The 144,179-nt window shown below is 39.0% G+C and overlaps 1 protein-coding gene and 2 long non-coding RNA genes across 3 annotated transcripts; 2 read left to right on the top strand and 1 right to left on the bottom strand.

The window, feature by feature from the left end:
• Positions 1–87,523: 87,523 nt before the first annotated feature.
• On the bottom strand, positions 87,524–136,001 carry PXYLP1 (2-phosphoxylose phosphatase 1). Its single transcript, XM_065845081.2, has 6 exons — positions 135,901–136,001; positions 122,076–122,207; positions 102,700–102,861; positions 101,681–101,807; positions 92,392–92,531; positions 87,524–89,843 (listed from the first exon to the last, which is right to left on the bottom strand). Exons 2-6 carry the CDS (start codon positions 122,152–122,154, stop codon positions 88,912–88,914), a joined length of 1,440 nt encoding a protein of 479 aa, XP_065701153.1. The 5' UTR covers positions 122,155–122,207; positions 135,901–136,001; the 3' UTR covers positions 87,524–88,911.
• LOC139828625 (uncharacterized) lies at positions 105,881–109,976 on the top strand. The gene is made up of 2 exons (XR_011740472.1): positions 105,881–106,161; positions 108,526–109,976. It is a non-coding gene; the product is annotated as an uncharacterized lncRNA (long non-coding RNA).
• Positions 135,231–137,138, top strand: LOC139828626 (uncharacterized). Its single transcript, XR_011740473.1, has 2 exons — positions 135,231–135,444; positions 136,888–137,138. It is a non-coding gene; the product is annotated as an uncharacterized lncRNA (long non-coding RNA).
• The last annotated feature ends 7,041 nt before the right edge of the window (positions 137,139–144,179 follow it).

Genomic DNA, 144,179 nt, shown 5'->3' with positions numbered 1-144,179 from the left:
GCAGATAGTAGTAAAAAACATTTTACCTATAAATGTAGTATGCAATGATATCCAATGAAAGTCAATAAATAGCATTTGATGATGCAAACCTAGGAAAGAACAGTCTGTACAACAAACATTTTGATAAATAATTTTTCATATAAATTTACGTTTTTCTTTAGCTATTGATTACCATTACAGAGCAGAGAATATTGACATGTGCATGAAACAATAATGAGTTAAAATCAAGTTTCAGATAGAGTATCTCTGGTTCATCTCCGTGTTTAGAATTAAATAGAAATGCTCAAGGTCTGCAATAGATTCTGTAACCAGCTCTACCACAGACCTGTCAAGGTTGACTAGCCATCCAAAACATCATTCTCCTGTAATCTCACTGAGAAGCGGTGACAGTGCAAAGACGCCAGTCCTTGAAGGGATTTACCTCCCAGCCACGTCCTGCTGATTACAGGGTTTCTGTGCTACCCTCGCTTCATGTACAAGAAAACAAAATCAGAGTAGAAACTTTAATCACACCACCTGATTGGCAGAGGCTGAGGAGTGGAGTAGAAAGATTTCTGAAGTAAATGACATTATTAAGTTGGGTTTGTTTGGTGTTTTGTTTTTTTTTTTTTTTTTAAAAAAAAAAAAAGGGACGGATCAAGTTCTCTTACTGCCAAAGTCCTGAACTTTCCTACAGTTTCTCCATTTGCAGCAGTGCACAGGAGCTGTTCATCCTGCACAGGACAAAGTGCCTTACAATTCAAAATCAAGATAATAATGTACCATTTAAGATTATATCCTTTGTACACAGAATCCAGACCCTGCCAATTAATCTGGAGAAAAGCGGTTATGCTTTCATTTCTTATTAGTTATAAGTTTACTCAAAAAGGACTTTGAGCCCCCGAAAGAATGAATAAATTTGTGCCAATACTAAGAATTTCAAACTTCTACAGATTAATCTGGATTAAAAACAAAAATAAGAATAATAAATATTACATTTTAAACCAAGGGAATTATTCTAGTTTTATCATGAGGATTGTAATTACATTACTTTACATGGTGAACAGAAACTATAAAGAATGAATCCACTCAGCAACTAAATAAGCTTTTTCAACTCTTCTATAAAGGATACATATGATATTTCTCATATGAACAAGAAAATAATTACTTAATTCCCACACAAAGTGGCTGATTTACTTTCACAGTGCCTAAAACAAACTCATAGAAAGAGGCAAGCTTTGGTGTGAAAAACATTGTCTTAAATTGCATGAGCTAATGAAGGCCACCAAAAAATGTATCCTCAGGTCAAGATTAAAAACTAAAATAAAATTATTGCCTAAACTGTACATTATCTCCATCTTTGGCTAGACAAATGATACCACATGGAAAACAAAGTAAGGAGAAGATAAGCACTTACACAACTGTAAATATAAGCATTTGAAATATACATTCCTAAATAGCAACACCCTTCTGCCTCTGAGATATCTACCAGTAATGATGCAAAAGTGTATTATCACAATCAAGAAACAGATATTGTTCATTTTCTTCCAAATGTTTTTCAGTTAATACTAATGCATTGAGAAGAAATCTTCATGAAGATCATAATCACCAAAAAACTATCCTTAGCTGTCTGTTCATATAAATGTTTTTAAGAAGCATTATCAAAATCCCCCCAAAAAATGTTTCCAAACAAAGTACTGTTTGTGAAAAAAAGTTTAAAATTCATATGATCAGATGAACAAGTATAAGTATAATGTCATGTTAGTCTTTATAGATTTTTTGTGTCATTTTAACAGAAACAAACACACAAAAGTAACAAAAAAAATCTGCACAGTGCACTGTAGAAGTAGTGACTTTTAGAGGGGCATACCAGTTACACTGTTTCAGGAAAATGTGGTCAAAACTTGGCTTAGGGAAGACATTCTGGTAAGTTAACTAAATGCAGCAAATTCCTCCAGTAATTCCAAACTGAGCTCTCCACCCCATAGTCTGCACTTGCTAACTAATTTTGCCTAAGGCTTTAGAAGAAACAAGAGGTGGCTGCATTTCAACTGCACAGCAATTGTGGTGTTAACGTGACACCCGTCTCAGAGGCAGCCTCCTGCTTCACCTTCCCCTGCTGCTTCACCTTCCCCAACCGAATCACGATTTTGTTAGTCTGGCCCTTTCAGTGAAGAATAATACTCTCCAGCCCTACACATGGGTCCATCTCCTCTTCCCAGCTCTTCTGTTCAACAGGCCTGGCAAAGAATTGGTGAAGGCTTTTTGGCACCCTTTGCGGAAGGTACTACCAGAACAACAGAAGACTGCAATTACTTTAATGAAGGAACTAAGCACAACTTGCTCTCATCTTACATCTCTTCCAAAGAAACCTGTCACCCCAACAATCATTTTGACTGAGACAGATAATATTTCTCCTTGATTCTACATCCTAATTTTACAGTAACAGAGGAAGCTGAGGTATGACACCTCTAACAGTAATCACACCTGAGAAGTGTACCTAAAAGGAGCATTGGAAATGTTCTGCATATGACCCATTTATGTCTGAAAACTCAAATTCTGAGGTACCACTTCCATCATACCAGTAAAGAATTGCTATGCAGATTTGTGCTGTGTTTCTAAGCAGAAACTAAGGACATCTAAATCTATCCCTCCAGCTGCCTGATGAGTATGTCTGGAAGGCCACGACATTTAAATAAATGCTTGGTAGTTTAATCTGTGCTTCACAGTGAACTTTCAGAGATGTAGTAACCAACAGATAAACCCAGGAATACACAAACTCTTGGATAGTTTACCATTCTACTTAAAATAAATATTCATTTATTCAAATCTTAGGATTTGGGAAGGTTTCTTATTAAAAGGAGCAAACAATGAAAGTACAAATTGTACTAAGAAGCATTGATAAGATGGGGGTATGTTAAACCCTGTCTCCCATTTAAATATGACTGCTTCATGACTGAAGTATGCAGTCTAGTTTTGTTCTGGAGAATCAGTTCAGTACTATACACAGGTAAGGTAAATGTCTAACAATCCAAAAAATGTATTATGAGTTTTCAGGAATCCATTAATTTAACTGATGTGCATGGAATTATCAGTTCTACAAGGATGCTTGGATTTTATGCTGATACACTCACATGGGAGAATCATGTAACAACTGCAAAACCAATTATTTTTTAATTAAAAGTTTTACTGACTAATTCAGAATATACAGACAATACTGTACACCTTACATGATCAGTCACACCAAATCATACAGCAAAAGAAAAACTGGAATGAACGAGAAATTGCCGTGGGCTTAATAATGTGCATTGTCCCACAGAACCTGGCTGAGTTCCTGCCCATACAACAGACCTTTGACAAGTCCCTGAATCTCTCAGTGGGAGAGTAATTGGGGAATTGGCTGGCTAGAAAACAAGAATTTCATTGGCAGAGGAAGCAGTGGGGGAGTAACAACAATTTAGCACTTCCTTTGTTCTCTCAAGATAAAACTGAGATCATTGCAAAATTGTACAAAAGTCAGGAAGACACACTCATATGCCCCATAGGAGTCTAGTGGTTATGGCACTCAGGCATCTCTCTTTCTCCCTTTACCTGCTTTTAATGTCGCAAGACTCCACAACAGGCCAGGGCACATATTGCTGCTCCTGCATTCCTCCCCACCAGAGCTAATGGTCCCCCCTTTCCCCATGAAGCTCATAGAATCATTTCAGTTGGAAGAGACCCTCAGGATCATCACGTCCAGCCATAACCTAACTCTAGCACTAAACCATGTCCCTAAGAACCTCACCTAAATGCCTTTTAAACAGCTCCAGGAATGGTGACTCCACAACTTCCCTGGGCAGCCTGTTCCAACGCTCATCTTAAGACTCAGCCCCATCTCTTGTTTTATCCCCATGACCCTGACAAAGACCAGAGCCTTCAGTGAAGGCTCTAGGAAATGACAGGATAGAACGAAAAATGTCACATTTAACATAACATTCAACCTTATTTTTTGTAATTGCCTCTGTGTTATTCTTGTTTCAACACATTTGTGGTTGATATATATGAAATACTTAAATCAAGATGTTTATGGAAACAAATACCAAAACAGCTCTTTCCAAAACACAGAAATGAGTGCAAGAGGAATTTCTACAAATAAACTTACCATGTGGCCTGCTCACATTACAACATCTGGAAAAAAACCTCTTTGTCAAGCTCTTCTGAATTTTCTGATCTTTATTGAATATCCTCCTTCCTCCCTCTCCACCTCCTCAGTCCTTAAAAATTTTATTTGCTAATTTTTCTTAGGTCTCACAAACATTATTCAAGGCAGATGCTAGATTAATTTTTTGCTTCTTTTTAAAGAGACTTTCCTTCCTGCTGGCACTTGACTGATGTAATCATATTGTTGGTCTTAAAGCTTTAAGTCTCAGAAAATGCTGTAGCAAAGAAACATCAACTTTCAAAAAGTTGCATTATTAAAAAAAAAAAAAAAGAAGGAACACATTTAAAATGCTAAATTGAGTGCTTAGATACAACCCATCTCCTGAGAAGCTACAAAGCTGGTGTCAATCAAATGAGAGTAGGCAGAATGGAGAGGGGAAAAAAATATATATATATATATATAAAAATATATATAAATCTAGATGTTAATGAAAACATACCCAGTGCAATAGGAAAATATGGTAACACCCATTCCTGCTTAACTATGGATTAAACAAGTTTTCTCATGCTCACACTCTACTGAGGATTAAGATGATAATGGGTGTATCTGTTAAGTGAAGGCACTGCTGTATGGTACCATGTTAATGTGCACAACACCTTTCACTTTGATTTGCAGTTATTACCATTTAGTAGTAAATGGACCTGAGTAACCAGGTGGTTAATCTTTCTCTTTCATTACGATCTGTGTGATGTGACAGGAAGAAATGTTATCATAACTTAAAGACAACAAGGATTACGTGAATGACAGTTGTTTGAAGGGCCTTGAGAAACATCTCTATCCTAAAAAAAAAAAAAAATTGCTACACCTATATATCCATCATTCAACATAGTAAAATATGCCATCCACTACTTATAAGGAATCTTAGATGAGTTGTAAGTAACAGAAAAAAATTAAGTTGATTGTACTTTCCTGCAGTTTATAAGTTATCAAGGATGATTTTGTGTGTCAGTCCAAGAATTTCAGCTAGCTGTGAAATCTGAAACTTCAGTTCTCACAGTTCATAGTTTAAACTCTTAAAAATACACATACAGTGATTAGGAATTAACTTAAATTTAGCATGTTTCAAACCATTCATTTTCATGACAGTCATTTGAATTGGGCTCAATTTCGAGTTCACTTATGCAGTTTTACCTTGGAACAATATTGTCAATAGTGTTGGCTTTGGTCTTCAGGGTTGGAAATCAGTCACTTCTATGATCACATGCTCAAATGAATTGCAAAAGTATACTAGTTTTCTGTATTGGTGATCACTGTTAGCCCTCCCTCAAAAACATTAGTACAGGAACACCAAACTGATTAAGAAAATGTAAATTTTAGTATAAGGGCAAACCCAAGGCAGTAAACCCTCACTTTATGGCTAAGCATTGTTTTCCATTTTGCTGCTGAATATGAAAGTCGGTGTTCTTAACCGTACAGAAAGGAACAATTGCCTCTCAGAAGGAAAAGAAAATATTAGCCCATGCAAGTTTGAAGCATTACTGTTAAGTTTGGCAATTTTTGGAACACGAGAAATTCCAGAGAATAGGGAAGAAAAAGGAAGGAGCAGAAGAAGGCAATCAAAAATGTTTTTGAATCATAAGCAAATGGACAATGAATAAATAACAATTTGATGCAGGTTGACACAGTCCCTCAGGAAAATTATAGGAAAACTGATAATAGATGCAAGTGAAAAATAAAGATTAATAATGCCAGCCAAAAGCTTTATAGCTCCATTTATTGGTTAGACATGTCTTCTGTTGATGAAAGTACAATATGGTCAAGAAAATTAACTATGTATTGAGAAATTATAGCTAATGTGAAGTGCTTCACAACTTTCAGATAAAAATTGTGGGATATGCCATTGTAATTCTACTAAACTTACAAAAAAAAAAAAACTTATTCTTAGAGGTAGGTTTGTAGGGGTAAACCTAACAACAACAACAACAAAAAAACCAACGCACAACAGTAATGAGTAATGCATCATCGAATATAAGCATCTATTTCTTTATTTATTTAAATGTGAGTTTTTAACTAACCTAGCAGAGCAACTCTCACACTGTCACATACTTCAGTCTTGACTGAATTCTTTCCTTTCCCTGTAAAAGTCTATCAGCTTTGCCTATAATAGTTACTGAGAGATCTTTCAGTAGTGTCTTTGAGAGCATAGACACAGTCCTTTTTCTTTTTTTAGGTGAGAAACATCTCTTCCCATTTTGCCCCACTGAGATTGATCTATGGTTGATGAAACAAAGTCTTCTGAAATTTCAGTGATTTTTTTCTGTTTAAAAAAACCTCTCTCCACATCAAATATACATGTAACACAGCATTCAGCTGTCTTCCATATGGCTTCAAACAGTCTATTCTAGCATGGCTAGCAAAATATATTGCAGATTTCAAACTGCTTAAGAATCTTCTCTTGTCAGAAGTTAGGCTAACCTCTGACTACCTCATTTTCACTGGCCAATAGTGCTCACAAATTAAAACTGAAGCTGTATTTATCTGTTTTGTATATCTCTGATGAGATTTCCAACTTCTTGGTTCTTTCATTCAGTTTGATTTTCTAAATTTGCTTTAGTCTTTTCAGCACATCATTCAGAGACTATTCAAGGAAGTATGGCAGAAGGTAGCAGCTTTCTTCAATGTCTAAATTCAAAAGAGCTACTGCTTAGTATGAACTTCCGTAGACCTTCTACAAAGTACAGGTCCAAAAGTCTTGTGCACTCACTACACGGTGAGACCGTTCAAGAAAATATTATTTTTATTAAATGAATACTGGAATGGACATGACATTAAAAAATAGAAGGCCTTATCTCACAGTGACAAATTTGACAAATTCTATGCACCTCATTAATAAGGAGATAGTTAAGAGCATGAAAAATGGGGGGGGAAGTCTGCTACTGGGTGGTTTTTAACGACAAAATTTGAAAAAATGAAAGCCGAGAGCTGCAGTGAGACAGGTTTCCATAGAAATTTCTTTTTAAATTAGCAGCTGGTAAAACTAGGCATTGGAACCATTTCCCTAGTGCTGAAGGGGAACCTTTACCATTTCAAGGCCATACGACAGAGGAGAAACATGGCAAACTCTGACTGTTACACTCAGTCATCAGAGCTCTATCACATACTCCGGCTTACCCATTAAATGTAAAAGATGCCTAGCGACAACTTTATGCAATGCTTCTACTCTTTATCAGGTTCAAGGTGAACCTCAAGACCCAGGATTTACAGACAGCTCTAAAATATTGAGACACATACAGTTTGATAGCCAGACTAAGGTTGCAGGTAGGTACTATCACAAGCTCCTTAATCAAAGTTCTGTCTATATGGGGAAGAAAAATGAAGAAAAAAAAAAAAAAACAACACACAAACAAACACACACAACACCAAATAAGCCTTTCTTCTTTTTTTCTTTTTTCTTTTCTAAATGACAACAAATTGATTTGGAGCCCAGATCAGGATTAATATTTTTCTAATGCTGTTGAATATGTGCAAAATCGATTTTAAATGTTCCAAATGAACACTAGGATGGTAGGGGAAAAGAGGACAGGAAAAAAGAAACTGATTTTGCAGGCAAGTTCCCCTTGCTTTCTGAGTGATGAAACAACATTCTGGATGACAGATCTGTTTACATGTATCATTATTCCCCTACAATAGGTCGGGCTCTTGAGTTGCTCCTGTTATTTTCACCCTTGTTCCTGATCCACTTAAAATTACTTCAGAATATAAAAAAATCCAGATGAAAATGATGGTCCTGGTTTTTTACATCAGCAGTAGGAGTGACCCTTTCATAAAACTTTTTGTAACAATCAGAATTTGGTTATTCTTTGCCACATAATAAAACCAGCTAGAATAGCTTTCTCCTAGTGCTGCTATACCAGACCTAAAGTTCTGTCAAGATTTCCACTGTAAAAGCAATCACTAGGGGTTTATAGCTGAACTCTTTTTCAGTCACATGGGGTTACAATTGAAATAAAACTTGTCAGCTTGTATGCATGTTCCATACTAGGGGAAAAAAAAAAAAGAAAAGGCGAGGTGGTGGTGGGCATAGGATTAACTGATCAAAATATTTGCTTGCTGTAGAATCCTGAAAAGCATTTTCAGGTACTTGCAATTATCTGAGTCATGACAAAACTAACATTTAGCAGTTCTCTAAGTTCAGCACAGGTGCATCTTCTGCACTTAAGAAACTAGCAAATATTCAACAGCAACAGGTCTGAAGCAGAACTGTGGGTTCTAACATTCCTGACACACAGATGTGTGTGGCTCTGTGGCTCAAATCTGGTAACCAACAACTGCCAGACCACCACAACTTCAACAGGGCAAATCTGGAAGTAAGAATCCAAATGCCTGAAAACATGGGAAAAACATAGATCTAAGCTCATTGCTAGGATAAATGTTTGTCTTTATACAGATAGGCAGCAGAACACCCTTATCATTAAATCTGTTATTCTATTACACGACAAAATTACCCTAATTCAGAATTCCTTTGATACTAGGAATTGTTCTATATGGAAACAATTAAGCTACTAGCTGGAGCAATTTAAGGCAGTCCTGAGACTAATCTCAGCAGCATCAAGGGCTACAAGACTGTTCTTGCTCAAAAGTACATTGAGTCTATCTGACACATTTGAAAAAATCAGCCCATGACCTACTTTTATCACCGCCTATTTTTATATGCAATAAGAATCTCAAAGTTATAGAGTTAATTATTTGTGCGCAAGACACTATACTGATAACTGCATTTTATTAGTAGTAATGGAGTATGATCATTTGCAGCTGATGTAAATAGCTTTGTAACTGAAGGAAGGAACATTAGACGGGTCACAAAGCCGCCCTGTAGGTTTCTGAATTTTTATTTTCCCCATACAGCTTACAGAAGTCAATAGAAGCAACATGGAATGAACCAATAAAGAGATCATTGTAAAAAGTATCACATTTATATAATGTTATTTTTTTTTTCCACAGAATTCTACATGGCTAAATTAAGAGAGCTCTCACTGACAACAGGAGGGTATTTTACCCATAAGAGAGTCAAAGTTTCTCATCTTTTGCCCAGACAAGAGAGTTTGGCATGAGTCAAAATATAGTTCAGAATTAGTTAAGGCTTCTACTGACTCTGAAAATGGCCTAAATAATTAGATACCATCTACTGACTAAATAATGGATTAAAAGGACTGCTTGTCTCCATATTTGATGAAAGCAATTATGATAGATCCACGTCTATCCTTAATACTCAAATATTTATTACGCTAGACCAAATTTTCAAAAGTACATTTCCCTTCAGAACATCTCACATGCTTAAAAGTAAGCTCGCTCTTTAGGAGAAAGTAGCAATAAAGCAGCTCTAGCAGAAAATACCAGCACAGTTAATTCTCACAATGCTTCATAAAACCAAACTCTCCATATTTGTGCTTTAAAGTTCGGATGATCTCTTTGGGCTGCAAACGCCTCAGCATCTCGAAATACAAGTGGACTTTACTCCAAAAATAACATCCTTCTCTGAACATTTGGACACCAACGTCAGTGACTTCAGTTTACCATCTCCCAAACAAACATATTGGCAATCCAAAGCTACCAAGAGAAAGAAAAATAGAAAAAACACTTCCATCTTAAGGAGGGCGCTAGGCTTTCACTGGCACCCAGCTATTAAGTGATCTTGGTGCCAGTTCTTCTGGTGTCCGTATGTTTTTCCTCTGTCGAGACAGTACGTTAACACCCAGCTTCTTTAGAAAAAGTGTTTGGAGAACTACTGATGAGAAAGGTAATATAAAACCAAAATTATTATTATTATCATTATCATTAGAAAGGAAATACAGTACCTTAAGATATATTTGTTCTCTGTTCAGGAATTTTAACTTCTGTCTACTGCCAAATCTATGCCATTTGGGTTTTGTTTTGCTTATTAAGGAGAAGTAGGTATAAAAGGATTAAAAATGAGACCTTTTCCACAATAACTGACAGACACAGTATGGTGCCTGATTCATTCATACCTAAACTTTGGACACTTATAGATACGGAAGACATAGAAGAATTGGCACAAGGGAGAACTACTTTTAAAAAACCAGAAGCTGTTGGACAGAAATCAGACATCTTTGCTTTGATTGCTGGCAGTCAGGTTCACAGCACGCTTTCAGCTGAAGTCCCATTACAGCAGAACATGCTCCCCCGAAACATCAACACTCCACCGGAGCGCTGACATGTCATCACAATGGGCACGCAGTAATATACTTGTGTGAGTTAAGAAATAAGTGGTTTTTAGATGGAGGATTACCCTTCTTGGACCAATTATCAGCCCTGTCTTACACAAGAACTTCATTATACAACCATCTGCCTCAGAGTCACCAAAACCAACCACTGAATCTAGATGCCTAGATCAAATGGGAGCAGCCTGGTTTTCAAATGTGTTCAAAGAGTCCAAAACGAAGTTCATTTGACAGTACTTTTTAAACACCTTGACTATGGGTGAGGGTTTTGGCAAGAAAAAGAAGAGTTTCAAATGAATGCAACCAGCCAGCCTCTCTGCCTTCACTGGTATAACCCAGCTGTAGTTTACAGAATTTGGTTTGGGAGCCTAGTTCCAATCACCTTTGTATCAGAGTAAATTAGTAACAATTTTACTCAAGTCAAATGTGCTATACAGAATTTAGACTGCAACATGAGAATCCAGACATTTTATCCTTTTGTATAAGATCAAAGAGCAAGAAGTAGACACAATTCCGTCATGAAAATATAAACTGTGGAGGAAATTAAGAAGCAACAAGGAAACTGATGATTCCTGACTTCAGGAAAAAAAAGATATAAGGGCTGAACAGAATTTAAAATCTGGGGTGAAGAAAAACAACGACTCTCTCCTAGAATACTATGTGAAATGTCCAGAGAAGTTGGCATATCTGGACTCTTTATACAACTAATGTAGTGTTTAACCTTAAGTTCATTGTAATTTGATGCCCCAAACAGATCATGATTCTATAGTAGTAACATATGCATTCCAATTAATTCATTCATTTCTCTTCCTGCACTGTTGTTCATTGGAAACTGAAGACGCTGATAGCCCCCCAGCACATATTCTCTCTTTCACGAAGTGAAAAGTGACTGAATTCTTCATAGATGATCCTCAGAATGTTCATGTCTTATAGGTGATGTTTGTCTCTGCAAAACCTCCTAATTCTTTAAATTAGAATTATTTAAAATATATCAAAAACCATAGCCACTGACTCTAGATCTTCTTAAATAACATAAGCATATAGACCTATGAAGCTGAAAATTTTAATTTAAACCTCTCATCAGGAAAATAATCTTAATTCCAAATGAGAATTCAAAAGGTTTATACTCAGAAGTATTTTCTTGCTAAAGGAAGAGACCATTTTCCTGGAGAATCTTCATTTAAATGCCTCTCTCCTTAACTTTCTTTTCCTGCAGAGTACATTCTCCTCACAGTTCAATAATAATTAAAATGAATGAAAAATTGGGGCATTTAACAAAATAGCAATTAATGCTGCCCTCACAAAGCAAGGCTACATATATCATAACAAGTGATGGAACTATGAAGTGACATAAGGGGCATGGAGATACCTCCTGGAGACAATAAAACTATTTCATTTCAAGTCAAGTCTTAAGGTTTACGTTACACATTGCAACTTCTGTCAAAACAAGAACGCGTGTGGCCTTGTGAATATGGAAGATTACAAGTCCGCTCTGCCCAATTCTTGGCAAAGTGCCTGTGCGTATGACTTACTGTGATATCATTCCGGCTCTCCCACACCCCAGGACCATACCCCAGCTAACAAGTTGTGAAGTATGAGTCAGTCTTTCCTTCTTACAAAATATGTTTTAGAGGGAACTAAGCTGAAATGGAAACACCTCCACAAGATTTCCTCTGCTGTAAATACCTAGGCCAGATCTTGGTGCTTCACACAGAAGACAAAGAAACATCTATATTATCTTACATACAAAAAAATCCCATGTTAAAGTAGCACCACACTCAAAATGTTCCAGAGGTTTATGTATTCACTTGGGACTGATAAAACTTTGACAGTTTGAAAGGCAAGAACACACAAGGTGTGATGTCCTCAGGGAGCAGTGATTATACCACGTAACATGAAACATAACATCTTGCTTATGCACAAAGGCTGCAGTGAATTAAGCAGCAGTTTATTTTTCACCAGTTTTAAAGTGAAGCCTTCAGCTGTGCCTCAGCCAAGCCTTACACGTGTCTTGGAAAGAAGAAGGAGGACAGGAGAAGGAACAAGCAACCATAGAGATGAGAGGCAGGCAACTAAATATTTCTACCTGCGTTTTTGTACTCATGCCATTTTTCAAGGGTTAATCTTAGCAGCTAGCAGGCTAACAGCCTGATTTGTACAGTCTAAATAACTCTCTTGCTACCTCATTAATTGTAGTCAATTGATTGTGACAGCAAAAATGTTGGAACAGAAACTGCATCTGTAAAATGGGTAATCACGTGGACAATTTTAGGGGAAACTGTCAAAAAATGCCCTTATAATTGCTGCAGGCAATTATTTTTTTAATTTTTTGTAACATTATCTTTACCTGAATCCCTTTCCCCTATAAAGACAGTGACTACCTACAGCTGCTGCATCTTCAACATTCTCCAAAAGATGCCCCAGTCTTTCAAACTGAGGTCACAATGAAACGTGATTCTGGCCAAGACTGAACGTTCCACGTCAGTTCCATGTCAGGGTGACACAGAAGTGAGGAGCCTCCATATCAGCTTCCACACTCCACACAACAGGCTTTCTTAGTGAGCGATTCTTCTGTGTGCTGCTAAGACTGCACAGTCACGAGAATAACTTGGATTGGAAAGACAGCCATAGTCTCACCTTCCTACCAAACCGATCTGCGAAGCAGGTCCAACATACCAAAATAATTTTCCTGCATCATTCTCCTGTACAAAATGCATGAAAGATCTCAAGAGCAAGAGCTCCTGTAAGAGTTTTGCACAAGGACACACTCTCTCCACACACACAGTTACGTCTGAAGGAATAATACCTAGGGTCCTACTATTTCTCACCTTTTCTAACAAAAGGTGCAAGCTGACATTTTCTAGGCAAAGCTGTAGCACTTGTGATTTTGGATCACAGGCACAACCCCTCAACAACAGCGAAACTGTAGTAGCTATTTCACAGTCCCACTTCCAGCACAGAAAATAGGCAAGGTATTCGATAGGTGGTACTTTGTACCTTACAGTCATATTTTGTCATTCCTCTGATGAGTGCACACAGAACTACAGGTCTCCATACAAGCTGCTTTTATGTCCCATCTCATAGGAATACTTTTGATCCCATTAAACTTCAAGGAATTCAGCATGTCTTTGAACTCTTCCCACTGCTTTTGTACCCCTTGAGCAGAACAAAAAAAAAAATACTCTCCACTCCCCAAGTTATAAATCGATTTATAACAAAGAAAACTGTTGACTTGACGTAGTAAAAGTGCTCAGAGTTAGCAGTGGTCTTTTCCCTGCAAGGGGAAACATACTCTTTCCTAAGCTCTCTCATTGAGATTCTACCCAACATACAACCATTCTTCAGAAAAAAAAATGGCATGTTTTCATTTAAAATGTTACCTTATGTTTTTTGGCAGCTTCCTTAGCTTCTGAGTTGCAAACACGTCACTTCTTTCACAGCAGAAGCTTCTCAGAGCTGGCTTTTGATGACTTCTTCGTGAGAAATCAGCAGCACACCATGTTGCTGTAAATCTGGGACTAGAGCTTTGAGTCCATCTAAAATTACAAATAAAACAGAATTAGAGGATACAGCAAGAACAAAATCCACAGACATGATTACCACATGTTTCCAGTTTGTAGGACAGACAGAGGAGGATATAGAGCGCAGCATGAATACAGAGTACAGCTGTGGCTGTGTCTATCCCATAGCTGTGTTCTCGTCCCAGACTAAAGCCTTGCTGATGCTCACAGAAATGAAAGGCCAAGTCTGTGTTCCATATGGCCGAAATCTCTATCTAAGGATTTAGACTAGTTATGGCACAATCTACTATTGCATTTCAACTGAGAAGAAACAATACTATTGTTGTAGCAGAAACTTTTTGGTTTGGATTGGTTTTTGTTTTGGGGTTTTTCTGTGGTTCCCTCCCCCACACCCCATTTTTTGTTGTTGTTGCTGCTGTTGTTTGGGTTTGTTTGGTTTGTTTTGTTTTAGAAGAGCAGTTTTCTCACAGTTGTTTCATATTCTGTGTTTTGTTGTTGGTTGACTGTTTGTTCGAGGTTTTTGTTTGTTTGTTTTGTTTGTGTTTGTTCTGGTTTTTGTTGCTGGTTGGTTCGGTTGTTTTCTTGGTGGCGGGTGGGTAATAATCTAATAGAAACATGCTGAATATCTGGTTAAAACACTGCACTCAGCCATCTGCAAACAGATCAATGCTGAAAAAATCCTGGTGCATGTTCAAATATTATTAATGAGACTAACATGCATCAGAGTTCCCATTTTTCCAATGATTAGATGTAGATCTGAATTGTAGATATGGAGGTTTTTGTTCTCTGAATCAAAACACAGGTGTGGGTTTTTTTCCCTAACCAATGTATAATGAAATGAAAACTGAAGAAATGAAGTGCTGAAGTCTAAGCAGCAATAATTCTAGCTTTGGTCACTGAGTTGTGAATAGGAATCACAGTAGTTCTTGGGAATAAAGCTATATTTTTTGATTAAAATGTTTTCCAGTCATGTTGTAGCTATGTTGTTCTCTGTGGAAAGGGACATGTAAGCACATGGGAAAGAAGAGACACAATTCTTAAGACATCTGCCTTATAAATCAGAATGGCTTTTCAATTGCTGTATGAAAACATACAAAAATTATATTCATGTGAAAACAACAACACATTCTTATTAGAGAGGAAACACTAGCGCGGAAAGAAAAAAATTTACAGAGAAAAAAAAAAACACACACTAAAACTTCTTGCATTTGCCTAAGGCATTGAGAAACCGGAGCAGATTTTATTAACTTATTTGCCATAATCTTTTGCTTCTGGTACCTGTTCCATTTCTAAGTTCTAAATGGAAACAAAGGACTTAAAATAGAAGGATACTCCCCACCACATTTAAGAGCATTCCCATCCACTTTTGAAAAATGAAGTGATTTGTAAAGCTAACAGAAAGAGTGGCAAATGCTAAACACCTGAGAGCTCGGTGCCTAAGGGAATGGTCCATCTCTAATTGATACCAAAACACATTCCTCCACAGGAAAGGGCATGAGAAACAGTAGTATAGGATCAGAGTATAGCTATATTCATGACACATTAAAGAAAAAAAAAAAAAGCAAGCTTCCTACTCTGTTTTATATGGCTTAGACTGTAAAAAGGTTACTTGGAAATAAATCTTGTGGCTTGCATTTGCAGCAGGTAGAATTTCTAAAGCAGACATTAGGTATTATTTTTAAAAGCAGCTAAAAATCAGGTCTCCAAGACACTACAAATAGACCCTAATGATACCAATAAATGTCCTGAAAGAGTTAAAAAATACTCAAGTTAGATATCCATAGTCAAGAGTGTGAAACACAAAACTTCTGAAAAACCTGTATTTTTTTTTTTTTCAGAGAGCTACATTTTTTGGAAAATCCAGCCCCAAATTACTCTAGGTCCATTTAGAAAAAATGAAGCATGATTCTTAAGAAGCTAAATAGGATTCTCATTCATTTTTTAAACTAAAACTTGAACTATAAAGTTATTCATGCTCTTCCAAACCTGTATGCATTTATGTATTATTTCTTCATGGGCATGCTTCTACAGTACAAGCATTTTGAAGCATGAGCAGATGTTCGTATGTAAATATTTAAAATATCACATACTATTAAATAACTCAAGACCTGCATTTAAACAATATAGTAAGTGCAGTATTTATTTTTAAACTCAATTTAAAATATATATACCTTTAAGTAAGTACTATTTAGTCCCTTCTAGTAGAGGTGCAAGTATAAATCTAGAACAATACACTTCACGAGTATAGACAAATTTTGCATATATAACTGCGTAACAGCATTTCTTGCTGGCTAACTTGTAATACTAATAAAGCGCAATAAACTGTTTCTTTCTGGTACTGGCAATTCCAGCCATTATTTACTACACATTTACATCCACCTTCCGTACCTTTGTTTTTCAAAAATTGGATGATAAGCAGAAAAATACAACTTGTATTTTATATGGCTCAAAATGGGAGAGGGAAGGAGCAGTGAGCAACAGCACATAAATTGTTCTACCTCTGGATAATTACATATTCAGGATGCCAGTGTTTTCAAAGTAAGTCTTTCTCCAGATACTCAACAGTTTGGTTTACAGGTGGACAGCAAAAAGGCAACATATGTCCCTCAGTAAATTCACTGTATGACTAGGACTCCAAGCTTGCTGAACTCTGGGAAAGGTTGTTCTTGGTTACATTGCTACCATAAGGCTACACATCATAGTGTTAAGCTTTTAAATACAATTTCTGGCAAGAGGACTCCAGGAGATCAATAGTACTGTTTCCTAGGCTCTAAAACTGCTTTTAGTGATATACTGTATCATCAATGTTCAATAAAACAAAATGCTGACGTGTCATCTCTTCCACATAAGGTTTGTCACTATGTTTTCGTTTTACCTTGTTGATGAAAAATTGAATGAATGGAAAACATCCATTGTAAGTAATTCACCCTGTCAATCTCCAAGCAGATGACAAACAGAAAGGAGACTAATTCCATATGAAATTTACGCCCCTTACGTTAGAAACCTGAACTCTGACAGCTAGGGTTGTAATGCAAACGGTACATCCCCCTGCCCACCATTAATGCAAGTCAGCTCTGGCTAGATGGAGATCATGGGCCATATTATCTAGTCTATACAAGTACAAGAGATTAAACAAAAATCCCCAGTAATAAAAAAAAAAGACCTTCATTGGCTTAGAATTTGGTCTCATTTGTGCATTTGTACCATAGCATAGAAACAGAAATACAATATTTTTAAATACTAATTTTAGGAAGCTCAAAATGTCATGAGATATATTTCTTTTTTTTTTTTTTTTGGGGGGGGGGGGGGGCGGGGAACTCCACCACGTGTTCTGTCATACATTTTAAAACAATTTTAGTGGAATTGAATTGAACGCAAAATTTGTATGACATGAAAATATTTTTGTAATATAAAGCTCACTGCAGAATTTAACCTCATCAGTTAACCAGCCAGCCCAAGAGTCTGACAAACAGGTTTGCTTTTGAAAACAACGATGAGAAGTATGAAAAAACGCCAAGTTCTCCCATTCCTGTCCTGTCGGCAGCGCTCTTCTGCACAAAGGTGAGAGAGACAGCAAGTATGATGACACTGTACATGACAGCACTTCAATCCAGTGGCAAAGTCCATTGTGCAGAAGCCCTCTACAAACTACTTTCTGTTTTAGAGTATTTCTCCAATAGTAGATGACAAGTTTTTTTAACAATCACGTGGAAACAACCTACTCACTTTCTCTAATGAGGATGCACTTTGTTAACATTGGGCAGCTCCCAGAGGTGGTTTAAAAAAGCTTTAAAGCTGACATTTGTGTGAGCAGTCTTCCAGTGTGCATTATTTTTATTATCTCAAAATGACTTCAGGAAAGGTTCACATGTAACCAAAAAAAAGCCCAACATAAAAATGAGCATCCCTGCAGAAACATGAATGGGTATAACTGAATAACTTCAGGTTCACAGAGTAGATGAAGTCTCTCTTTTATCGTTTTCATAAGGTCCCAGTTTTGTTTGGATAAATTGCATAGGGAGAGAATGAAAGCAAAACATCACACTGAAAGACAATAAAAGTAACTCCAATGTCCTGATCATAGCCCAGAGTTGCTAGGGGACCTCACTCACAAAAGCTGACACACACGTATTACCTTGGACAAGCCTGCACCAGTTTGCTTTGTTTATGCTGAAAGTGAGGTTTCGTTCCTACGGCACATTCCTGCCTTTCCATTCCAGAACAGGATTCTTCTGCAGATACTGCAAAAACAAGGAATGTTCCCCCAAGATTTTTTGGAAAAGGGTAACTTCCCCTGTACTTATATAATAAGTTAAACACTTTTCCTTAATCTTTAACAAAAACGAAAGATTTAATTTTTCCATAGTGCTAAGCCCTGGCTTAATTCTGCTCCCACTGGAGAGTTTTATTTCATTGTATTTATGCAAGGCTCAGTATAAATAAATATATTTAAAAATCCAACCCCTTGATTAGTAGAGACATGAAAAGAAATGTGGAAAATGGAAGTAATCTACGGAAGCAATACATGTGAATCAATAATGCCAACCAATATTTATGGATCTCATTATCTCAACATGTGCTTCTTAGGATCATTTTAAATTACTATTAAAATAGGCATAGGTACATTTAAAATTAATATTTTAGAGTTCAAATGGTCTACATTTGCCAGTGCAGATATGCATTTTATAGTTCTATTAACTGAAGGAACAAAGATATTGCAGAATATAATAGTGTTCTGCAGAAGAAGAGATTTCTACAGGAAAATTATTCAATTATTCTGGATCAATTATAACAGGAACAGCTTACATAGCTCTATACCAATCTTATATGTTCCTAATTCTTTCGTCTACTACCTGTGGATAAGTAAATAGGAATTAACATATAAAAATTTATCCCACTGGGAACAAGATTCAAACAGTTTGGACCATTTTTCTTACTCTAAATTGTCTTGGTGAGATCTGTGAGGGACCAGTCAAACCCACCACTTTGTGCAAGCAACAGCAATCAGTAATAAGTTGGAAACATCTTCAGGCTCCTGTGTATGGAACAATCACTATTGGATTGGCTGTGTACACCATTGCTACATGGGAGAAACCTGCATCACATGCAGTATCAGAGCATTGTGGCCAACCCTGTGTCTGACACTCACTATCTGAGCAAGAGACTTCACAAAGGATAGCAAAGCCATTTCCAAAAGGAAAGCAGATTGTTCAACCTTGTCACCAAAGCAATGAAGTCATTTTTCTTAAGCAGAGTAGATGCAGACCACATGATAAAGAGGGGTAAAAGACACCTCAGACATGAGGGTACTTCTGCCTCTGAAGCCAGCTTTGCAGGCTTCTGCCAGACTTACAGCCACAGGGACATAACATGTTAATACAAAGTCCTGTACACAGAGAAATGAAAAAAAATCAGAGTGTATCTGATAAGCATCTGCTAACAGCCCCTTGGACCGGCCCTTGAAGAGCACAGTGAGCACTTCCTGTTTCTTTCATCAGAAGGGAATGTCTCCATGCCTCTCCCAGACTCTCCACTCCTGTGGAACCATCAAAGGAGTTATGAAATGAATTGGAGACAGCTGCTTCTTGACTGAGAAAAATACCAAGGTCCTGCTCTACCTACAGCTACATATGGCATGTGAGATGGTAAAAAAGAAAAAGGGAAAAAAAAAGTTTAATATAACAACAGCTCATCCACTTCCGTTTCTCTAAATAGATGCAATTTTATTCCCATTGGCCCTTCTGTCTGTATCACGGGGTGAAAAAGAGGCCTTGATATATCTCTGACAGACCTCATGTTGAAAAGGCTCTGTCAAATTCCTCTCAAACTCAGGGCATTCCCAGAAGGCTGTGTAGTAGCAATTGCAAGTGGCTAAGCAAAGAAATAGGAAAAAGAAAAAAGGAAAGGGAGATGAGGGAAAGGAAGTGCTGGGGAGACAAAGGACCAGATGGGAATCAAGATGATAATACTTACAATACTTATTTTCATGCTATGCTGAAAAATCTCAATTTTACTCTACTGCCCCAAAGTAAGAACAAAAAAAATTATGTCTGTATATATCACATCATTAACATCATTAATAACACCAGGAAAATGTTTGTAAGGCGGGAGAGCACTGGAGACCAATATGTCTGAGTCAAGCTGCTAATGCAAAAATATTAGAAGTGACTAGTATAACAGAACCTCTAACAGAGCATTTCAAGTGGTCTCACTTGAATAAGACAGGCTTTGTATGGAGATTATGATAGAGAGACTGGCATTTCTAATGTCAGCAGAACCTGGACATTCTACAGCTTGCAGACCCTCAGTGAGCTGAACACTGAGCCATTGCCACACAGACTGCGCTTTGCTGTCACACTTGCGGCTACATCTAGTGCGTACTCTTTCAGTCTTTTTCTTTTAATTTATGCTACAAAATTCATTCTCAGTAAAACAAACTTCACAACTGCATTAGCAACCACACTGAAGGAACGCAAACTTCCATGAATCTGAAAGATACCATGCTGGTGTTCATATTAATGAGGTTATGAAATATTACATTAGTACATCTCTTGGAATATGAATAATTTCTCACAGAATTTCACTTGTCAGCCTCCTCCTCCCATGTGGGTCATCAAGACAGTACATTATCTTTTAACTTCTAGAAAACATGACTTGTAAGTGATGATTGAAAGACCAGTACTGTTTATTCTAAAGGAGAGGGTGAAGAGGGTTTGTGACAATAACCTCCAAGTACACAAAGGGAAAGGAATATGCTACTTTCCGTGTGTTTTGTGTATAAAACAGTAAGTAAAAGGATTAGCCATAAGGTAAAGGTTTCTAAACACAGGGACAGAACAGCACATTGCTTTGTAAATGTATGTAGTGTCCATCACAGGTAATCTTCAAAGACAGATTAGACAAACAACTGAAGCGGTACACAGTCCAGTGTGTACCTCCTTGTACTGTATTATTTCATAAGGTCCCATCTTTTCATCAATACTCCTCTAAAATTCATGCAATTTTGTCAGATACAGCAAGAAGTAGCCCTAATTGATTTATATTTAATGTATTACATAGCACAAAGAACTAATGCAAAAAGCATGAAAATACAGCCTTGTAAGACAAAGATACAGAACACCTCTGTGCAAGAAGCAAGTTCAGGAGCTTCCTTTCTGTGTACAAAAATGCACTCTTCCATGTAAAAGATTGTAACATTGCTCTGCCCTTCTGGGCCATTACCATACAGGAATTGCAGTCACTTCTTTTCAGTTCAGTTTTAGCCCACATGTGTATCACATATCCATCACCAGCTTCTACACTGGCTTATCATGGCCAGATTCAGACAGTAAACGCAATGCAGTCAAAGGGCCTACTCTACTGATACCCCAAACATGACACCACACAAGATAGCGATAGTAAGGCTCATTTTTATTTAAATAATTTGTTGTCGTCTTTATAAGAACAAAACTATTAGTTATGCCTGCATAACCACAGTCCTTATTTCCCTTTTAAACCAGTCTAGGTTTGCATTTCTTATCCTAAAAAACTTGATTTCAGAAGGGGAAAAAAAAATCTGGATGCAAATTAGAAGGTTTCTAAGAGAACTTTTTTCTCTTCAGCACAAGAACGAGTAGAAAATCCAGTCAGTTCTAACCCACATCTTTATTTGACCTTACAGACTTATTTAACCAGAGTGACTAGAAAGAAATCCAAATTATGGTATAAAGGCTAACCATGGATTTCCTCATAACTCACAACTAAACTAATCATCAAAAAAAAGACATAAATAGTTCAAATTGGCACCACATCTACTACACATTTGAAGTAGAAAGATGATCTTTGAATTCTTTGGGGTCCATAATAAAGCCAAATCCCAGAAGCTTGCAGCATCCAATGGGACAGATGGGTGTCCTGCTCTGTCCTCCCTCCTCACCTCTGGCTATGAAGTTTTAATGTGTAACCTCCATTTAATCATCACCTTTTCGTCCTCTGCATAAGGGAATGCCAGAAGCAGCTTTTATTACTGCAAATTTATTTCCCTCTTGATGAGCTCTCAGCCAAGAGGCAAACCAACAATCCGAGTTTGATTTCCCTTCTCCACCCCAGACTAATAGTTCTATAACTACAGCCAGGTCCAAACCTCTGTTAAAATTAAATCTACCCCTGTGCCCAGTGTGTGCCTCCAGCAGGACAAAATAAATCTGGGTAACTACGAGTAATGAAATCATGCTGCAAAAAATTGAAAATACCTGTCAGTACACAAGAACAAGTGATCTCTCTTTTGAACTCGATTCATATACAGCCTACAGCCAGAGGGAATTTTTTTGGCTCCCCTCCAAACCTGCTCCAGCAGCAAATCACACTATACTATTTCTGCACCCAGGACAGCATTTTAAAATGTTTTTTAACCTTCAAACCACAGTTCAGAGATGATGGCTGACCTAACTTATTTCCTACAGCTTGGCAAGTATGAAATGCCCCATGTTCCAAGACCAAACAAACACTCAGAGGTGCTGTGTCCACAGCATCCATCCATCCACCCTCCCTCCTGGCAGAAGCATCACCCCTTTGTATGGGCAGAGGAACAAACCTGACTGCCTCCACACTGATATCACCCATTGCTGCTTAACAGCAAGGAATATCTCAGTTTCATGGGAAAACCATTATCAGTGAAAGAAAAAAAATATTGAGCCCAATGGTCTCATCCAATACCTCTTGAATCAAGTGAGATCTTTCCTGCTGCTACAAAGGGTTTGATGTGAAACAGTTCGTGTCTTGTAATTATGAATGTTATTCTAACTAGAGAATTCATTATACACTTACTTGAGACTTACAGGATATTATATGTCATGGCATTATAATAATTTTTACTACACTGCTTATAATAATATATACAGATAGAAAATTTAGTTCATTTTTTACATTTAAAATGTGCTTTACTATTAAGTTTTCTACCCCAAGAAGTGAAGTGCTTATTTCACTGGAAAATACGAAGAACTGAAAAGAAGAGAAAACAGAACAGGAAAACAGCCCTCTGTGACACGCAACTACATTGTGTGAATAAGGGAGATCTGGGTTACTTAAAACAGCATAGTACTGCCAGCTTCACGCATTCACAAATCATGAACCAGATCCCTAGGAATTCTAAACATGGCTTAAGAGCCATGAATTTTACAAAATTAAAATAGTATGGGTATCCTGTTATTTCCCTATGTGTGCTTAAGCCACTTGGATCACATTTCAAGCTACATTTCCCCTATGGCAATATCAAGTAAAAAGACTTTTCCTTTATTTTACTTTTCTACTGAAAGTTGAGATTTTCCTAATCACACACTCCAAGGGCTGGGACTATGGCACAGATGCTAAGTGCCAGTGTTCAAAAAGTGGAGGCTTGGGAGAGAAGAGCTCTTCTTAGGCTTTGACCTCACACCCATCTTGTGAGAGTATATCCTTACAGGAATAATCAAGCTTCTTGTTCCTCTGCCTGTCAGTATATTTCAGCACAAGTTTTAATTGTGTAAAATTACTGCATTACTATGGATAGAAGTGATGAATGTATCAGCTAACTCTGCCAGAGATAGAAGCAGAGATCTTGTAGAGTCCCCAGATGACTGGTGTTAGCAGTTAAGTCCTATAAAATGCACTCTGCCTCAGATGGCAATATATTTCCTGGGAAAGATGTTAAAAAGGCCACCAGATTAAATAACATGTTTGTCTGGTCTACTGGCACCTTTTTTGTTCCAAGCAGTCACACACAATTAGTTTAGTGGCAAAGAAGAGGTTAAGAAACAGCATAGCTAAAAACACTAAATTATTTCCATGAAACTCAATTTTTCTTAGTTAGTAAGAAAATAAACTCTTTTCAGCTCTCATAATCAAAAACAGCGTGCTTGTGCTTTTAATTACATCCCCCAACTGTGAGAAGAGTAATTTGGCATCATGCAACACCATATTAGACTGACCTCCAGAATAAGGCAATCAAAATTACATTAAAATGTTATCAATTTTCAAAGACTAATTAAGAAGCACTGAGAAGGTAGAAACACTAACCTGTTGCAAAAATCACTGAAAAATTATTGTCTAAGGATTTATATCTCACCCATGATTTCCTTGCCTTCAGATCTGTTTTCTCTCTGAAGGTTTTTGTAAACATTTTTGAAAGGCTTAACTAAAAAATACAACCAAACAAACAAACAAAAAAAAAAAACCCAAAACACAAAGAAACAGTGGGTTCACAACTTTTGATGTAACATGAGAATGCACAGGTCAAATAAATTGAAGTTCTTGCAATTTAATTTTTTTCACTTCTTTAAAAGATTCCACAGATTTTAAAGTATTTCACATACTTAAAAGTGGGCAAAACAGTAAAACTATTAGCATCACAAAACATTGTTTTGGCAGAAAAAAAAAGCAACTAATGCCTAAACTAATGTACAAGGATGATTAAATGGGACAAAAGGCAGAGTGTGAAGTTACCAGAAGTGTGAGGGCAGTTTGAAGATTTGTCTGCACTTTTCCATAATAGCAGCCATATCAGAAATGCCCTATAGTTTTCTTCAGCATCAAAAGTTGTGTTTAACTCAGACACAAATTAAGGTAAAACCATTTTTAAAACTGAAAATACCGTTGCGCTGAAGAAGTCAGATAAAAGGTTTGCAAATGTATCTCCACTGTTGCCTCCCATAGCAGGCCAGCAGTTCCCAAGGTGCAGGAACTACACTGTCCCCTCTGCCTCACTGAGCTCTGAGTCTCTGCATCTGTCCCCCGTTCTTCTGACCCTGCCTGTTCTGCTCCCATTTATGGGCCCCAGCAGGTTCCTTTGCTGAGCACACCCAGCTTCTCACTAGGAGTGCACGGTCTGGCCTCCTCTCTCCCAAAGCAGCTCCACATACACCCAAAGCCCATCACCAGACAAGCAGCCTTTCTCCTTCTGGCCCAGGCGGAGGAACAGACATATGGTATGCACAGAAACTAAGCTGCAAGGAACCAAACCACATGCACCCCTTGTCACTTTTATCAATGTACATCATAGATGGAATGTGTAAAGTTGAGAATTCGCACACCTAGTTCATAGCAACTCTGCTTGTTATTCGGGTACAGGGAACAGTGTAGCCCTGCCTGTCTTACTGAGGACATTGGGCACACTGAGATATTTCGAGGTCATGAGCACAGGACAGAATATCTAACATTCATAAAGGAAGTGGTGTCATCCCTTTAGTAGAGAGGACAATGCAATGTAAAAGAGAGAAACCAGAAAGCCCACATTTCATATGTCTAAAGCTCACAACATTTGAAGTCATACTAGAAACAGTCCAAAATAGAATCAGTGCTGATACTTGCACCAGGAGGTTCAGCCCAGTTCTGAATATGTGTTTAGTGTCTCCAAAACCAGCTGTGTGGGATGCTAATTGTGCTTTTCCCAACATCCTGAAATCTCATCTCTATCATGAAATTATCAAGAAAGGACATAGCTACTGAAATATTGGCCGCTTAATCAGCAAAGTGCTGATTAGAATTTTGGATTGAGTGAATACATGCAGTTGACTACTGTTCCTCAGTCCAGGCTTCTGAGATGATACTTGGTCAAATCAACATATTCTACATACTTTCTAAATAGAGACAGTTAGAACGTGTGCCCTGGTGCTGACAACTCAAAAGAAACAAACTCAGTCATTAAGTAATGGCTGTAACAGACAAGTAGCTAACATATCTTGTGATGAAGAAGATTGTTGGTTTTCTCCAGGGCATTTTTATCCCCTGAGTTTATGATCATATATGAACATTCTTGTTACATTGAGTGCTGGGCATGTTCATAACTGTGAGGATTTTATTTAACCAATATCTACAAAAATAAACTATATTACCACCAACCTAAATAAATGGCTTTGAATTCTGTCTTCCCTTTTCCCAGTCCTATTACAAGCGAGTCTGAATGAGGTATCAACAGGTATAATCACTTCTAACGTGGCTTCAATGACCTGATGAGATGGTATAGCTCACGGGAAGTACCTCTTGAAGAGGTGATGGTATTAACACTGTCAAAGACCAAGCCAAATTAAACCCATCATCACTTGGAACTTGTGCCGTAAGGAGCAGGCACCATGCCATTCAAGCAGATGGGCCAGCAATGCATACAGCCAAGAGACATTGCTATATGTATTAAATATATTTGTTGAGGGCAAGGTTCCAAATCTGGAATAATGAATTAGCTATCAAGGATCCTCTGTCCATGTCCAAAGGATATTATCTAGGTCTGTAACAGCTTAGCTTTTAAAAAATAAAACCTCACAGCATTTATGAGAAGAAAAGTAGAGGCTAAATCTATCATGGTAACAAAGCCCTGTGAAGACACATTTCTAATAACATCTTCATACCCCTGAAGCATTCCAAGTATCTTTGAGGAACACAGGGAGAGTCCCGAAGCCAAATTCACTGAGTCCAGAGGACATAAACATGCAAACACTGCGTGACTAAATTCAGAGTCACGCAAGAAATAAATGTAAGGATGGTATGACTACTTTCTTTTTTTTCCACAAGAGGCTTATTTTCACTTTATGTAAAAACTTAGCACTGAACAAAAGCCCTTCCTTAAATTAGTAATTTCAGCCCATTTGCCACAAGACATTCTAAAACAGGCAGGTATAATTACACAGGTAAAAAGTGTGAGAATCAGGTTTCGGGGAAAATGCAATCCTCTATAGTTTGATCCAAGGTAAACTGCTCCGCTTATGCCATACAAACCAGGGAAATACTTCACCATGTGCAAGACTCGTAACACCATTCTTCTTGTATGGCCTCACTGTCTGAAGACACACTTTTCATGTTGGCAAAGCTGGACACCCACCCATGTGCAGACCCTCCAGCTATTGAATTGTTCAAAGGGTTTGCGACAGTAGGTGGCATACATGCACACCACCATTAGAAAAAAAGATCAGTAGGTTATTTAGGAACAAAGCATCAATGTTCCTCCTCAGAATTATCAGGATTCTTCTAATGAAAGTACTTAGGTTGACTAAATTAGTGCAATTTATCAAATGCCAAAGCTACACACATGAAAGCTTTCCAAGGACCATAGTTAGGTTTAAAAAGCAGCAGACTGCGATTAGCAAAAAGTCACCAAACCTCATCACAGTGGAAACATTGATTGTACTCTACTCCAGATGTTATTAATGTTATCTGGAAGCCTGCTGCTGCCAGTCAAGCCAAAGCTATTCTCTTCAGTGGTTCAATCAGCTGACATGAAGTGGCTGCAGATGTTCCAAAACAGCTGTTTTTTTAAAAAAGAACTAACTTGGTGAAAACTATAAATGTTTTTTCCACCTTCCTTTTTAAAAGCTCTTGACTACAGAGTCACACATAGCAACTTCTTCAGTGTGCATGCATGTGTGCAGTTAGTGACCAGTTAATGCTGCATGGGAAATTCACAAAAAAAAATTCTTCTACAGGACTACAGCAAGCAAACCAAATTTTAGGTAGCCACAAATGTATTCATCCAGCCTATTCCACTCATAGATATAATAGCAAAGGGGATGGCCATGGAACCAGAAAATATAGTTGCTGAAACTTTGGTACCCGTGAATTGCAGCAAAGTAGACCTCAAGGCAGCTCTCTTACTGTATGATTGCACACTGAAACCTGTGCTCAGACTTCACTGCTTCTCTTTCACAAAATACGTCGGGGCTTTCAAGTGACAGGGTTGGAATCACTTGTTTGGATTCGGAGAACATGTGACAACGACGTGCTCATGGTCTCCTAAGCTTCTGACTCCTTTGGCTTCCTCTGAACATCTCTCAGGAGGAGATCTTGACTTGTTTTCCAGCCAGGGCCTTCTGTCTCACAGGATTTATGATCAGCAACTGTGATCAGACCATCCTGCCTTCCCTATATTAATAGATGTGGAGGACATCATGGAACAATCCACATGTGGAAAAGATGACTTGCATTACAAAAAAAAATGAGAACACGCAACAGAGTCACATCCTTGGCTGGTATGAACTACTGTAATTCCATTAACTGGGTATTTTAGCCTCTAGGAGATCTATAACTCTAAAAACTCACCAAAGAGTACATCACCACAAACAGTTATGCCGCTCATAGAGAAATGTCAGGACTACCTTTCAAGAAGAAGATAATAAAAAGCAGAAGAGTTGTTATTTTCTTTAAACGATATAAAAGATCGGACTCTCATTAAAAAAAATAAATAAATACACTGACAAGCACATGTATTTAGGAATTCAGGTTAGGTAGGCTGCTTCAGTGTGCACTCAAGGGAAAAAGGCAGGTTTTTCTGGAGGTCAGGTCAGAACAACTGAATTATCTTCCTGTCTCTGAAGTACATTCTGGAGGCTCTTCCTTTGCTTTCTTCAGTATACTGCAAGTCTATTCTTACATGTATAAGGAGTAAATAGCACCCGTTCTCTACTCCTTATTATCACACTTCTGAAGAAAGTAAGAAAAATAACAGACTGGTCAGCACCAATCACTGGGCCACATTGAAGTACTGTAACCAGCATTGCGTGTGCAGCAGATCCCAGTATAGTGAAAAGTATCTCAATGAAATCAGTAAAGGCTTGAAAAATACCACTATTTACCTATCTCTACTGCAGTTTTTGCCCAGCCTCATCTGGTGTAATATTTGCCTATCTTTTGCAGATATGCTTTGAAACCAAGAATAGAGTGATAAAAATACAAAATATTGTCACAAATTATTACTAATTATTGCTCACTTATCAAAAGCACTGTTTTGACAAGAGTTGCTAACATGTAAGTACTACACGTATTGTTTAGACTTAAACCTAAGAATTTAATTCGTGAAAGATAACGGAATTCAGGGAGGCAGCACTTAGACCACAAGTCACAGTCTACAACAGACGGAAGAAACAAGGTGCCAGCATATCCTTTCACCTCAGACACAATGGGCAGGTGTATTCCCTCATCACTTTGCCAGTGCACAATGGGAAGAATAGAAACATAAAATGAAATGGAGCTTATTGATAAGGCTAAAGATGCAAAAGTTTACAGACACAGTATTTTAACTTAGATGGTGAAACAGAGGTTGGCTGAAAGGGAATCGCATGCTTCAAAAAAAGGCTCCCAATAATTAAGATTGCTGGCCATCCAGGTATAGCCCATTTTATACTAATCATACTGCTCTCAATACTTTGGCCATGTTGGTCAGGCAGAACAGGTGTGAATACTGACAATTTTTTCATCTCTGTTGTTTACAGGTCTGTACTTTCAGGGTCCTCATGAGGCGATTGTCTGATTTTCAACACTGGAAGACAAGCAATCAGTCATATTTGGAATGAAGGCCTGCAGCTAGGATCCTTTCCTAAGTGCCAGCTCTCAGAAAGGATTCTGCCTAAAAAGCATCCAGAAAGATCAGTGGTCCAAAAACAATCAATTTCTGTCAGTCTGGCTATCATTTAAGTCCCAACACTGTTCATGCGTTAACTGTGCAAGCCAAAGCAAAGGTTTTGTGATACACCAAATTGTTGGAAATACCAAGCACAGAGAGCACCAGTCACAACAGAAGCACTACCTAAAGCACCTAAGACACAGCAGAATTCACGCTGAATAGCAGCCAGAGAAATTATCAGAGTGAGATATTTGTCATTTACAAAAACAAGACAAGAACTATCTTTTATTTCCCTCCACAGCTATTGCATATTAGTCTAAAAACATAACAGGAAAAATGAGGGCTTTGCAGTAGAGCAATCCTAATGAAACACACGATGCAGCTGTTTTTGTGATTTTACTTCTTGGTTAGAAGGTATTTTGCAAAATCAGCCATTTCTTGATAATTAAAAATCTTCAACCAGTCATAGAAAAAGATTAGATAACCCATGTACTTGACATTCCTGCAGGACTTCTTCTAAAACCTTAGCAAAATACCGTAAATGAAGACTTTCTTCCTCCAGAATCCATTGTAGATCTGTCTTCCAAAAGGAACTTCTTATTACTAGAGCTTAGTTTTGCCACCAGTTGCATATTAAAACAAATTTCTCTGTTAGAGACAAACAGTTTTCCATTTCCTATTCCTGTTTGCAGTAAAACTGGAGCCCCTGCCAATGGAGTGCAAGTCAGTGATTGGATGTGGTCTCCCCAGTCTTTGTGGCTAGACCAGTGGAATGCACAAGCTGCTCCTAGAATTTACATGCTGAAAGAAGGATTTAGCTTTCATATATTTGGTATTTTATTTGCAGATGGAGGTGACAGCTAAAGAGCTGTCCTCTCTTTCCAATATATTTCTGATTTAAGCTTTTCACACAGATGAACCAAAGTATGTGTTATACACATCCCTTATGTTTTTCCGCATGAGGTAGAAAGATTAGCTGTGAACCAAAATTAATTTTCCTGTAGAAATAAAAATATCATTTTGTTTTCTAGGAACCTGCAGGTTCCATGGTCCTGTCTACACCCATCTTATTTTCACTCCTCTTTTTCTCTTTTTTATCTTCCATTTTTTTTTCCCACCCTGTCTGTCCTTATGTTATCATTAAAAGCATATGAGAAGAAAGAGCAAGTTCACATGCTTACAGTGAACTAGCCATAACTGGATACCATTGTAATAGCAACATAAATCCTCTGAAGCCAAAATGAGTGCAGAGTAGCCACCAACAGCACACTCAGCAAATCCAGAGGTGAATAAGGGTCTAAAGCATCTGCAGCACTTGGGCAGCCAGCAGATTGGAGGTGGGAGGGAGCCAGCAGCATTCCCATGAGAAGAAAGGGCTACCATGCTCAGCCTGGTGACATGAGCCCTGCCAGCCTTTCACCCTTTCCACCCACACCCTCTCTTTGCTCCCTGCAGCACTTCTGCCAAAACGCTCCCAAGTACTTATAATCTGCACTTCCTTCTGTAACAAATTTGAGCTTAAAAAAAAAAAAAAAATGAAACCAATTGAATTCCAAAAAGTAGGCTAGATACCTACATCCTGCTTCCAGAATTAAGGCCCTTTCTATGGGGTTCCCTCATTTTTGTCTACCTTTATGTCACCATGCACACTCCCGGGCTATCTGCAATCTAATAAGGAACAAATAATGCTAAATAGAATGTCAAGAGCTCACATCTTTAACAGAAAATGTGTATCATTTAAAGCAAAAGAGAGTGAGGGCAAGGTGGGGGAAAAGACTGACATACTTAGTCTGAAAAATCCTTTGCCTCCTTTGCTTACCTGCCAGAGCTGGACTACAGGGACATTGTGTTGCCTATTGTATTTGATGACTTCCCTAACTCATAAAGCACTCTGGGGAATGCAGCTCAGGGCTCTTTCAGGTGTTATTTATGTCACCAGCTATTCTAGGGAAACCAGCAGACTGTGAGGCCCTGCACTCAGGTCTTGCAAGGTGAGAAATTTTCAGCTCTCTCTTAAATAACAGTAATCTCAAAGGACTTAGAACCTTATTGTTCAAGTCAGTGGGCGTTTTGACATTGAATTTTTCTGAGAACAAGCCAGGGTCCTAGGAAGTAGTTAATTAGCATCTCTTCAGGAACCTTGAAAATTTCCTTTCTCATGTACATTACAGATGTCAAGTGATTCTCAGATTTACACGTCTGCATATGGGGTATTCTCCAGTCTTTGGCAAAACCAGGTCTCTATTGACTTTGCTTGTTTGTTTGTTTTCAGTCAGACATCTCTCTGTAAGCCTGTGAGAACTACATTTGGGAGTAAATATTGTGAAACTAGCAAATCCCCTAAATAGAAAGGGTTTTTGAATAAGTAGAAACAGCATTTTGCATTGTTCCTTTGTTTGTTTTTGATAAATTAGAGTTTGGGAAGCAAATAGGAAGTGTTTGAACTCTGATTTTCCTGCCTCTCTTTCGGTCCTGGGCAATACTCTTGCTTATTTTATGCTTGCTTTGGGTAAAATACTGGCCCCACTGAACCTGGTGGCAGCACTGCCATTTATTTCAGCAAGGCCAGCACTTCCTTTCTATTCTCTTGGAAGCTTCTGTGGGGTGTAAGTTAGCCTTCAAACAGTAATTAACTGTAGTTCTCTTTGTAAATCATTGTGATTTCCCAGGTGTACAGAAACTATAAATGCTTCTGCTTTGTTTCCTTCTCTTTAAGCTGCATGAAGACCTTTATAGATAGCCAATTGATACAGAGTGCAGATAACTCTAATGAATTTCCACTGAAAAGGAAGATATGCATTAAGCTAGGGCAATTGGGTTCTTCCAAAAGCCACACCAACTTGGAAACAGCCTTTTTTTCAAAACTGCCTGAAAAATAAATTTCCGCCCATGACCAGCTACTCTTTGTCTTTCATAGAGGTAAAGGTTTTAAAGGGAGCACCTGGGTCAGGGGCTCCAAGATCACTAGGCACATGTAGCCACACAGCACACTTTTCACCCAGTATAGCCCATAGAATCTCTTTTTCACAATTCATCTGGTACCATTAAATATTCTCCAGTGCCCCCCAGAAACCTGAGAAGAGGTTATCTCTAACCTTAAGGCATGCCAAACCAGGAAGAAAACTTGTTCTCTTCCTGCGACATCTTCTGTACCCTATGACCTTTGCAGAGAAGCTCAAAATATACAACCTCACTTCAACAAACCTGCACTTCGAATTATCTTAAATAAAAGCCTATTTTACTGGTAGGACCCAGAAAACAGAAAAGTATTAATTTGAAATGGATTAAGTTATAAACATGACTTGTTCAACAAAGCCAGCCAGGCACAAAGTTTATGTTGTTACAGTCCACCACAAAGGTAACTCACAGCAGAAAATCCTTGCTCTATCCAAGTATCCAAATCATCAGGATAGTTGTGTGACATCTCACAGCAAATATCTGTCAAAGTGTGATACCTGAGAGATTCCTCGTCCCACAGGTGTGAAGGGAATTAAGCTCTGCTTTCTCTCAGATAAAAGGTATTTCTTTAGGTAGTGAAAAAAGCCTACAATGACTACTGTTGAGTTCTGGTACCTCACTGCGTCATAATCCAAAAACAACTTTATCAGAAGTCATTCATCAACCCAGTTGCCCCAAAAACAGAGTAAAAAACTGATCTTCCAATTTTGTTTGCCTCATCCTCTGCTACAGTGACCATTAATTCACTTTCAAATCATAGTATTTTTATAACAAGTGATCTCTCCCTAATGAAAATAGGAATACACACAAATCCTTACCTTTGCAAGTAATTAGCTTATCCAATGGCACTTTGGGAAAGCTCAGTGCATTTAATGACTAAAAAAATCAGTATTTAAAAAAAGTCAGAGGAATAAAATAGTACAATTCTGAAACTCCTCTCTCTCTTTCTCCTCCCACCACACATCATTCATCAGCCCTGAGGCTTAAATAATAAAATTTACAGCTTGGGGTGATCTCAGAACCTGTATGGACTCTATAGGTTTAGAGCCAGACTCAGCTTAACTCCTGATTCTTGAAAAGAGAATAGATACATGAGATGTAAGAGAATGCTGTTATTACTTTTGAGAACTTCTCCTCTCAAAACTAGAGCTTACTGAATCCAGGGAGACTAGCAGGTCTATAAACTACAACTCATGTTTGATTCCATGCCAAGGGTTTGAGACTTGGGTAAAACGATCCTATATTATGGAGAATTTGGTGGAAATTTCACCTCAGAGATTTACTTACTGAACATCCTACAGTGCAAACAGGCTGGCAAGTCATTAAGTGTTGAGATAATAAATTTATTTTCCATGATGCAGCTCAATATGTACTTTTATCATTTCTTCCCTACTCAAGAAGAGTGTATTTTAATGCCTTTGTAGCAATAAATGCTGTCTCTGGCCATATTACACAGAAGGATGATCCTATAGGTGCACAACCTGCTTGTGCCTTGGCTCCTGTGCCATGACAGGTGCCCTAGAGACTGCAAAGTAAATCGTTCTTCCCCTGGAAGTTATTGCAAACCTTTTTCATTATACCTTTTCTCTCTTTCATGTCCTGGGATTTCTAGAAGTCAGTGGAACTGTTGGATTAGGTGTTCTCCATTTAGGTCGGGAACTCAATGTTGCTTATCTAGGCTTTCATGTTTTCTTTCTGCTCCTGCTCTTCACCTCAAAGCTTCCCTAAACTATAAAAGCTCCTACTAATTCTCCTCTCCTCAGGCTCACTGTTCTCAAGCGTTCACTTGCCCCAGAAGTTCAAATTTCTTTGTCCCCCTTGAATTTTCCAAAAGGACTAGGTACTAACCTCTTTCCTAGGAACAACATGCAAGAACCTGACCACTACCTTAATCCCTTTTAAAGCAGCCTAAATCAGAGAAGAGCCCAAGTCAATCGAAAGAGTAAAGTAACAGTTTTGCAACATTTCCCGTCTCAAAGTCCTCAAAACAATGACTTCCCTGACCTAGTCACACATCGTTCCCTAGAGCCATCCTTTCCCCTTCTAAATAGTCTTTGAAATATTTGAGACAATTTGTTTTTCTCAAACATTGAACAGGCTCCAGCACAGTTATCTTTGGGTTTGCTTTTGAATGTATGGCAGTCAATGGCAAGAGTCAGAAGTAACATGGGCAAATCATGCTGTCACTGCAAGAAACACCCGAAACAATCTGCCAGGTCTCATTGTCTTGGATTTTATTTTTATGCAGTCCTATATAGCACAAAGATGTACATGTATTATTCTAGCTATTTAATATACGACATTTTTTCTACCAAATTCATCCACTGAAATACTCACAAACTGAAGCTACCTTAGGAAGGCCACACTTCCATTGAAATAACTACTGATTCAATAAAAATATGTCTGACATATATTACAAGTCTAGTTGAAACCACAGAAGTCAGTAATTCACATATGCCATGGATCAATGCAGAAATACAATGCTTATTTTGTGGGACTGCAACCTTACTAATATTACCTGATTAAACATTTGGGTTCAGCTATGTGCATTCATTTAGCCATTAGCCAACCAAAATCTAGTTGAAGACAATGGAATTTAATGAGTTAAGACTGAATTTCACGTTCATTTACTCATTCCATGCACAGCACATGTATTGTCTAGCATTTTCTGTGTTAACTGAAAAGCTAGAGAGGCTAGACAACTCATGAAGCAGAAGCTCATAACAATCCGGCATATGAAAAAGATCAATGTTTGAGCACTGACACTTGGGTTTAGAAAAGCAGAGAATTAAAAAGGTTTTTCTGCTACTTTGCAAAATATTTTACCTGCTGAGTTCTATTGTAACAAGACAGGTTGAAGTCTCAAACTCAGTCACAAAGTTTAAAATGATACTTTTAACACTTTTGTGAATAACCCAACAGATAAGAAAAGGAATACAGGTATACCAGAAGAAAAAAAAAAAAAAAGTTGCAACTCCTTTTTTGATGGTAGAGGAACAATATTCTCTTGGCAAAGGAAGTTCATGATCTCTGTACCAAAAGCAAGACTAGTGAATTTTACAGTATCAATTTCAGAACTGTCAACGACGGAGAATGTTAAATCCAAATTATCACTTAGGCATATAAAACTTGCAGAGATATATAGAGTTCAAACAGAATTACTGCTGCAGGAGTATTCCCCTGAAATTTTATTCCTATTCCCAAAAAGTACCCTTCATAAACCATCCACTTCTACTATACTGCATCCACTTCTACCACCCAGGCAAAGGCTACGGAAGAAGAGGTAGCCCAGATCCCTCTCTTTTTCCCCACACGCATTTTCTGTGAGTTCCTAGTACTTAATTCTGCACTAAATTGTGAAGGAGAAAGGGTTAGCCACCCACAATCTCAGATTCTGAAATACAGACTTTAAAATACTCTATGAAAACAATCATTTGAGTGTTAATAGATTCCAAAGCTGTTTCAAATATCAAATAAATTCCACAGCCTACAACTGGTGCCTGGGAGAAGTTCGTTAGTATCAAAAAGTGCTAATTTTTTCTGAAGACACATGATAAATGGCTCATCCATATGATAAATATATGTGTTATGTGAATACATATTTTTTCACAAGTTTCAATAGGCATGCACTCAAGTGTCAAGGAATACAATACTCCCTAGCACTGACTGTGAACATCATATAACAGCTTTTCAAAATACGTCTGGACAAAACACTAGAGAATTAACTACACAAAACAATCCTGCTTTGGCACATGTATTCGAACGATACTTCATAGTCCCTTTCCATTTGTCATTTCTAGGATTCTGTAACTCTTCAGGGATTCCAGATTCATAAATTCCTTGGCCAAACCGGCAACAGGCTGCATCAATTTCCCACCCTTAAATCAACTACAGACCACAGACCTCCCTGGGAAAAGTATAGAGGAATTAGTGTACCCGAGAACCAAACTTACAAGAGGATAATTTGCCAAGTCCAGGTCCTCAGATACATCCCATATACCTCCCATGACACCAACATATATGCAGGGGGTAACATCACAGTTTGCATTCAGCATGTCAGTCAATGCTTCGACATGAAAGTTCCAACTTTCGAAGAAGGAAGCATTTTACAAAGAAAGAAAGTGATGTTTCTTTGATATAAAATCAGATATGTTAATTGCCTCAAGGATTCAGCTTGTATTATGACAACCTTTAGGCCGATAAAAGCTATGTTTTCAGAGGTAAAAGGAAAGCAAGGTATTTAACATAACTCGTTATGAAATTGTGATCACCCTTAAGGTTAACTCTTTGCTGTGTAGACTTTTGCTCATCTGAGGAAAGGGACATCAGAAAGTCAAATTCTGCCCCTTTATACAGAAGACTACCCCCAGCCCTAATGCACAAGAGGAGGAAATTTAACAGCTTATGGTTTCTTAAGATGCTGTTGGTTACCAAAGTTTGTTAGGTTCCTTATTGGTCCTATTCTCTCTCCAAAGTAATCCCTTCACAACACACTCCGCATTAACACAGCGCGGATGTTGGGGGCAGAAAGGGCATCTATAGAGTCCAGAGTTGAAGTAGGCTCTCCCAGATTACCTTGCTTGGCAGTTTGTATATAACTCCACTCCCTAAATATGACTTCACGAGCAGAAAGTCCACCACCAAATACTTCGCTTTGTCACCTCAGGGCTTCATTACTAAGGTCTAGAGCTTATGTCATTAATCACATTAGTGCAAGAGAGCACAGACCAAAACAATCTTTAAATAACTGTGCTTCATGCTTGCCTACACAATGGTGTACATAACAAGGGTAAGCAAAACCTATACCAAATTATAGAGGGCCTTTGACCTGGGAAGGGAAAGAGCTACCAGTTTCATTAGTCTATAGCAGTATATTTCATTCATTTTGGATTAAATACATTTCGCAGATGCTTTCTCTTCAGCCTAGTTACATTAAAAAAACTGTAAGACTATATGAGATGACAGATCAGATCAGTCCAAAACAAAATAGATGCCTGCAAAACAGTACAGAAAAGGAAAATAGGCATTGAAACATCCTGCAGCAAGTCTCTCCAGTCTGATATGCTTTCTTTGTATTTGGTTTTCTTGAGAGATTTGGCTTCCATGAATGTAGTTACTCTCCTTTTTAAACCATGTAAGTTTTTCATAGTCCCTGAAGCTTTCAGTATGGACTGCCACGGTTTAACATCCCACTATGGGAAAAACTCACATTGTTTGTTTAGAATATGTGACTTCAGTTATGTACATGCCTGTCAGTATCAGCTACCAAATTTTAAGTTACAGCACAGGAAGTGATCTATTTAGGCATAGTTATGTTAAATAATAAAAGCAACTTCTGTTCCTTAATTTAAAAACAAAACCAAAACCACCAACAACAAAAAACCACACACACATATATATATAGAAATTGGTGTGCTTACACAAAATCAAACAGGTAGAAGGGCATACCCACTTGTGATATGGAAAATCACTCTATATAAATAAAATTATATGACACAACGCAGTACATGTTCTTGGTACATCAGCGTAGGCAGTAAAACACTACAGTCTAAAGGTTGGTGACACATTGTTTCCTTTCCCTACTAAACTTTGATGCCATAAAATAAAAGGTACTTTGTCATTATTACAAACATCAAGGAGAGAAACAAGCAACAGGATTAGCATAAGAATCATTTTTGGAACTAATGTTTCACTTAAACACATCTGTAGCATGCTGTTTGTCAAACAGTATCACAGTATCACAGTATGTTTGGAATTGGAAGGGACCTCAAAAGATCATCTAGTCCAATCCCCCTGCTGGAGCAGGAACGCCTAGGTGAGGTCGCACAGGAAGGTGTCCAGGCGGGCTTTGAATGTCTCCAGGGAAGGAGACTCCACAACCTCCCTGGGTAGCCTGTTCCAGTGCTGTGTTACCCTCACTGAGAAGAAGTTCTTTCTCAAATTTAAGTGGAACCTCTTGTGTTCCAGCTTGATCCCATTGCCCCTTGTCCTATCATTGTTTGCCACTGAGAAGAGCCTGGCTCCATCCTCGTGGAGTCAGTAACAGGGAAGAGAATTGGAATCAAACCTAAATCCAGCAAGATGATAGAAGAAACTGTCTCAAGAGAACCCACAGCTTTTTTCTTAAAACTGTGACATTATTTTACACACCCATAATACTTTAAGGTGTTTTTCCTAGAATTTAAATAAAAGAGTCTGAAGCAGTGAGCAAAACTAAAGACCACAACCAGCACAACATACAAATAGAGGATCTCTTAGCTAGCCCACCATAACATGCAGCCCACCTCATAAATAATAGTTTAATAATACTTTTGTATGTGAAGATATGGGTTATTGGTCATGGGTTATTAAAACAATGATGCCTGGAAATGGAAATTTTACGATCTCTTAAAATGCACTTGTCACTTCACTTGGTCCAGATAATTGTTCCTTGCTGTTACGGGTAATTATGGGTCCTGTCATATATTAGGCAAAATTATAATTGATCTGAGTAGATATTTTGATCAAAAGGACCCTGTAGTTTCATGTCCCATTTTATTTCATATAAATGGATGTTAGAATTATTTAAAAGGAAAAAATGCAAAACACCTGTTCCCATTCCTAATACCAAGGTTTTCCTATCAGCAGCAAAGTTTTAAATCAGTTACAGTGAGCTTTGGGCTTAGTCCTTTTAACATGGCACCTTCTACTGAGCAATGCACTACTTCCACGTTTGAAATAGAGAGTTATCTACCTGGACAAGATCGGGGGAGGGAGAACAGGGAAAAGATTATGGATAATTTTCTGAAGGAAGCTAGTGACACTTCGGTGTTTTGGCTAAACAGTGGGCTGATTTAAGATGGCCAAGTTGTTGAATCAGTCAGGAAAGAAAAAAAAAAAAAAAAGGAATGAGAGAGTTGAAAACAAGGAGAGGGAGATCAAAGTGTGGCCTTCATTTCTTGATTTCAGATGAGGTACTTAAAGACAACCTTGGTCATAATTATTGCCCAACCCATCTGCTTTCAGGTAGCACCATAATTGAAAAAGTGACAGAGGACAAAATGTGTCAGCATCCTCTTTTACTGAAGTTCACTGCTTAACATATCAACTGAAATCAGCATCTATCCAGCTCACCTTTATGCAGGCAGTGAACTGTATTTTCTGAACAGAGACCACATCCTTACTACCACCTTTTTAGTAGTGAGAACAAAGTTCACAAAAGAGGAAGGACGTACGACCATGAACAGTAACCTCATATTTCTGCAAGATGACTTTCTAGAAATCATGACTCAGAGCCTCACACATTCCATACACTCTGCTGGTGAGGTTTTATTCCTCCCTGTATTTGATAATTTTTGGACTTCAGATATCTACAGGATTGCAGATATTATGAGATTGCAGCAGTCTATACCAGCGTGAGCTTGGGCCTAGATGTTCTAATATTTAACAATATTCAGTTTGTACAGCTTTTAGTTTTCCTAATCTGCAATTAAATTTGATTCTGGAGTAAAGAGTTCTTCCCCCCACTCCAGCTTTTTTTAAACAAAACAACATTTCCTGGAATTAACACATGAACTGCGTGTAGCTCAAGCTGCTAGCAAGCAGAAGGATAAATGCATTTACTTATACTCCCTCAAAAGCTGATCTTCTAAAATGGATTTTTATGTGGCTTGGTAGCCTTCCAAGTGCAAAGGATTAAATCACCAGGAAGTGCTATCTTCAATTCCCTTCTAAGATGTGTTATTTTGTGATGCCATCAGATATCAGTAGCGATGCTTGGCAACATTACATACTGCTGTTTAATTGCCTTAAAAACTATTTCCCTAGTAGTATCATTAATAATACTAAGCCTAAATTGGATTAAGCACTACACCACTATAAAGTTAATTCACTGTGATACTAATGAAATGTCAGGAGAAGCTTCCTGTAAATCCAGCTAAACAGTCACTGCCAAGGATCATTAAATCAATGGCACATTCAGATATTCTGCTTAGAAAGTATTGTTTTAATTGCTACCAGGTGATTTTCTTTAATGTAAGCATCTTCCATTTTACTGACTTTTTAAGTCTGATGGCATATAGAGCCCTATGTTGTTCAATAATGACAATACTTTGCCATAACTAGGAAAGGATAGAAGCTCACTTGAGAAGCTGGTTGAACTGGAACTGTAAAACTTCGATCAAATTATCCCACTGCACAGGTATGAAGTACTCAAGTAAAGACCTGCTCTAATGCTCATGCAAGTTAGCAACTTCTGGCCTGAACATCATCTGAAGCAATCCAAGATGTTAAGTGTCTACAGCTCCCACAGGAGACTTCCCATTGGACATCTAAGTTTGAAAACCTCAGCTTTTACCTCTCTGCATCAGCTTACTCAGGCACAAAATAGGAATAACACTTCCTGGCCTTTGTGAAATATTTTTAAATTCACTGGAGGAAGGAGTGCAACTGACACTGTAAGTGCTAAGCTCAAACATTGGCTAAAAAAATCTCCGCAAAGTGGCTAAAACTTTGCCATGATCTTGACCTGCACAACACATTGTTTTAAGTTCATTGTTCAAATTCTCAGAGCAGGGTGTCTTTGTTTTTGGTTTTGCTCTGAATCCCATTGGTTTTATTCTGCTTTTTCTCTTACTTTTCAAAAAATACAAGCATGTAAAAAATGGCCCTTCCAAGCACAGTGTACCTTTTGTCCCTGAGGTTTGGTCATAGCAACAATTCAGAATCTGAAGTTGGAAAGGAAAACTACTTACTTAAACAGAGAGGAAAGGTCAACAGGAGTGCCAAGAGGAGCTGAGGACGCATGCACCAGCTGATACACTTAAGGTACGAGACTTCAGGTACGAGACTTAAGGTACGAGACATCGGTTAATTTACTGCCCAGAAGATAAGTGAGGAAAGGTAGCTTTCGAAGACAAAGGTGAAGTTGAGTCACTCATCTGCCAGAAGTTATGCAGTGCTCTTGCACTACATCTTTCCCTAATCAAGCTGCCTCTCAGCAGTCTCTCTTATTAGCTTAGTATCAGGCCCTGCTGATGCAGTTAAATGGCTGCTCGGCAGAGTAAGCTTGCATCTGTCTGGAGAAGATTGTGCAGACATACACTTTAGCATTGGCTGTTGGTTGATCCAGAAGCTGAAGAGACTCTTGCACCCTTGAGTTACAGAAGCCTCCTTTGGAAGTCCAGGAAAGGAGAGTTTCCAAGAATCTCGGCATTACTTACTGGGGTGAAAGTCCCAAACAGACTTCTTCTCCCTGCATATGCACGCTGAGCAAGGCAAGGCAGCTCTTGGAAGACACCTATGCTATGTTTTGCAGTGACTGCACAAGAGCTTAAGCAGGCCTGATGTTTACAGAGCCATTCTTTCCCACCAGCTCTGAGAAAAAGCACCAAAATTTGGATGATGATTCTTCTTGTTCCACAGCACTTGCTACTTCCAAAAACATTTTACTCCCGATCTGTGTTCAAAGACATATACCTTCGGATGTAAAGGAAATTCTTAACAGAAATATTCAAACATAGAATTTAAGAATACATTCATCACCACTTCTTTCAGTCCTCAGTCTTCAATGGTAGTTCTATTCTAGATTAAAGGATATAGTTCATTCTGAATGTCTCATGAGCATTAGTGGAAAAAAGCCAGATTTCACCCTACTTCACTGATGTTGCACAAACAATGCAATGAAATGCACATCTTGCTAAAGGAGAAGCTAATGGGGAAGAAATCTTACTCCCACTAAACAGCTTTGGTTGCAATGCTCCTTTCTCCTTAACAGCTCTTCTGTATAATGATTTTTATCCAACTCAAGGCAATGAGAAATCCTCATTTCCAAGAAATTACATTCAGGGTCACTTTGGGTAACAACATAGCTTTAAATCTTGCTAATCTGACACATAAAATCATTGCTGAAAATCTCCCTTTTCTCTCAGAGATATTCTTCAGTAATACTTACAATGAAAGACAGTATTCTTTCTCTTCTGTTATGACCTGCTCAAAGCACTGTTAATGTGGACAAGCTGTAAATCACAAAGCACTACCAGTCAGATCTCATTCCACTTCTCTCTGCTTTGTAGCCAGATTTCCCAATGGGTGTTCGGAGCCACTCAGTAATGCCCAGTAGTGGAGAAAGGCATCTCTGAACCACCTGTGGATGATTTACAATTAAGAACTAACATATTTATTAATGAAAGTCTAAGTCTTAAGCAACACAAGAACACAGACTTGGCTTTCTATCCTCATATCCACTTGTCAACTTTCAGGGATATTTTAATTTTATGGTAACGTTTGATCTTTAAATAATACTTTTAGGGATTCCCGATAAAAACTGAAGATTAGCCGAGAACACCAAGAAGTCTGAAATCTTCTCACAGTATTTCTTTGATGGTAAAAGTCCTTCTGGTTAAACACATGCCCTCTGAATTTGTCAAGCAACTGATGAAAGTCTCCGGTTTCATGCAGTTGAAGTCTAGTTTGTGTCAAGTGCAGCCAAAGTGTCTCAGGGACTGTCGTGACTGCTGTTACAATTACTGCAAGCTCTTGGCTGGCCTGTGGATGCTTAGTTTGCCTCCTGAGCAGCCAGCATAGCCTCTTGCTAGAAAGGAGGCAAACTGAGTAATAAGAAAGTCAAGGACACTCTAAAGGAGACTAAGAACAAGTTGTTTGGCACTATTTTTGACATGAATACTCCTGGGACAGGAATGCAGCCTAAGCGTAAATGAGTAGACATTTAACAGCTTTGTCTTTGTTTTCTCTTTGCAATGCTATTAGATTTAGTTCATGTTTGTAATATACTATGCAAATGCTGATTCTTTTTATTGATTTGCTTATATACATATATGCTTGCTTACACTAGGAAAGTTAATTCATAAGATAATACACTTAAGTATTCAATTTCAGCACAGTGCTTTTCCCTAGAAGTCCAGAAATGCTGGGTATAGAGACATATACCCTGGCAGCATTGTCTCTATTTTTCAATTCTTTTCACCATGTACCTCCAGGTCAGACTTAAAAAACAGCACTCAGAATAAACACAATATCTATTTGTGCTCTGTGTTGCCACTTCTTCAGCTCCAGCGGTTATTCTTTTATCATCAATGGCTTATCAAACATTGTCAACTCCATGCCTCTCCAGACAATTAAAGGCTGTAGATCATATAATAAACTATTCCACTGTCAGTTGGCATCATAAACCACAAGGAGCCAGTTGTTCAGGATGTCACCCAGCCTCTGACCAGAGGCAAGGATGAAAGCTGAACTCTGACCTGAGTGAATGATTGAGAACATACTGTTTGTCACTGTCTATAGAAAACATGAACTGCCTTCACTGGCATCCAGACTTTCTAAATTTAGCTCCATACTAAAGTCTTGAGATTAGTGAAACCTTTCAAAGAGAAGATAACTCTGTGTGTTTTATCCCAGGACAAAGTTTAAATTCGTTGCTTCCTAGGAGACCTTAGAGCACATATCTGAAATAATAAAATTCTGGATGTGTAAGCCTGGAGACGAGACTGCCATTCAGACTTTATGCTCATGTAAATGGTGTCAGCAACTGAGGCTTGTCAGTTCAGGGATTCAGTCTACTAAAAACACTCCATTACAGTATCTGGCAGTTTATCTTTAGATAATTATGGTGCTCTCTGTATGTGTTTTCAAATGCTGGCCTTCCATGCATATATTTTACACATTTCTTATGACTTGGGAAGAGCTGCAGTTATGAAAACATTTGAGTCAGTACTGAAAGCTTGATGGTGGTGGTATTGCAAATTACTGTCAGTACCTGTCAATCTTTACTGGGCTTTAACATAATTTCCAAATGCCCTGCCAAGAGGATGAAAAGGAAGCACCCCCTCTGAAACAGCAATTCTTAGCAGCTCTTTTCTCTCACCTTCTCCATTTTACCTCCCCAGCACACACTTTGGGAATTAAAGAATATGGTGCTCTCAGCCCTACTATTTTCTACCTTTTCAGGGGGCAGCCTATAATTACTCTACACCAGAACCTGGCCCCTTAGCACCTGCTTCTGGCCCATTTCTCGTACCTCCCTCTCTGAAATAACTGCCATAACTTTCAGCTTGGGATCCACTGCTGTAAAATGTGGAGCTCATCAAGTCAGAGAGACGTCAGTTTAGTGTTGTACCATTTCCTCCCACACAGACAGGTCTACAAGACCCAAGTTATTGGCAAAACAGCAAGACTAGGATTCAGTAGCCTGATATTGTTTCATCTGCACCAAGAGCTATTCCAGCGTGCATATGGGGGTTCAGCTCTTCCCACTGAAAGTAATCAGAAGACTGAACTGTTTCCAAAAATCCCAGATAAGACACACAGCTACAAGGGGTGTCTTCTCTGTGAAACACTCTCTGTGAAGACTTCCAAAGCTGATAAAAGGAATTTTGTTGAATTTTTTCTTCCAAATTGAGTCCGGTGGTTTTGAGTTCCAGTCAGAAACTATAAAACATACAAAATATATGTATATGTAACAGATTTTTAATTATGCAAGTCTTAGGACATTGAACATAACTCAGTATTAATGCTTTCTCTCCCTTCTCTGTGATGTCGTCTGCTTTTTTTGATTGCCTGCTGCTGGAAGTGTAGTATATACATGGGTAGCATTACCTTACAGCAGTTTCTCACACAGTGAGAAACACTACAAAATACACACCTTTCTGCACATTTATGCCATAAGAACTGACTTCTGTGGCGCCCTGTGTGACTACAGGAGTCAGTCAATGTGCATGAACCTGAAGGAGTGTCTTTGAGTACCTCATTTTATGCAGCCAAGCCAGTGGCCCAAGGTCAGAGAGAAAGTCACTGGCCCTCTGAAATAGAGGCTAAAGAGTCCTGACTCAGTCCTTTGAGCTAACCACCCAACCATGCTTCATTTCACATCCTTCTCAAGAGCCATTAAGCATTTCTTCAAGTACAGCATAAAATTTGCTTCATTGAGGGCCTAGTTTTTATTCTCATGCCAAATTTATCATCTGATATTTTATTAGCACTCCCTCAAAAAAAAAAAAAAAATATATATATATATATACCTTCCTATCCATAACATATTTACTATGTGCACTGCTAATTGAAAACACAGAAGAGAACATTATTTGGATTCACAGCAAAACCAGATGACTTTGCCAGATTTAAGTTTCTATTTGCAACTCCAAAATTGGTTCAGTGAACTCTCAGAAGATATTTCTGATTTAAAAAGTCATTAAAGTGATGTGGCGCTGTAAGTATGAAACTACTATGTTGCCTAGCAATTTTCAGCTGCTTCATGATTAAGGTTTTAAACATAATTTCTTTCTGTTTGACAAGTTCAGCAAAATCCATGAGCAATGAATAGTCAGTTCAAAGTAACTTCAACTGGGAAATGTTCTAGAGATTCTAGTTTTCCATATGTTTGCAAAATTAAAATATTTTGCTTCCTATCTTTGCAGTTTTAATTATAACACTACACACTTCTACGAAAAAAAAAAAAAAAAAGGAGGGGGCACAAACAAATAGCAGATTAAGTGTTTCATGACTTACTTGTAATGCAATTGCACCTAGATGACAGGGACTGAGATTCCCTCTGATACTTACTATTTAACCATAACAAGAAAAAGAATATGTATATATTTACTAACTTGGAGTCTACTGAGTAGATCAGACCCAGACTACTGACCGAGCAGCAGTTTGCTGATTCCCGGCTTCAGCACTGTGACCCCTACTTTGCACTGCCAAAACACTAACTGTCTGCTCTATAAGGAAAATTGGCCTAAAAAACTGTGATACTAAACCATACTGAATACAGCATACACCTTCTGCACAAGCTCAAAAGAAGACCAATCTCTTCTGATGTCCCTATTTTCACCCTCATGTCCTACTCATCCAACCACCACCATTCTATTATTTTGTGATCCAGCATGTATCCAGTGTGAATTCCATATCCACCATTCATCATCTCCCCTATGGATCTTAAAGGAGATATGTTGCATGCAGCCACAAGAAAAAAAGATTGCAGGGGTTTGAAATCAGAGACAGTGCTTCCCTGTCAATAAAACAGCACCATTTGCACACAACTTTTTTTCCCCTCCCATTTCCCATTGTTGAATGAGTGACAGTATTGTACTAGCATGTAATGCGCAGATTATCAGCTAAAGGAATGAGAAGAATTTTATCTCATGTTGAGAAGAAGCGGGCAGAGCTAACTAGCCAGAACAGACATGCCTTAGGCTGCATCCTGCTGAAGGATGAAACCCCCAGCTTCAAGCAGTTTGTTCATTTATAAATGTGTGTTAAGTTTTCACAAAAATTCATTAATGGGAGTTATGTGCTCAAGGAAAGAAAGCTAGAGCAGGGCAAATATTTTCAGTGAACAATGTATCTGACAGTTTTAGCCACTTCTGTGCAAGCAGTCTCTCTTCTTAGAGAGAGATTGGCCCACTTCATTTTAAAACAGCATTTTAGTTTTTGAATTCTCATGCAAAGGTTGCTGTGTTGGCATGTTCACTGCTTATTTGTACATGTGACATTAAATTGGTTAAATACATTGTTCTACAGGTTTGCATGATGTCTGTATGAACACTTCTAACATGAGTAGGCCAAACCTGTTCTCCTTCATTTATACTTGTTACTTCACCTCTACACAAATATTGTGCACATCCATTTCTCCAGACAAGAAATAAAATGGGACAACAATATCATCCCAGGAAATAAATTTTCCTCATGCAAACACATATTTGCAAATATCTCTCTGAAGAAAGCACAGACTTGTGCATCAAAGATATACCTGATGGTAAGGTAATCATCTTCTCTTATATATGCACATCAGAAGAAACCATTGTTCTGCAGCCACGGATGAGTAACACAAATGTTCTACAGCTGCAATGTCAGTAACTAAAAGAAAGACGATGTCTGGGCAGCACCCAACTCCAAATCAGTAATTTCTACATGCATCAACTAAAACCTAAAGAGTAGCCAGTCAAGCAGGTAGTATTCCTCCAAAACAGTCTTTTTTTATGCCATTAAGGGATCAAAGTAGAAGCCATTTCAAACTGCAAACCAGCTCAACCTACTTCTGAACTGCTAAAAACGGCTGCTTCTTTCTCTGCCCAGTTAAAATCTTCCCCTCACCTTCCAGTTCCCATTCCTTTCTAAAAAGTTAACCAATCCAAATGGTGGAAATCAAGGTTGTACTGGCATCAATGATTAATTCAGGAAAGCCTTTTGAATTAAGAGGAAGTCACATTTAGACAAAATGAAGGCATGAAAGAACTTGGCAGGGGGATGACAAGAGAACAGGAGGAAAAGAAAGGGAGGAACAAGGAAAATGCCCCAATACTTCTCCTTTATTATAATAAGAACATACGTTCTCGTGAAAGGATTTCCTGCTCTTTAGGAAAGAGCTCTCTGATTTACCTAATTAGTAACAAAACATCTACATGACTGCAACATTTTCACTCTTACACCTCCCTACTGTAATTACAAACCCACTAGCTTTACTGACCTTATCATGAAGGACATTAAAAGGATGGAAAGAAGCCTTCATATTTTATTACTTTCACTCCAGCACATTATACTAAATTACAGTTAGTTACTATTAATAAAAACTTAACAGCAGAAACCAGAAAGATCAGTTGAAACCTGAATTAATTTATCTTTCTACCAATTATACAATTTCTATTTAAGATATTGCTGCACATTCCGATGGTCATAGTGTTTGTCCTAGGCTTCATTGACTTAAATATCTGCTACTAAGTTCCTGACATTTTTTGTTAGTCAGCAACGCTACTAACCATAAAAATCTCTAATGCTTAGCTGTACGATGTGCAACTTTTAAAGAAAGGGAGGATTGACTTTGTGAAATCAGGAAAGCAAACAAAAGTCCATTTTTAACTGTAGAGAAAATAAGAAAGCCCAATAAAAAGCATTGTGCTCCACATTAGCTGTCCAGTGTGCAAGGCACTAAACTGTTTTCGCCCATTTTGTAACTCATCTGTTCGTGGGCTACTGCCCTCTTTAGAGACTGGTGGTTCATCTACAAGGCTTATTTGAGACCTGAGAACATGAGCTATTCTTGACATTTTCACAGCTGACATAAGAGAGCAGAACCTTCTTCCTTCTGTTAGTCACACACAAACTATCTGGAACTTGTGAAATGAGAAGACCGTTAGACCATTCCTCGAGAAGCACGCACATATATCATACCTCTGTGCTCAGCAAGAAAACATTCATAAAAATTCATTGTCTTAGCCTAGTATAGTAAGCATTCCATATTTTGCTAACAAAACCCTGTCTATCATAAATTTTACAGAGCCAGACTTCTGTTGCGACAGTAATGAAACCTGCCAGACCTCTGTCCTTCTCTACAATAGTTTCTGTCATAAACCAGATTTATGCCAGGGCTGTATTTTATGCCAACAGCAACACTGTACTGTACGATATCCACGAGTGTTCTGTCTTAGCCTTTAACCTAAGGAGAACAGCTGTTACAGAACTAGAAAGTCATTCCAAGGCACTCAAAACACACTTCCAGAGGGCTTCACTGCTGAATCAGTTTAAGAAAATGAAGAAATACCACCAAATAAAATTAAAAAGAAACAGCTAAGATTTCTCTTGGTTCTAGCATACTACAAAATCTTTGAGTCACATCAAACTGCACCTAAGAGGAGTAGGTCCTAGCAAGAGGTTCATTCGTTGCTACTCACAGTAGCATGCACAAGCTCCAGTCACAGAGCAAGACCCTTTTTTCTAACCTCTGTACACACATAAGGAGGAGAGGGCGAAGAGGTACCTAGTATTGAGAACATGCTCTACCAGTCAGCAGCTGCATCACAGAGAAAAAACAAACTCATCATAGTATTTTCTGTACCTTTACTTCAGAGGCATTGCAGCAGCTCTAACATCCATCTTGAACTTTCTACTCACTGTGGTAGCTTTAGCATTCCCACGAGACCCTGTGGCCAGCAGGAAGGAGCTAATATAGAAGGGTGGAGGAGAAAAGAATCATCCCCATGAAATGTAAAACCTGTGGTAGAGGTAATAAAGCACAAAGTAGCTGCAGCTAGCAATTATATTAAGCACTATGTCTCTACCCTTGTTGTTTCTTTAACCACAACCACCTCTTGTGAAGAGAATTAAGGAAAAATGGCTCTGAGGCTAAGATTGGGGATCTAACAGTAACACCAGTGATGTAAGAGTGTCATGGTCCTCTTCCCTCACATTTGTAGAAAATAACCAAATTACCTATTTACTGATAAATCAGACACAGATGTGGGCAGGCTCTTGGCAGCCAGAAAACCCACTGCTTGGTTTTGCAGAGATTCCAGAGACACCTCACAACCACCATAAGAACTAACTTTTGTTCCAGCTGCTTCCTTAAGGCAAGGTCCTCAGCAAGCATAAATCATTCCAAGCTCCAGTGAAATCCTTGTAAAACCACCCTGATTTACATAATCAGAAAAATTCAGCCCTTTTGCCTCTCCTTGCAATTCCAAGTGTTTATTTCCTTTTTATCCAGCAGTTGTTCTCCTGAATGCTAATGTGATGAGAGGTAATTCATTCCCAATCAACCATTCCCAGAGTAATTAGCATAAGCATCTAACCTTCGCTCCTCCTGCTTTTTTCAGGTCCTACACAACCTTTACAAACTACAGATATTGGGATACTGCATACAGTATTTCAGCTGTAGCCCAGCTGTAATTATTTCCTCAAGTACTCAAGACATTTTGAAGAATCACATCCACCCCTTAGTGTTCTGATGGAAATGAAGTTGTTATTTTTCTATGTAATTATTTCATCATATTTATTACTTAAACCATCTCTGAGAACAAAAGCTACAAGCAAAAGCAAGGCTTCATTTCACCAGGTGCTGTCCTGACAGCTTGAGAAAAGGTATTTAGGAAAAAAAAAAAAAAGGCATGGCAAAAAAAAACCCCTTTTCTTTGAACATCAATGCTCTGACAACCACAAAGGCTGCCTGACAATCTTGATAGCTCTATTTATGATGTTATATTATTCTGAAACTGTGAGGAATGCTATTTCTACTAACCAGGCTTAGGTCTAAATAGAGCTGTGAGGCAAACTCCCTTTCTCTCTTTCCAACCGTGTGACCTCCTGGAGAGTGAACAAAAAGGGAATCGGAAACTACTGAAGGGTTGCAAAGATGGAAATTGTCAGTGTCCTGCTTCTTCCCCCACCTGGAGGCCAGTGTGTCTCAGGGAGTCTTACACTGTGAAGTTTCCCTGCTGGGGAAACAGCAAATCTATCACCAAGCTGAGAACACCCGCAATGTACAACATGATGAAGAAAGCCACTTCAGCAGCTTGTATTCTTTCTTTTATATGACTTGAAGTAGAAGAGGTCTTAGACATCAGTGATGGATTGTGGCCTTTTGGAACATTAAGACAGAAAAAGTAAGGCAATGGATTCCTGCCCCAACCAAAACAAGAGAAGCCAAGCCTGTAAACCCCAGGTGGCCAGCAGTCTGCATTTACAAGATTCACTCTCTTACTTAGCTTCCCCACCCCCTCCCATCAAATCACAAAATCAAAAGTTTAGAAGGAGCTTCAGGGTTTTCTCAGTGCCCACATTCATACAACATATCTCTTAACCTCTCAGAAACTATAGATACTGTTAGATGGAGATCCAGAGCCTTGTCTACAAGCAACACAGTAATATCTGATGCTTATAAATGACTTTTCATAAATAAAATATTTACAAAGGGCATCACAACCCTTATCACAATTTTACAAATGGAGAAATCAGGTAAAATGACTTCCTCATAGCAGAGGGGGTATTGGAGCCAGATAATCTGTGTTCCTGCTAGTTCACATTGCCAAATACATCCTAGCAGAGATAACCTTTTGTTAATCTTTAGGGCAAGCTACAAGAAAGTTCTGTCATGAAAGAAAAAAGAAGAAAAAAACAAAAAAAACAAAACAACCAACCAACAAAACCTGAATAAATAAAGCAAGGGTAAAGGATTGAAATTTTAAATCCTCTAAGGTGTATAAACTGGTTTTTGCTACATCCTTAAACTGATTAAGTCAATTTGCCAGTTGTTATGAGCCTGACTTCTTAATGAAAGAGGACTTGTGTCATTATGCTGTCTATTTCTGCTAATAGTCTTTGAATCTGCTAGCTAATTTAAACCAAATACAGAAAAGGTGTGGATGTTTCAAAGGTAATTACATTCCCATAGATCTTAAGACTGGCCCCAAATAGAGCAGAGTTGGAACCAGATCAGTCCTGTCACTCAAAGATCCTGCCAGGTATGGCAGCAGAAGTAAGATGACAAAATCATTTTTAAAATCTTTTTTGTGTTCATTAATCTTCAGTTTCCTGTTGTTCACTGTATGTGTGAGTTTGTGTTTCAGTGTACTGGGCGACAAGAATAGGGACAGCCTGCCTAGAAGTGCAGGAGACTATCTGTTCACAACTGGTGGTTCGAAGAATGCTGAAATCCATGTAGACATGTAGCAGTAAAAATAACAGGTATTAGCTGAGTTTCTCATTGATTATTTTATTATCATAAAACAACAAATTCAAATTAAAATAATTGATTTATCAGATTAGAAATTTCCATGGAAATAAAGTTTTAAAGCTTTTATGTTTTGGTATTTACAAAAAACCTACCGATACTTCACAAATTTTATTCCGTTATCTTCAGAATTGCTATGCCATGTCATAGATTAGGACTCCAGTGTACTATAAAAATTTTATCTTAATTTGACCAAGAGCTTCCCAAATTATATCCTCTTTAAAAAACTACAGATATTAATATGCCAGATCTTTATTGTCATTTCCATAAACCAGATTCAACAAAAAAACTCCATTGCTAAATATGTGGAACAAAATCTGAACTCCCCTGTATGCTAAAAAGTAGCCCCTTTTGAAGCTGAGGAAGCTGAAACATCTGCAGGCCCATGGACAAAAATAAGCTACTTCTGAATGGCAATATAATCTAATACACAGTCTCACATAATGGTGCATTTTGTAAGAAATACTCCATATAGTTTCTCCTATAGCTTCTGTTAATTATCACACTGCAAAATTGTTCCCATCACAACACTGGAGCTATTTTTAATACTCCTGACTGTTTTCTAATAACTCTGTTAAAAATTGCTGATTCCCCTTGAAGCTACATATCGAAATAAATGGAATAACGTGCTGAAACATGCCTAGTCCTAAACATTAATATAGATCATTCTGAAATTCACATTTATCCATACACAGTAATACCATGAACATCCATTAAAATACTGCAAAGAGAGGATCATAGTACAGTTACCATATAATTATTCACAATTAAAGAAAGGGTGTGTTAAGTGTTATTTTCTGTTAGAAATGGTACAGCACAGTCTCCTGTCAAAGTTATCAGAAGAGTTTTTAGATCCATATACACAAGAGAATTAGAAACAACCGGTGATTTTTTGTAGAAATAATATCTGCTCATACAGGGTCAATATTCTGAACTTAAATTCTGACTTCCAGTGAACCATTTGACTACAAATCAACAAGAAATACACGTAGATGAGAATCTCACCTTTCAATCTGTGACACATATTTCTTAGGCCATTAAACCTGTGGCTTAAGAACAATCTTGGTGTTTGAAATTCTAATGGAATGTGGAAAGTTTTCACTTCAGAATTGTTCTACCTTTTCTGCTTCAAACCTTCTCACAAATCTCTTCCTTATGTTGGTGACATATTTTACACTTGTGCTCTGTAGGAGAACAGGCATGCTAATATCCCAGCACCCCATTAGTATAATGCTAGAGACGACAAGGAACATTACAACTCTCTTGCCCCCTCAATAGCAAGTTACCTGTGTAAACTCTAAGCTGGATTGCTATTGCCTCATCAAATTCTCTCTAATAACTAACACTTTTTTTTTTCACCCCCCCTATTCTGGGGAATTCATGAGCTTTTTGATGTTTTCTACATGGATTTGATAGCCCGATAAAAACTGTAGCTATGGCTACCCATAAGTGTTGAGGACTTTCCTGTCATGACAATGCTCTTGGCCACCCTTGGGAGTGTGTGTGATATGGCACAGGTGGTTTGTCTTTACTCCAGGATGTCATCCAGTTCCATTCATTCACCTTTTTCCAATGTGATAAAAACCCTGAGTTTCCCAACATTTAAATTTAATAAACAAAAGTATCTTTTCAGACCATACAACCTATAAACCAACCTGCACCAACGCCTAGACTTTCTCTAGTAGACTAACAGTTTTGCAAGGTATTAAAGACATTTAACTAGAAACTGAATTACTGAATGTAATTATTTGCCATTCCAAAACTGGGGACATCCAGGAATTGCTAGAATGGAAAAGGTTATTTTAGCCCGTGGAAGAACACAGCTACATTCATCAGCCTTCAGTACAATTCTGCTGGTAGCTTGGTCCTTCAGGAATTCAAACCAAACTGGTTGAACTGTAAGAACAGTTACAAGCCTGATTGGAGGAAAATAACTCCAACAATATTTACTTTGATTGTTATTTTAAAATCATCTTGTTCTTTCCGAATATAGAATTTTTTTTAACTGCTTCCTTTCCTACCTATGGTCTAAATCTTTGTCTATGTATGGCCCAGAAGAATTAAGTGCATGATGAAAAATAGCAATTTATATGCAAATCTCCTGCTTTTGCCATGTAAATTATGTGGTAGTATTACTCTATGAAGACAAAGAGGATTTTTACAAACAGAACAGTATTCTATAGCTACATGTAGGTAAAACCTACTTGGAAATTGTGGAGTTTTTTTTCCTTTCTTCTCATATTGTTTACCTGTAAAAAAATAGATCCAAACTATAAATGTAATGCTTCCCAATGGAATAGAAGCATTCAGGAATAGGGTGAAACTCAATATTACTGACAAATTTTAAAAGTATTTTGTAAAGAACAGTCATACGTGACTTCCCTTTCATTTCTGCAGAAATCAAGGATTCAAATCTCCCATGCAGCTTCACAAATTCCATCTTATACACAGGTGTTCCAGAACACAAATGCTACTGAATGTAGGTTATTGGTCCAAGAGCTTCACAGTATAGAAAGACAGTTTGACAGGTCTAGCTTCATATTTTGATGATTGCTTACGTGTACTACTTCAGGACTTCTTATGAGAGAAAAACCTTCTCTAATTTTCTACCCACTTTTCTTATCTAGAGTGAGACTGGACTGTGGCAGATCACAGTTTTGTCAGAGTGCAGAATACAACATATTCAGTATTTCTGTGGAGATGTTATGAAGTAGTTAATTTTTCAGTTTCAAAAAGCCAGAGACACTCATCCTCTGAGTGTGGAGTTGTGTGCTCTGGAATGTTTTGCAATACTGACACAGTTAAGCTATTTGCTGTCAGACAGTTGCATTCCTCTCAGCAATTCTGATAAGAAGGTGAAGAGTGGGACGCAGTTGCAATGGTATGTTCATGAACTGAGGGGAGAAACAATGTTTTGTAGAAAGCGCATTTGACTGGTACTTGATCCTGGAATGGTCACAGATGTCACAGACATTTTCTTTGTCTGCACACTAGTCTTCCAAAGGAAGTGCCAGAAAGTGAGTTGTTTAGTGACATTTAAAGCTATGCTAGACAAATGGCTGGAGAATTCACAACAGGAAATGATCGTCTATAGACAAGGGAATTAACTGTATTGCATAATGGGGTAGATTCTACTCACACTTACTTTGGATTAACACTAGTGTTGCTGAGATAAAAATATGATGCCAAGGGCCATTTCCATCTCTCTTTCTCATGATCCATTTTCTTGCAACAGAGCTTTAAGGTTATGAATACAGCAAGTTATCTGAAAGAGAAGCTGCTAGAGACAATGAAGAAAGTTCTTATTCAAACATATGTGTCTTCACTGAAAACAGACAAGGAGAAATTACTGTCAAGTTATTCACTTTATAATGTGCTCCATTGTCTCTCAGAAATAAAGACTCCACTTTTCCACTCTGGCATCTGCAATTTAGCCATTACTGTATTGTACTTGTTGAAATGGCAGTTTAATAATTTTTTTTTTTTTTAAATCAGGGGGAAACAAACTTTTTCTCTTTTTTCAATTTCTTATTTCTTTTATCTCAAATTATTCAATATCATTGTAACGCCAGTTTTTTTGTTTCAGTTCCTAGAAATTACTATTCCCTTCCAATCTGTCTGAGCAAGGTTATCTTTTTCTGCCATCTAGTGAGTCATGCCCAGAATAACATGCTTCTTACCAAACAGCTAGAGACCTCTGAAGAGCTAGTAACCACTGTGATTTATTTAAAATCTTTATCTCCTATACATTTGTTCTTTCATAAAGCCTACAAATAAAAGGTTCCATCATGTTGGAGATTAATGTATCTTTCCCCTAAACAGCTAAACCTATTATTGTAATTTACCATTTGATTTACAAGAGGTTTAACAGGTTTCATCTTGACAGGTAGTAATTTAAGCGTTACCCACCAATGTATTATAGCAAATGATTTGATGCAGGCACAAGTGTCTCCTTTCAATAGATATATTCCTGTGATGGGTACTTGTGGATAAAGGTTCTGTTGTGCCAAGGTAATTAAACTGCCAATATGATGTTGAGATATTTACCAGGCTACATTCATGTTAACAAGAAAAGCTTTCCCCATTTGAGGATATTTCACAAAAGCAAAACTATTTCCTGCAACCAATTGAGGTTCCCTTTGGTTATTAATGCAGATTTCAGTTTCATTTGGACTATGTGGCTACTGGTTTTATTGTGTTAGATGACTGCGTTATACATAAAACCTACTAATAAATATTTCTTAATACACTTACAGTCTGATCCAAAGACCACTGCAGTCAATGAAAAGACTTTCAATGGCTTTAAACTGGCTTTAGTCCAGGTCCTTATTCTATAAAGAATTCTTAATTGAAAACTAAAAGACACAAGTAAAAAAAAAAAAAAACAGGTTAGAGACAGGACGAACATGGGGGTAAAAAAGTATGTACTTCTTGAAAATGTACTTCTAAGCTACTTCCAGAAACATAATATGCTTAAATCAATTGCCACAGTTCAGCACCCTGCAAAAACATAAACCAAACCCAGCAGCAAGCATCCATTTACCCTGCGGAAAAGTGCCCTGCATTAGGCCTTACTTTCAGGCAATTCAGAAAAGCAAGTTTAATCTCAAATCACCTTCCACATAATTGTGCTCTTTGTAATAATGTGATATATAACCATGAGTAAAAATTACCGACTTTGTGGAACTGACAGCTGCAGTCAGTGATGTATGGGACTCTTTTCCTTCTCCATTTTGAGTTTATGTGTTTCTACCTCCTCCTGACACGTTCATTCATAATGGCATCCAAGGCAGATCCCATTGCAAATTTTCCTGCATCAAATAGTTCTAGTACATTCAAAGCACTAATGATTTCTAGCATGATTTCCTGAAAACATAATGTTTCTATGATCATATTCTAGATATACTTGTCTACCTGTCTCTCCACTAATAAGTGCTGAACTTACGGACCAGTTTTTTATAAAAGGATAGGAATCTAAATAATGTTGATTTCTTAAAAATACATTTTAAAAAACAGCTGGAATGAGGAGAGATAGATTTAGTGTTCTGGGGAGAAAAATACTGCAAAAGAGATCATAGCCTGCTATTAGATATCAGGTACTCTACCCCAACAGTCCCATGCAGGTCATAAATCTTGGGAAAATCAAGTTTCATCAGGTCTGCAGTTCACAGGAACTGTTTTGCCTGCACTCCTGCTTATGTTAACAACTCTTTCACGCTTTGGGCATACCAGTTTATGCCATGGCAACACTTGGGATCCAGCTGTTTGAACCACGCACAAGCAGGCACAACAAGCAAGCTCAGACACTAACCCAGAATGCTGCATGCAAATACCAGCCACACATCTGAACCAAGCTGTAACTACTACTAATTCAGTAGTTCCTTTTCGTAAAGTGCACGTCTATCAACAGAAAACCTCTGAGCACAGATAGTCAGTAACTGACAGCTGTGACTTAAGACACTCCAGGTGACTCTAGGAGCGTAGCAAACGCAGTACAGTGGTATCAGATGCATGCAGCTCTTTCTAGAGATTAATGCCTGCTTGCTTCAAATGCAATATGTTAAACACAGAACTTGGCAACAAAACTAAAGAACGTCTCTCCCGAACTTCCAAATCACAAGTATTTTTCCTCAAAGTTTTACTAACTGTTAGAGAAGATTTTGGACATCAGTATCAAAAAGACTACCTCAAACACAGATGCAGACATCTTCCAGCTACTAAAGCAGAAACTGGAATTTAAGCTTAAGTATTACAATTCATTCCCAAATTCTGGCCACAATCCAATCTACCACACTCTCAGTCTGGCACTAGAAAGAAAATTTAAAAAAGAGGGACAGAAGGAAACAAGGACAGAGGGCAAAAGAGAAATGTTTGTCTTCTGTGTTCTCCATAGTTTAACATGATGTAACGTAAACACCATGCCAAGCTGAAATTTGGCATAACCAGCACAACATATCAACCACTTCTTAAAAATCATCATACATTTTCTGTATTTCAGTATTCAAATCAAAAAGACTAAACATATGGAGGCTATGCTTGAGTCCTCTGTCACACATTACGTAAGTTCTGTTTCATACGTTGCGTTTTTATTGCTTTTTACTTCCTTATATTGTAATTCTTTCAAATAAGTTAGAAAATAGTAAGTAATTTTATAGTTGGGACCAGAATACTATGATTACATTGGCTTACAAATTCAACTGCAACTTCTGAGTTGTTTTCTCACTTCTTCACATCTGTCTACTGACAAGTAGCACAGAGCATATAAAACATTTAGTCAGGTATTTGTGGCAGATAATGTCCTAAGAGAAACATCCCAGGTTGATTTCAGGACAACATGACATAAATCAAGGTATGTATAGAGATATCAGATATTGATGTGTCTGGCATACCTGGTGCTTAAGGGAAAATCAGTGCTAATCATAATATATTTAGGATGGAGGAAACAATGGAGAAGACAACCATCTAAATCTTAACTGAGCACAAATGCTGGGATCTATTTCCTGCCATACACTCTAAGCACAATACTAGTCAGAGCTGATACCAGTGAGCAAAGAAGGAATCTTATTCCTTACAGCTCCCACAGCAAGAGAACGTAACTGCAGTTCTGGTAGACTTGTAAGAGGTGCCAGAAACCTTGCACTGACCCAGGCAAAGGCCATGTGCCCCACTCACTGAATGTGGTTGTAATCTTCAGATAAAAAACAGACTTATGGGGAATACAATGTTGTCTTAGGGATTCCACTGTGGTTTCTTAATCTGTCTCAAAGATGAGGGGACACATCTAAAGGATTTCTGGATATTTTGCTACCAGACCGTTCAGATAAGCGAACTCTTTTTGTGCAGTGCTAGAGCTGCTCTAGGTATTACAGGCTTCTGGAAACACTGTTGCAATTATTCCCAGGTGCTGGGACCCAGAGCTTCTGCCTTATAGAGACCGACGCACTGCTGAGGAGGGGAGTGGTGATACCATGTCTCTGGACACAGCCTACTTCCACGATTTCAAAATGAAGGTGCCACTGTCCAGGCAGTTCCAGTTCTACACTTCAGATATGGGGTGCTGTGTTCCTTGCCTCTGGGAAATTTAAAAACAGCCACAGAAAAAAAAAAAAAATACAACACATAAAAAACCCCAGTACATTTTAATCCAGTAAGTGGTTGAAATATTCTGCATCACCTGAAAAACATACAAGATGCAGAATCTGCAATGTGTTGAAGCAGTAAGAGCTGCTGACACAGCACCTGAAGTCATTGCCACCAGAGCAGACCCTGGTAGAGACTCTCACTGAGCAGAGAGCTCCAGTTCCATTCCGACAGCTTGTAGTGGGAATGTAAATGAGGATGGTTCAAGAACGGTGAATGAAGTCACTTGCATAGCAGATCAACATAGGAGATCACACTCAACATTTGCTCACCCAGTGCTGTGCAGCTCTTCACAATATCGTGCTCTCAGCACGTCTCCTGGCTACACTTCCTCCGAGGCAGCTGATTCTGCAATACAGTGTGAAATCTATCTAGGAATTTAAATAAGGAACAAACGTACTGTAAATCCAGTGAAAAAGCATGATAGAACTAAGCCTGTAGTTCCACTAGGACTGCATTAGTTCCGTGTGTTTGCAGGGGTTTCAATGTACTATCATAGCAATGCAGAATAGAATTAGGTGGGAAAGGACTGAGTTGCAAAATATTTTTTTGCAGATCAAAATATTGATACTTCAAATGAAGGGCTTCCATGCGGTGGCAGGTTTCACCTTAGAGCAACAAAACCCAACTAGCTGCACATGTCAGGAAACCTGAACTTTGAGCACTTATCCCTTCTACCCCACCTTACAGCTTCCGGATGCCCTTATTCTCCAGTCCCAAAAATACAGTCTGAATCATGGGCTATCCCAGCAGCATTGCTTCCCACAGACTCCTGTGATAAATTTCTAACTTCATTGCCTAGACAAATGGCCAGGAGGTCAACGGAGGTGATTCTACCCCTCTACTCTGCTCTGGTGACACCCCACCCGGAGTCCTGCATCCAGCTCTGGATTCCTCAGTACAGGAAAGACATGGACCTGGTGGAGGGGGATCAGGGGGGGACACAAAAATGATCAGAGGGCTGGAACACCTTTCCTATGAGAACGGGCTAAGAGAGCTGGGATTGTTCACCCTGGAGAAGAGAAGGCTCCAGGGAGACCTTGTTGCAGCCTTTCAGCACCTATAATAAAAGGGGACTATAAGAAAGATGAGGATAGACTTTTTAGCAGGGCCTGTTGCAACTGGACAAGGGCTGATAGTTTTAAACTAAAAGAGAGTAGATTCAGACTAGATATAAGGAAGAAATTTTTTATGATAAGGGTGGTGAAACACTGGCTCAGGTTGCCCACAGAGGTGGTGGATGCCCCATCCCTGGAGTCATTCAAGCTTAGGCTGGATGGGGCTCTGAGCAACCTGATCTAGTTGAAGATGTCCCTGCTCATTGCAGGGGGGGTGGACTAGATGAGCTTTTAAGGTCCCTTTCAACCCAAATTATTCTATGATTCTAAGAGGCTTTTGGTGCTCCTCACGTGCTTGCTTAGTCTATAACACCTAAACTACAAAACCAATTTGAATGCTAACAAGCAGACACAACAACAACAACAACAAAAATCTCTTCCTTTGCTTGAAATAGAATATGTCTAAGAGTGGGCAGAAGCAAGCAGCGTGAGTCATCATACAATACCTACTTACTAATAGCATAGCATGATAGATGACTGTGGTGAAGCCATATGTTTCTAAACAAATAAAACAAACACCTCTGTCACACCTTACATTTGAGGAACTTTTTGTTTTGGTTTGGGATATTTTGTGTTTCGGTTTAGGTTTTGTATGTGTGTGTGTGTGAAAAGTTAATGCTTAACAACAGAACAAACCCCCTGTGACTTCACAACGAAATGAAGAAAACTACAGCAGAGCTCAAAGTGTGGGAAGCAGACTGGTGTACACTACAGTTAAAACAGATAGCAGAGGCTTCCCCTAAAATGCAATGTACCAAGTCTCTGTTGGCCCATAAAGCAATTAGGTAAGTGACTTCCTGAACCATGTTCATATTCAAATGCATTTTGAAAAATGCTGTGAGCCTGCAACTACTACTTCAGGACACCTCCTGAAGAGACAGACAGTCACAAATTCAAAACTTGGGGAGCAGTTTGATCAGCAGCTTGCAAGAACAATAAACAGAGACAGAACCCTGCACAGCCATGCCTCCCCACAGAGGAAAATTGATGGAGTTCAGGCTAGGCCAAACAGCTGCCAGCTTCTCCATGAAACATTTTGGCCTCAAGGAAAACAATCAAAGCCAGAGCCTCAAAAGAAAACAGAACAGTGCAAGTTCTGCTTTAGTGCATTATTTCAGTAGCCAGCATAAATAATTTTGATAGTCATTCTGAAGAAAGAAGGAGTAGTCTTACAGTTATAAACCCCATGACATTTCTCATGTTTGTTGCATGGCAACACCTGCTTGAAGGATATGTTATTTCCTAAAAAGTTTTTGAAAACACAGAGACATCAGGCTCTTCTGATCTCATTAGCTGCAAACCACTATCCACGCTGTACATTCTTCACTGATTGTATCTTGAGCTTTGTTTTAAATCTTTATGTTACCACATTAACTATAGCTTTAGACAGCTTCTTGGCCCATGCTCTGAGACTTTTGCAGGGTCAAGGCAAAGCAGTAGAGCTCTTTATGATTTCATGACAGACCACAGAAAACACTACAAAGCTACCTGCTGGTTCTGTTTACACATTCTTTTAGAAATGCATAACAGCTCCAGTCTGCACTGTGGGCTGTACTGCTGAAGGTGCGGCTGGTATCACCCCACAGAGGCTGTGGAACCCAACCGAGATCTCTGGTATGCTCTTCCTCATACTAGAAGACTCCCAGGACTGGAACACCAGCAGTTCAATGCAGGATTGCAAATACATGTTTTGTGAATGCTTAGTCTAATATTATATAATTCAAAATAAAAAAAAAAAAAAACAGGGTGATAGCCTGGATCCATTGAGATCAGGACAGGGTTTTGCACCAATCTCAAGAAAGTCAAGCTTCCATGGACAAAATTACTGTAGTTCATCAATGTTAAAACATATACTATAGGAAATCAACATCATGGAAGATCTAAGACAGTAGTAAATTTAGAAAACAAAGTATAACAAGTACTAGGTCTTTCCTGGTCTGAAAACATGTTTCTAGGTTTGCTCATTGAAAAGACCATACTCTCTAGGTTAGGGCTGGGCTCCTCTGAGCATGTCACACAACTCAGAATGGCTGATGGCAGCAGAAACAGTCCCCTCACCCTAATGAAAACAACAAAACATCACAGAAACACTGTGACAGAAAAATACCCCTGCAGCGTGGAGGGGAAACAGCAGTAAATGTCATTCAGAAGAGCAGCAGGAGTGAGAAATGAGTCACAGCTGAGAATGCTCAAGAGGTAAGCTGCGACAGTAACTCTGCTCTCAGGAACTTGAACAGAATAACCTTGCTCCGTGCTCTTCTGCTCTACTCATGGGTGGTGGATTTCCATTGTCATCCTATGCAGCCATCAAGACTTTCTACCAGGCCAGTTCAAGCAGTAGGTTGTTTTGATCTAGCCACTTGTCCAACAGGGAGCGGAGTGAGGAGGGTGAATCACATCCTCAACATGTAGAAAAGAATCGGGGAAAAGATGATTGGAAATTAGCTGTTGAAAGAGGGAGCTGCAGCACAACAAAACTAGATCAAAGGCACACATTGCTTAAAAAGCACCTGAAGGCTTGCCCCTGCATGGAAGAACTGTACTCGTAACACAGCACTGCACCAGTAACTAGGAAGCCACCAAGAAACAAGCTACTTCTATTGTAACACTAAAGAATCTTCCACTTACTATCAAAGGTTTATTTGATAATTCATAGATGCATTTTGGAGCTCAGTTATCACCACACAGGTTTGGATTTCTAGCACCACCACAGTTATTAAAGACAGAGCTAACCGAAAGATGAAAAAAATCATTGTTGTGACACGTTTTTATGCTTTAAACTTTTGTGAAATTCAGTTGCAACAAAATGTCTACTTAAACATTGAAACTTGGCTGTTTGATTTGAAAAAAAATATAGGGATATAGCATGCGTGTCTTATTGAAAGGGTGAAATCTGAGAGAGAACAAAATTCAGCTGTGTCTAGGCTGACAGTTATCTTTTACAGAAGATCAGATTTTCTAATATTGGCTTAGAGAAAAAAAAAATCTATGCAACTGGGATGCTATTGCTGGAATGAAAGCGCATCTAGAGATCCCCGAAGTAATGGGGAACCCATTTTGTTGAGTCAATGTACTAACAAATACACCAGGTTTTGTTAGTCACCGCACAACTTATGGGAGAGGAAAAAAAGAAAAACGAAAGCCTAGAGACAAGGAAATGGGATTTGCTTGAAGTTGTGAAACTAAGCAAAAGTAAAATAATCTTGCCTTTCTATTCCCATTCCCTGTCCCCTGTGTTCCACAGACATGCTTGCAGCAAGATAGCTGACATACAAGATTAACTTTTAATAACAACAAAAAGATGTAATTGATATTTTTTCACCTTTGAGCCCTCAAAGAGATACAAAAAAAGGTAACGTTAAATATACTCAGATACTGTTCCACCAACTTTCCACCCTTTGAAACAACATACTTAAACATTCCACAATTTTTGATGTTGCTTTTGTTGTTCAAATTCTAATAGCTTTCTGTGAGAGGCCACATTAAATTAATGACTGAAAAGCATGGAAGATTTACTTCTCATTACCTTTTTTTGTGGTTTGAGAATGAATTGGGTGGGGCTGTCTTGCCAATTTTCAAATGTCCCTTTTCTGTTCTATGCCGTTTGCCTTCGTCATTTCAAGGTATCATTTGAATTTGGACTCTGATCAACTTTGTATGTTCAAAGCTGTAATTCTAATTAAACTTCTGCAAAGGTGGATGTTAACTTTTACAATAGCTATATTGTATAAACTGACCACGAGAAAAAAAAAAATAGAAGAAGAATGAAATTAGATGAAACTAAAAGAAGAAATATTAGCTCAAGCATTTCTGGAGGATGTGCCATTTGCACACTTTGCTTCTCTGCACTTGACACCTTCCTTCATGCAATAAGCATGACTGTGTATTGCCATCAGCTTTTCCCTTGTGTGGTTTCATCGAAGTGGTTTCAAGGCAATAGCTATGCAGCACTGGACGTATTCTCCATTTGACTTGGTTTGTTTGTTTGTGTTTTCTTGTTGTTGTTGTTTGTTTGGGGTTTTAGGGTTTTGTTGTGGTGGTTTTATTGTTGTTTGGTTTTTTTCCTGCACACTTGGAGATTATTTTTGTTCTTTCCTTTTGACTTCTTGTGGCTGATAGCTCAGAATTCAAGAGGTGAGCAATTTCTGGGTGATAAAGGGAAGTGACTAGGAACTCAAATTGCAAAGGAAGAATCACGAGATTACAGCACCCTCCACCAGTGGAGCTATCAGAAATCCTCTGCAAAACACAGACAGATGCTTACAGGTCTTACACAGATCATGATTTAAAATAAATTAACAAAACCACACACCACCCAAAGAAATAAACAGCCAGCTTTTTCTTCAAAATATAATAATAAGTAAAAACAAAGAGAAAGCCATTCTTAGCCATTGTGTCCCTGAAGTAATGTTGTCATCTGCAGATCTGGTAATTTCACTTACAAAAACCAATCAGGTTTTGGCTTTGAGATTTTTTTTCTTAGCAGAAATGGTATCAATAGCTATAGCTAGGTCCTCCTACCACTCCTCATACTTCAATTTCATTTGCACATCAGTTTCTGAATCTGATCCTGGGCTAAAAAATGTTCTACCCTTGTTCTGTCTGAGATATTTCTGGTCTGTTAAAGTATCCAGAATGAGTTCAGTGCTTGCTGTATCATTTGGAGACTCATCCTTGCAGGCCAACAGAGAACACTGACTTGCTTTTGCACTCCTCTTGTCCAGTGGCTTCATACTTAGGGCCTGTGAATCTTGTCCTCCGCAATTTTATACCCCAAGCTTGAAAAAGATAGAAAGAAAAGGAATTCACGTAGTGAAGAGTCTCACTTCTTTTTTAGAGCTTATCTAAAGCATGATAATTACATACATCACCTTCAAGTGTCACTCTAGGATCAAACCACATTTTTCAGCTCCTTTATTCCCAACAAGATATGCATATTAATGTATGATGAAGCTACTTTTTATGTGAGATCCAACAGAAAAACAGAAATTGCCTTCCAAAACATTCCTCAGGAATATTCACTTTCTGGATACCTCCTCCAAATGTCTGATTTTTCACATAAATCTTACAAAAGAACTCCATTAAATATTGTCTATAGATGTATCAGAAAATCCCCAAAACAGTAATTAATCAACTGCACAAATCAGAGATGGAATTCTTCCAAAAGGTCTCATTTTAACCCTTACAATTCAGTCTCTCAAAGCTACAGAAACCCAAACATACTGTGACCTGTTTGTGAATCCTTCCTTAAGACAATTATTTATAGCATTCCAATGAAGAGACATAACTAGCTGAAGAAAACCTTTGATAGACAAGCACACAAATAGTTACACAATATATTACTCTGTTTTGTTGTTTGGTTTCTTTTTGTTGTTATTATTGTATCTCAGCAAGACCAAGCCATCACCCCTTACTACTATGTAGCTCAGACATAGTATACGTCTGATCTTGCAAACCACTAAGGTGTGTTTAGGATCAAGACATAGAAGCCTGTCAGTAGCAGGAATGAGAGACAAGGAGATAGCAGGGTGTCTCAAATATTCTTTTGTTAACAAAATCAGAATAGGATAACAATTATACAATGAAAGAACTTGCCATAGAAAAATATTCAAAAAAATATTAGAATCAAGGAAGTTTGGAGGACTCACATTTACACCAAAACTTGTTGTATTGTATACTGCAAGAATTAACATTGCTCAGACTTACTGTTAGACTGCTAAAAGGTAAAAAAACATGAAGACCACTTTCTTGTAGGCACTGCTTTCTTTGACCTGTAAGGATGGAGTGCCACTGGATGAGTATTTGGTTTATGTACTCCTCTGCTCTTAGGAGATTGTGAGCAGCATTCGAGCATGAAAGCTAAACTGAGGCCATGACAGTGATGTGGAGAGAAAGGCACTTAATGTCAACTTCGATTCTACAGAGTTTGCTGTTACAAGCAATATTCTCCTTTTCAACAATACAGATTATAATAGTTATTTTTAATATCTCTGAAAACAGTATGAATTACTTCCATGTACCCCCATCAGAGAAATTTGTGATCTTTCGACAAATGTAATCACAGAATATAATGGACAGCTGTGATGGGAATTAAATCATTCAACACAGAGAAGATGCGGATGTGCTTTATGCTGGTGGCTGCAATTTTCAATGGAAGACAGACTAACTAATAAGTCAGTCTAATTCTGTGTTTTGATTACAGGTGTGTGGTAATCAAAGACTGTCTTTTACTTTGAGTTTTTTAATGCCATGCTTGTGAGAATGATTAGATTACAACAATGTCGTTTAACAAAAAAAAAACCAAAACAGGCAAAAAAAACTTTCCTCTGCTTATTGATTGTCTCATTTTAGGTATTAGTAGTTAATGAGAAGATTTGTCCTACCTTGAAGGAATTTTGCATGGGAAAAATTGTCACTAGCATGCATGTGAGAAAAATGTACAGCTTCTTGCTGAGTCTCATAGTTAAGACTGTTTCACTTTAATTCTTTCATTGAAAATTGTTAGAAATTAATAAGCAATTCTTTTGTTTGCAAAGTTCAGTGAGACTATGGTATTTGTTGTTAAGCTGCTGCAGAATACAGTGAAGAAATGACTAGATAAGCAAGCTGTCCATGAGTAATTCCCAGTTTTTCAGCCCACTCGATGGCACTGACACCTACTATGTTTGTGTCAGCTCTTGCCTATAACACTGTATGGTGCTTACACAGAACAAACTGAGACACTGGGAGAAGACTGCACTAACCAATTACACCTGCTCTTGTATCTTGCCAACACTGGAAAGACACCAGAATGCGGTCATAAATAAATTAAAAATTAAAAAAAATTAAAAAAAAAAAAACACAACACATATGACACACAACAATGAAAATATTAGAAAATTCTTGAAACAAAATAATGAAACATCAACATCCTTCATTTCTTTAACCATTTTATTTCACTCAAAAGTAAGTGTATATGGAGTCCATCTCCCCAGTACACAAGAATCAGTAGGCCTAAAGATAAGAACGCTAAAAAAATTAATTCTGTTGTCTACTCAGGCAGTGCTTCCACTTATGATGACAATAAGTCATTTGCCGTCTAGGCGAATATGCATATTGCATAATTTTAATGAGAACGTTTTATTTTTTAATAATATTTGCATTATTTTTAGCCATGATTCCTCTTCTTTTGTGTCATTCTCTGGGCCCTATGGGAAGTGTTAGAAGGCATGATGTATCCTTGATATCTGTGTTTATATATGACCAACCACCTTCTTTTTTATGGCCAAGGGGAGGTGATTACATCTGTGGGAGAATCCTGGTTTGTCTTCGAATCTGCAGGTACCCCTGCAGAAAGTCCACTGGGAACTGGGATACACCAGACAGACCTGCAACATCTGCAGTCACCAGCTCCCAGTTTAGTCTCCAGAAACAGACAGTATCAAGTCAGTAGGGACCAGAGCTAGAATAACTAGCCCATGGCCCTCACCTCTAACGCCTGTGGTAGTAAATACAGATTTTCAAGCCCTTTCCCCCAACAGAAAAGTAGGAAAGAAGTAAAGTATTTTTGTCCAGCTACCCATTTGCAGAGGCAGATGTGAATACAGCCCAAGCTTCCTGGCCTATATTCAGGTGCAGTACAGTAAGAACTGGCTACAGAATCGTGCTAACATTACCCCAAATGGGAACAACACAGAGAGAAGCAAGGAAAATAAAAACATCTTAAACATATTACCTTTTCCCAAGACCAAAGAGGTTTGTAATAAGGCAGATCTATCAGTCCACTTCAACCATGCTAACCCACAGGCAGGCTACCACTGAACAGCAGTATCAAGCCTGACGGCTTAACTAAAAAGCAGTTGTGCTTAGGGGCTAGTTTGACAAGGAAAAAGACAGTAACTTCTCTAACTGTGAAACAAAGATATCAGATACTTTTTCCTGAGGGAAACTGAAAAAAAAAAACCTGCTCCTAAAGTAGAAAGTCTTTCCATTTCAGCTTCACAATCATTCTCGGGTCCATAATTATCCTAAGTCCTTTTAAGGGATAGACATGGAGTAGAAAGGATCAGATATCATTAGTGTTGATGTAACACTTCAGTTATTAAAGGATCCAGCAGCTGACCTGTGCTGTGCAGTCACTCTTAGTTCTTCACAGGTATGGATTAGCTGCAGCATACAGCATTTTGCCCTGATCTCATACATGCATTTGAGACCCCACGAGGTACGTCTGAAGCTCTGGAATAATCCATCATGTAACAAATAATATGTGTCCGATGGAAGTGTTATCTCCAATAAAATAAATCTGCATTCAAACAAGCATTTTCTTTTTTGCATGCATCAGTCTTCATGCAGTTATACCCACAAAAGAAAATATGAGAGTAAGCTTTAGAGGATCAAATAGTAATGCATTTCACAGTAACTTCCAGAACAGATAAGCTTTTGAAGAAATGAAGAGTCAGCCTAGAGTCTGTGTAAAAGATACAACCCAAGTCATGATTGTCCCCTCTGCTAAACTGGTGAAGTCAAATTTATTACCTGAAGGTTAGAACTTTAAAGGCTGTGAGAGAAGCACCTTACCATGACCCTCAAGGCAACCAGAAGTCAAATGCACTGAAGCTTTTGAAAAATCTTACCAGCAGTCTAGCTTCAAGTGATTTTCAAGCTTCCCTTTTAGACAGACAGTACAAGTGAGTCAGGATAAAACACCATTGGCCACTAGTGGAAAACAGCTTGTTTGCATTGATTTCAGCAGGATTAGGAACCCTGGCATTATTTTTCTTTCTTTCTTTTTAAATATCACATGAACAACCTTCAATTGTTTCAATTTTTACGGGAATGCGCATATAAACTGAAGAGACTATTTGATCTAAACCTTTCAGTAGCCCTTAAGAAAATCAGCTCAGTAACCTCAAGTAACAGTTTTCATTTTATCAGGAGGAGAGCAGAGAGACAAAAAACAAAACAACCAACAAACAAAAAAACAACAACAACAACACCTAAAAACTTTACACACACTAGAAAATACTAATCAATTTTTCCTCCCTTCCACAATTTTCCCAGCAGACATCCAAATCTTTTTTTAGAAATTAAGCTGCTCTGGTGTATCAGCAGGCACACCTTTCAAATGGTTTCCATTCCTCCTCTTTTTTAATGACTCATTAGCAAAATGCATTCCTACACATCAGCTTGTCCCTATGGCAAATAAGCCAAAATGTAAATGTTAAGGTCGGTCATATTTACATGTCACCACTTATGCTAATAGCAATCCCAGTACCACACTCTTTAAGGAACGTTATCAATCATCTTGAATATGATTAAGCAATAAAGTGAGCAAACAGCTCACAAGGTGATCTCCCCTACTTCTCAGTCAATTAATGCAGTATTGTACTCCATCTGTTTGGAGAAGTGCTTCATATTGAGCATTGCTTCCCTTCGCTGAACGCACAAAGAAGTAAACATGAATAGCACCATTTTATCATTATTCTTGATAGCACAGACATGCACCTCTAGCGAGCTGCAGTTCCCTGAGCGTGTGCTTTCCCAGATGTAGTCCAGATGCCTCCTAAATGCATATGGCAGGAAATTCTTTGCAATCTTTTCTGTTTCCCGTATATTATTGGTTTATAATTGCTGCTATCCATCATAATTTTTTTAGCTACTGACTACTGCCCTGCTTTGCAGGTGTGTGGCAGAAACACAGGACTACCAAATGAACTAGTTTTCCGTCTATCTTGGTGGGGAGCAGTATAGCTGGTCTTTAGTGCTAGCTTAAAGGAAGACATATTGGCAAAATCTAAGATATACAAGAAGAACATAGTATCGCAGAGAATCCAGAAGATAAATGCTTAGTCCCTAGCAGACAATTAGGCTGTTTACATGATAACTGAATTTATTTGACTGTTGCCCTAGCTGGAATTGTGCTAACCCAAAGCTCAAGCACAGTGCCTGACAGAGAGTAAAGGCACAGGAGAATGCTACTCTACAGAACACGTTCTAGCTCTACAAGAGCTCATGTGTCTGTAGTGCAATGCACAGATTCTGTTTTTTTCTCCCAGCAGAAGTCTGTCTGTGTCAACCTGGTGCTGTGCTCTGACTAATTAACCTGCCTCTACAGCTGACACAGGGATTCTCAGCAGATAGAGGAAAATTGTATCTGCCCTCAGAGTACAAGGCTGGATTGTTCTTACAGCTGCAGAGAGGTAGAGAGAAAGGACAGAGGTGCTGTACAGGTACAGAACTGAACTGCAGTACAGTCCTGAACACAGTCCTGGTGAGCAAGGCTAGATACAACTGGAGATGGGAGACATAGAGGTAAAGTTTATTGATGAGCCTAGCACAGTTCTTGAAAGGAGGGATGTCTGCCCAGTTCGCTGTTCCCAGCAGTATGTGCTCTAAGTGACGTCCTCATTTACCTTGAGCCCATTTGATTCTCAGTGACTATTCTGATTCCGTGGTTTCTAACATGTTTCCTGCTTTATCTTGTAGTGCTCAGTACAGACATACCACGAAAGTTATAATATGTAGCATGATCAGCCTTGAGTTACTCGATACCTTGGGTTATTCTATGACCTGCAGAGCTTTGCCGTGAAATAGTAGCATCAGTGCATTTCTTCTGCTCAGAAGCTGGAAAAAGCTTCTCAGACAACAATTGTACTGCGGTCTTCTCTGTAACGCTACACTAAATATCCCACCAACCACTAAAACCTGTAACTGTGGGTTAAGGGACAGCTTACCCAGTTTAATGTGATCAGAAAAGGGGTAAAAGTCAAACCAGGTCATTCCAAAGATCTCAGTAACTGACACTGCCAAGCACAAATAGGCCAGCCCAGTAAAAGTATAACAGAAAAATAATTCAAGAAGAATTAACAGGTATAAACAATTAGACATCCATCTATCTCTGCCATTTTATTTTATATAAGGTCCTAAACCAGGTCCAACAGATAGCACTAGCTTCCGCTCTTTGAGAGAAGAAATAGATAATGAGTTTGCAGTGTTTGAGTTCATGCTGCTTTTTCCCTGTCACTTAACTCTAAACTTCAGCACTGTATTGACTTGTAATTGTTTCAGTGTGTCCCTTACAAATCCTTCTCAGTCAACAGACTGGATAAAAACTGAGTGAGGGCCTGGGACCGTTATTAGCTTTGCCAGGACCTTTAATCTTCATGACCATAGAGGTTTGCTCAACTGGTGAAGATGTAGAGATTATCAGAGTACCTTCTCTAACATCTTCCCCTTTCCATATGATCACCAAGGACAACTACTCAGCACTGATTTTTTTCTAGCTTATTTCAGCTATTTTACAGACATTTTTCTGAAATCACAGAAAATGTGACCATATCAGTATTTTTTTAAGTTGGAAAGAAATCTCAGAGTTTATTAAAACAAAATTTCTATACTTTCAACTTGAACATGAACTTAGTATTAAGAACTACACTAAACAAATCACTTTCACTAACATATCTCATGTTTGACCTCTACAGCACTTCCATAATTCAAGTCATGCATCTCCCTGAAGCACGATTTGTTCACCGTGCTTATTCTGAATCAAGATTATGCATGTGTTGATCATCAGATTCAGGTCCTAGGTGAAATTATCAGAGCCTATTTAACATCCTGACAGTGGGCAAAATCTAATAAAGTAGCATGGAGTTTCATTTGTGCTGCTTCTTTACATGGATTCTTTTGATGACTATCAATCCAGGAAAATTAAATCAGAGTAAAATATCATCTCACTCCATAGAAAAATCAAGCCCGGAAAGCTTCACAGAGTCCTCAGAGACAATCAACAGCTTAGTCTGTCTCCTAGTAGTGCATATGTCGATGCGTGTACTCATGCACAGGTGAAAAAAAAGCAGTTCTGTTTCACAAAGCTCTTAGCAGGCCATACAGATACAGAGCACATGTTACAGGGATGAACAGAATTTTTAGGAATACATTTTGAAAACCATTTTCTTAGAAGAGAATTTTTAAAGCAGGGTTCAAATTTGTTGCTATTTTAATAGTCACACCCTGAAATTTTCTTTAAAAATGCAACAACCGTTATAGCTTTACTGCCTACTAGAACAATACCTGCAGGAAACAGGCCTTTATGAATTATCATTGTCATATGCCCATGTTTTCTTTTATATTGCTTAGTTTCAGCAATCAGATAGGATGCCTTCAGAACTCAAAAAAAATAATTTGGCAAAACAACACTCATGAATTATAAAGAGAAATGAATGTGCATTGATTGCTAATCTTAACATGTTGTGGATACATTGTGTTAAATGAATTTGCTCCATGTTGAGTTAATACAGTAACATTCTCCCTTTGGGGATCAAATAATATGAATGAGTTACATCCTGTGCCTACAATGCTGTAAAACATAATGAAACCAGCCAGTAGTCACTCACCAGCATATATCCCTTGTCTTTGCTGTTTTATACTGTCACACAGGACAAGCCGCATGACAGCAGTCCAAGAGTTTACCATTCTCCTTCCTCCAGTGAACCCTTTTATAACATCGGTTTAAAAAGAAAAAATAAAATAAAATAAAATAAAGAAGAAAATCAGTATAAGTAAGGAGGTCTTTGGCTATAGATTCATGCATTTTACTCAACAGCTGCTCCTTCCTGTCCTTCACCACCCCATTTCTCATCCCAGCAAAAGCATTTGTACAGCACCATAGCAAAGCAGACTGGGTAACAGATGTAGAATAAAAACAGACCAGTCAAAACCAGCACTTAATTTTAGGCCAGACTAGTTTCCACTAGTAAATTCCAGCTAAATGTGCATATGAAATGACAGTCTTCTCCTAGTCAAAACATACAAAGAAGACATAGACAGTTCTTACAAGCATCTCTCATGAGCTAAGGCTTTCTAACGAAAGGAAGTAGGCAAGTAATAGAGAAAAAACTACGCTGATTCTCACTGTTCATTAGAGTGGTTCGAGACCCATGTACTGAATCTAAGTAATCTCCCTAAAGCTGCCCAGCAGAGATCACTTCCAGCTCCATGCTGCATCTTATGGTCTGGGAGTCTACACTGTTGATTTAAGGTAACTGATTTCAGTGCTAGAATTAAGAGCTTAAATCCCCAAGCTGTTCATCAATCCTCCAAAGTTATTCCAGAGAACATGAATACACAAGTATACCACGAGCCCTGGAGATTCTGCACCTATGTAGAATAGGCAGGCTCACAACTCAGGCACCAAAATTAATTATAAGGAATATGCATTTGCACGTTCATCCAAGTTAACATGCACAGAAGAGAGACAATATATGGCCTGAAAAAACACCTTGGACAATTCCAGAAAAAAAGTCAGCTTCTCTAGAGGACGATTCAAAGCTCTATTAGGAGATTTGCTTTGCCACACTGGTATCACTTAGAAGTCTCCTTCAAGCATTTTCAGATAAGCCATTGCTGGATTTCTGCTTTCCTATTCTCTAACCTTCTCCCGGAAAGGATCATCTCACTGTAATGTTTACCAACCTAGTAGTGAATGCCTTTGTCTTTAGAGCCCTTTAATCTTTATATCTCCTCAGTCACTTTCCCTCTTTATAGCCCTTTGGAACAATTACTAATACCCTAAATGCACTTGGTTCTGCTGTTCGCTTGCCCAATCTCCCATCTATCAGGTCACACATTCTTTAATTCGGCTGCACATTCTCTCATCATTCATCAGTCCATTTACACATTCTTCTATCTGTCCTCATGTTCTCCCTCTCTCTTCTTCTCACTTGCTTTTCTGTCACCTCTCTCATTTCTACAGAGCTCTGCTGCCTGTCTCCTGTGGGCTCTGCAACCGCGGCTCTCCCAGAGCAGCAAACAGTGTGTCATTGTATACCATCCTGCACTCAAAATTACCACAAAACATTTCACAGTTAATCATACCAGCAAATCCAAGTATGTTTTATACATTCAGTGGTCCTGATTCTGATTTCATTCACTTCACAGTAAATTAAAGCAGTGCTAGTGGGAATATACAGGTGTAAAATTAGTTTAAGCAAGATGAAAAAGAACTCATATTTTCTACCAATAACATCAGTATTAAAGGGCTAAAAGGGAAGTTGGATAAGTCAAAATCCAGCAAGTGATCTTTTGAGGAGAATGAATGACCCTGGAAAACAGGAGGATCGTTGTTTTCTTAGCAGAAGTGTCATAAAGAAACACTTTCTGAGCTCAGGTTATTTAGTCCCAGAGCCTGCAATACAATGGAATATGTCTTGCTGAGTACAAAAGACATGAGAAAAACACATTAAAAATTTGTACAAAATCCAGTACAAATACAATGGACTCCATAGAGATCCCCCTCAAGGTTCACACAGGAGCACCCTAACTAATGGAACTAACAGGCAGAAACAGTACTTGTAACAAACATGAGAATCCATGGAAACAATGAAAAAACAGAAAACCTCAGTTGTCTGCACAGGCTTTGCTCTGTTATAGCAGTCAGGCAAGGCATGAGAAGGTGAGGCAGATTCTCCACACACACAAATAAGAGCTCTTGAAACAGAGCTGGTGGATGAGGCATCCACAAGATCTAAGAGATCAGATGAAAAATTAATTTAGACTTAAGGAATCAGATATGGAATGGGCCGATCTAAGAGTCTTCGGCATATAGTAACGGAATTGTGTTTGTACCAATAAAATCAACCAGGGACAATATTATTCACTGAAAAAGTGCAAAGAAGAGAGGGGTTTGTGTGCCACCCTCAGACAGAAAGGAGGAAGAAAGATCTTTTGAAGGGACAGCTAGAGATGCGGCTGGAGGAAAAGAAAAGGAGAGTCATCAGACAACATGGCACAAATGGGATAGATGGCAAATGAAAATCCAAGGAGTAAGACAATGTAACACCTACACCCAGAGAGTAACAATATGCAGAAGGAGGACAGAGAGATGAAAAACACACCACAGTGTTAGAGTAAGAAAAATTACCAAGGAACGATGTGTTTGAAAGAGACTGAGAACCCTTTTTTTTTCAAATTCCCAAATATAGAAAAGAGATAAATTCCTCAAATTACCAGGAAACAAAAATGTCTAATTAAAAAACCATGACAAATGCCACATGATTGTGGAAAAAAAGGAGATAGATCTAGAGGTAATGTCAACAGTACATCATCACTTATCATAAGGTTAAGGAAACAGTATGATGAATGGACAATGCTGATCAAACTCCAACACTGACTATAACAACATGCAGAAGTTCTGTTCTTCTTCTTCTTCTGTTTTACTCATATCAGTAGTTTCACTGATATGAACAGAATGTGGTGAGACAGGAGAGTGAAATTAAAGTGGTTCTTTCATATAAAGGATAAAGAAAGTCATAAATAACAGGGAAACTGAATGAGGAAAATCAAGACCTGACAGAAACCACTCAAGAAGCCAGACATTATCAAAAAAGAATAAATAGCATGATTTTACTCCAACAAATAGCTACCAAATCTTGGAGAGATTAAAATGCATTGAAGTGGAACCCAATGGAGGGCAAAGAGAGGAAGAGAGGGCAACAGAGGTTATTTGAACCAAGGAATATGTGTCTTAACTGAGACACAGTCACGTTGAGCAAATGTTTTAGAGGTAATGGAATGCAGATTTAAAGATCACGGAAGAAATAAGGGGCCAATGAGTTCAAAGAGACATCATTGACTCTGCCATTCATTCATGACCTCTGAAATACTTGCAGCCTATGATGAAAGCAGTGACACAGGCTCTGCCATAGCCTTGTTAATTAACTAATTATCTAAGGCCACAATCATAATGAGAGTTACACAAACAGCATTCAGAACATATTGTCATTCACCAGATCAAGTTACAGTCAAAGAAAACTATTTTTGTGGTTTATTTTCTCCCTTTCAGACTAGTACAGTGTTAGGATGATGTGTTAATGGTTTAGAAGTACCTTTAGCAAGTCGGTACAAGGCTCAGCTTTCACTGATAAACAGCAGTTTGAATGAGCTCATAGTGATGCTTTAGATTCAGTTCTGAGTGGCTGAGCGCCTTTCCCCTCTCCAGAGCATTCATATGGTTTTGATCCTGTTTCCTTCTCCAGAGGAGCCTACCAACAGCTTGCAGGGATGGGGGAGCATGGTTTAGGAGTGTCATGGACATTTCTGGTGGGTAGTTTTCTGAACTGAATGTTTTAGAAGCCTGCACTTGCCTAATGCAGTCCAGCATTTGAAAAACAGAAATGACTGGGTTTTACAGTAACTGCAACCACTCAGGAAGCAGGCAGGGGGAACCACCACACGACAACATACATGTATCTAGGGATACCTTCAGTCAATGTGCACAAGCATTTAAGAAAGAAAACCTGAAGCTGGTTAAGGGATGGTAGGGATATGAATACCGAAAATATTGCAAGTTGCATCAATTACCATTAACTTTTGCTGTGGAATACTCAGTTATGTTGTGATTATGCTACAGAGTAAACAGAAAATTATTGCAAGGAGAGTGAAGGGCGTAACCACAGATATTAACAGGTATCTAAAGAAAGATCAAAACAACTGGAGCTACCCACATCCATCCCTCCAGTGTAGCTGTTCCCGTCCACTTTGCCAGACAGAAGCTGTATGAGGGCCCGTGGGGCAGGAATCACTTCAACACGACATCCTACCAGCTCAGAGTCACCACATCCGCAGCACTGCAGCCACTCAGCCGCACCCGTGGGGACAGAGTCACCCAACAGAGCTGGAAAGCTTAAGCTCCAACAGAGAGCAAACAGAAGTACACAGAAAGAAACAGAGACATAATTCGTAAACCTTCTGAGAAACCAAGGGGAACTGGTAGAGGTTTTTTGCAGTCCACAAAACAGCTGAAATGAGCTAAACTAAGGGTAGAATCAAGAATCTATCTTCCATCACTATGGAGGAAGTGAGAAGGGGTGGAGAACATGTCTGTTTAAATAAACTCCTTTGTTTACATCCTGGTTGACATGGACATTATGAATTTTGTTCGTTTAAAAAATAGCTTAAAATTTAAGAGAACTTGTTTGTTTGTTGTTTGCCTTTGTTTTTCTTTGGGAAGAAGAGATTAGGAGAGAAGGTCCTGGCATGTTTCTCTCAAAGCTTTTGCCAACTTGGGGTCTTGTCACTTCCTTTTACAACAGTAACAGATGTCTGCAAGTCTGCTCTTAAGTCTATGGCATTTCATTTTTTGCACATATTCTATAATTGATGTCAAATTAAAAATATTATTTTATGCTATATTTCATGGCAGAGGCTAAAGGGGGTACACTTTCCTAGAATTATGTTTGAAAAACCAGTCTCAGATTTCAATTGCTGCATGTGACAGATGGAATAAAAGAGATGAAAGGAGACCATGGAAATTTTGACTAATGAGGAGAACATGAAATGTAGTTAGCCTTTGGAAATACCTTAAAGGAGCAAGTCTCTATATTACCCCGTGTTCTCTCCTAGTTAAACATAGAGTTTTTATAAAGGATTTACCACTGCAGTACCTAAGCATTTCAAATACATAATTTCCACCGCATTTTTCTGGTGCACACCTCATTTAATTTATCCATGCACACCTTGGACATGGAAGTGTTCTAGAAACAGAGTGTGGCCAGTGTTTCTGAAGAGAAGTCCACAACTGTTCCACTGGTTCCTACTGGAACAGCATCAGGGTGCTGCAGAGCATTGCTTACAAAGCCTCTCTCTAAGTGACTCAGGTACCTGCTTTGGGACACACAGCAATACAAACAATGCTAGAAATAAAACTCCAGCAGATTGAATTAGAGGCTGACATTTTAACCCTGCTTTTTCCTATCATCTTCCCTGAGAAATGGCTGAAATCAAGCATTGATAAAACCAGCTTGAAACTGGTTCCAGGAAACAATTAACTATCACATTGCTACCCCTCTGCATGGCTAAGCAGGTACATCAGCAATATAAATCTATCCAGATCTCAGGCTCTGTTTATCAAACTTGTTTGAGGCCACTCAAATCACCTGGGGAAGAAGGCATGTTACATTTAAAAATAAATAAAATAAAATAAAATAAAATAAAATAAAATAAAATAAAATAAAATAAAATAAAATAAAATAAAATAAAATAAAATAAATAAGCAAAAGCAAGCATGGGTATTTTCTAAGAGCTGCATCTTATGTGGACGTTCAAAATAATTTCGTCTCTTACAGGCTGTCAATACACCATTTTAAAATAAATACATTATTTAATTCACATATTAGGCTAAGACTGCTGATCTGGTATCCTAAATTTAAACCTGAAGTGGTACACATACTGTTCACTGTATTTCTGATGTCTCATTTTCAGTGGTTGTTAACAAACTCACTTTTTGTCTCTGAAAGTCAGAACTCTCAAAGGTGCCAGAATACCTTGGCCAGCCAAAATCCTCCATTGCTTTCTACACTCCACATCCAAGAACATTAATATTAAATTTCATATTTCTCCTCAGGCAGGCCACTGATTACTGGACTATCAGCATGACAAACAAAACAAGGTACGCTTCTGAAAAGAAGCAAAACTTCCATCAGTTTTTTCCTCACACTGCTGGTAGTGAAGAGAAGCTGCCAAATTCATGTATACTGTGATTAAGTTAAAAAAGACATACCCATCGTTAAGCAATTGACATGAGATAAATGCTTTCTGACCACCGGCAAAATGAAGAGATATTTTTCAAGTTTTAGATCCTTCTGCATGACAAGAGGGAGGCAGAAGATTAAGTGATACATTGTCTAGAAGCAGACTGCTTAGATTATATTTAACTAATAGGTGTATTGTAAGTAAGAAATGAAACAATTATAACTAACATCATCAATCATTTTTTAGCATAGATGTATTATATGTCAAAATTTTCAAAAATTGTAATGCATACATAATAGTTATGTGAATATAAGCAACACGAGAGTGTCCAGTCAGGGGAGCACTTATGGAGGATTATCCCCAGTGTTTCCCCAGTGCTGATAAAATACAGAATGCCACTTAACAGTATAATTGACTCTGCTGTTATTTCTTCGTTTCAGTAGAGACTTAATGGAATAGCTAGAATTTTTTCTCCAAGATGTGAACTCGTTCAGGAGAATCAGCAAAAACATGGACTATTTGAACATGTAGTTTCTCACTCTATTGCTTTACTCTTCTAATTGACTTCCAGAATCTCTCCTAGTGATTGTTCTTACAGGCTATCAAAAGCTTAATTTCACCTCTATCAAACTGCTGTTATATTTCTGAAAGAGAGCATACTATGCCGACTGTGTACTGCCATGATTAGACGGGAATCTTTCACACCGGACACCTGTGCTGCAACATCAAATCCCTGCCACACCAGCTGAGAATACAGAGCAAAAATTGTACAAAAATACCAGGCATGCAGACAATGATAGACAACAGGCACAATGTGGTTTTAACACAACATCAGCTGGTCTCTATAAACTTTTTTTTTTCATTTCTTCTGTTGTGAAATTTGTGGGTTTGTGACTCAACTTCCTTTACAGACTTGGGCACTGCATGTCAGTTGTATTAAACTTCCAGTTGCCACAACTCAACCCAGGGCTGTTGCATGTCACAGCTTAGAATTATACAAGCAGAACGCTGAGAATAGTTGCAATATATCCCCTCGTGATGAGGATGGAAATATAAATAAGGAAATTTTTAAAAACCCACACCTAAAATAAAAATAGCTGTCACCGCCATAGAAACTGTATGAGGCAAAATGAGAACTACCTTTCAGCAAAACTGCACACACTCCTGTAGCCAGACAAGGAAAACCTTCTCCCTTGCTCAGTGGGATATTAAAGTTTATAGCTGTAGTTCTTATATTTAGATAATTCTTTGAATGCATAGTTTCTGACTTCCTTAATTTCTTTCGTATGTAATATGTTTTGTTTTGTTGTGTGGGTTTGTTTTGTTGTTGTTTTTTTCCGGTTTGTTGGTTTTTGGTTTTTTAAAGCTGACCAGCCATAAATCAGTCCTAGCGGTGGCGATCTTAAAAAAAATATAGTTACAACAGTAACATTCATAAATACTTTCATTATCCTTTCTAGACTTGTAGAATGTCTTGACATTCATGCCTCTAACTTGGCGAAATAACCAGCATAATTTTGAACACGAGCAAGCACACTAACACCATCTCATTTTGGGCTGTTTAAGCAAATAGAAGAGCCTATGCACACTCCTTATGTGCAGCAAGTGTTGTTGGTGCTATAAAGTGTGTATGACATAAAGCAGCAAAGGAATCTCATACTTATTTTTCATAGAGAAGAATCACAATTGTCAGAAGACTGACTCCTGTCGCTGACAGACACACAGTACACACCTACATGCAATCTGGTTGCTACTTCCAAAGGGCACAGGCATGCTAGGGAACCTTGCTGAGTGAGTGCTAACGAACGTCTGCAAGAGACTTCATCACAGTTTTCATTATGAGTTGGCTTGCGATATTTCAGTTGTACTAACCAAGGAAATTAAAATGAGTCCAAATACAGGAGCTGGGATCCATATCCAAAGACTCAAGCAGGGGCAGAGGGAATGACGAGTTTTCTTTAGATGTAGCATTACAATCGATGGGTCTGTTTTAGCTGTGAATGAAGATCTGAATCATTGTAATATACAGGATTTGTAAGTCATTCTCAAAAAAATTGTACTAATCCTCATTAGGAAATTCCAGTGAACACAGCCAAGCATTGGTTTTCCTCAAATGTCGTCTTTTCCATTGGACACATGTAAGCAAAGGCATGTGTTTGGTACCACAGCAAGGTGAGTCTCTCAACCACGCATTCAATAAAATGTTAAGCTTCAGACATAAAACAGGCTCATGTCACAAAACCACATCTAGTTCTAATTCTTATTTTAGGTTAGACCATTACCCTTTTATTGCTTCTAAACTAAACATCGCCCTAGTTTTCAATCAAGTTCATTTGGTCCAAATGAATGTTCTACAGTTGTAGGAAATATCTCAAATAACTAGTGGCTGTTTTGTAGGAACCTCAGAAGAAATATTCTGCAAGGGGTCCTTTGAGACTGTCACAGAGCAAAGGCTGGGGGACAAAAAAGGTTAAAAAAAAAAAATAATAATAATTATTATTATTATTATTAATAATAATAATAATAATAAAAACAACCACAGAATAAAAGATCATGAGGAGCTACATTCATGCTCACACGTGATGCAAGGTGTGCAGGTTATTTCAAGACACAGAATGGGCAAGGATCAGGTCTAGCAAACAGAACTAGAATTAGCTGGAAAAGAAGCCCAAACACTACACAGAACAACTGAAACACAGTTGTCAGGTCCACAGTACAGAAGTTGAACACAACACATCCACGGCTATGAGCCATCCCTTGAAGTGTTGAAGATCTGGGTTGTAATTGGACTGCAACTACAAATCACACCAGTCTGGGCAAGTGCTTTGATTCAGTTCTAGTAATACCAACTCAAGCTACTTCTGTGACATCTGAGCACCAAAGAATGGAACTCTTGAGAGTATCTATTCTTATGAGGTGACTCAATCAAGTACAGAAGAGTTCCTTGATTTAAAACTTATGCAGATTCCCCCAAAACTAACATTTGCTACTGCAAAAATGAATTGCAAATGCCACTGAGGAGGCATGAGACACATGTGACTATCCAGGGAATACATTTGCAGCACAATATTGATTATATTAAAGTTCTTATGACACAAGTGGTGTTAGTACATATAAGACATTCTAGAAAAGAATGATATAAAATCAAGAAAAAATAAAAAAAGAGACCAGATTACAATTCCCAGTCTTTGCTACATTTGCGATTCACACCAAATATGTTCACTGTCAAGCTGTCATTTTATATTAGAAGTTAATTTTCCTGTTATTGATCCTCTCTCTGCTTATTCTTCTTCTCATTCTTCAGCTGCCAGGATTTTGCAAGAGCAATAGCAACCAAAACTATAACAAATAACTTGAAGTCCCAAATAAATTTTGCAGAAGTTCATTCCGTAACTATCAGTTAGATAGACTTCTACAGGCTCATGCAAATTTTCATTAAAGCTGATGTGCATCTGAATAATGAGTCACTCCTTGAAGAGAAAAGAATAAAAAGGCACCTTGTTTTCATGTTGAAGAGGAAACTAAAATCAAATAAAGGTACTTCACAGCACAGGTGAATATAAAAATGTAGTTGCTATACAGAACACACCTTGTTTCTGAAAACAAAACAAAACAAACAAGGACAGAACTATGGCCCACAAATCAGCTGTTGGATTTCAGTATGGAATTATTGAAATACACCATATAGGCTAGACTGTTACATAAATGGAAAAGGAATTGTGATAGGTACAATTGCCCTCAGTGCATTCAAGCTACATTCTATGCTCATTAACAGGACTCATCAGTAGGAATATTCCCACAAGTCAAGTGAAAGAGCCAAACACATAGTGTTTCCAACCATGTTTTCAAACACCTTATTCTTCAACTAAGGTTTACTGTCTTTGCACTTCCCCAAGCTGTTTCTGGCTGAGAGACAGCATGGTAGAAAAGCAGATAAATGTATGTGTGAGCCCTGCACATGTAAGATCTAAGGTCTTTCTGGCCTGCAGCGATGGGACACCCTCTCCTGGAGAAACGGACACAGTTTCCCTGCTCCATCAGCTTAAGAGTAGGAAACTGGGGTCTGGAGCCAAACAGCCACAGCAAATCTCAATATGACAATAACTAGGAAAGTTTCCCCTTGGTATACACAGGATTTTTCCCAGAAACAGTTTGATATAGCAGTCTTCAGGAAAATCAGTCATTCCAATTTAAATGATTAACAGTGTTAGACTATATTAGAATCACACTAGAAGAGAAGAATCTCTAGATGAAATCAGTCATGAAATGAATTGACCCAAATTCAGATCTTCCACAAGAGGGATCTCATTGGTTGACCAACTCCCTACATTTCAAACTATGTCACTTTACACCTGACAGCCTATCAGCCTTCAGCTGACTAAAAATTAAAATAATTCAGACTGAAGGAGAGGTATAGTGTTGTTTTAATTTCTTTTTTAAATGGCATTTTATTTTCTCACTGCAGAATCCAGATCACATTTTTCAGTCCTATGTACTTCTATATAATGAATATATATAGGATGAAACATGGCTGCATGTTCGCATGGATATCAGGACACACATATACTGCCATGACACCTAACTCCTGTTCTATGCCAACCAGAATAAGCACTGTAAGCACTACCACAGATGCACAACAAGCCCTTACAGTTAATGAGACCCTGTCTGTCTGTCTGTGTTTAAACCGGCTGCTTTCCTTCTCACAACCACCACTTCAGAGCACGACTGGCTGCTTCCAGTCCCCTATTAAAAGCAAAAATATTTTTATGACTCTTCTGCAAGCTGATGCATTTCAGTGTTCTTTCTTACCAAAAACACAATTACCACATCACAGACTGAAGGAGAAGCTGATAATTAACAGGCAAAACTTTCCATAATCCTACTTAACTGTGGGTCCATATCTCATGGGTTGGGAGTGCAGCTGAGAGCACAGTAATTGCTGACAAATGTCATCTTACACCAGTACTGTTACATAGTAACGGACATCATTTAACCCCTATGAATGAGGTTTAAGCAGAAAGATACCTCTTTGGCACTTGGGATAGGAATATGAACACACGGAAGACATTATTGTTGCCAAACTTGACAGCTAGTAATATCAGTAGCCATTAATTATCCCGTAGCCGGCCCTGGACACACATTTAGCATAGCTCCTTGCATGAGGAAAAGGGGAAGAAACCAAACCACAAGGCAAGCAAACTACCCGAGACCAAACCACCAAACTGACAGGGAAATAAATATTCTGCTTTGTAATTCCATATACTACAGGCTTTACTAACTTTGAAAACTGCTCTGCTGCAAAACTAGGACTGAATTTGATACAGATGATAGCAAAGCTGTAGTGACCTGGAGAACAAGCCTGTGTTCTGCCATATGAATGACTTGCTTCAAAATAACCATCACAGTTGTCATTGTTATTCCTACATTATTCCTATTACCCCACAAGGTTTTGAGCATCTTCTGTAAATAACTAACCACTCACTTAAACCACGGAGAAGGAGACCTCTTTTTCAGACTGCAGGATTAAATCCATCTACAACTTACCTGGTTTTAACTCTACTTTTCCAGTGTCATGATGTCAGAGCAAAGGTGTCTTTTTTCCAGTTTAGGTCACACAAATCAATTTTGTACAACAAAAAACTGCCACGAGAGGGCATCCTTTTTCTTTCTTTCTTTCTTTCCTCAAATCTCTCACTCTCAGCTTTTTCAAAGAGAACCTTCTTTCTGTACTACTTTGCACCTGAATATTTTGCATTTAGATGCCTTCTCAGACACTCCCAAATACAAAAACACAATACAACAGTTCAAATCAAGATATTTGGTATTCATAATGTTCAAGGAGTATTTGAAACTGAAGCTATTATACCTATCAGGACTGAAACAAAGGGAGAGATGGAACATCAGCACTACGCTAAAAAAATAAGCTGAATTTTTTGAGGAAACACTACACACATTTCACACATACTACAAATACTCAACATGTTTACTCATCAGTTTCTAAACACTGTGTTTAGCACACAAAACATCCCACATCATTTTCAAGGCAACACCAAGATCTCAAACAGCATTCCTTAAAGCAGAAGTTTTTATTTCTGCTCTGCCATTTGTTTAAATTGTACAACTGCACAAGTCAATGTTCCCCAGTTGGTAGGTCTAATTCATCAATGCGTGCCTATAGAAAGAGCATTCACCAGCTCCCGGATAAATAAATTCCCACCATTCCCCCTTCCATTGTTCAGGTAGTTAAATTTATTGTCTTAGTCCAAATATAAATCCACTTGTAACTGCAAATTGAATCATAAATTAGGTCAAAATCTAAAACGTGAGTCATTATTAAGTTCGTTAATGCATTTGGCTTATCATTTTGTCTCCAAGTCAGTGGTTTAGCGAGAAGTATCTCAGCCCTGCAGCTCTTTCTTTTAGCTCTTCCAGTGGCACTGGAGATGTACCAAGTCTTTCATTGCTGCAGATCCCCTGAGTATGTGGCTTAGAAGAGATGGGCATATCTTAATGAACTATGCATTTACAGAAGAATAATTAGCTGGGGTTTTTACCTTAGAGATTTGGTAATACCCATCCACTGACCTTCAGGCATTTGGGTAAGCAGGTGGTAGCAACATGGTAAGTTAGTTCTTGTTCACACTGACTGCTACAGGAAAAAAGGGAATTTATTTATGACATTGGCACAAAAATATGGAGAGACAGGAAAAGATACCTTGTGCTGCAGCTGATCTGCATCTTCAGCCATCTAAACGATATGAAGAATCTGATCCTCCTATTCCTTTGGAAATTTTGCTCCAAATTTTCCTTAAATTCCCCAGTCCAGGTTCCTTACCTCTACTCTGACCACAATGGAAGGCCAGTTTGCCCTTTGTCACGCCCAGTACAAGAGCGATGGAGCTACTGGAGTGTTCCCACAGAAGGCCATGGTGATGAAGGGACTGAAGCATCTCTTAATATGAGGAAAGGCTGAGAGAGCTGGGACTGGTTAGCCCAGAGAAGAGAAGGCTCAAGGGAATCTCATTAATGCGTGTGAATATCTGAAGGGCGGCTGTAAAGAAGCGGGATCTTTCAGTGGTGCCCTGTGACAGGACAAGAGCACTGGGCACAAACTGAAACACAGGAGGTTCCACCTGAACACAAGTAAGGTTGTGGTGGTTTTTGTTGGTTGGTTGCCCACGGAGGTTGTAGGGTCTCTACCCCTGGAAATAATCAAAAGCTGTCGGGACAGCAGAAATACTGCAGGATTATAAAGGTATTAATTCCTATTGGAGTTCTGAAGAAGTTTCACTAACAGCAAAGTATACATACGTTTAAAGTAAGCAAACTGTAAGAACATACCACAATGATTTGCATTTCCCCTAGAAATCAAAAAAGTAATTACTTAAGTGTTAATTTTCATATAACCATGATTGTTCTTCACAGGAAGGATAAAGCATGCAGGAAGAGCAACAACTGGAAACAGTCGTACATGGGTACATTTTCACTACACTGCATGCACATGGCCCTGGTTGTACAAACTGTTATAGGCTGAATGCCAGAGGAAACACTGACAAAGACATCAACAACTACTAAATCACTTCTGCTTTCACCTTGTTACATTCCTTTATGGCCTCACACCTCTTTCTTATACATTCAGCCTGCACTCCTCCATTTATACACTGTATACTTGCTTGTTCTTTATAAGCCACGCAGCACCACACTGGCTTTCTTCAAAACATTACATTAAGGATCATTCCTTTATTCAGAGCCCATGCAGCATGCAGTGACAGCAGGGGGGCTGCTTGGCATGAACAATGCTGGAAAGAGCACAATGTATTCCTAAACCCACTTTTCCACCCTCCTTAAACACAACAGAAGTTCACAGGTAATGGTGAAGCAAAGGCTGAGGAAGGGAGGACAGAAATGAGGCATGAAATACCAGTTGCCATGCCTCTTCAGGCATGAAGAGGACAGCAATACTTCATGTTCATCATTTTCAGGGACATCCTTCAACATAGCAGCATTGATTGAGATTAGATATCCAGAAAGGACACAAAGTGGACATCTGGGGCCATCTGAGGAACTGCAGCAATTAATAGAATCTGAACTTCTGCATCTGTCTCACTTTCTTCTTGATGTATGACTTTACAGATGAAAACATTTCCTGGCACCCAGCTGAACTAATTTACTGAGGATTAACCCCAAGGTCTACTTGAGGTTTCAAGCAGAATGCTTATCAGTTGACCAGCAATCAAAGGTCCACAAAATCAGTGCATTTTTGCTGCTCCACAATAAAGTTAAATACAAGTTTGGAAAACAGCTGCAATATCCATTATATCTGGGATCTCTGCTTCTTTGAGCCAAACAAATTAGAAATCCATCACAATTTACATCTCCTCTAATCCACAGCTGCATCTCAAAACCCTTACAACAGACCCAGGGGATCTTTCTGCACAAGGAAATTCAAACAAAACACTTCTGTGTTGATGAAGAAGATGATGCAAGGTGAGATGCTAGTCCTAGCACAGGCTTTTGAAGACACAATCTGGCATTTGCAGAAGCTGTTAAGGGTTCAAAGTTTCTAAATACCACACTAGAAACACCAGTGATATACGCCTGAGGTAATGTTTTCTGCACGTCAACATCATTCCCACAAGTGGTCACTGAACAGCATCGAAGCTCCACCGAATAACACTCTGCAGAGCTCCAGCTGCCTTTTACAGACAGCTCAACAGCATCTTGGAGTATCTCTTACTTACCTTGGATAAATGGTCCAGTTCATATAATTTACACAAAGCAAACTCAACTTGCAGATTCTCTCTTCCTGTTTTCCCTCCAGCACACAAAAGTGTGATGACTAAGAGCGCTGGTCTCTTAGACAGAAAACATTTCCAGAAGCTACACATTCTAACGTGGCACAAAACCCCCACATTTTCTGTCATGATTTTTATTTCAGTATTCATGAATTGTTTACCTGCTCCTTCGTCAGACTGGGAACCAGAACATAGAAAGTGCAGAAATTACTAACGAAAGAAGCAGCTTAACAATATACACTTATCTTTTTACTGCAAAGGAAGTCAGAATAAATATAACAAATGAGTATACAAAGAGTCCCCAAGATTTTATTTAAAGAAATACGTTCAAATGCAGCATTGAAAACAGAGAATGGAATGCAAATAGTCAGAGAACTTACGCTGAGTTGTGTTTTCCTTGATAAACTAGCACCATTGAATCACAAGTCACAGACTAATTTATTCCCAGAGGTGTAAAAAACCTTCACCATTATAAAACTCCTATAAGATCTATTAAAAATTGTTTCTCAGATTACTACTCCTAAAGAGATGAAAGCAGTTTGAAGTACAAGTTTTTTTATCTACTCACTGTTCAAGTTACCCATAAAAGACAGTTTATTCTTATGTCTAAACATCCTGATGAAGGGAAAAAATGTCTAAAAGTCAGCTTCACAAGTCTTTACAAACTAAACAAGTAAGAAAGATCTACTGTGTTATAAATATACACAGTACAATATGTACAAGTCTGATCTTACAAAACAAGAGCTTTCTAGTCCATAAAAATACTAACGCAACTACAAAATTTTCTTAGTGTTTAGTCACTATATCAAATTCCTAAAACACTGTATTTATTCCATAGCACAGCAGCTTGAACGTGTTCACAATGGGAAAAAGCCCAACACTCCACTATAAAACTGACTTCTAATTCTAATTTCCCACACGAGTTTAGTGGTAACATTAGCATTTGCAATCTATTTTCATGTCACAAGTCCTTTACATATTTCTAGACTGTTTGAACTATTCAAAGTGCTGAAAGTGCGATCAAAGAACAGAGTTTTGTATCCATTTTCCAGTACACCCTTCTCCGGCACTGGCAACAATAACCCAGTACTTCCAGGTCTGTGAGGTGAACAAGGCACACGCTCGTTTGTACACACTCCGGTAAGCACGCACAGATACACACATGCACTTTGCTTTCCAGACCTGCTCTTACACAGTAAAATGCTTCTTTTTGAGTAGGGATCTTCAAGAATTCCTTACAAATGGTTTAATGCAGATGCCTGGAATTCATAAATACCTTTGATACAAACTGCTTAGGAGGTGGTGAAAAAAAATTGTTTTGGTTTTAAACTTATGGTATCCAAGTATTGCTCTGGAATGCAGAGAAACAAAGTCTATGCTCTCTCACCCCTTACCAAGCGATGTCCAGGTTACAGTAGCGCATGTGATTTATCATTTCATTACAGTTAACACAGCACATGTGAGCATACACACACATATAACACTTCCTCAGCATTCGTTCTTCTGTTGGAGACCATCTGCAGTCTGAATGAAAATAAAACTATTTGAAGAATATTTCAAGGAATATCCTTTTTTTACTTACACATAAAACAAAAGAAAGAACTGAACTGTGCCTCAACTGGAACAGACTTTTACTGATACACAAGCTAACATTGCTTCCTGTCACTTTCCTTCCCTACAGTGGTCTTCTACGACATGCATCATAATAACTAGTGCTGTTAAAAACTAAGAACATATCCCTCTTAACAAAGTTGACAAATTTTTCTAGTGGGCACATTGGCTTGCTGGAACGTTTATAATAATCCTTGCAAAACGAGGTCTGGAATGTGACATCAGCACCGTTATACAGGATGCGGATAAAGTGTTCTTTGGGTCTCTTCCCATCCTGCCACAGCTCAAAAACTAACCTGGCAGCAAATCTTGGAAATCTGGCCTCTGTAATGCCCAAGGCACTAAGAACAGGTGACAATGTGACATCATGTGCAGAGTAAAGAACGAATACTTCTTCCTTCTTGCCTTCTGCAATACGCTGCAGCCGATTAACAGTCTGGTTGAGGAGAGGATGAGTAGCCAATAGTGCATAGAAGAAATAAAGTTTCTTTTCCTGTCTTTCTCTCTCATCCTCCAACTGATGTCTTTTGATTACTTTGAAGTGTTCCATACTAATGCAGCCAGTTTTGGTACATGGAAAGCTGACATTGTGGCAAAAATAGCACAAGAGAGAATCTATTGGGTTAGAAGCTCTCAGCTGCCTGGTGGGAATGCCTACAATCTTTGCCATATCCACATATATTTTCTCCAAATCGTTGTTTTTCACTCTTAAGCTGTACTGTCTGCGCTGTTCCTCTTCTAGGTAGTGGTTTCGCATCGGACAGTCGCAGCTTCCAGAGCAAAAAATGGTGCTCCACTGATGCCTCATGGTAATTTTCTTCCAGTCAAAATCTGGCAAAAAAGTGTAGAGCAGCGCCAAGGCACTCTGCAGGGTTCGGCTTTTTCCTGTTGTCTCCAAGTAGAGCTGTTTTGCTGTCCAGTCACTCAGAAGCAGTTTATGTTTGTTTATATAAATTTCTCTTAATAGTTGTCCATTTCGCAAGTGTTGTACAACCCCTGGAAGAGAATTTTTAAAGTTACAAGACATGATTAGAATCATCTTAGTTTTAGAGGAAAAAATAAGCTACACAGCTAGCGGTCTTAATGATAAATGCACAATTAGTTAAAAGGTTATGAAATTAGAAACTGAACTTCACCTATGCTTGACTATTAGGAAAACTGCATGAAATACGAGATACCTGCTACTATTCAGTATCCAATTCTAGGAGCTAAACTGATACAGATAGAAAAAACTGGTTCCATAAAACTTGTTTAAAACCTCAGTGGTTTTAAATCTGTTTTTTCGATTACAGACACAGTCTGAATGGGTCTAATATGATTATAAAAGTAAGATGGTTATGAAGATGGGCCCAGACTGACTGTTTTCAGACAGGCTGTAAACGCTGCACATTTATGGCAGCCAGTAGAACTACCAGCAGTGAGGAAATGAATACACAGAATGTGAACTAGTGTGTAAACTCACAAAACAGAGTAGTGAGGTGTGGCAAAGACTTCAAGCTTCCTTCTCCATCTTCCTTCAGGAAGCACTCAAACAGCCTGATGATTCTTACGCTAAAGCTCTGCCTTATCCAGCTGGCAAGGAGGAGGGTGTGTGTCTTTCTCACACGCCAAAACCTTTACTCCAGCATCCACCTTGCTTGTGTTGTCCTCCCACAGCAGCAAAGCAACAGGCACGAACCCTTTATGCACTAGAACATCTGTATAATCCGCTACATGCCATAGGAGCCCCAAATATTAATACCAGCTCAGTTACAAGCTGTATGCTGTGATTAATCCAGTTTCACACACAATGTGCTGTGTTAGGGGGAGTTCCTCAATAACCTGCCCAGATTTCTCAGGAGGTTCCTTTGCAACACTTGACACTGGCCCAATACAAGTATTTCTTCTGATGGCATCCTGGAATTCACAAGGATTTGACAGACAAGCTTTGGACTTAGAAAAAAACAGGAGATTCCTGGAAAGACAGCTGGCAAAAGGAAAATGGTGCCAGCTCCCCAAATCTTCAACACTATGTTCATTCTCTCTAGTGAGTCTCCAAACCCATTGGCTACCCAGATCCACTGTGATATGCCTTTTCAGTCACTGGTATTTAAAATAAGAAGAGCAACACAGTTAAAAACAAGGTGTGGGAATAAAATGGAATGGATCAATGTCAAAATTTGAAAAGATAGGAGAACATAAAACTATTATCAATGTGAATTTTCAAATAATTTTATGAATGTTGAAGAGAAAAATCCCCATGGGACTAATCCTTTCCACAATCACATTTCTACCTAGCTGTGCACAGTATGTTTCCACATGTTTGTGAGAAGGTACTTTTGTATTTTTATTTTTGAATACATACAGAAAAACATACAGCAAACAAACACACAGACTTCAGTTCATACCAGTTCAGCTGGCTGTTCTGCGTGGTGAACACAAACAATTCCAAGAGCTGTGGAATCTGTGAAAATCTGCTTTGTACAAAGTGGCAACTTGTTTCTATATTTGTGTAGTCTTGACTTTTGTTCCCTCCTATTTTCTATCACGTGCTGACATCAGTCCCGGATCCTTTCCAAAGGCTCTTCTATCACTGCTCTCATCCAGAACTACCTGCACTTTCCCTCTCCAACCCCAAACCCTTTGTTTCTTTCTCATATTTCCAGCATCCCCAGCATCACAATACTCCCAGCTCTCCACATACTTTGTTCTACATAGTCAAATCCCTGACTGCAACACTTCCAGTTACCTCCCATCTCCTGTGCTCTTTTGGTACTGATAAACTAAATATGTTCACCAGCAGGATTCAGCAGCCTTTCTCTCAGTGGTAGTATTGATAAAGTCTCAAAACTTCATTTTTTAAAGAAGTTTTTTGGAATTTAATTGCTGGTATTTCCACCTTTTCTCACAATAACTAGCTCAGCAGAACTAACAGATATGATAAGAAAATAAGCTTAATTTTCCCGTGGTGAAAATATGCAGAAACAAGTACACCAGAAAACACACTTTTGGCACTTCATGACAAACTTAGGATGGGGTCAGGAGGAAGGAAAAAAGCACCAGAAGCTTTTCTGTTTCCATAATACAAGCATCAAATGAGTCTGTTACATCCGAATCTCTTGCAGGGGACACAGCAGCTACACCACAGCTAAAAACTGGCAATTAAGTTCAGTTCAGAGCCACTTTGAATTATAAACCAGTCAGAGTACCAGATCTCCCTCGGGAGGAACTGAGCAATGCCATTTTTCACCAGGGTGACAAAGTAATTTTGTGGTGTGGGGCAACCTCAAGGAAAGGTGCTCTGACTTGTTGCAAATAAAAGAGATGCCAAGCGTGATCAATATGTGACAGAAGTGGCAAGCATGGTTCTAGAACTGTTAGCACTGCTATGGTAGAGAGTCAAATACTTCATTCATACCCCAGCATAACCTAGACTGCGACCAACATCGTAAGCTTCCCATAAAAAAGCATTTCTTCCAATCTAAAGAAAACTAGAAGATCTCTTTCTTGAGCAGGCTGTATTTAACAGAGCGGAGAAAATGTTAAAGCTGCTGTGGCAACTCACCCGTCTGCGTTAGCTCTCCCATCTCACACAAGGAATGGCTGGGGTAGCGCGGCAGGCTGCTCAGGGGACCGTCCATTTGGGCTGCAGAGCCTTTGGACATCTGTTTGATGAAAGCTTCAAGCTGAGGATGAGAAGGTTTCCTAGAAAGGTAAACCAAGATGTGAAAACTTCCAAAAATAGATGAGAAAACAGCCCAAGAAAGTCAAGTATTCGAAGTATGTCAGCTCAGAGATTTCATGGTGCGAGGTTATTTCCCACTGGGATGACATCTGCTCTTATTCAGGACTTTCGCAAGTCTGCAAAAGAAATCTAACTACTTATTACCTAAGAGCTATAGGGAACCCAATGTCTTGTCATGTTAAAATCATGATACCTTTTGGTAAGTAATTTGGAAAGAATTTTTTGGGTTTTACAAACACAGTCACTAATACTGTTGCAAATTGAAAAGAATAAAAATCCTTACCACGAAAACTACTCTCTCCACTTTCTGAAGTACCATTGCACTTTAACACCACAGCTGAAGGCACTAACAATCAAAAGGGTTTCATACAGCCAGTATTTTAAGTAGATGATCTTGAAGGAATTCTCAGGTTTTGTAATATACAATGCTGGTTACAATCTCAGCCTTTATTTCTAAATACTTCAGGCTTCCAATCAAACAGCACATGTAGCCTCCATTGAGTGGTACCCAGAAAGCAGTATCCAGTGGCCCCATTCCAATTGGAAGCCATTGGTTTGGGTTTTCTACTATTATTCAGGAAGAAAGAGTCCAACACTGCTGGACGCTTAAAACAGATACGATCTCCCCACAAGGCAAGTGATGAATACAACTGGAAAAGTCACACATACAAAAATATCTCCTGAGATCTCCTGAACTGTTCTGCAAATTTCAAATGTGCTACAGACTCAGCTCACTGTTGTACTGCAGTGCTAAAAACTACATATACAAAAGAGTCCACAATGTAATCAAAATGAAATAAATCTTTAATAAAAAAAATCTATGATTGCAATTCTGCAACAAAAATACATGACATAAGTAGGGATTTCTTTGTTAAATGTCAACACTCAACAAATGTCACACAGTCACCTCTCTACTTTTGTGCAGAACTAAATCAGAAACTGTTTGGCAACCCAGCTCTGGTTCTCATTTTCATAGGACTTTCAGCCTGACTATAGTAAACATTTTTTTAATGTTACTTACCAAAAAAAAAAAAAAATCTATATTAAAAAAGAAGATAAATTTGCTCAGAGAACTTTTACAGAAGCCTGGGTTTCGTGTTTATTGTTCATGTATAGACTTCGCTAGAATGATAAACTGTTTTGATTCAAAAACCTCAGGTCTAAAGAAAACGTTCAGAGTTGCAGGAACCACAAGAGGGAGCAATAACACCGCTGAAGCACGAATAAGTGCCTGGAATCAGAGCTGACCAGGACAAAGGCATTCTTGCTACCACAGGACACACGGAGAAACTCTCCTAAATGGGAAAGCACCTCAGGCTCTCGGCACACACAGACAGGGCTCTCACAACAATCAGTGCCTCTGGTAACAGAAAGCCTCACGGTCGTATCATTTCATTAAAACTTGAACTTTTCAGTTTAATTCACCTTCAGGAAAAAACAAAAACGAAACAACCCACAGCACACACAACCTTGGCAGGAAAATGTTACGATACATTACGAAAAAGCTGCCAGTAAGAAAAAAATGCAAAATGAGAAAAAAATATCAAAATAATTTTTTCCTTTTTACTTCAAATTGAAAGGAAAACCAGTCAATTCATGACATGCTAAATCCACAGCTGCTTCTGTATATTATCATCTTAACAACACAAATGAAGATTAATATTTGAGAAGCAGGGGTACATAAAAAGGCTTTGTTCCTTTCTAAAGCAGCGGAAGCTTCCTGTAGTACCATGCACACATTACAAAGCTTAATCCAGCTCCAGATGTGAATTTCCAAAAGAACTTATTGTACTGTTTCCACAGCCCAGCAGTGCAACCTAAAAATGGAAGAATTAATTTGAGAAAATTAAATTAAACCCATTAGCAAAAAAGCTTTTTGAGCTCATTACAGACGTAGCAGGCTGAACTACCAATTTTCTGAACTCTGCACATTTATGCATTCTACTTCTTTTGCTGCTTTGCTCACAACAACTTCAACTCTAATGGAATCAAACCTGTACTGATGAAAGTGCCATCAGTCACTTGTGGGAAGGAGGTGAAGAAAGAAACAAGAAAAGTATTTACCAATGCTTTACAAAAAGATTTATCTAAAAAACGGCAGGCAAGATAAACGAAAATCCAAGATAAAATTATAAAAGCACAAGCTAAGCACATGTTTGCAAAAGTGAATTATGAAATACAATTGCTAGACATATTTCTGGGTATAAATTCAAATCTTACTACTTGTTATATATATTCCACGGGAAGAAAAAAATAAAAATCAAACAATAGAAATAAGAACCATTCTGCCTGAAGGGGTCAGACATCTCAGGCTACAAGATACTTCTCTCCCCAATGTAATCCTCATGCATGTAACCCAATTCTGAACATACCAGCAATTCTGCTGATTAACCCTGTACAGCTGAACAAATAATTCTTTTTCTTAAGAGCAAAAGTTACAGCACCACTCAAGCTACCAGCTAATAAATGATCCTCCCTCCCCACCTCAACATTTCTCTTTTCTTTAGAATCTGAATCCTCCTGTTGAATTGGCCAATTTACAGCTGCCGCAGGAGCTGGGGTATCCAGGCAACACAGCTGAGACTGCTGGGGCTGCTGGAGCAGGAAGCAAAGAAAATCACCCACTTGCAGAGTTGAAAAGATTGAAATATCCTTACATTTTTACTTCCCTAAGAGTAACAAGAATATTAAAATGGGCTAAAGAGAGATCCTTGTGTAATTTGCTGGATTTTTATTTATTAATACAACTTATTCATACAATTAATCAATAATTAATAATGACTTAATAAATAATTAATCCAATGTATTAATGCACTATTTCTTAATATTCCAAATTTTGTCAGAACATAGAATGGCTTTTCACCTAAAACCATACTTTTTCCTAAGTTTGAACATTTATTTCCCACTTTTAATATCTGAAAATTTGCCTCTTAATTATTTTATTTTTGTAAAATCCCATCAATTTTATCTGTAACAAAACTGAGGATGCTTCTTTTCCCTCAAATAATTAATTCAGCCTGCCTTTTTGCTATTTACAAACTAAACACTGGGATAACAGATTCCAGATTTAATAGGGTAGTTTTCATGCACTAGCATTAAAAGGGACCGACATTTAAATCCTTATTCAACATTTAAATATCTTACCTGTAAAGGTCCTAAAAAGCTCTAATACCAAAATGTCATCTCTTTTTCGCTACTCTGTAACCAGCCCACATGGAAAGAAATCATACCATGCAACTATTTGAACTGTATGTACATTTCTGCCAGTAACTGAGCTGACATCCTTCAATGAAAAGATTTCTTTTCCTTGAGAAGTTTAGCTAGAAAAACTTAGAGGTATTTTTTGGTATCATTTTTTTTTGGTCGGTTGGTTTTGGTTTTTAGTTTAGTTCAGTTTGTTGGTGGGTTTGGGTGTTTGGTTTTGGTTTCGTGTTGTGTTTTGGTTGGTTGGTTGGTTGGTTTTTGTTTGGGTTTTGGTGGTTTTTGTTTGTTTGTTACGAGAAGCAAACACTAACTTGCTGGTTGTTCTGAATTAGCAGAGCAAAGTGAGAAATCCAGTCCCAGAGCGAGCACACAACACCTCAGAACATCTCCCGATAGATTCTGAGTGGTTCGGCTATAATGGCACAATATACCACCTCAGAAACACACAGGAAAATGCATTTATTCCATCTATTATATATGTGCATAGCTATGAAAAATAACTCGTGCAGCTCAATATTAAGTTCAAGCACATCACACAGAAAAGCCTCAAATGGTGCAAAGCAGCACAGAAACTTTGTTCTAGGGCATGTTTGCAGCCGCCCCCGCGAGGCTGACAATCCAGGACTCCAAGGTCAGGATCTGGGAACTGCTCTGGGAGACAGCGGAGCTTCCTGCCCCTGGATAAAGTCCCACTCAGACTGACTGAGTGCATGGAAGCCTCTTCTGCTAAGAGGTTAGCTCTTTGAGCTAACTGCCTTTGTTTAAATAATAGTAATAATAATAATGAAGAATCACAGCATGAAGACCATTGCTAGACTTGATACGTAATTCACAGGGCAAGAAGAAAATCATCCTCGCTTCTCAAGACCACTATTGGTGCTATTGATTTATATTGTAAGCAGAAACTGTTTCTATTAAAGACTTGAAACATAAATAGAAATTAGATCTAGAGCAGAGTTTTGTTCCTCTTTTAGACCTAAGCTGCAAATCAGACCCAAGCAGGTCCATTTTGATAAAAATTTCCCACCACTCAATCTTTACATTTATTAATTTTAGGACTACTTTTGATCAAAATTAATTCCTTGATAGGAATAGGCTGAGACTCCTTTAACATTCTTTCCTATCAAAGCTATTGGACCCACTGAACTTTTGCTTTACTTCTACTATGTATACTGTAAAATCAAGTACAGTGTAAGCCCTGTTTCTTCAACAAACATGATGATCAAACCACAGCATTCAATCTGTCCTCCAGTTAATTAAACTGAATGCTCTTTTGAACCACCTACAAATTTCAGACTATATATCTATAAAAATTGCAAAGTTAGTCTAATTAAGATGAAGTACACTATTTAAGAAACAGATGTGGAAAAACATTATCTTGACAAGACTACATGCAACTACAATTTATTTAATAATTTACATGTTCATAAAAATTCAAGAGTGGCATAAATAATGTATCTGCACCACCATATAAGATTTGACAGGCAAAAATAATGTGTTGGTCAAGGTTATGATTGAAAGACAAACTGTGATAGAAGAAATATTTTAATTATTGAGATAAATTATTAAAAGTCATTTATTTAAAAGCTAAAACTGAATAGTTAATCAAGTAGAAAACTACCAGCAGATTATGAATGCTTCACAGAAACAAGGAGGGGTAAACTTTTTATTCACGTTCCCTCCATTACTGCACAGTGCTGCCCTCTCACAGCACTGCACTCCAGACTCGTACGGATCTATGTGCCTCAGGAAAGAACTTGTGGAGGTAGACAGTAATACAAATGCGATATTGATTTCTTTTTGCTTCCCAAATGGCATTTATCTATGCAAACATCACTTTTGTTAGCAAAAGGAGAATTTGCAAAAGCCAAGAGGACCACATTTCTCACAAGGAGCTGCAGAACCCTCCGTGTGTCCCTTGGTGAGGAAATGTAACCCCGCCAGGCACAAGATCTGGCACAGGAACGTTATCTTCTTGTAATTGTATGACACCAGATTCTGTCTGCTAACTACACCAAAAGCAAGTGCCTTTTCTCTTTACTTCACATGCAAAACATGATTTTATAACTTAAGGCAAAAATAATGTTTTCTTTAAGTACACAAAAAAGGTTTTAGATCAAACATCTATACCGTTTCCTTTTCAGAAGGCAAATGAGTGGAGAGAGACACAAAACAAACAGATTACTGTAATCTACAGAAGAGATCCTTAAGGATCCTTAGTACTGTTGGGGCTTATTTTTTCATAAAAGTCTTATGGTTTTTAGATTTCTATAACTAACTCTGGTGTTCTAGTCTACTTCACTGCCCTTCTGAGTCTCTGGAGAAGTCAGAAGAGGCCTCAGGAGACCTTCCTTCACTTAATTCTGGTCTGGATCATGCTTTGACCTCACTCCAAGTCCAATCCACACCTCCTTTAGCTCAGAGTGTGATACTTGCCTCTCCCACACTTTCTTTAATCATTTTTCTGGCAGTTTCAAGACATGCGTATTGAACCTAAAATCCAAATATTTGTTACTAAGTTTATGATTAATATCAACACCTCTCAAAATGCCTTAAAGCAGATGCCAATTTACCTAGCATACTAACAAATTATAGTAGTCTTCTGAAATTATTGTAGCATCTTCCAAAAAGCACTTCTTTTCTATATCGCATACAAACTCAATGAAAAAACACTGCATATTTTTTTACTTTTGACACTATAAATGTAAGATAAAAAGGAAAAAGAAATGGGAGATTAATTTATTCCCCCCATAAGCAAACATTACACTGAAAGGATTTTCATAACATCATTCAATTCATTTTCTAGAGGAAAATAGTATATATGATTCACTTCCCTTCGGAAATTTGCATCCCGAACAATGAAAGTAATAATAACTGAAGTTTTAGATGGAAGAAATCTCCAAAGCATTTAATCCATTTGCTTATTTTCATTCCACACTCATATGTCACAATCCATAACTCACAAAACCAAAGCGTGACCTCAAGGCTATTTTGCATACCCATTAGAAGGCCATGAGGCTGTAGCATAATCTGCTTAATTAATGAATTCCATCAGCTGAATGCCAAGTCAAATAAAGCACAGACTGAATATGAGCAGCACACTTATCTGAAACTAAGTCCAGAAAGCTTAAACAAGCCAGACATTCAGACATCTCCACTAAATTATACAGTATCAAGAAACCTTCAGTTCAAAGGTAGCAATTATTTACCTTATATTGCCCTCAATATAAACAGGTTTACAATCAAGCACCAAATTTACATCACAAAGGAATATAAGGCTGACAGCCAAAGGGAGCAAATAGCTTCCTGATGTTGAAATAATAAATGTTCCTTTCAAAGCAATGGCAGAAAGAGTAACTATTCCAGCTGTATTCAGAAAGGTCAGCTTTAACACATCTGGGCAGCATGGTCCAGAGCCAACTCCTTTCATCTTTCTGCTGCCCTTTCAAAGCTGGCCAGGAGATTCTATTTTACACAAGCTTTGTTCTCAAGGAGACAAGGTCTTTTTGGTTCTCCGCTCATTTCTAGTGGTTGTGAACAGTAGTGGATGTATCATCTATATATTGATACTCTAATGCTTCATAAATAAGTAACAGTCAAAGGCATCTACACTGCTGGCCTCCTCCATCCCCTTAACTGCTTGACTTGGCCATTCTGCTGGCAGTGTCAAAAGCTGCACTACTTGCTTGCCTTTTATGGATAGTTTTCCTGACTTCAGGGCCTTTATATTGCATTCCTTGCCTGAAACTGAAGTGGAAATAGCTATAAAAGCTTCTCTGACAAATACAAAACTGAGGTCTCACGTGGCACTTTAATACTGAGAAATACAGCTACTCATCCAACTTTGTCCCTTGTAGTTAACATCTCTGCAATAAAGTTTTCTCACACACATTCTAACATGACAGATACTGAGCAAGATCAGAAGATGAGAGCCTTTAGGAACTCCAGAAGGAACCTGGATATTTCTTTACTTAGTATTTCATGCTGAAAATAATCTCACCCCTTAAAGGCACGTCATTAAAAATGTTATCATAACTATTAGCAAATTATTAAATTTTCATCTTTTAGAGACATTAATTGCCCACTCAACTTTACTGCAGAGGTAACTGGAGTTTGCTCTCATGTCTGCAATGCCAGGGCTGCATAACTCATTTCAGAAAGCCAGTCAGCTCACAGTGGGCACAGAGCGCTGTTGGGCCTGGGCACTTCTCAAAGAATTCAAATTTTTGTTGGAGGATAAGAATTCTTGACAAAACAAGTATTTTGGTGGAAGTTCAAGTATGAATACAGAAAACAAACAGCCAACATAATAGCAGAGGAAACTTTTTTTTAAACGCACTATGTAAAATGTCCCAGACCGCTATCACTTAGAAAGGTTTTTCAGTGTTACCAGGAAATCAGATATTTTGGGTTGCATTCATAGACAGGGATTCCAAAAGAGGAGTCTCCTTTCAAAAGAGGAGGATGTGGTTTTGCTCAATTTCTGATTTTGACACTTGCACCAAGGGGCTAAGAAAGATGTAAGTACATATATGCACTCTAAATCAATGAAATTAGACACTATTTGAATCTTGACAATTGTAGTGACATGTTAGCTATAAAAAACTGATTCCTCGTGTTCATTTTGCTTTCCACTTTGCTCTTAAAAATATATACATACATCCTTTCTTTAAAGGCAGAGATTCCATGCTATTCTAGGAAAAAGATACTTCGGGTATATCCACACTGCTTTGTGTACCAGATCAGGAGACCCACTGTGTCCCTTTCCCTGAGCACTGTGGGTACTGGGAGCTGATGCAGCCCCAGCCACTGAAATCTCCACACATGACACTCCTGAGTGGGCAGCAGCATCCAGCTGTGGATTTGCCCAGAGCTTTTGCTAACACCTCTGATGGATTGTCTAGATATTTTCCTTTTAACTCTAAGTATTCAGTAGGATCAATGGGAAGTCCCTAGGCAGGAAAAAGAAAAAAAAAACAACACATATCCTACTTAAAAAAAAAATAAACACCACATGTAATCAAGCAATCTGGGACAAAGGTTGATACTTTACATCATTGCTATTTATTTCTACTGCTCTACACAATAATTCATCTTTATCAATGAGTAAGCTCTAACCAAGAAAGAAAGATTCTTCCACAAGAGCAGCAATTCAGATCATGTCTACAGCTCACACTGGTTCAGGTATGAAGACAAGAATCAGCAAGCTACAAAGGCATGATGTTAGACAGAAGCACACTCTATTCAAACAGAAAGGTAAATGATGTTTTAATGGCAGTCAGACACAAATAACTTGCATATGACAGTTTTAAACAGCGAGTGGTAACTACAAGGGAAGGGTGGTTTTCAAGGAGTAAACACCGCACTTTCTGTTTAACTTGTATTTTAATAATTAAATCTGCAACCCCCATTTCTTTCCTGAACTTTAACACAAATATTAATTTAAGGGAACTCCGACAACCTTTATTTCTTAAAAAATGCATGAAATAATAACATAAAACACAAACAGCAATTTTTGAATGGCAATGACGAACTGCGACCTTTTTGTATTCACATAAAAGGAAGCATGCTTAGCTGAAATGGAAGAGACATTCCCAAACACCACACTTACATTTTGAAAATGTGTAGAAGCAGAAGAGGAACAGTAACCTAAATATCCAATTACACAGCTGTTGCTTTTTAAAGAAATACCAAATATTCCTGCTGCTCTGAACTGGTAACAGGTAATAGTTCCTCTTTCAAAGGAGAAGTTGTACACCACAGATATAGGTGTTTGGGGTTTTTTTTAATCCATAACAATACACAAAGATCAGAAGTCCTAATGTACAAATTCTTCCCTGAAGAGGAACAAAATAAGTATCAGGCAAAACACACAGTTAGTAATGATAAAAGCCAAGAATTTTACCTGCTAGGCACCAACATACAGTCAATATCAGGTCTCTTTGTCTTGGGAATGGCATACAGCGGATACCTATCGCCATGTCGAATCAACACTTGAACTGACACCAGCTTAAAATAATGAGGTGCATGACCTAAAGTGAAGGAGAAAAAAAAGACAGAGAGAGAAAGGAAAAGCAAAAAGTTAACTAAATATTACCTAAATCTTTCTCCTTTCTTTAAGGAGGGAAAAAAAAAAAAAAACAGGTATAATTAGCTTGATAGCTTTGGTATTGCAATGAAAGAAAATCCCTGTAAGAAATGGTAACTCACTGTCCCAAGAAAGATTTCACTTGAAATCACAAGCTAACTTATACAAGACTCAGGGTCTTAGCACGTTCTCCATAGTACATTTCAAGTTCAACAACCATACAGACATCATTCAAGCACTGAACTCTGCCAACATGACAAGGTCACCCCACTTTTATGATACGTCTCTTCCAGATCCCTATCATAATGATGGATTTTGCAGCATGTCTAATTTGGAGCTTTATGATACACTAGTATGTGATTTATTTTATATGCATTAGTGGGAATTCATTCAGACTAACTTGCTGCTGCAGCCGCTGTGGGGTGAAGAACACAAATGTGCCTTCTTGCCATGTCTAATGGATTGGAGTTCCAAATGTAATTACTTCTGAGTCTTTTTTTTTTCCAAGTCAACTGTTTGCAATGCAGCTCACTTGTAATAAGAATTACAATTCAAATATTAAATATCTCTCTCTCCTGCCCCTTTCAATTTTAGACCTCCAGTTGACCATTGACTAGAAACAGAACAGCTTCCAAAAATCAGGATAACAGAGAGGATACAAATGGAAGTAAAGAAGAACAGCATATTTTGAATGATTTAACATAATTCAGCAACCAGCTGGCGTTTGTTGTGCCTTCTCCAAGCACCAAAGAACTGACAATGCACAAAGTTATAGTTTCCAATAAGAGCAGGTAGAAACACACAATTAAGCTGTTGTTTGCATTCACAAAGCTTACCTTCCATACTGCGCTCGGCAATGGTGGGAATATTGCAGTAAACACGAGCTTCATAAACAGGATCTATTACAGGAGGCTCAGTCAGCAAATCGGGCATGATTCTCTTTCGGCTCTTCGGATTCAGCCCATCTTCCCTGATCGGGTTTACTGGGATTAAATGCACTGAAAGATACAGAACATATACCATATACCCTTAGGAGGCATTAAGGACATATAGGACTATGATTGTTGTTTTTTTAAAAGTAACCGTGTACAAAGAGTACAGTTTCCATGAAAGGATGCCACTCCGCAGTACAGACCTTTCTTGTGAATTTTTCACTATGTACACAGTCTAGAAGACAAGCTCAGAGAGCTCTTCAGCACAGTCAGTACTCAGCTAAGAGTGCAGAAATCCATCTGGATACAGGACAACTGCCTCTTGTACTCTGCTCAGAGCTGCTTTTTCTGTCAGTCCCTCAGGAAGCTCTAGGAGTATTAATGAGAAGAAGAGGGCCATGACAAGCCCAGCTGTCTCTTATCATTCCAACTTGAAAACTGATGTTGAAAGACCTCAGCAAAAGACACAGCATAGTTATGATGGTACTACAAACCACTGGGAAAAGTGCTGGACAGTCCATCATTTTCCTTACAAATCCTCACACTTACACAGCTACCTTGCCAGCCTTAAATAGTCTGACTTATATAAAGAGAACACACACAAAATATATGGTATGTATCTAATGAAGCCTACCACAAAAAATGTTAAATACAAAGAAATGCAGTTAAGGCTTACACACAGCAGGAAAATTAACAGAAATACCACCACCAGTCTTCCAGCATGTAGAGGACACTGAAGCAAATCTGAATTTAAGGCCAGAGTTGTACTGACAGTGTCTTTTTACCATGCCTGGATGTGAAAGCACTACTTCATTATCAGCCTTACAAAACTACGTTTGTCATAATGAATGCCCACATTTTTTTCTATTAGTATTTTCAGGGGCAGATTTAGAGGTGAAAAAGAGGAGGAAAAGTGTTTGTGCTTTTACTCCATTAGTTTTCTGTGGTGAGAGGAGGGCGGGGAGTGGGAAGAGAAAGCAAATTTCAAGGCAGAATTTTACTAATGCTTCTGGCTCAGTTGCTCAGTTGCATCTTGTCTCGCTGTTTTAATTTTAGAGGCAAATTTCTTCTGCAGTAGAGTTGTGTGGACAAAGAAAAGCAATGAAGACAACAAACTGAAGTGAAGCATGCAAAGATTTTTAAGAGTACATAGTCATTAATATAATACAGACTCTTCATCCTTAAACTACAATACACTAAGTATTATTATGTGGTTTCTCTTTGCCTGCCAAAGCCAGAATTCAAGCATTTTCCATACCCTTGCTAGTGCTGTTGACATGGCCAATACCCACAGAACTTTCAACTTTTCCTGAAACCGTTTCAGATTTTGCATATGACTGCCCACAGGACTGTGCTTGGCAAGAACATTAACCTGCAATTTTGACTTCAGCCACTTAAACTGCAGGGCTCAGCAGTCATTCCGGCATTTATTTATCAGATTCATTTTTTAGCTCCTTCCATGCTACGACTCACATTATTGTGAGACACTGCAAACCACTGACCAAGAAACTCCAGCAGTAAGACAGAGCCTTGGCAACATCTATCAGAGGTTAAGTCTGGCTTCAAGTAGGCTTACAGCAAATTTGTATTTGGGCTATAGATCTCAAACCTAAGAATGTGTTACAACAGTTTCTTGACTCTACAAATAAACAGCATTACAAGACAGTAGTTGCCTAAAGAGAATATATGGGAAATGACAGCAGTTATGTTATATTGGTCAAGTTTCCTAGCCAGAAAAGGTTAGGAGAAACAACGTTCAGCTTTCTGTTAACAAATTGTCTCTAGAGCAACTTACAACATTTCTACTGCTTCCTTAATGCCACAAAACCAGACAGAGTTGGATTAAGTCCTCATGGAGGCAACGTAACTCCATTCAACTTTGACCCATGAGCGTTTTAGAAGATGGGGAAACCATCCACCAATAACAACAGCCACAAACTCTGGTGCTAAAATTTGGTTGGGAGATTTAAAAGCAAAATAAGGAACCTAAATTTTTATCCAAGGCAGTTTTAACTACAAGAGACTGAACAGATCGCATTTTTGCACTGAGACTATTAAGTACAGCACTCACCAGATGCATGTGTTACCTTATTAAGATCAAATAGCTATGATTCATGGGGCCAAATACTTTGTTTGCATATAACAAGTCCCATTTCTACTCAAACGAGTTGAACAAATACTTTAACACTGCCGGACAAATAAGGAAAAGCACTAAATCTTACAGAGAAGAATCTACTCTAATTCAAATATTTAAAATGAAATTGAACATTAAAAATACCACCTAGAGGATTATCAGATTACATGTCCAAAGTTTAGAAAGCCACTGACAGAACACCCTTAAAGAAGACTCTTAAATCAACACAGCAGTTATGGGTGCACAGTAAGATTATGCTGTGGAATGGAAATGGGACTCGGAGATTAGGGATAATAATAGTTCATGTCATTAATTAAAAAAATAAATAGTTTATTAAAAACTATCCCATTCTAAATGCTGCTGCTAACTACATTTATTAATTACCTAGTAATAGCTGGTAAATATTGTCCTTACTGTATAGTGAATAAGCCTGGTTTATAGCAGGGAAGAAGGGACACAGCATTTCCTTCCTCAACTACCAGCACCCTGCCCACATCCAAGTATCTCAGGGATAGGCTAGAGGAGCTTCCAACTTTCACAGAATCATTGAATCCACCAGGGGTATGACCATGTTGTCTGGATTTCTGAACATACTTGAGCAACTGGATCTAGTGAAAAATGTCCCTGCCCATAGCACTTGAATCTTTAAAAGGTCACTTCCAACACAAACCATTCTAAGATTCAACTTAAATGATTCAAATTGTTTGCAGGTTTGACAAAGAAAATAATCCAGAAAGTCAAGAAACTCCAGTCATCTAAATAAGCACTGTCATAACAAGTGCTATTTACTTTTAGCACACTTGAAAGAACACACACTGGAGAGGGAAATAACTTAAAAATCAACCAAACCACCTATGCAAATATCTGGGTCTTCTATAATATTTAACTATGTTAAATAGAAAAAAAAGAAAATCATGTGATCCGGGCACCAGTCTAGGCAATCCACTGGAAATTTCCACCAAATGCATACACATACAGATAGCAAGTATTTCAGAAGAGGGGGGAAACGAGACCAAGGAGAGATGCCTTCCAGCTGGAAAGCTGCGTTGTGTGTGCCAGCACTGTCAGCAGGGTGGCCTGACGAGCCCAGTGCCCCCAGCCAGGCTGTGCCTCCTCCCCTGGGCAAAACTCCTCATAGCTCTGAGGACCCCGTGGTTCCAGCGCTTTGGGATGAGGATCCCAAGTGACGCAGCCCCTCTTCATTCTTCTGCCTGCTCCAGCCAACGCCAGAGGTACCTTCCACACTGACAGCTAAGCCTGCGTTGTCTCTCAATTGTTTTCTTATCTTCTGCCATTCCCTGGATGCTGTTAGTGCCTCGCATTATGATGTTTTCTCCTTTCTGCCTCCCTTTTCTGTTCAAGTCCTTGGGTTCATGCTCCCTGCTGTCTTCCTTTATCCTGCCTCCAGGCTTTCAAGTCCTTCTTTGCACACCTCATCCTCCCAGCTCCCTAATGCACAGAAGGTTGAGCTTGTTCCTCCATTTCAGGACCTTCTATACCACACAGGGCAGTTACTCAAAGCTCTTTGAAGTGCTGGCTGACTCTCTGTATCCAAGTATTTCCTTACTGGAAGTCCTCCTCTGCAGTGCCAATCCCACCTTTGTCTCCCAAGCAGATTTTCTGGTCCATATGTAACCAGCAAACCTACAAATAGTATTGGACCAACACAGCTCAGAGGGGGAAAGGTAATAATAATATAATCTGAAAGTCCCTCATATGCTCATATAGAGTTGAAATTAACCTTTTCTTCCAAACTCTGTTCTGCTCTTGCAGCTGTAAATCATTAAAAGATCAGAATTCTATTATGTAGTTTTCACATGATTTTTTATAGCTTGCCATTATTTTATATGACTTATTCTATTAGTTCACAGTACCATGCACTTGCCCAAAACAGAAGTCTGCCGATGTGTATATAGACACACATCTTTGATTAAGGGAATTTTTGAACAGAATTTTTACACTGCTGTGCCTTTCAAAGCTCATGTTTTACTGTGACCGGAATACAAGAATGTGAAACAGAAATGAAATAGATTATTTTGACGTGCATTTCCCACAGCCAGGGCAGTGAATAAAATGTATCTGAAACATATTTGGTGATCTAACTGGAAGCTTTACCAGCACTGAAACTATAAAGAATACAAACATCTTATCATAGACATAGCTTGTCAACAAAAAGGGAAAGAAAATAGATTTTATTTCCCAATATTCATATATTTATTTTTAAAACTACAGAAGTTACATAGAAACTACTTTGAAAAATTAATTTGGAAAAAGTTATATCTAGGAAAAAAGTAGAAGGCTTGCAGAAACAGCAAAATGAAGGAAACCCCAACAGAACTCTGCCTGGTGTCCCGTCACATCAAAATTGCTTGAAACATTGAAGAAAATCTAAACACATGGGCTGGTATCAGACAAAAGTAAGAGCAGATGGAACAGTGAAACAGCAAAAGCAGCCCTGGGAGAGACGGGGGGGCACCACTCACACGGTGGAGCAGCCAAGTGCTGCTGCACAATCACTCCTTCAAGAATGTTTCCAGCTCCAAACTGAAATCCAATTTTTTTATGTTGACAAACTTCAGAGGAAATAAAATCCAATCTCTGATACTAAGTTAAACAAAAAACCTCCAGTAACTTTTATTTTAATTCAAACCACACAACCTGACGACCAAATTTTAAAACTAATTTAACAGTCTGACTAAGAAATGTCTTTATGAACAAAACCAATGGCATCCAAAATATGACATATGGTTTTATTCCCAGTGTACATTAAATACGACCTACTTAACAGGCAAGAAGCTAATTTGTCTGACTTCCATACACTGCCCAGTTCCTAAATGCCACAATATATGCCAAAAAGACAAATATTAGACAAGTAGTTTTTAAGAGAGAAAAATTCAGAAGTGCTTTCAGTATAATGATTGTAACAATCACTACATAGCAACTAAGCCCCTCTGGAGGAATGTCAAGTTTATCAAATCAATTATTGTACGCAGAGCCCAAGCAGGGAGCCAGACTGCTAGGAATTCATGCTACAAAACTGACATGAGTTTGACAAGAATTCAGTACAGCAGAAAAACAAACACAAAGCAAACTGCAGTTCATGTAGAAGAAACACCAAATTAAACGCTACATCACTCCATTAGCAGCTTTTCTCTTTCTCCTTGCAGTCCTAGTTTCAGCTTGGAAAACAAAAGATATCACCACTGTTTACCAAGAAGAAAAAAATTTATCCATGAAAAATTAAGAAAAAAAATCACTAGCATTTACCTAAAACCAGCAAGACAGGCAACACAACCATTTTCCATTTTCCCTTGTAGCTCCAATCAGCCTGAGAAGCAGCAGCACAAGTAGCCATGTTAGTCTCAATTTTCTGACTAAACAGAGACCTGAAATTTTCATCTTATAACAGAAGGTCCTTTCAGCCCCACGCAAACATACTATTTAAAACAGTCACATGGAAATGAAGCAATACAGCAGAAATGCAAAAAAAAACCCAAACCACTGTAGGTAACCTTATACTAATGGGTAAAGAAAAGCAAATGCGCATGTCAGAGAGCACAAAAAGTTATTTATCCCTCTTTCACCTTTTTTTCCAGCCCCCTCCTCTTTCTGCTCCTAGCAGGGCACTAACAAGGCTGCCTAGCACAGAGCAGAACTTCTGAAATTCTGATGACGAATGTAGACTCCTCTTCTGGTTGCTCTCTCTCTGGAAAAATATGGAAGCTCGAAAAGGAGCATCAGGAGAACAAGGAGAAAGAGGCAGGAATGCTTCAAAACAACTGCAGTGAGGGAAGAAGGTGAAGATGTGTGCAGCAGAAAAGCAAACTCTTAACTTCAGTAACTGATATTGACGTAATTTTTCTGCATGACACGCAACCAAAAGCTTATTCTTCAGCCCAACACAAGTTGAGTTTTCAGCCTTCTTGGTTTCCAGATCCCTGAAGTTCTCTGCTGGAGATGCAGATTTCCATATGGAGATCAAGAACTACTGTAAATTGGCTGCTTTTTTTAGCTGTTTTTCACAGACCTGGTCAGAAATAAGAAAATCCCCTATCCCAGGGGTGTCAAACTCATTTTCACTGGGGGGGCACACCAGCCTTCAAAGGGCCAAAGGTAATTTTAGTTACAACTACTTCTACAATTATACAGTCCTAAAACTACATTTCACTCTTTGAAGGCAATTGCAAGGCTGATGTGGCCCCCAGTGAAAATGAGTTTGACACCCCTGGCCTATCCCTTTCCAGGAGTGGGTCAAGGCTTACTTGCCTGCCTATTTTGGGGATCACAAGTTGGTAATTTTTTAAAAATTTTCCTTATTTGGGGACAAATGCCAAAGTAACCTTCTGCCCACAGAGCTACAGCCAGCAGGTACTGACCCAGGGCCTTATTTCTTATCAGACACAGGGGAAAAGGCCAGATTGCCTTGTCTGTGTATTCATGTTCGAAAATAAGAACAAGTACACCTGACCACCAGGAGTCACGCCAGAATTTCTGAGAACAAGTCACTTATTTCCAGCTGCATTAGCTGCATGTTTTGCTGATTTTTTACAGGGTCCCAATCTGACTTGCACACGGAAAAATGTGTTAAAAAAAATCTTTTTTTGCACCTAAGCACAATATGGCAGACCTTGTCATGTTATGTTTTGAGACCAAATTTTAATCAAACACATTAAAATATACAATGGGTGCTTGCATGTATTGAGTCCAGATGTGGCTCTGAAAAGAGTTTTATAGTTTTGGGGTTTTTCCCCCCTCAATTGTTTTTCAATTGACAATTCAGAGGGCATATGGCACTGCTTAAATAGCTTCCAGGATTTTCAGCTTGACAGCAATAACACAGCAATGCTGACTGCAAGTCCGAGCCTTTTCAAGTTCTAGAGAAGACACTAATTTTCTACTTCTCCTCCCAAAGTGAAAAATTACTTTGTATATATTATTCTGTTTTCCTACTACAATGAAACACTACATTGTTTAACATGGGAAAGATTTATATTTCCATCAATTAAATGCACTTCTTACTTTAAAATAAATATATATGTGTAATCAAGATTTTCCATAACAGCTTCTCACTAATTACCTCGCTGTTTGGCTCTTCAGTCAATTTGAAGCAGGGGGGGCGTTCCTACTCAACATCCAGACAAGCAGACAGATTTTGGGCTCAATAAACACGGCGCTCAAGTCAGACATTGCTCATGCTCCCCATTATTTAGTGACAAGATGCAAATTAAAAAAAAAGCCCTATCAATGCTTACGATGCAGTGGTTCTGGTGGCCCATTGCCTACCATGGCCTTGTCAGGATTCACACCGAGGTGTGTTACACAAATGGCACCATGATGCTACACAGGAAGTCATTCCTGTCGGTGTATCTGCGTGGCTGCCACGTCTCATGAGGCTGGGAGATGACTTCAACTATATCAGATCAGTGTCCCAAAGGCTACCAAACCAGGTTTAAATATACAAAGAATAAATAGGGTTTTTTTAAGGCTCGAAAGCATGATTTTTATAAATACAGTAGATCCAGCCATTGTTACTTATTTAACAAGATTCATGAGCACTACAATAAAATTTTTAAGCTCTGTCCTGCTTCTGTCTACGGAACTCAGCAACTGGTAAATGAACTAATCCAGCTGAATTGTCCTGGAACAGATTTTCAAAACAGCTTTTATCAGCTGTGTTCAGAAACTGTTGGCAACTCTTCCCATTTCCATAGCATTGTCTCAAAATAAAGGTCAACATGAAAAGGTACCTGCAGGACACAATATACCGAACGCTACTGCCACAATTTGCCTGTGGGTGGTGACCTTTGTTTTTTCATTTTGTCTTGTATAATTTTTGGATCTCACAAATACTGGAGTGGGAAGCTGTGCAGCAGAGATTACATCGGACTGAAAAAAAGGCACTTGGCAGATTCCACATGTGAACTGAACACGAACATAGAAGCCAACTACACTCAGTGTTCAACAAAGCAGAAGAAAACATGGCAAAAAGTATTTTCCCAGGAATATGGACAGCAAATCCTCTGGCTTCTGTGATCTTTTCATCTACAGCACTTGAGAATGATACAAAAATATGGCCAATACAGTAGAGTTCAAGATAGTTCAACAGTTGCTCCTGTTCTGTTCTCCAGCAATCTTGTCACTGAGGCTTCACATCTCTGACAAGGGCTCTCTGCTGCTGGAACACAGCTGCTCCCTGCTGCCTGTGCTGTAAGGAATTCACTGATTCTTGCTATTAGGTCTTGTTCTTCAAATGGATATGAAGAGGAAGCGCGCACAATTCTCCTCTATAATCCTAGACAAAATGTTTTTCCCTCCTTTAAAAGACCAACTGACAGGAGTGTATAGTCATCCAGAGCTTCAAGTACATGTCGTTGCCTCTTCCTTAAGTCTCTCCTTAAGACAGCATCCCAAAATACTCAGAATGGCTTTTGAAACTCAAGTCAACTTTCATTAGGGCATGTACTAGAAGACTAAGATATTGAAACAGAAATCACAAAATACACCAGGAAAAAAACCCACAGAAATAAAAGGTCATTAAAAGCACACCTTTACTCGCCCACTACATCTTTATTACATCCCCCGGTTTAAGAACAGCAAGGCAGTGGCTTTTTGGGCTGCAACAAATCCTGTACATTCGCTCACTAGTACAAGCATCTTTCTGTCACTTCTCAACAGAGCTACTTTTCGCACTTCTCAGCAGTGCCTCTGCATCTGCACACCTGGGGCAGATCAAGTCAACTCCCTTTTTCTCAAAGGGCAGTGACCAAAAGGCAGGAAAACCCAGCAGGTCGGCAGTTCAGCCACAGCCTCTGCAAAGGCACAGGACAGAAAGTGTTTAATATGTTAATGACATCAGTCAGACACAATCCACAGACATCTGGCACTTCCCTACATCAGTGGCCTTTCAAGATAAAAAGCTTTACACATTCAAATCAATATTTAAACTACCACATTAAATTAGCACTTTTCTGTTTCACATCTAATCCAAACTGTTTTCTATCCACGAACTGACCTGCTCAGGGAAGGGATCTCCGCACCATATGCCACTGCTTACCCACGCCAAGCCTGCCCGCTTGCTTGTCCTTGTCAGCACCAGGGCACAGAAAGCTGCTGTGGATTTGCTAGCAGCAAACCCCAAAACAACATATTTAACACAGCAGAACCTGACAGTTTTCATGCTGGAGAAGCCTGTAACGGCAGACGTAGTCAGTCTCAGAAATTGAGAACAATGTTCTCTTGATCAGAGAACCATTGATGTCTTTGGGACTCTTGCTGTAAACCAGCTTAGATTAAGATGGTGAATCACATTTCTTGTCTTTGTCCAACATTAATGTGCACAGTTGGTAAACCCAAAATTACACCAGATACCCAGGGCTTCTAGCTCTCTTAATCTGATCATCTCACAAACAAAATCATAAAGGGACATCAGTTCCACTTTCCAAGACTTCATATTTCACTGCAGCAAGCCCACCTTGTTAACAAATAAACCACAATGCCATTTAACATGTGCAAGCACTGCTTTTCTCTCAGTGACTGGGCTTCGAAAATTTAAAAGGGAATAAAGTTCAGGAACAGAGATTACTTTAAAAAAAAAGTAATAAAAAAAAAACCACAGTGCAGGTCAGTATACAATGAACCTATGGAAAAATCCTATGAACAAATTTTTGGCTTTAAAAGACCAACATGCCAATCTAAAATACATCTGCAGTTATCTGCAAGGCATGAAAAAGGAACAGCAGAGAACTGGATTAATGAGCTTTTGTTGAATTGATAAGGGTAACACTCATGAAATATCAAACAAAACAGAAATTGCTAATAAATATATATTTCACCTGATGTACTGCTACAGAATGAACTCATCATTTGGGTTGGAACAGACATCTGCAAGTCATCTGCTCCAACCCAGAACTCAAAGCAGGGCTAACTCAGGCCAAGGCATTGTGCAGTCAGCTATAAACGGTTTAAAAGTTACACATTGGCTAAAACCACCTACAACTTAGAACCAGAGTAGACAGCCTAAAGCTTGGTTATGACTAAGCAACTCTTAAAAGAAAACAGAAAGTCCAGATTTCGTCATTGCCCCATGTCTTAAGTGAAATTGGCCATCATCAAGCTGATACACGTTAAAGTACAAACTGCCCGTTTCTGAAATTCAATGGACATAGAGAGCCAAGCAACTACTGGCTCATGGAAGGAAAAAAAGAAGGAAGAAAAAGTGGCAAAGGAACAGGAGGAATACTCCATACTTTTTAAAAAAATCAGAACCTTTCTTAAAGCTCTACAGAAAATCTGAGCTACTTCTCCTATGCACTATTTATCAAATTGTCTGCAACGCCAGACAGTCCTATGCAACGATTCCAAAAAAACACTACTGAATTCATAACAGACTAATGCAATGTAAACAAGCTCACAGGACTGTAAAATGACTGCAGAATCTGAAGAGATAGGAAAAAAACTACAAAAAATTGTGAGTCACCAGAAGAAAACACTGTGCAATCACCTTCCATGAGGTCCCCCAAAAGTCTATTACACTTCCACAGACTTCCATGCAAGGAGACTGTCCATTCACATGGCTGTAAGAGTTCAGCTGCAACAGAGCTTCTAGCCATTACATTGGCACATCATTGCTTTACAAAAAAGTGAGTAGTCCAGATCACTAAGGAAAACACCCATCCCTCAGGGAGCCTCTTGGTCTAGACCTAATTCTACCATTTCATGTTTTACCCTCATTTACTTTTCTGATTATAAACCCAAGTATCTCAAGATAGCAGGATTCCATGGTACGTAGAAAGACAAAGGTATTACGCACGTCCTTGAAAGAAAAGTAGGTTAAATTTGTTTAAATAACACACAACTACATACAAGGCATCATCTGGCAGCAAACCAAAACAGGAAGGCTTAACTACAGCACAGGTATTCTAAAAGTAGCTTAACTATGAGCAACAAACCAGAGTTCACTCCCAGGTTAAATATACAGAGAGAGAATTAAAATCAATGCATTAGTCTACATAAATACTGTCAGAAACATTGATTACTATAAGCATATCATTTTTTCACCTACTGAGAATATTTGTTTTTCTTTGCCGTTTACTATCCGTTCAAAACTCAAACAATTAAGGACAGGTACATACCCACAAGACTGTCCCTACAAAAGGCCATTGACACTTTCACGTGTTTAAAATACTTGCAATATGCATTACCACAATTATTAAAAGACTGAAGCACTAATTTGAACACTCCCAAACTTTCTTGCATGTATTAGGACCAAGATTTCAGTTGGATTTTGAGATAAATTATGTTAAAATGCTTATTATTTCCCAGTCTTGTATCTTCCCTCTAGGATTTAACTCAACACTGTATTAAGGATTTGCAGAAGCCTAACTAACAACTTGTTGTTAGTTTTTGAGAAGTATGAGGCTTTATTTACAGTAACCTTCAACTGTATATTTTAACAGCTCATGGTTCAATTAATCATCATAGATAAAACCAAAATATATATTTAAAGAAGATGTATAAAGTTCTGTAGCCTGCCAAGTATCTTCTACTGGGCAAATCCTGTATGAAGCAACTTGACCTATATTTAAAGCAGATATTTTAAAATTGCTGCTTTATTTTTGTAGAAGAAAATAAGAGTGTCCTATAATATCATTCTCAAGTATTCATCATGTCTCCTTCCTCTTCAAGGGATAATTTCTGGACTGGTACATTATACCACCACTTTTGAAAATCACAAAAAAAAAAGTTATTTAAATCTCCAATTACAACACAAAAAGCATCTTTAACAAAAATCTGAATATTTACAGTGAGTTTTCTTCACCCACTACTAAAGTGTTCACAGCCTTGAATATATTATTTATGGGTTGTTTCTCCCTTTAATCTTAAATTCAGATTAAATTAGTACTTCCAAAAAACCCAGAGAGACTTCTCATTAGTGGAAAATATGCCATGCTTATGAGCTTGAAGGCAAAATTCAGGAAGGGAGCTATCTGGTCTCCTTTTAATTTGGTATGCTCGTAACACATGACAAAACCGAATTCATCTAAAGTCATGGCTTTTTAAATATAGTTAGCTGTATAAATCAGCAAAATGCAGCTCTGGTTTTTTTTCTTCCACTGAAAAAAATATATTCTTATAATGTAAAATATAAGTAGTTATTGTTTGTTGGTAAGGAGGACTAAGAGATGGTGAGGAATTCACTTTAGAGAGATGGTAAAGATACATTTTCTGTCCAGAAACAGCCAGAAGCTTATATTATCTTTTTACCGAATAACCTGGGGACTTCTCCCCTACTCTTTCAGAAATTAAATTCTAGAAAAATCCAACTCATCCATTTTTTCCACAGACTTCTCATATCCCAGCTCTTCTCAGCATCCCACTGGCAGTGTCTGGGCAAGGGGCTGCGGCTGCAGCTCACACCCTGTTCTGCTTTGGGATGAAGAAGCGGGACATTGGTAGCTCTGTGGTGCCACAGCTACAGCTCCACATATGTTGAGGAAGCACATCCTGCTTTGCACAAGAAAGGCTGAACTGGATGCTGCAACGCCCTCGGCCTCCACTTCTGTTCACACCTGCCAGTCCCTGCTGAGCGTTTGGCACTGGGACACGCTCCCCGTGAGCCTCCCCCCAGAGCAGCCCAGCACCCCCTGTGCTCTCACAGCAGCGGTGAGAAGGTTGAGAGAGGTTCTCCTCCCCCTCTACTCTGCCCTGGTGAGACTGCACCTGGAATATTGTGTCCAGTTCTGGGCCCCTCAGTTCCAGAAGGACAGGGAACTGCTGGAGAGAGTCCAGCGCAGAGACACAAAGATGATTAAGGGAGTGGAGCATCTCCCGTGTGAGGAAAGGCTGAGGGAGCTGGGGCTCTTTAGTTTGGAGAAAAGGAGACTGAGGGGTGACCTTATTAACATTTACAAATATATAAAAAGGGTGAGTGTCACAAGGATGGAGCCAGGCTCTTCTCGGTGACAGCCAATGGCAAGACAAGGGGTAGTGGGTTCAAACTGGAACACAAGAAGTTCCACTTAAATTTGAGAAGAAACTTCTCAATGAGGGTGACAGACACTGGACCAGGCTGCCCAGGGGGGTTGTGGAGTCTCCTTCTCTGGAGACATTCAAAACCCACCTGGACACATTCCTGTGTAACCTCATCTGCTTTGAGTTCCTGCTCCAGCAGGGGGGTTGGACTGGATGATCTTTCGAGGTCCCTTCCAATCCCTGACATTCTGTGATCCTGTGAGCTAAGCCCCAAACCTTTCAGTGTTGCTCCTGAACAGCCACACAAAAGAAATGTTTTCCCACTATAGTTATAGTCCTTCTCTGTCGACTGTTACTTTCCTTAGGTTTTCAGTAAATGAAAACAAAAATAAAAAATAAACAAACAACAATAACACCACAAAGTAAAACAAAGGTATTTACTTCGTTGTAAAAAATGTATTTACATGCATGCAATTAAAAAATCAAACCGCACAGTCATTGTCAAGTAAACTTTACAGGGATTACTTATGGCATCTTAACAGCTAGCTTTTAAATTTCCTTTCAGTTTGGTTTATTGAAGGTAATTCAAAGATAAATAGTTGGAACATGCTGAGGAGAGCCACTTCCAGGCTTCCGCAGTCAGTCACAGATGTTCTAATGTACTGGAAGGTCTGTGCTTGCCTAGTAACTGGGTTCTACTGTACTACACCAGTCTGAAGGGGAAAAAAGAAAGCAACTCTTCAGGCACAGTTTCAACCTCTTGTTCCTAAGCTGACCCGAGGGCTAAGCAATGTAATTAACATTGACAGGGTCCTAAATTATGTGTTTTCTCTGCAGTGTGAGGCTGCAGGACCAAAGCCAGATTCTGACACATCCCTTACAACACACTTGAATCTCACTGTGCTACCATCCTCGCTCTCTGTGCTATAGGAATTCCCCCAAGTGATGCATTTACAATCCTTTTGCAGTGCTCTGGGCATTTCACACAGCACAGAGTAGGAAGAAACACCTCAACCACTGCAACCTTTTCCTCTGGCAGAAAAGAATAAAGTATCCCAACTTGCACTCACTCTGTATGGAAGTAAACTGCCCGGTTTTAGTCAACAGCATGACAGATAATATTTACAGAGACAAAAATACAGCCCACAATCTAATAGCCCAGGTCATTTTTCCATTCTGCAGTTTTTCTGACAAAGCATAACACTGAAGTCTTCTAAGAGAAAAACAACGTAATTCCATCTTAGACCAGTCTAACTGAAAAGTCTATCAAAACCAGTTCTTCTTTTGCCTTTAGTAATGAAGTTTTAAATCATTTTAGAACCGTGATCATTTACATAAACAGAGAATGAGAGGAAAAATAAAAACATGCGTGGAGTGTTAAACACTACAAGGAAAATACTTCTCCAGTGCTTTCTGTAGATCTGGCCCAAAACATAAAACCAGAGGGAAACAATGACAATTCCCAATAAAACTTCAAGCTGCCAGTCGCATTTAGTTTGGAAGTCATCCAGTCAGTCACTCTGTCCAATGGGTTTCCCAAACAAAAACTCTCATTGCTATAATTATCCAGCAGAGACATCACAGTATGCTTTCAGCCAGCAGTGGAACATTTTTTGAGTTTTAAGTTTTAACACTGTCATTTTTCTATATGATTTAAAATGAAAACATGTACAAAATTCAGAGGCATTTGCCATTCAAGAGAGTTTCCCTCTATTGCTGATCTGGTCCAGGTTTCACACTGTACAATTTACTAATAGTCAAAATGAATCTGAGCAATACATCTGGCTCCCATTCTTTTGCTTCAAAGTCCAGGCCATACGGTTATATAAAAGATGCCTAGAACCATGAAGAATTCTATGTTTTCATGAAGTATAAACTTCTTCATAAAAGTCTTCTATGTGCCCACTAGAAATGGTAAACAACCCTGGCAAAACTATGAATAGGTTTTTAAACTTACTAGAGCTCAAATCTCATTCTCCTTTCTTCCACCAGGTATGTTCAGAAACAGAACCTGAGGCATCATTTGTGTAAATAAATACCTATAGCTTGAAAACAGCAGGACTTCTAGGAGAAAGCTGCCTTCCCTGCTGCTCCAAGTGGAATACAAAGGAGCCAGCGAGCCCCCCAGGCCACCAAGCCTGGCCCCTGATGCTGTGGGAAGCAGCATGTGAAAAGATCGTGCTCAGGCCCTGGGCCTTTGGCTCCTGTGCAAGGGCATAAAGAGTAGAACGGGTCAAGTCCTCCATTGCCTAAAACTTACGTGACAGAGGACGCTGGCAGCAGGAAGGAAGGTGTCATATGGGATCCACAGCAACTACATCACCTTGAAGAAGGACTATTACAGTTAAAAAAGAAAGTCCGTTCTCCAACTGTTTGGCAAAGTACACGTCTGCTTACACGTCTCTGTTCTCAGGATAAGAGAATTAGAACAATTCAGCTGGCATTTGATCCAGCAACACAATGTTTGACAAGTGTGAACCAACCGCTCCGCAGAGCTGCCTCCTGTCCCCCTGGTACTGCGGCCCCGCAGCGGCAGGGCAGGGGCAGCCTCTGCGCCAGGACCAGTCCACACACTGCAGCTGGTGGGTACAACACTTTCAGTGCTCAGAGCTGTTGTTTGCTGGCAAAAGAGATTTGGGGGATACTTTCTCAATTATTTACCCCGTAGGTTAAGCAGCATTAGTACCCATGTAAAGCACTAGCCTTGGAGTGAAAAAGCAACACAGGAAAGCAGACTAGTTTTGATCGAAACTTGGAAACCACAATAGAAGACAAAGAAACCAAGAACAAACATCAAAACAGGACACAGTTGTCTGGGTCCACCCCCAACCTACCAATACTGAAGATCCGAGCTCTAATACTGGTTGTTTCTCTCAGCGTTTCCCTCCTTATGCTTAAACCCAAGATGTGACAACTGTTAGCTCCGACACAATTGCCTTGGCAGTTTGTCTTACAAGGAAGGGCAGGCCTACATTAGGGCTGCTGACATGACACCCATCACCTCCACTTCAGCACAGCTGCAGGAATCGCTGCTCAAAGAGTAGTGCCAGACCCTTCATGCCACAGTCAGTTAAAGGAAAGCAGCACCAACTTCTGCTCGACTGGGCAGTGAACTGCTGCAAGCAATTCCTGAACCCTCACAGCTCAACATGGGCCAGACTGCAAACCTGTCAGGCTGTCTGTAATATTGAATTAGAACCTATGGAAATCCAGCTGAACTTGCCCTCCACTACTCCCTTTGCTTCAGAGTCAGCTACAACTCACAAGTCTGGCTTCAAAACACCACGGTTTCATGTAAGGACAAGACAGGATAACATATAAAGCATTTATAGGAGTGACGCTCTGCCCTAAAGCAGAAGTTTAAAAAAGGAAGATGTGTACCTCTTGTACCATTATGCATTTACTATCTGAACAAATTTCGCGCAGAAGAGACATTTTCCACATTCACTTCTTAGAAAAGCAGTAATATCTTTTAAAATGACCAGCCCTCCTCCACAAAGCCGAGTGCTGCTTGCTAACAGAGAATCACAATCTCACAACAGCATAAAACATCAATTTCCACTCCAAATGCTTCAGGATGTAACTCCCTTCAAACAAAACAAACCAACAAAACAAAATAAAACAAAAAAAATCAATGGCTTGGGCATTTTCCTGAGTCTAAATGTATAAACTCTTATTTCCATTCCATAATCTGTCATAAACTACAGAATCATAGAATCATTTAGCTTGGAAAGGACCTTTAAGATCGTCAACTCCAACTGTTATCCTGGCACTGCCAAGTCCACCAGTAAACCACGTCGCTAAGTGCCACATCTATACCATCCTCCAGGGATGGTGACACCACTTCCCTGGGCAGCCTGGTCCAATGCCTGACAACCCTTTCCAGGAGGAAACTTTTCCTAATATCCAATCTGAACCTCCCGTGGAGAACTTGAGGCCACCTCCTCTCATCCTCTCACTTGATACGTGGGAGAAGAGACCAACACCCTCCATGCTACAACCTCCTTTCAAGTAGTTGTGGACAGTGATAAGGTCTCCCCTCAGCCTCCTTTTCTCCCCATTAAACAGCCCCAGTTGCCTCAGCTGCTCCTCATCATGCTTGTGCTCCAGGCCCCTCACCAGCTTCATTGCCCTTCTCTGAACACTCTCCAGCACCTTAATGTCTTTCCTGTCATGAGGGGCCCAAAACTGAACACAGTATTTGATTATTATAGAGCAGTATGACCAAATTATTTCTCCACGCAGCCCAGAAGGGACCAAAATTTGGAAACCAAATTTTACAGTCTGAATAAAAAGAAAAGAAGCATAGTGTTTTCAGAAAAAAAGCTTTATACATGAAATAAAGACTACATTACTAGCACTTAGTGCAACAGTGAGAATCAAATTGCGAGGGGTGCATGCCTCTGAACCACATCTTGTGTTAAAAGGAGAAGATTCAGTGCAAGGAAGGACCCTCAACATAGCAACAGAATACAAATAACAAATGTTGAACTAGTCAGGAACTATAATTTGGAGAAGATCAAAAATTTACAGCTATGTTTAATTTGACAGCAGCTCATCAAACACTTGCAGACTCTAACATAATTTTGCAGGTAGTGGATTGTTTTACAGTTGGAGCAGAAATACTGGGTTTGGCTTTAAGACTTCAGTTTGGTTTTTGAATTCTCCAGAGTCCAGCTTGTTTCCATAATAGTTGTATGTGGTGATAGAAGAAGAGAGTTTGGTGTTTGCTTTGGAGGTATTTTTCCCAGTCTGAACTAATCTCTCTATAAGCTGAAGCTGGTAGAAGTTAAAATATCAGGTTACCTGTATGTCTTCAAATACTTGGTTTCTGCTGGTCTCTATTGCAGTTCTTATTTGGTAAAAATTTCTATATGTATTTTGGTATTGACACTAAGCTTCATGACGGCTGCCTGCTGGAGCTTAAGTGCTTTTTAAAGCTTCCCTCAAACATCTCTGTCTCCTGGAATTCCTCTTGCACAAATGTTATCTTATAATTAAGTGGAAAATAACTTCCTCCTTTGATGAAATGTGATTCACTCTCCTATATGCCCACCTCCTCATCTCTATAAAGTTCATTTTTGTCAACAATTCCATTTCATATTTCAGCTGAAGTTCTTCTAGGACATTCACCCTATACACAATTCAAAACCAATCATATAACATCAGGGGCAGAGCCATAAAGAGCCTAACGGGCCAAACGATAAACAAATACACATTAGTTGTATGTATACGTAAGCCCTTTCATTCTCAAAAACAGGAAAGAAGCAAGACGGATCTTTCCTTGAGCAAAAAATTACCAGGACAAAAAGAAACAGACCCACTGGCATGTACCCATAGGAGGCTGAAAAAACGCAATTCAGAGCCACAGGTCCCTGTGTTACATGCAGACAAGTTTAAACATACAAAAAATAACAACACAAAACCACAAAGCTTCTTTCCCTTTCCTGTAGTCTCCCACCTTTTCTGTACAAAGATTGTTATCCTGTACTACAGATATGCATTTTTCCTTGCCTTCTAACAGCAACTACTTACATAGTACATTAGTACATATTCTGTTTACACTGAACACCACTTTACATTCACGACGGAGGCGATAAGCAGCCATATGGCACCAGGTTTACGTGGCAGCACACACTGACCTGTGCTCAGCACACCCCTCTGCCTTTGCCATCAGTACGTAACTGGCCTCTGGACTGACCCACGATTAACTGACTGGAAGCACAGCAGAATTTATCTTTTCTAAAACAAACCAGCCAAGTGTGATGAGCCAATTGAACTTTTTAAAGTTTCCTAATGTGAGGGTACAAATAAGACGTTCCAATGCTCAACCTTTTCACAGCAGTCTTCTCAATCATGTCCTCATGCCACGTAAAATAGGAATTGCAGCAGTTCTTACTCAAATGTGTTTTGTCTACTTCCATGGAAAGATTCAATCACATTCAATTACTTAATTGCACTACTAAATCAAGATTTTTTTCTGAGATAGTCTGATTTGAAAAAGTCTCTATGACACATAAAACATTTTATTCTTACATTTATTGTCCTATTTTTGGAAAAAAAAAAAAAAGAAAACACAACACAGAAAGAATGCTTCGAAAACATGTAAGCATGGCTATTTTAAAACACACATATAGACCACTACATATAGAAAACAAAAGAGGGAGACACTTACAGAATTGTAGACTGAGGCTCAAAAAGGCTAATAAGGCTGCCAAAGCCAGCAAGAACAGAAAGCGGTTTCGGAAAAGCATTATTATTCGTTCTGCTTTCTCTTCATGGTTTCATCTTCATATATCAATGGTTCCTGCAAACAACAAAACATTGGCAAATATATTTCAGATGTTGAAGCATCATCCATAGGAAAGAAAATTCAAATATTCTTTTGACACTGTCAAGTTATTTCTTAAAGGCAAATACGGGCAATTCAAATTGGCAACAATGGTATCGATAAGTTCTCTTCACCTGTGTTATGAGATTAACTACATTTCCACAAGACCGAACTTTCTAATTAAAAAAAAAAATAAGGCCATTTCCCATAAAATTACATTTTCTCCTGCTAACAAAGGGTTAATGCTCGTGTTATAACATGGTCAACAGTTCTTTAACAAAAGTCTCTTGCCCCTGTGCAAAGCAAATCACAACACAAATATTATTTAGGGGCTCTCAAAAACAGTTTGGTAAATTATCCCTAGCAAAAAAAAAATGCCATAAGGTGTTAAAAAGGTTCACATACACACACACTTTTAAATATAGGTTAAAAAATAGTTTCTCAACTGGTTGCCCTTTCACTGATACAAAGTTCACAACTCTTGTTTAAGAGAATAAACCGTAGGAAAAATTACCAACACCACTACGCAGAAAATGGAAAAGTATATTGATTTAAGATTAACACCTGGGATAATTCTGTGTAACAATATTTTTAAACAACTACTGTGATGAAGACCAGAACAATATATTTCAAGTTAATAGTATTTAATAAAACTTCAAAACTCAAATAACTCATTGCAAAAGATAAAGACCAAAAATAAACCACAACCCTCTCCTGAAAATACCCACACAAGAAGCATGCACCATTAGTAAAAACCACACTTTTCCTTGCAAAATGACATCCAAAAGTGCACCAAATTTGCTGAGGTGCCCTGTTGTCACAGATGCCCATTTTCCACTGGAAAATGGCTCTATATAAGGGATGGGAGATGTTCTCACACACACTTATTTTTTTTTAACAACCAGCCGTTCTTATATGCAAGCGATCCCTTTTCCCAGCACCGACAGCATGTTGCAGGAAACTGGTCAGCCTTGAAACAAATCTTCTGACATTCCCAGATCCTTTGAACTGAGCTCTGTTTATGATGGCGCATTCAAACACGTTGACAGAAAATAACTTCTTTCCCCCACCACTGTTTCTTTTTGTGCTGGCACTTATTTGCTCAAGGAAAGATCTCTCTTGCTTCTTTCCTGTCTTCAAGGCTAACATACATATATAATTAATGTGTATTTGTTTATCAAAACACTTCTGCATTCCAAAAACTAAGCATCTTAGCAAGATGTTAATCTCTGAGTACTAATAAACCATGTAAAATCACAATCACAAAATTCAGATTTTTTTTTTTTCCCTAATTCGTTTTGTCATCAGTATTTGAAAATGTCTCATGAATCACTGAACTTATTTCATGTATTGTGGTTAGTCTTAAGAAGAGTTGTGGGATCAAGGAGCTGGCCCGAGGTGACCTCCACAGCACGAAGCAATGGGACCCACAGAGTAAGCCGTGATGCTCCAGAAACGGAGACAGCGGGGCTTGCAGCAAGTAAAATGTATTATGCATGTACATTTTGCAGGACTGAGGTCTTCCCATCTCATTTTACTTGGATAACTACCTTTACAGCTTTTGGAAACTATGGGAAAATGGAAAGAACTAGAGATTCTGAGACACAAGAAACTAGAGCCATTACAGTATTTTTCCAAAATGCCAAGAGAACCACAAACGACATGTGCAAGCAGTAATAAAAATAAAGGTTATGGGGTTTGGTTTTTTTTGGTTTGATTTGGTTTGGGGTTTTTTGTTGGGTTTTTTGTGTTTGGTGGTTTTTTTGTTGGTTTTGCATTTGAGGGGTTTTTTTCGTTTGTGTGTGTGTTTGGTTTGGGTTTTATTGGTTTTGTTTTATTTTAGAGAAAGAGACACGAGGCAGAAGGAATTATTTTAACAGTCTGTTTCACAAAAATCATCGTTCATTCTGAAACATCTTATTGAAAGGTATGTTGAAACTAAACTAAACTGAACCACTGAAACTAAACAAAGCTTTGAAGGGTAGAAGGTATAAGGATTAGTGTATACAAGACACTGGGAGATAATAAAGCAGTTAAACCAAACAGATGGAAGAACAGAAGGGGAACCACAGGAAAAAGTAAAATTAGACTTAGCAGGGAGGATGAGGTAAAATCTATTAAAAAGCTCTCAGGAATAAGAGGTCTTGTGCACAGACTACCCTCATTAATATTGTTGCTGCATTAAAAAAGTTGCCACAAAAAAGGAAAGATTACAAGATTAGAAAAGAAGACAGCATACACACCTCATATTAACAAAATGTTTTAGAGAAAAAGCTTAATGAGTTTTAAACCTTAATTGCAAGATCAGAAGTTTTAAAACATTTTGTTTTAAATGCAATATTCAATTAATTATAAACCACATGGGAAGACTATTCTTTTAAATATACTTTGACCTGCTAACAAATTCAAAGTTGCTGTGTTACAGCTTATGAGGGATAGGAACAGCCCTGTTGAGTAGCTGTTGGATAAGACCCTGTAAATGCAATTTCTCATCAGCTCTTACTCGATACCAAGCTGCGGGAACCCGGTGAATGTGTGGCCGAGGGAGCGCGGCAGCCGCTGCTCCCCTGGGCTGGCACAGCAGCTGCTCCCAGGCAAAGCCGCACTGGGTCAGCACGTACGCAGCCAAGGGAGTGCAAGGAGGAGCGTTAGCACTCACTGAAGTGAGCATTGCTAAGCTAAAAATGATAAAACCGAGCTTGGGAGAATACAAAGTTAACCAACCTTATCTCCTCACAAAACTATTTTTATATGTAGACAGATCAAAAAACAAACCACCCAGCAGAACACATTTGGGGTCTTCAGAATATACTACCACATAGCAAGAAGCTGTGGCGTCACAGAGCATCTGCTGCAACGTGACATGTAGAGTACGCTGATCTTGTCCGTTTGCTCTGGGCACAGGGCAGAGTTCGGGTCAGGGCCTGGCCTCACCATCGCCACGCTGCAAGGGCTCAGCGCTCCAAGGTCAGTTCTATCAGCAACCGATATCACCGCCTTGCTCGTCTCCACACAGGGGCCTGAGTCCTTTGCTTTGGAGATAAGTAAATAGTTTACGTAGTTATTGCTTGTAAAGGTGAGTAAGCACCACATCGCTGCAGAAGAGGTGGAACTCAGTGCTGAGAGCAGCAGCGTTCTGGTAGCAGTTTCTGACATGTGCCAGGAACGCAGCGATTTATGCTCATCCCTGAGAAGTCTTGTGCTCAAGACCAAAACAACCCCAGATTGTACCAGGGGAGGTTTAGATCGGATATTAGGAAAAATTTCTTCACAGAAAGGGTTGTCAGGCATTGGAACAGGCTGCCCGGGGAAGTGGTGGAGTCACCATCCCTGGAGGGGTTTAAAATACGTGTAGATGTGGCACTGAGGGACATGGTTTAATAGTGGACTTGACAGTGTTAGATTAATGGTTAAACTTGATCATCTTAAAGATCCTTTCCAACCTAAATGATTCTATGAATGCAGAACATCACAAAGATGACCTACAAAACCCCAAATTTATTTTGGCAACACTAATTACAAGCGTGACACACATAACCAGTCTAGATACTCTGAAGGATAGTCATTAATAAAGCATCCTCTATCAAAATGCATGTAATTAAAAGGCTCTTTTGCAGCATACCTACCTACCCACAGAATTTATCTTTTTCTTTTAAACATGATCCAAAAGTCTCAACTCATCAAAACACGCCAGAATGCCTCACAGCATTAAGAGCACCCTCAGCTCTGACCTGATCTCACCAGACAGTGCCTGCACACACTGGTGGAAGGTGCTTGGCTCTTGCACGCTCGCACAAGTGTCAAAATAGTCTTACGACTGACAGCAAGGCCAGGGAGTCAGGAGACTACTAGCCAAGTCGAAAATTTGGTCAAGTCACATTATCTGTTTTAGGCCATTTAACCACAAAAATTAGTAGCTACCTAGAAATGCTGGGAGAGCAGCACGTCTGCAAAGAGCCCAGCCTGAGCACACAGCTCCCAGCAGAGCAGCTGGCGTGACTAACCTGCTTTTTGTTCAGAACTAGTTGGGAAGTGCTGGCTGGTGCTGCACGTGGAACCTCCCCTGGCAGCCCTGCCTCGTGGGCAAAATATAAAGATATTTTTTGCAGGGTTGAGTAGCTAAGATATTTCTTTTGATTATTTTAAGTCAGATCCTAAAAATAACTTGCCGTGAATGCTTTCAAAGCGCCTGAGAGGGCAGACACGACACTAAACCACTGCTGCTAAACTTGTGTGCCAGCTGTCTGATACTGTTAGATCCTCTAAGCCACCTGTATCCATCTAGAATACAAACCTGGATCTAGCATGAAGCAGAAGCACACTGTTACACTGACTCACCACGACAGCTTAAATGAATTTACTTGATTAAAATAGCATGTCTCCATAAATAATCAATAGTACTTTTCAAAGTCTGCCTCAATAAAATGACTGTATTTATCTGATGTGGTACATCAAAATGACATTGTCTACTGAAATATAAGTGAGTAAAAGTGGTCACAAAGAAACAGCGAAGAGAAATGGTGACTTTGTTGTAAAAGGAAAGTGGCATTAAGTCTGTACCTAACTATATGCCCAAGAGAGATAGAGCGGTATTTCGTAGCAATCTTATAGAACCTAGGAGGTAAAGTAAAAAGCCTACAGGCAACATAAGGTTGATTTGGAGTAACACTCACACATACTTTTAGAAAACGCCATGGAAGAACACAAGGACCCACTTACTAGTCTGATGTCTCTATACTGCAGGAGAGTTTAACTGTAATTGCTTCTTGATCCACCTTTTATCTTTCATCTACATCTGCAGGCTTATTTTCTGACAAAACCTGTTTTGAAGACATCTGAAATGAAGGTGATGGCTCCCGATACAATTATAATTAAGACTTCTGCCTTTACTTTCATTTTAACTCATGATGCTCCATCAATTATTCCCCGGTCCTTTGGTAGTAGCCTACCAGGTAGTACATTCTTCATCTACTAAAACCCACAAGTCCAGCACCTCAACATTAACCCACAAGTCCAGCACCTCAACATTGTCCCACAGCTGAAGAACTTCATACTCTTGAATTGAAAATTGCAGAAAATAGTCATGTCACCAAGAGGCGCCTGCCAAATCTTTTCTTTGGTGCTTCAAAGGATTTGCTTTTTTTGCCTGCAGGAATGAAAAAGAGTGGCTGGGATCTTGTGGTGATGACCAAATGAACCATCACTACAAAGATCTAAGGGCAGTAGCAGAACAGAGAGGAAACGGGAACACTCAGCAGAACCAATTCTCCAGTCAGCACCCTCACAAAACCCCTGCAGGTGACTGTAGTGTCAGCAATTTAAACTGGACATATGATTCCTGCAACACCACAGTTACATTTTGCATAGCATCACCAAGTAACAAAGCTGGCATCTATGATATTGTTAATCATAAGTCTTCATTTTCCCATCAGAAAGAAAAAAGCATTCCATTTTTTTTAGAAAAGCTTTTATGAGAAATAGGTCACATCACTTGGCGTAAAAAATTGCATTTCTGAAAAACGAAAACCAGCTCATCACTGAAAAAATTAAATAAAACCTGCTCGTAATGTCACTCATGTTAACCCAGCCCATGACTTAACCTGGAAGTCAGCAACCACAGGAAACACAGAACTTGACTGAAAGTACAAACAGGTCAGCAGCCTCATAAAAAAGAGTACGTGAAGGTAAGGAAAGCCATGGTAAAAAGGCAACATGTACCACTCCACAGTAATCATGCATGGAAACAGCAGGAAGCAGCAGCTATCCAACAGAGCATAGCTACATCTTGATATGTAAAAATGAATAGCTACTTATAAGATATTTTTATTTTCAAATTACTTAACATTTTAGCAGTAAGTATCTGTTTTTTAAAAATTAAAAAAAAAATTTTTAAAAAAATATACACACACACAACAGCAAACCACACCAAACAACACAGCTAAGTTGCCCAAGTTTAATATATTTTGGTATTTGGAACATTAAAATATCTACATCGAAATTTCTCTCTTTGCCTATTCCAAGTTTCTTCTTTATCTACTCAGTTCCAAAATCCTCGTAGTGGCACAGCTGGTCTTGAGATGTGCAAAAGCTACTGAAAATGGCACAGCGGTATTGCCCAATCTGTCAAAGCAGCCAACACAAGCTCTCCATTAAAGCCAGGGGATCAAACTGAGTTCTTCCTCAAACAATTTTGTCCCTCTCTATGGCACTCATTATTTTCACTGTGCAGCAAATTTAATGCTGGATTTAATAAGTAAAGGTGAAGAGTTACTTAGCATCCAGAAGTGATGAAGAGGTCATTAGCCACACTGAAATGTCACTGCACCTTGAAGATAATCTGCTGTTCTCACAACAAAAGGTCCACTTGACTTGGAGATCTTAGCTTTTCAATCTCAAGGTGTGCAAGCAGATAACACAGTGAACCTTTTAAACATTCTCTTATCCAGCTTTCAGGTTTGAGCAGGACTGTCATACAGTTTTACACTGGAAATTCTGGGAAAACATTCTTCAGCTTACATCCTTCAAAGGACAGTTTCCAGCTTTTCAATTCTGTCCTGCTCAAATCCCCATTATGAATTACCTTCTTTCAGAGATCAGCAGCCAAGAGATGCAAGCAGAACAAGTTTTTACATAGTTCAGGTTTACATTTGATTTTTCTCAGTCCACATCCTCTAGAATGCATTTCTGTTATCTAAATTGGAACCTACAAGTCTATGAAACTCTTAAAATCAGGAAATAAACACAGTCATGTAGAGACATCTATATTCAAGTTATGTTTAATGCATTAATGTTGTAGTTAATGTAATATAACATCATTTTGCAGGCCCTGTGGAAACAAAATTTTAATATATAGGAAAATCTGTCACAAGCCCAACTCTTCATCATCCACTTCAGGAATGTCACCTTATTTCTACTCCTTTCCCTGTGGCAATGATGGGTCACACACATTCCTGAACTGCAGAGAAAAGTAAAAACAAAAACAAGGAAGTGCTTTTACTTCCTAAAGGAAACTGAGCAACTCTTTTATAACATTATTACGAAACTTGAAAGAAACCTTATGATTTTGATGGCTCCAGGCCAGAACTGAATGTTAATTGGCAGCAAAACCATTCCAGAACGTACAGACAATTAAATAATTCTTAAAAAACAGCACCAGAATGTAATTATTTTAAACTTACAATTTTAAAACGCTATGCCATCTGCTTGTAATTGCATCAGCATAGATCCTAATCACAGACAGATCACAGCCAGTGGCTGATCAGATAACATCACAGCTCCAAAAAGCACACAAAGGCAAAGCAGTTCATGTGCTTGAATTGTTATTACTTTTTACAGTTTTAATTATTTGAGGAACTCCCTCTCCTACTGTAACACTCCCCTCTGCGTGCATTTCCAATACAGAGCCTAGAACATGCCTCTGAACAGGCATCTGCTCCCTCTGTCCCAGTGTCGGGGGCTGCATTCTGCTGCAAACACCTTCTTCTGGCACTAACTTTGAACACAAACATTGTGGAGATGCCCTCAAAGCTATTTGCCATCAACCAGTGAAGCCACATTCAATAAAGACATCAGTGAAGAAGCTCACAACCGTAGGAAAATGTTTATTTTCCCACACCAGGTCAAATGTATCCTATTCAGCGTTTGAGATTATGTTAGTATGAAGGACAACATTCTCCTCTGCATGTCTGCCCTTCCACTCAGGTTAGATGGATTTGAGAATAGGATCTGAGCTCCTAAATCTGTCTTTGTTCTTTTAATTCCAGATGATCTTATCCTGGGTCTGTTTATAACCTGCCTGCACATGTATGTATTCTAATGCTGAAAGGACACACACCCACAGCTCTCAGGGGTTCACACACTTTGATTTGCTCACAGTATTCAAATTGAATGGACCTGGGGAGATTCCAGTCAAGCTGTTAAGAGCTTGCTGACTTAATTACTCCAGTCTCTTCAGCCTATTCACCATCCCATCTTGCATCCCCTGCTCAGCCGGTCCTTTATCCCTCACCCTCTGGAAAACTGCCAGAATCTGAATGCACTGAGTTCCCCAGCAACTCACCCATTATTCCACCTGTAAGCATCAGCTAGCTACGCCTTCTGCTTACCAGATGTAAAATGCTACGTTTTCAGGTGATTTGGGCATTACTGAGAGCTTTCTATGAAGTTAAGCACCATTTTACCAAGTTACACATGTGAAAAATGGCAGTGCAACAACCTGATGTTAGAAGCATTCGTACAAGAGGGATGGTTGGGCTGACATTTATTTCATTACTGATTATATTTCTATTTTATCCTTGTACTCCAGCTATATTTTGACCCTCATCCTCAAATACTTTTTCTCCTATGGCCCAGCTATGAGATTTGTTCCATTCTGCCATCATCTGCCAGGTCACCCAACTCTTCCGTAATCAACCACTTCTATACAATCACAGGGATTCCAAATCACAGGTTAGATACACACTTCTGCGTCCTGTCTTCCAAAGGGAAGGCTTTTGTTTCTTTCCACAGGTTATACTGTTACCCATTGCAGCAAGCACAGCTGGCAGGTCACACTGAATTAAAAAAAAAAAAACCCTAAACAGACTTTATTCAGCAATTTTGTCATCTTCCTGCAATCTAACCCCAGAATAGTGATTACACAGATGCATTAGCAGACAGTCAACATTTTCTGCCACCCTTTCTCCCCCATGACACTCCGTACAGCTGCCAACTGTCCCGGCTCTGCAGAGCTGAATGGGGACTAACACAGGCAGCAGAGCAGGGACACTACCGTGGTGCTGGCAGAAGGACATGTCTGCTTCTTCCCTCGGCCCTCCCAGCAGCAGCACAAGGTCACCTCTGGAAACACACCATGCTACAGCTTGAGACAACCTGAACATGAAGGTGCAAGCAGGAGAGTTATTTCTTCGAAAGGAAAAATAAAAATGTGTTTAGGCAACCAGTGCTGGCATTACACATGATGTCCTAATGCTTCATTTGACAGGCCCATTGCCCACATTTTTGTTGCTTAGTTCCACAAAGTTGTTTTCACAACTTATTGGCCCCACAGGAGCTCCTCATGAGGGTACCCAAAAGTCTTCACAGACAGAAAGGCAAGCCTGTGGTCAGACCTCTGCTTCAAGGGCAATCCGTGAACCCACATCATAACCATAGATGTGAGGAAGATGAACAAAGCATTAAAAATATGGCAAAGTACAATATCCAGTGTCAGCTTTGCTTTGTCCTCTCAAAGTCATCATTAAGACTAGACCAAACCAGGTATTCACAACACCTCCCTTTTTACCACCAAAGACTATCAGCATTAGGAAAACGAAGTACAGTATCTTCCACTGTGTAAGTAATTGTGGAATTTATCATAGCAGACATTGAGAAAAAGTTACGGTGTTTAATTTTCTTATTTTTACAAGGGAAGCCATGAATCATATGAAAACTTTCCGTGGGAGACTGACTTCATTCTTGGTACATGAAAAGTTTCAGGTGGCTGTAGAAACTCTGGATGAAACAGCTGGAAAACAGTCACTGACTAGTATTTCCAAACAGCGTTTCCGACAAAGTCTTTGCCATGTGGCACAAACAAGCTAATTGTTTCAGCTTCCAAACATCAGTTCTTTTTAAGAAATAGGACTGCTATCTAGCTTTTCAATGCCAAGTTTACCTCTCTAATCGTTACAAAAATCTAGCTCTGAATCCTTTGCCTGTGATCAGAACCACTTAGTGCATAATCACAGACTTAACATCCACCTTTGTAGCATTCCTGGCAAATGTTCCTATTATCATCTTGCACAAAGATAAAATTGGTCTTTTTTGTTGCTTATGATGAACCATTACATTTATGATTCAGGCATTTTCTGAACACAGTAAAATGACATTATCAGATTTCTTAAAAAAGAACCATAAACACTGATTCTCACAGTACACCTTCCCACTCTTTTATTTCTTCACTGAGCAAGAACATGTCTCATCCAGCTGTAACCAGAGACCACCTCACACTTTCAAGACAAACAAGAACATTAATTTTGAGTTCTAACCTAAACCCAACGCCACAAAGGGAGTCGCATGGACAAAGCTCACATGCTCCTGTGCGGATATAAGTCAAGGCTCATGTATCCTCCACTACAATTTTTAGACAATAACATTTCTAAAACATTCTACCCTAAATGGTTTGCAAAGCCAAACGCTGCTTAAGGGGAGTCCGTTTGGGTTTTACCAAAGTGCAGCCTGCTGTTAACAAAACATGAAGCATGTCATGATCTGTACATTTCAAGTATCTTTCTGGAGAGCTGCTACATAAGCCCTCAGTCATCAGCATCCTATATGTAGCTTTACAATCAACTGTTTCCATTACTATTTCTACTTCTGTGTAATTTATACCATGTATTGGCCTGCATTCACTATGGAAAGAATTCTAGAAAGCATTTCAAAGAAAAAAAAAACAAACTTATTTTAAAGTACAATCTTTTTATCAGTACTGCAATATTTTAACACAATTTCAGTAAAATTACCACAGCACTAAATCCCATGCAAGTAGAAGTCTTGCATGAAATCTACATTTAATCTCCTCTCAGGCATTTGGCATTTCTTCCCCTTTTGCTACACAATTTAAGTTTTCATTTTTATATATAATTTGCCACTCAAGCTAGAGTATTTTTAAATACAACCTTCTGAATGTGAATCAAGGCACAGGTCGCTTACTGACTCCCTCTTCCAGCGAGCCAAGATCCCAGGCTACATTCAAACACTCCCCAGATGCGACTCCCTGCAGGAACAGTCCTGACCCAAACCACCCTGTTTGTCCAGCACCTGGACCCCTGAGGTTCTTTTTATGCAAATCTTTCCTCACTCTTGAGGCTGCTGTCTGGCAGCCCTTGTGTGTGCCAGTCAAGTGCTTGCCAGCCCAGCTGAGCTGCCATCCTGTCTTGTCATGTATCTTCTCAGTAACTATCTCGTGCATCTACCAGTAACTCCCAAAACATTCTTGTATTACCTACAACAAACTCCATCTTCTTTAATCATCCCATACTTCCATCACCAAATAATCCCTTCAAAACTTCAAGCAACAGCTGCATGTTTCACATGCATTTTCCAATACTCCTTGAGAGAAACCCTCACTGTTTTTTGGTAGAGGCAGACTTGAAGACTCCACCCGCTCCAACAGTTAAGGAAGCACCACCTTCTCTGTAGCATCCATCATAAACCATCAATCTAATCCCATCTAAATCATAAAGCATACATTAGTAGGTGGCTTAACATTTAATTCCTACATTCATTTGATGTATGTTTGTGAGCAATAGATATCTCATTGTGGTTTTTTGCATACTAATTGCCAATGTTTTTTCATTAGTTAAAAGAGAATAAAAACCTTAGGAAGAGGAAGAGAATATGCAACTAGAACTGACCATAAATCCAGATAAAAGCCAAACTTAGGACCACATTAATTCATCTTTCAGGCAATAAAACACAAATACACTTAAGATACAAGCCTTTTACAACAAAAATAAATAAATAAACAAATAAATAAATTAAAAATATAATCTGCAACTTCAGCAGAAAAGGCACCCAGTAAAATTCAACCAAAGTTTAGTTTCAAAGGTCTCCTATGAGATTTTGAAAATGAACAAAGACCTACATAAGAAACCTCACAGGATGCTTAATGTTTCTTTCGTCTAAGGAGGTTGTGAGGGAAGATAAATATGTAAAAATCTACACTCTATTGTAAAACCACTGCAGAAAGCAAATTTCATGGGGAAGAGTACTTTTGCACACCCTGAAGCATTGCCTTTTGCGTGCATTAATTTCAAGATGTCCACTTTTTAAACCAAATAAAAGCCCAAAAGACAAATGAAGGCTGACAGAGGAAAGCAAGTTCACCACTATGAAAGTGAAACAATATCACTAAATGCCTGAAGTCTAAGCAGAGGTGCACCTCTGTGTGAATTCACAGGTACAGACACAGTGGGCAGTTACACCAATGCAGCTTTATAGCTCTGTTGTTGTCAGACCTTCACATGAGGCCCTGCTATTCCTCAATATTTTGGGGTTTTTTGCAGAACAGGGAGCTCATATGTATCGAATCTTATAAAAATTCATGTTTCAGCACTACTGAGTTTACATAAAATATTTAAGAGACTACAATTAAAAGCCATTAGAGAGAGGAGCATATGTGTTTTAACCATGTGCGCTACTTTTAGTTACCTTTTTCAGAAGATTAAAATTAAGCAGCTTTTGCTTTCATCCCACTTACACCCTCCCACTACAAATTCTGTCTGAACTAATCCTCCTTCCACAGACGTCAAAACAGGGCATAAGTATTACAGCTACTTACTGCCAAAATGTGTTCATTTAATATCCCATTACTATTGTAATACTGGCACAATAACTTATTATATGTGACAGCTTTTGCAGTTAGTCAAGGATAGAGCCACTTAATCTGTAGTCTTTTCATCAACATGAAACTACATTTGTAAAATTTGTAAAAGAGAAAATTTAAGGTCTGAACCAGATGCTCATCTCAGACTACAGTGTCAGACAAAATAAAGGCTTATAAGGTCATCACACACACTCTTCCAACCCTGTCATTTCCATTGTCCCAGCCTTTACGTAAAGTGATCTGTCCAGAAATTCAGGTTACAGTATTACAAATACATTGTTTAATCCCTTACATCCCAGTGTATATATATATTTTTTTAAAATACTTTCACATATTGTAATATTTTTAAGTGCAACATTCTGCATGAAGGCCATGACAACCTCCATGTCAGAACACACTTCCAATGAAAAGTCCGTGCTCATCAAAAGGTTCAGCATTATTCTTCAGGAACCTGCCATGCCGAAATACACTAAGAAGTCTGTTCAAGGCTCTAAAAATATTCAGGTTAAAGTATATACAATGAAAGGGACTGCTATCAGCTACACCAAGGATAACAGACATTAAAAAAAAAAAAAAAAAAAAAGAGCAATTCAAGTAAGTTACTCCACTCCAGTCACAGTGTATCAGCCAACAATAGATGACAAAGTGTCAGTCCAGTGGAGAAGCAGAGCAGCTCCGCAACAGCGCTGTTCTATCTGCCAGCCAAGGCTGGTAAACACCACGTCTGTCACCACAGAGGCTCTGAGGGACTGAAGAGCCCATTTGGGGCTCTCGCCGTGCACTATGCGTGCACCCCCGCCCCCACGCCGGACTGCACGGACCGCTCACGCACACCGGAGCAAGCCCGTGAGTACCAAGCCCCGGGTGTGTGCCCGCGGGTACCATCCTACAGGTGAAGTTCCTCCCGCCGAGGCCTCACGGAGCGGCCAGGCCGGGTGCGGGGGCAGCTCGCCGCCCGCCGAAGCCCCCGCCCGCCGGGCCGCCTCAGCCAACGCGGCCGAGACCGCCGCTGCCCCGGGTCTCCCCGGTGCGCCGGGCAGGCGGGAGCGCACGGACCTTTCCCGGCCTTCGAAACAGCCTCTCCCGCCGCGCCGTAAACGCCCGGGCCGCACCCCGTCCCTCCCCAGGCGTCGACAGCGACCGCCCGCCGGAGCCGCCGAGTATTTAACGGGGGGAGGGAAGCGCCGCGGATCCAGCCGGGTCGCGCTGGGGCACCAGCCCGAGCGCTCCCCGGCAGCGCAAACAGAGCGCCCTCCTGCCTGCCCGGCAGGGGGGATACCCCCGCCCGCCGCACCCCCTTACCTGCCCTGCCGCGCTCAGCGCCTCCGCCGCGCCGGGGCCACTGCCCGCCGCCACGCCACGGCTCCGGCTCGGCAGCCCGCCGAGAGCCCGAGTCCCGCCAGCACCGCCCCCGAGCGGCCGCCCCGCCCGGCCGTAACTGCCGCCCCGCGGGGCGGTGCTGCTCCCGGCCCGGCCCGCGCCGCTGCTCCCCGCCCTCGGCTGCCCCTCCGCGGGACGGGACGGGCTGCCCGGCTTCCCCCTCCCGCAGCCGGGCGTGGGGAGCGGGGGCAGAGCGAGCTCGCCGCTGCCCGCGGCACATGCGGTCCCCGGGCGGGTTCACCCTCTGCCGACCGCTGCTTTCCTAACCGCAGTTGTGGGAGACCAGCGAGAGACTCCGTCACCAACAGTGGGCATCGTGTCCGAGTTCCCCACACCAGAGTCCCCCTTTTCACCTTCCTGCTCCTTCCAGCCTTGGAGTGAGCGGCCAGCAGTTCCCCACATATACTGGGAAGTACAGCTGGAAGTCGTCATAGCCCTTTGTAAAAGATGTCAATTTCAAGTCCTTGCCAAAGACGAATTCTACAAATTTCAATTTTAAAACGATAAAATAATCATATTCCTTTGTATAGCTGGTGCAAGTGAAGTCATTTCATAACTTGCAAATCATTCGCCAGGATTTGTTGCCAACAAAGAAGCTCTCAGCTCATCAGCCTTTCCCCTCATAGAAGCTGGATACTTCTGCCAGCTTCTAACTGTGTTGTCATGCTGCTCTACCAGCAAAGCAACTTCTCTGCATGGCCTCTACTCTCTGGTCACGGTGACCGGTGGTCACTGCCCTGTAAATAGCAGCATGAAGCCAAATTTGCTTGCTTTGATACTGCCCAGCCACAGAGCCAACATACCCAGTAAAATGGTTGGGTATGTTTTTCTAGTTAGACTGGTACTTTTGCCTGACTGGTATGATTTCACCTGTAAACGTGCTCAGGTTCTCCATCTTCTCTCCTTTAGGGATAAGAAGTAGGAATTAATCTAGTTTTAACCAACGGACCACAGAGCAGCATGGAAAACAATCATCCAGCTGCCAATCAGAAGACTGGAGCCTTTATCGACTGCTGCTCTTGACAAACCATACCATGATAGTAAATGCTTGCCAGGGCAGTTACGTTCCACCTGCATCCAGAACAAAGCGCAATTCACAAAGGATTTGGGATTCAAGAACCGTCAATCTGTTCTCCGTGTAATAAAAGGATTTCATTTTCTTCATAGAATGTTTTTGCTTTGGAGAATAAAGTTGTCCATGCAACAAAAGAAATCAACTTTGTTAGAGATAAAGGCGTGATATTTATAATACAAAAGACTATGTACTCAAAACTTGTTAGTAGCCTCAAAATTTCTCTGCAGATTTGAAAGATGAAATTAGTGGAGACCAACAGAATACTTGCAGGGCAGAGCAACTGCAACACCTGTCTTTGGAGAAGACTTGGAGTTATGCAGAATCTCACCACATCACCTCACTTGATATTTTTGTCAATTGGATCCTTCTCCTACACACACCATTACAAATCCAATGGCCTTCTTATAGTGCTAGCACTACTTTGTATCATCAGAATTTGCTCTTCCAGCAAGTATTGGAGGGGTGTCCTTACTGTAGAGTGAGTCAGCTATGAACTAACAAAAATCTTGTTGCATTAACCAAACAGTAGGCCTGAGCATGTGCAGATGCTAAAGCTCTAAGCATGCTCACAAACATCCACCAGCTGCTACTGAGACAATCTACAGTTACATGTGGTCAAAACACTGTAGCGTCCCTCTGACCTCCATCCCAAGAAGTAAACTGGCAATCTGCATTTTAGAGGACAGATGATGGTGAAACACAGCCCTGTCACCCAGGGAGGACAGTTCTAGTGCTATGGTTTACCTAGATTTCTGAGCTCCTGGTCTTATCCTACTTTTTTTTTTTTTTTTTTGAGAATTACATATATTTCATCTGTTAGGTGTTTATTTTAATCTCTCCATTTCTAGCCACTGAGTCACAACAACAATGCATTCTTCTGTTTGCCAGAGTTTCTGAATCAGAGATTCTTGGGAGAAGGTATGGGTTGGTTCAGGGCTGTCCAGCAGACAAATTCTAACACACAAAGTACACACCAATTACATTTCACAGCATAAAATAATTCAAATTTCTGGTTAGTCAACAGTTCTGCAAGAAATGAGAATCAGGAAGTAAGCCCGAAAACCTTACCCCAAATACCAGCTAGACCCCAGCTCCTGCTCTTGAAGGCTGTGGCAGCAATGGAGTACAAGTACCTGAGCATGAGTGAGTGGAGAGAGAGGCAAGTCACTGCTCTACAGACAAGTTTGCAGTCAGTTTGGCTCATTAAGGAGGATTTCAGGCACTTCTGAGATATTGTACGTTAGAACTATGATAATATTTTATACAAGGTAATATTTGAATACGGTATTTCATTTCTATGGTTACTTCACCGTAACAGTTTCAGGCCCTACACATTTGTGGGTTAGTGTGTTTTTTTCTTCTTTTAGGAACACAAGAGTTTCAGCCACCTGAATCATTCTTTCAGTTCCATTGTTTGACTTTGGCCAGATTTCTCAGCTACATGCCTGAATGCTTTAGAGAGTCCTTACTCTATCTAGCAAAAGGTCACTTGTGACAATATGCCATTCTTTGCAAGCACTGTTTTCAGTTTGCTAATTACTGCCTGAGATGCTTTGTGCCTCAGTCCTACTGCTTTTAAGTATTTAAAGAAACTGCTAACAGCTCTGGAAGGAAACCCCTTTGAAAACCATTATTTATGCCTGCTTTTTGCCACCACATACCTGAAGTCTCACGTCACCTCTTTCAGTTGCTTTGTGCGTGTTCCTGCGTCATTCCAAGTGTCACGTGGCATACCTATGCAATGCCTGCCAAAGTCAGCCCTGGTTCTATAGCTCTGGATGCCTTGTGTTTATTTCCACATTAAATTTCTATAAGCCTCTGGGATTACCATATTGTTACCCATTAAATTACCTCATTCTGAGTCTCATCACATCTTTTGGAATATTTTAATAAGGTCATAACCATTGGTCTGGACACAGTGCCACAGCCACTCACACAGATTTCTGTAACTCTTCTATTACATTACAGTAGCTTCTGTTTTCTTCAGAGGATGCCTATTATCTTATTTGTCGGCATTTCTACGTACATGGCTTTACAGCATTTAAATTATCTCTGCAGGGAGTCACTCAATTCAACCCTCAAACATGCTATTTTGTAGTGTATCATGTACATGTTAAATATTATGTTTTCACCTCTTGCTCTCAGGCTTAGCTTCCTAAGAGTATCATCACACTCAGCCATCAGTTTCAGCAGTAATCAAGCAATCAACAATTAAAGTATATACTAGGAATATTACTACATATTCCATTCTTTTTCCTCTACTCTTTCGCTAGTTGATTAAACCCCAAATAATAATTACAAATTCTACATTGTTTCTAGGTGGTATTAAAGAGCACAGCAGAAGATACCTTATCTAGCTGAACTTGCCAATATTTCCATTTCTTCTGAATAGCATCATAAAAAACCCTGTTTATTTTTCAAAGTGAACAGAAGACTGCTGTTTGCACATGAGTATGTGCTCAAGTAGAAACAGGGATATAAAACTCTTTCATTTGGAAAATAATATGATTTAAATGGAAGATTTAAAAAAATAAATTGGGGCCTCTGAACAAATACAGCTTGAACAGTTACTTTGGTCCATTACTTCCTCCTCCTTCCTTTTCCAAGCCCCACTGTCACACAGCTGAATGTGTACCAACCATGGGATTTAAATACAGGCATTTCATCCCAGCAGGTCCCCATTTTATTCCAACAGGACCCTACATGTTCACAAGAGGGTTGCTAGTGCATGTCAGAATAGCAAAGACTGGTTAATTAAATCATTCAGCAGCAATGAAGTCAGCTACCTACCTGTTGCATGAATACTAAGGCTACCTTGGTATCACCAAATGACAATATTACACATCACATTCCAATTGTGTTTTTTTAAAATGTGCAAACAGGGTGTCATATTTTGAAGAAAATAGCTTGTCGTTACTTCTTTATGTAGAAGCTACTGAGAGCAGCAGAAACCACAAACTAAATTTGGGGCTGAAGATTTTGAAAGAGGAAGTCTGTGTGGGACTACACTCATGGAGGAATGTGTGCAATATAAATAGACTTTATAAGTATGCTAAGAAAATACCCATATCACACATTGCTGATTTCTCCCCAAGAGAAAACCCAGCACCTGTTTCCACTTTGCAGAGGTTAGGCAGTAGTCTTTATAGACAAATTTCTTGAGTACAGACATGCTAGCATAAGACACAACATGAGAACCAGGGTTCCGTGTCACTCAGCGCCACTGGAAAAGAAGGGGGTTTTTTTGGCACAATGCCTTATGACACATCATATATCAGTTCTGATCAAAGAGCTCCTGTTCATAAGTCACATTTCAAAGCAGTTTTAAATAAGATCCTACACTCATTTTAGAGCATAAACAAGTGACTCAAGCTCTAGCTTTTGTTACCATCTAAAAGTATTTAATGAGTATTGGTTACATTGGCAATCAGTTACTCTCTTCATAGATTTTTATCCAGGTGTTGCTCTGAATACTTAAGTTTGAATAGCACATATAATGAGACATGACAGACAACTTCTTGAACAACAGCCTTAAACCAAAATTAAATGTTAAGAAACTTTGCTCTTAAATCACCCCACTTCGCCTCTCCAAATAGTAGTCAGTAGTGTAGGTCTATGAGATGGGAACCAACTTGGAGAGAGCACCCACATTTGCCACTCTAGTAGGTGCACTATTTGGCTAGCTTATTATTTCATCTATTTAAAGGTCCATTTGGTAATTTTCCACTAGGATTAACTTCTGAAAAGAAACTCTCCACAAAAGGTTTTGCATAGTCCTCCAAAACACAGGTCTCGGATTGTCTGAATATGTATCATTGCTTTTATTTGCATTTCAAACAACTCAGATGAAAGTACAAATGCCCAAAAAGGCAGCAGGTGCTTTGAAAAAGCCTCAAAAACAACCCTCAAAATAACTGCATACATACACAACTACTTTCCAGTGTCATTTATGATACCAAACAGCTCCTTCTGTCTCCCTGGAATAAGGCAAGCCATTCTTAGAGCACTTAATTGGTTCTAGGGGTAACCAAGTCCAGCTGCTCTGTCTAGCAAAGCAGCACAGCTGCCTTCTCTCAGTCCAGAGGAGCTGAGCAGACAGAAAAAAGTGGAAAGTACCCACCACTTCAAGAACTCCATCCCCAGGGTCTCACAAACCTGACTAGAATCTGGATCGGAATTTTAAACAGATCCCTTAGGAGCAGCAATTGGCTTCCTAGGCAACCAGGGTGGCCGCATTGCTGCACTGCTTACATGGAGATAGGAGGAAGGGGAGGGAGTGTGGAAATATATATATATGTATGTAAAATTGCCCTTATACATTCACAGGAGGGTTTCCTAGTTCATAAATATTCCTGCTGCAAGCTGTGATTTCAGTTAAATTCAGACTCGACTTGCCAACGTGGTAGGCAGTACAGTTATTCAGAGTGACATCTTTTAGCCCTTCTGTTGCTGGGTGAGTTGGGACCAGATGGTTAGATGCCAGCAAAACTGGCTTTAGAGTAGCTGAATGTCTCCTGCACCTGAGGAATGCCCAAGTGCTTTTCCAGGGAAGATTTCTCACCTCTCTGGTTGGTGGAACTAAAGAGTTGTCCATGAAGCCAGGTGAATTTTAAGCACATTATATCACTTCCCTGTTGTACGTAGTTCTCAGGGAAACTGCCAGCTTTAAAAGTCTAATTAGGGAAACCTGCCAAGACAAAAAAAAGCTCTCAGTACTGACATTATCACTGCCAACTTCCTTATTACCCTGTTCTCTGATATACTTCAAACCTGCTCCTGATGAGCCCCAGCCAGACACAACAAGGGATGCCTGCTCCAAGTCATTGGCCTTCTATTAAAACCAATACCAAGGGCACTCATATAGAAAATGTACATCCCACACTGCTTTCCAAAATCTGAAGAGGAGAGATGTCTTGGAATACTTCATTGAGACACACACAGAAGCCCATGTTGACATAAAAATACTATTCATACTGCACCCTTTGTCACCAGGGAGTCCAGAAACTCAGCTGGAACAGGACATGTCAGTCTCAGCCTACAGTCAGTAACGCCGGCTTGCATTGAAGCCAGCAGGTACAGCTGCAGTTGGCATACTGACTTGACGTTCCATCAGGAAAGAACGTAGACATGAATAAAGATAACATGGGTGATTGTGGCAGAAACAACATTAAAATAAGAATATTAAGTCATTGCTGCTTGAAATATAAGTAAGACCAAGTAATTTTGGTATCTAAGTATCTTAGCTTCCTATTTCTGTGAACAAATCCACTGGCTGAGAATGCAAGATATGTATAGTCTGGAGCCATGTCCTAGTTTTAGTAAAGATAAATAGTACTGTAAGACCCACCTTCCCAAACTTTTAATCTTTACTGCTTAAAAGTAACACAGACTGATATATTGTGAATTGGCAAAAGGCTTCTCCACACATACATGAACCTACTACATACAACTGCTCCAAGGCAAGAATAATCATGTACTAAGCAGATATAAAGCCAGACACTTAAATATAATTCATTTCTAACTGTATTTAGTATTCATGTCAGGAGTACAGCTCAATTTTAGGACTTAATTCTACATTAACATACAGAAGGCACCTCCCCAGTGTTGTAGGAGTAAGTAAGAAAGGTGGTAGAATATAGAGAGTGAATGAGTTTTGTAGTGTTTTCTCAGCATGGCAAAGGAAAAGCAGTTGTGGCTATACTGGGCTTCTCAGTTTCTGTGCCCACACAGGGTGTTTCAGGTATTCTTTTCATTCTCACTACTTCAGAGTTTGTCAAATGAATAAATCCAGTAACTTAAGAGTAGCTTAAACCCTAGGAGAACTTGCTTTCAGGCAAGGAAAAAAAAAAGACTTATTTTAATGTTTGATTCAATCTGGATGAGCCCACCATGATGAGCAGGCAAGAGACAGTATTCTGAGAAGACTCAGATGAGGAAACTGTGATAGTAACACTGCCTGATTCCTTTCAGGTCATTTAATCTTCTTCTGTTCTTACAGACCTTTGCTTAGTATATTCTGGTGAGAGAAAAGAAAAAAATCCCTGTTCTACTGTATACCTGTGGACACTTTAGCCAGTTAATTCCTAATCCTTCCCTTGTCATTTTTAAGGGACTTGAATACTTTGCTTTTCCACTTACAGTTTTAAATACTGCACAGCTGAGGCTTCAGGGATCAAAGCCAGAGCTTTGTCAGAATTAGGTTTTGACAAGGTAACTGAAATAGGACAGAAACTGGGAAATAAACAGCAGCTGAAAATAAACATACGTGCAGCCAGATGTATGGACTTTTAGGAAAGAATTTTTAGATCCCAATAAGCTTACTTAAATATTGAAGTAATGGGCCAGAGTATTCTGCACTGCTTAGACAGGTCAAAACAGCTGAGAAACTATTAAGCAGGGCCCACTCCCAGATGTGAATTCCTAAGCCCATTTCTAACATAATTTTTCCCAGCAGAAAAAGCATGCTAGATCTAATCCTCACTAGTAAAGCCCTAAACAAATCTTGCCAGAATGTGAAGTAGAATCGGCAGGCCCAAGAATCATGATTTGGAAAGGCGTTTATAGTTTCTTGACATTCAAGTTTTGTTAATGATTTTGTGATACGTTACTACAGCCTCATAGGTCACCAGTGTCCTTACTTTCCTGAATTCTATAGCTATTGCTTACAGTTGTCTCCAAACTCCTTTTTTAAAGCTCTCCTTCTTTCCTCTGAAAATGCAATTTAGTAGGACTTCTTACATAGGCACATACTTCCACTACCTTCAGTGGAGTTACTGCTAATTTAAAGACATATAAGCAGTATCAGAAAAAGACCTACTTACCTCAGGCTTTTGAAATTCTGAAGTCAATTACCTATTATACTGATGACTTCCTGGGGTGCACTCCCCATTCCTACTGCTTCCAAACCACAGCTGTGTGCTGGGGGACCTGAAGGTCCAGCTGCTCCAGGGGCCTCACCACCGCACCCAACAAAGGGAGCAGGGCAGACCCAGTGGTGGGGACCACACCCAACTAACAGCCCAGGTTCTCAAATAAGATCATGATGGGGAAGGAGGTCCCAGGACAAGCCAGCAAGTAAAACCACTGGGCAGAATCAGACCCAGCAATTGACAGGCAGGTCCATAGA

Source organism: Patagioenas fasciata, chromosome 9 (genome assembly GCF_037038585.1).
Source record: "Patagioenas fasciata isolate bPatFas1 chromosome 9, bPatFas1.hap1, whole genome shotgun sequence".
NCBI classification, from domain to species: domain Eukaryota; kingdom Metazoa; phylum Chordata; class Aves; order Columbiformes; family Columbidae; genus Patagioenas; species Patagioenas fasciata.
This window is presented reverse-complemented; position numbering and strand designations above follow the sequence as displayed.

Excerpts from the sequence above, each read along its gene's own strand:
- PXYLP1 (XM_065845081.2), bottom strand. The coding sequence starts at position 122,154 with ATGCTTTTCCGAAACCGCTTTCTGTTCTTGCTGGCTTTGGCAGCCTTA. Across the intron at positions 101,808-102,699 it reads TGCCGAGCGCAGTATGGAAG|GTCATGCACCTCATTATTTT; the intron begins GTAAGCTTTGTG and ends CCTTCACTTTAG. Across the intron at positions 89,844-92,391 it reads GGGAGAGCTAACGCAGACGG|GGGTTGTACAACACTTGCGA; the intron begins GTGAGTTGCCAC and ends ATTCTCTTCCAG.